Source organism: Dromaius novaehollandiae, chromosome 2 (assembly GCF_036370855.1).
Source record: "Dromaius novaehollandiae isolate bDroNov1 chromosome 2, bDroNov1.hap1, whole genome shotgun sequence".
Taxonomy (NCBI): domain Eukaryota; kingdom Metazoa; phylum Chordata; class Aves; order Casuariiformes; family Dromaiidae; genus Dromaius; species Dromaius novaehollandiae.
In genome coordinates, this window is record NC_088099.1 from 24,086,500 (window position 1) to 24,201,036 (window position 114,537).

Genomic DNA, 114,537 nt, shown 5'->3' on the forward strand with positions numbered 1-114,537 from the left:
CAATAAGCTGTTTAAGCTCTATGGCAACTGGAGAGTTAGTGAAATGATGAAGAAAATTGGGTAATCAAGAGGAGAGAGCAATTTTAGTCAAGCTGCTTAGCAATCTCTGCAGAGCATGATTTAACCTTGCTTAAATTTTAACAAGAGCTTCATTTATGTAAAAATGATGCAATTAAGGTGCCAGAGCTCCTAGCAAAAATCCCTGAGGCTTCTTACAAGTCTTCCAGCAAAATCAAAGAATATTAATTTCAACTTTCTTGATCTTTCTAAGGGAAACACTTTGGACTATTTAAGAAAATTTCTAAACTATTATTTAGAAGAAAATACATCACTTCATTGAAAACAGTTTCTGTGAAGGTTTTATGTTTCCTTTGAAAATATTGAAGTTTCTATTAGAAATGTGTAAAGTAAAAGAGCAATTTATCCAGTTTTCAGCAAGCCCAGCTAGAAAAAAAAATCTGGCATATGCAATAGAACCACTGTATTTCTTTAATCTTTTCATAGATTGAATTCAATATCAAATATGAAACACATGCACAGAAATCGCAAGTATCTAACAGAGGGCCATGAATGATGAAGCGGCAGGAGGGCGCAGAGGCTCCAGGGCAGTGATGGCTCAGACAGAGTGAGCTGCTCCAGTGAGGACCCCAGTTCCCACCGACTCCGTGCACCAAAAATGCTCGGGATCCTGGTGCGTGATCTGCAATCCTGGTTCAAGGACAGACCACCCTTTCAATGGGCCTGCACAGTGGACTCTGATAGAAAAATGAAAAGGTAAAACACGTTTTGGATAGTAAAATAGAAAGTAGAAAAGTTCTAAGTACACAGAGAACCCGTACATGTTGTCCCTTGCCTCAAACTGGAGAAAGGTGTACTAATGAGCACTCATATCCTTTTCTTTTGGTATAACTTTTCATAAGTTCCTTAGGGCATAGAATGTCTTTAATTTCCCCTCTCATAAAACTTCAATGATAGTGTTAAACAACTAATAACCTTAAATAACTACACACGTATTCATAGATAATTAAGTAAAGATCAGCTTTTAAAAATAGAACATCATTTCTGTATGACCTGTGTTGTGGGTAGGATGTTTTTTATTTAACAGTGAGTTTAGTGCAAGGTACAATTATACTAACAAAAACATAAATGCCAAAAGTACATCTAAAAATTACTTATGTTGAAAAAGTCCAACAGCATAATGATCGTGTAGTTCTTCATCTCCAAAAAGCCTGAGAGTACCCTGTTAATACCCCCACTAAATATTTCAGGTAAACAAAGCTATGAAGGCAGGTAAGCTTAGAGAAGGGGGCAAAAGGTAAAGACGCCTAGCTCTCTGAAGCATATTAATCTCAAAAACATAACTTACATGGTTTGTAGAGAGGTGGGGGTTTTTATTTTTAAACTAGATTGCAGTATCCCCCTCGCTCTCTGGCCACAGCTTATTTTGTAAAATATATCAACAAAATAGTTTTGAAGGAGAATGATCCCATTATGCAGATCCATCACTATCGCAGTGAAATGTACTCCAAAATTGAAAGGAGTAAAAAAGGAAATTAGTCTGAGGTGATTTTTTATGAAAAGCTAATGTTCAACAAAAGAGGATGATTTACATTTTCTTCAAAATATCCCCAGCAGGACAGTTTTTCATAAAAAAGGAGCTGTTAATTTCAGGCAAATGCCAAGGTGCATTGAAGGATCAAAATAAATATCCTCTGTCTTGGTGAGAAATGGGTCTTGGTAAAAATCCCTGAGTACAGCTGACTCCTTTCTGTAAAGTTCAGCCAGTGGTAACCATAGGGTGAGCCTTGTGCACTGAGTCAATAGCCATTGGATACATTATCTTGCAGTACAGTTATGGTTATTAGACTTTTTTTGCTGTCTACAAGAAGTAGAGAAAATGAAGTTTTAACTAGAACGGAAATTTCCTTAGTCCCATTAAGTGAGGCTCCCTCTTGTAGCCAAAAGCAGTGACCTCCCAAGTGGGATTTTATGATGTAAAGCATCTCAAAGCTTGTTTGTGGATTTTCTCCAGTTCCTTCCCTCAAAACAAATCAGAATAGACATGCAGGGAGACAGGCAGGGCGGTGGCTGCGCGTCCAGCTGGACAGGAGGCTTGACAGGAAGTCCAGTAAACGCTTCTCCACTGAGTTAAGGTATGCTGCAGAAACACTAATCTCCCCTTTCATTCAGAAATCCTCACAGGCTAAGTTTTGCTGACTTTCGGGGAAAAAAGGAAAACTTTCTCTTCCTGTAAATACTTAAGCAGAAGGGAACTTTCACAGCGGAAAATGATTGTCATAAAGGTCATAAATCTTTAGGTAGCTTAGTAATACAAAGCGGCTGGAGTTAAAGAATCTTTAATATCACCTTAGAGAAATTCGAGGTCCCAATCCTCAGCCTTCCTGTTCTTCAAGCTACCTTCCCTCTGACCACAAGAGAAAAATAGGGGAATTATTACCTCTTTGCATAATTGCAAAGAAAAACTACCCCATGACGTCCATATGTCTGGCCACACAAGCACAAAACAGTACTCTAAGTAGTCCCTGAGCACATATAAATCCTGTGAGCCCATGTTCTATCAACACAAGGTATACATTTCACATCTTTCCAGCCTTCTTACTTCTCACTCTGCCCTTCTGCTCCAGCCAAAACTGCAGTCGTGTCTATGAAACAGTGCTTCTGCTGCTAAGGAGAGGGCTGAGGACACTCAGGCTGCCTTTTCAATCTTTCCTTCCAGAGAAAAAAGCTTGTACTGACTTGTAAGGGCGACACAGTTGTTCTGTGCATCTGGAAGCAGGAAAAGCAACTGAGACCTTTGTGTCATATCGTATCCATGGAAATGGTGCACGTGGAAGAGAGTCTGTTTTGCTCCTGACTTGTTCCAAATAATAGAGCAGATGGTTCTCTGTGGAAATAAAAGATATATCAGATGTAGTTCAAAGTTTTGGTCAAGATCCAGTTCTAGTAGTTTTTTCAATGACCTGCATGCTTGAAAAGAGGGTAGGCTTATTCTCAGATGACACCAGGCTGGGAGGAACTACAAGCGTGATGGAGGATGGGACTAGAAATCAAAATGGTCATGACAAATTGAAGAAATCTTCTGATAAGAAAAATAATGAGTTCAATGAAGACAAGGTGCCTAGCTAGTCAAGGATAAGCAGCCAAACAAACGCAGGATGGAGCATGACTGACCAGATAGCATTCTGCAGAGGAGAGATCAGAGAGAATCCCGAGCCGAATGTAAGTCACGGACCTAGTATGTCTGTCTCCTGAGCTGTATATACAAAAGCTTTGCCTACAAGACATATGGATATACCTTCTGCTCTAATCATGTTGGTAAGTCTTTAGCAGGAGGATTGTGTCTGATATGGGGCAGCATGTGCTAGAGTTGCCAGGAATTTTGAAGCACCTGAGTGCCTTTCTGGTGCTTTAGGGTGTGCATTGACCCTTTGGATCTCCTCGGTTCTTTCACAGATGCTCTGGCTTTCATTTCTTTTGCAGTCACCGTCCAAATGGTGGTTCTGTGCTGCCAAAGGAGGCTCTGAAGAATGGGGCAGGAAAGCAGCTGCAGGGTTTTCTAAGTTGGAGCCTCAAATCCTATGTCTGCTATTAAAACATGCAGGAAATACAAGAGCAAACAATATATCACGTTTTTAATAAGGCATGTGAGATTTGAGGCTAAAATATGGGAAATCCCACATTATAAGAGATGTCTGGCAACCCCACTTACTTTGAGAAAAATGTGGATGAACTGGAAAGAGTCCAGAGGAGGGAAGTAAGAATGATGAGCAGTCTTGAAAGATGGACAGAAGGGAGGTTGCTTAGCTGAAAGAAGAGAAGACTGAGGAGAGGAATGGCAATAATCTTCAAATTCGTAAAAATTCACTGCTGCAGAGACGAAGAAAGTAATGTTTGCCATGTTCATGTTGGATAGGAGAGCAAATGAGGGGCATAAATTTCTCCTAAGGAGATTTAGGTTAGATGTTAGGAAGAGTTTCCCAACAGGCAGGCCAGTGAAGCATTGAAATCTGATTGCCTGGAGCATGAATTGAAACATAAAATCATAATCACTGGGGCGAGCTGGGAATGGATTGCAGAGGAATGAGCGGGGTAGAACTGAGTTTATCATAAGGCCAAAGAATGGAGTAAGTGACCTCTCACAGTCCTTTCCAGCATTATGTTCAATGACTTTACAAGTCTATATACAGAATCAGAGAGAGATAATCAGCTGAGTGACTGTTTTGAAGTATTGTCTTGAAAAATTCAGCAGCTCCTCAGCGAACAGTAAGGTTCCTGTTGTGTGTATGGAAAGTAAGAAATTGGCCTTTGATACTCAATGTTGCTTTCTTTGAAACTTTCTCAGCTGGGGAATAGTCCACACAAAATAAGTTATTGTCTGTTGGCTGTTATTGTCTGCCTCTCTATATGGGCTCATCATCTACGGGAAAAAGGAGTACAATACTGCGCCTTGTAACATGATAAGGAACAGAGGTTAGCATTTTTATTGCAATGTTGACAAAAATGTTTTTATTTAAGAAGTATCTTGTCCAAGAATCCTTTGTGATGCATCTGCCAAAGAAAACTGCTAAGATTTCATGTTAAATGGATAGGTGTGATAATTAATGTTCAGACTACATCAAAAATATATATATTCCTACTGCAATATTACTGACTTTCACACTCCTTAGAAGACTATTCACTGCACCCATTTACCAGACATATTTACATTTAGAAAGGCAAATTTTCTTAAGTATCCATAGGATTAGAAATTTCATTTCCATGAAAAACCCTGTGACTCCATACAGAAGTTCAAGGCCCAATTTACCAAAAGTTCATGACTCTAAGATTAAAACCCACCAGACTATAAGAATAATATACAAGTCATCAAGGAAGAACTGTCATGACTATGTTTAACTTATTATTTTAATTATACTGCATGATGAAACAGTTATATCAAATAACTTAACTAATGACTCAGCCTTACAGTACAAACTGTGTGTAATTTTTCTTTCAGATATTAATTTTATCTAAAGACCTGTTTATTTTCTAACATGCTTCTGTACTGACATCTTCATAGTGCAAAATTAATTACTTCTGGGCAGGGATGAGCTTCTGAATTCCTTTGTATTTTATTGTATTCTCTTTCTAATATTTGAAAATAGCAGAAAAAATATTTACATTTCTCACTCTTTCACTGCTTTGTTTCCTTTTGAAGCTACTCATACTTTTGCAGGACATAATAAAGGAGAAACTCTATTCATAAAAGATTATTTTTATGGTTCTGCTTTGTCTGAAATCAGTCATATAAAGGTGATATCATTGCCCATGTGGATTGTGTTTTGTGTTTGCAGTGACACCCCAGAGGCAATATCAGGATGCATTTACATAGCTGTTGCCCTAAGAAATGTCAGATTATCAAGTTTAACTTTCTAAGCAATAAATGCTTACCAGCTTTCAAATCCAAAAAAGGCAGCATGGGAATTACTCCTTATATTACATCTTTAAACAAACATTTCCTGTATTTTCTAGGTGATAGAAAAATTACAGTGACGTAGGGAGGGAGGAAAGGGGAAAAAAACAATAATCTGAGTCATAGTGGGAAAAATCCAAAAGGTCATTTCTTGCTAGCCTTGGGCACATTTTTTTCTCTATTTCACTGCCAAATTTTTTACTAGTGCCTTTGAGATAAGGAGGAGACTCATCCACCTGGATAACTGAATTCTGTTTCTGAGTGAAGAGAGGACCTACAGGAAAACTTCTGAATAGGAATGAATACTGTGTGGCGATGCTCTCTACCGAGTACTCTGGACCTCCCCATTCATTCTCTTTTCTGACATTAGATTCTTAACATTATAGGCCTGAAGAAAAGGAACCGTTTTGATCAGTTTCCTCAGTCTGTTCTCAGTTACTAGTTCAAATTTGGTTTATGCCTGTTTCTACCTCCATGATAGGTTTTATGCATATCCCAAATGAAATTACTGTTTTAGCTTCAATTGTTCATGCGCGTAATCTGTCACTTCGTTTGACGCTCTCTCCCTCTCTTTATTCAGTGTGACATGGTAACTGGAAGAGTATTGCCTTTGATGGCATATATGACCCCCCAAATTAAAGGTATTAATATGGCCCTGTTACTGTTCAGTTCTGGATTTCTTAACATGTAAAAATTTAAATAGTCAAAAACCTAGAAATATTCAAAAATACTCTCAAATTAAACTATGCTTTCTGCATCCTAATCATCCTTCATAAGTAAATGCTTGTAACTACAAGCTGCAGATTCCCATTGCAACACAGACAAATCTACAGCCTGGCCAGTGGGTGGTAAGCATGCTTGTTAACTGGAAAGCAGATCCGACCTTGCTATTCGGCCCCCAGCCTACAGTATTTTGGATATCACTTTCAGTGTATCACTTCCATCAAAAGATCCTCCTATAAATCTTCAGCATCAATACTGCCCCAAAAGCCTACTCTCATCTGCTCCCTCATTGTCCTGGTCCAAGACCCTGCTCCTTCCATTTTAAGTAGAGGCCTCAAGATCAATACAGTGCATCATCATGACAAATACACTGGCCCCGGATGCACAGTGCCATATATATCCCTAGGAGATAGTTCTAAAATCCCTGCAGCAGCAAAGACAGAGCAAGTCTGTGAGAATCCCACACTTGAACCAGCTGCTATAAAACTGCCAGATGAAGGTCTCCCCAGTGCTCCCTCTCTCCATCCTACCTAGCTGGAAGGAGGAGGGTGGAACCAGCTCCTTCACTCCCTTCTCCAATTCAAAATACCCACTGCTGTGGCCAAGTCAACATGGGGGGAAATAAAGTGGAAAATAATAATTTGTCAGGATTTCTGCAGCTTATCAACTGCATTATATTTCTCCTCACTCTTTAAAATATTTCTCTTTGCTTGAAAATAGCAACTACTAAAGGCCTTTCTTCCCACCAGATAAAAATACAGGATGGTGGAAACGGAAGTTCAGAAGTTTTCTGAAGTTATAGAAAAAAAACAAACAGAAAAGACAATTTTTCCATAATTTAAAAGAAGCAGGTACATAGCTTTTCTCATTTCTTTATGTTCTGATATATTTAAAACCTAGTCCTCTCCATGACTATTACTACACTTCTGTAAAATAAAAATGGTTCAACAGACAGGTAGTGTCCTTAGCCAGTTGCATCAGCTGACAGTACACCACTACCATCTACTGATCAACCGGCTGTACTACCAACAGAGGCCCCAATTCAGCCTGCTTTGACTTTGCAGAGGTTTTAATTCACATATGCTTGAAAAGGATAGTAAAGACAGATAAAAAACAAGAATCTATGATCACTAAAAGAACCGTAAAACTGAAAAAACTTCAGAGAGAAGCTACTTAGTTTTTTTGGATGATGTCGAGCTATAGCTGAAAAACCTACAAATGTTACAGGTTATTCAAACAGCATTTTGCTTTGAGTTACAAGACATTAAAAACTGATGACAATAGCATAGGCAACATTGGTCAATGTTGCACTGAAAGGATTAAAAACTGCTTTCTCATCTTGCACTTTTACTCATGCTAATAAAAGTCATCAAAAGTGTTGTCTAAATGATCTTAGAAAACTCTTTCAAGATATTTAGCTATCTACATCCATTTAAAGTGCCAAGTAAGATAACATGTTACACTGCATAGGACAAAAACGTCTAGTTTGGTTCTTCATGCTAAATTGGGCACATTTGTTAGGAGGAGCTAAGCTATTGCTTACTTCTTAGTATGTCTTTCTGAGTTTGACTACATAAACGAAAAATTATAGCAAGGCATTTTCATAGTTATGAAAGGGCTAAACTGATGCCAAATTTCTTAATTTAAAAGGTGTCATTTTGGTCCATACTCTTTACATTATTGATTGTTCCTCTGTGTGCATAGATCAGCTTTTCCCTTTTTCAAGAGACTAAAAAATTAATTTGTCTGCATCTCTAGCAAATGGAAAACTTTTAGTGGAAATGCTACTTATATTGAAAATGTAATACTGTGATCCGCCAGCTCTTCTTATATTGTTGAATCCATTTGGTCTGATTGTGCTTTAAACCAAGCAGATGCAAATGAGGATTAACTCTAGTGGACTTAAAGCTGTGTAAAAAGTGGTAGAAGATATTAACAAGAATCCTGGGTGTGATTTATCTTCTGCTTGGTAATTTGTGCAGTATCTACACCTCTGCAAGCAGGATCTATAAAAATACCCGGTCAGAGCAAAGAATTTCACATCTGCTCAGTTTTGCTGTCAGTGTCTCTGTGTTGTGTATGGCAACACAGAACGGGGCACAGAGCCATCCTCGCCTCTTCGGGTCCTCTGCCTTTTGTCAAAGTGCTCCATATGGTTACCTCTGCAATCCACTTATCTTCTTTTGTCTGTGTTAATGGAGTTGTGCCAATTTACAGCAATAGATAATATGGCATTATGTTCTGCACAAGTGTTTTTCTTGCCTCTGTGTTTCCCTTTGCTGTGTCTGTGCATTGTCTAATTTCGACTGTAGGTCTTTGAGACCAGACAGCTTTTATTTACTTCTGAGAGTGCCATACACACCTCTGACATTGTAGACATAATAAATAATATGACAATAACAACTTACTCTTTTTGAACAAGGAAGCAGACAGTGGGCTGTCCTGTCTTTCACTGCAAGAGAATTTACAGGTGTTCAGCTGGCCACAGGAGGGCCCTCATACTGTTCCCTAAATGCAGCAAGGAGCACAAAGACCACATAATTCTGATCAGACAAATTCACTCCCTTCCTAGACTACACTCATAGCATATGAAAGATAAAGGTTTTTTATGCTTCTTAAGCAAAACCTTTCCATTAGGGTTAAGGCCAGCTGGGACCATTAAATCATCCTATAGAACATGAATCCGTTGCTCCCAACCATTTTGTAGCCAGCACTCCCCGAAATCACCTTCTCCACCTTCCCAGTCCTGAGATTTCCTCTCCGTCTGTTTGGCCCTTCCCACTCAGCCTCTTCTGTTTCCCTCCTTGCACTCTCCCTCGGTTTAGTATTGCTTAACAGCAACTGTGGGGAACCCAAGCAGAGGTTTATTAGTCCCAGCAGGGTTTATTAGTCTGGACTTCTGTTGCTGCCAGACTTTGCCTTTATTGTCATGACTCTATTCTGAAACACACCTCAGTGACTGGAAAGTAGGAACATGAGCTGTATGATTTTACCAAGGTACTTTTGTTTCATCAAGATATTTTTGTGGAATGCACACTATTTGTGTGCCTTCACACAGTACAGTCACTTTTATAGAATGATAATAACTCATATAATAGACTGGAACAACAGACTTTAGGATGAACAAGGAATAAAAGCATTTTACTCGGTTAACACTTTTCTTTACACACACACACATATATATGTTTGTATGTATGTATATATATATAGGCCTACCAGTGGCATGTACAGATATATTCGGATATATTTGTGTGCTCACATATCATATGTATGTGTCTCTATATATGCACACATATATTCACATTATATACATAAAGGTTGAGAAAGGCTAGTATTCCACAATGTTACTGCAAACACATAAGCCAGTATCTTTCATGGATGGGAAATACAAGAAAAGCCTACTTTGATAATACAGCATCCATACTGGTGCTTCTGAATTCCCATTTTCAATCATTTGTGTCTATCCACATGCAAGTGCATATATACATGGTCAAGCCTAACATTTAAAGACTTCCAATTTCCTACAGTCAGCCTTTCAGTAGTATTTACTTAGGTTATGGCCTCCCTGAGCCCTTCATTCAAATGAGAATTGAATGTCTAAATATTCTTGAGAATATTGCATCTGACAGTGAGAAGTAATGAAGTCCTTCCACCCCAAGCAGGTTGGGGTGCGCTAAGCTAGCCAGCCTAAAACAGAGACAGACAAATTAGTGCACATTCAGACCATAGAGCTTTTGGGAGTAGTTTGAGTCACTCTCATGCTGACATAATGTCCCTGCAGCCAGGCCAACTACAGGTCTACCACAGCCCTTCCTGCTCTGTGAACTTATGTGATCAAGTTTCAGGCCTGTCCATTTTCTTGGGGTCAAAAACACCACCATTTTGATCTCACTTTTATCAAGCGAGATAAAATGAGAGCATCATAAGATACATCTAATGAGTTCATATTTTTTACAGGGTTTCTGGAGAAAAGTTACATTCAGCATGCTCTGCAAAACCCATTGCAACAGATGTGTGTCAGGTGGTGCCTCATGTGGTCTGTTGAAAGCAGAAATGGCCTACATCTCAGTTTTTGTGACATATTCATTCTGTTTGATGGCCACACAATCTCTGTCAATGAGTGAACTTTATATATATTACCAGTTTCTGTCTCTCATACTGTTCTTCCACAGTGTACAGGGTTTGTAAAAGATGCTGAGAAATCCTTGTGTCCTTGACCCCTCCACTACTGGGATAGCCTGGCTTTTATCTATGGAGATTATTGCATTCTCCAGCATTCACCAGATACATAAGTTTCTTCTCTCTTGGGAAGAAGAGAGGTTTTTAGATTCCTCATTAGTCTCTATTTTGTCTTCTTAACATATGGCTACAAACTGCCTTGACTTCACCGGACTTTCTCTGTGTTGGATGCAGAGGCTGTTAATAATGCTTTTGTTTTCCTTTACTGAATGCATACATCCAGTTGGAGGACCGTTCCCGGACTGGCCATGGGTGTAGGACTGCTCAGAGCGAGGGGCTGTGGATACTCCTCAAGAAGCAATACGGGGTTTGGTGGAAGGCAAAAGCCGGTACTCCAGACCCAGTGCAGGCATATCATGTCTCCGTATGGTGGAAAACGCCTTTCGTTCAGGCAGGGCAGAGGCTGTGAGTGCAGCTGAGATAGACGGTCTGGAAAAGCCCAGAGTTTGCTGCCTTTCCTGGCAGACTCTGAGCCCTGCTTCAGCGACAGCAGTTTGTTGCTCCCAGTAGTCTGCTGCCAAAGGCAACTGTCTACTTGTCCTTTCCCAAAACCAGTCCTGTCCGTAGCAGTCTTCAAAGGGTTCAGAATCCCAGACACAAAAGCAATTTAACAACACTGCAGAACCACCTCCTGAGGCTTGTGCCTCTTGAGAAGCCTCAAGGTTTTCCTGAGTAATCATGAAAGAAGTCCCTCATAGCCAGTTATATTTAAGATGAATTACAATGCCTGGTCTTATTCACTCATGAGACAAATCACATAGTCCTGCCCATCATTTCAGTATTTCTCATTTTGCTATGTTTATCTTGCAGGCTACTTAAGCCCTGTCTCTTCCAGATGATGAGTAATTCAGACACAACCACCTGCAGATGCTCCCTCTCTTATTCACACTCCCCCCCCTGGAAATCTGCGGTGGCATCTGTTTCAGACAGACAGTTTTCCAGAAGAAGAATGGGAAGAGCTGATTCTCAGATAGCAACTGAGACAATAACCATTTTCCCATCTTTTTAATGACATCTAATAAAAATTTCAGGAAATGTTCAACCCTGATACATTTGAAATTGACAGCAGAGATGTCAGGTTTAATTAGCAGTCAGTTATAGGTTGTGTATTTATGCTTCAATCGCTACAATCTACTATACATCAAGTATAGTGCAAACTTGTAATGAAAAGTATTGCAGTTCAAATAAACAGACTATCCAGCCATATCCACATGCTCTGGGCAAATATGTGGATAAAATGAAGAAAGAGAGAACAGTGCCAACAGAGCTCTGTGCATTTCTAATGAATAGACAGGGAAACAAGAAAAGATATGCAAAACCTGACCTGAAAAAGTCCTGGCACAAATGTATAAATATTTGCCAGTATGGTAATTAGCTTCTTGGCTGAGTCTAGCTTACAAAAAGCCTTCAGTCTCAGTGTGACCACAAAAAAAGAAGGAAAGAGTATTTAAATACAGTAATGAAATGCCTTGTAATTTTTTAGTCTTCAGGTGAAACCTCTACTTAACTTTCTATCCTGTCATTTGTATTTCAAATGCACAGTGAAAGAGCTGGTGTCTCGTTTTTACTAAGGTGGGGACTAAATTAATTCTCTCCTAAACTCTGGCATAGAGAACACTGACACCTCTTCTTCCCCTAACTGACATGACCATTTATATTGTTCACGGGACCTTTGGCCATATTCCTCCAGCCGGTTTCTGACAGTGCCTTCCTTTCCTGCCAGATGCACCTTTGACACTTTGCCTCATGTGCTGTCATCTCCCTCACCTCCTCCCTCTGTGCTGCGCCGAGAACAGGCACGTTCGGTGTCTTCAGGGGCAACCTGGAAACACCAGGACTGTGACTATCTTTCCTGCCGCGTGTAAAGGTTGCAGGGAACAGCAAAGTCTTAAGGGTGGTTCGGCTTTTGATTATTTTCAAAAAAACAGGAGATGGCAAGACAAAGAAAAGGGCAGACGTACACCAAAATGCTTCATGAGACAATGAGCTCTAGGATACCTGAAATCATGAGACACAGAATAACAGCAAGTAAACCACCAGAAGTGTTTATAAGCATAAATACTTGTGAAAAACAGGCAGTTTCCACATATTAATACTGTAACATTTATTACGTGTGTGTCCCACAGAACAACTTGGTAGCAAACTGTGTGTGAACTTGAAAACATTTGTAACGAGCATCTGAGTTCAGTGACTGAAGGAAAAAAAATAACCTTGCAATGCACATCAAGTTAATTGTGGTGGGAGGGACACTATTTAGCACTAGCTAATTTAAAGCTGGACCCTTGGGAACTAAGAAACTAGTTGCATTTGCTGGTACAGCTGTGGCTGTCTAAGAGATTATGGTGTCATGATGGGATGTGTGTGGCAATCAGATGCAGCAGAGCAGTCATTTGAGAAAAATGGTATCAATAATTGCCTCAGTATTTTGATTTTAACTAGCTAGATAAAAATAAAATATTTCAAAAATTAATTCTAGTAAGGACTAGAATGGACTGGCTGGTGTTATAATACAATGAAAAGAATAGCTGAAATGTTTTAAAAGATGACCTCAAATAGACCCCGTATGCTTTTACTTTCTGGAGGTTCCAGGATTACAGTATGATTCTCTGTTTTTGTAAATTACTATGTAACAGTAAATTATTTTTAAACTGCTGCATAATTGCATTTGAAAAAATGAGCTTTAACTTTAAAATGTTAAGTCTTCAGTTCTTATGAAGAAAAAAGTAACCAAACAGATGCAGAGATGTCTGTTTAAACCAGCAGATGTTTTAATGCAAAATGTTGATAAGGGGTGAATTCTGATCAGCAGAAGTGAACCATTCCTGAATTTTGATTAAAGAAGAGGCTGCAGTAAGAAGATGGGAGTGGATGGGGAAGGAGCTACAATAATCAAGATTAGGTAAAACTCCTTGAACAGGGTGTGGCAGTGGGCATGTTTGGGAATGAGTAAAGTGGAAGATAACAAGGGAAAAATGCATGAGATAAGAGATGGGAGGAAAGAGAAAGAAGAACAATCAAAGTGCTGTGGTTAGAAGTGTAGGTGAGAGGGAACAGTAGGCAGGTTTTTCAGCAGGATAAAAGAAAGGAAAGGACAGGATTTTTGAGGGAAAGGTTACAATTTCCAGTTATGAAAGTGATGTGCTTGAAACTAGAAAGTTGATGTGGGGAAGAAGTTGGAGCAGATAGATAAATGAGATTTTGGCAATGAAAGCAATAGCTGAAACTACATGAATAAAGAAAGCATCCTGGATGAGAGGAAGACTGAGAGCACAGATGACAGGCAGATGGAGGAATGGGAAACAAAGAAAGAACATGATTAATACAATTGACTGGAGAACTTTGATGAAATTCAACTTTAAAAACCTTGCTAAAATTGTAGTTTTTGAGAACAATGTTTGCCAGTTTCTTATTGACTTATGAAGTGGTTTAACTTTCTTTCAGACCAAAATCTGGACAGAACATTTTAATAACATCTCAAAACCACTGAGGAAGACTTTATATCATTTAGTTTTTGCTGAATCAAAGGAAGAAAACCAGAAGGAACTGTCATTAGGAGGAACAAGGAAACCCAGCCAGTCACAGATTCTCAGCTAAGAGCTGTGCCTGGGTGGATGTTCACATCTCCATCAGCTTCTAGAAGAGCCTTATCAACATGGTGACATGGGGGGAAGACAACTGAGAGCGCCAGTATGACTCAGCAGTGAAGAACGTGGATCTCCTCCTTTCAGAGGAGATTAACTAGAGAGTGGAGGGCCTTAAATTTAGCCAAAAGCCATGAAGGTCTTTAGGGAAGAGATTTTCAGTAGAGTAGGGAGAAGCCAGAGAGAGCCAAAAAGGGCTGGGAGCCACAAAGCACACCAGCCGGGGTCAGAGGCAGAACAGAAGATGATGAGCAGTGATGGGTGGAACAGCTCAAAAACATTTTGGTAAAGCAGGACTACAGAAACCTGACTATAGTCCGTGGTTTGCATTTGGTTTTGCAAACAGGGTGCGTCACACTAAAATGACACTTCAGAAAGTTTCTGTTCTACTGGTGTGCTGTTACCATTCTTTATTGTGGCACGAAGATGGTTTGGTTTGCTTAAATCTGAAATATTTTTGGTTGTGTCCCAAGAGCTTTGTAGCAGTTCAGACAATTCCATAAGTAATGTTCAGCAGTGTTTGAATCAAGTCTTCTCCAGAGAATGTTTTCAGTTCTTCTAGTCCATATCAGGATGATAGTCATCCCTTCAGCTAAATGTAACTATAAATAACAGAAAAGGAAAAAGAAGGATTTGTGAACTGAAGAATGCCTTCCTCTATAATTACAGTCCTTATTAACCCCATAACAAACAATATGCTGTCACCTTTTCTTATATTATTGAGAATTTTGTTATATTGGTGTTCTAACTAAATCCTTAGCCCTCAGAGTCAGAGGCTTATATGAGACTCTCAGCTATTTGTTCTTTGTTGTCTTGTTTTAAATTCAGCTTTCAGGAATGCAGAAAAAAACAGAAAAACATAACTTCTTAGAGTTTTAACAACAAGATCTGCCAGAAAAAAAATTGCTAAATAATTCCATTTGAGGCTGGGAGGAGGAGAGGTGTCTGTTTTTTAATTGGACATTTAGGAATAGTGATACTGAAAAACTGAGATTAATGCAGTAAGGAGTAATGATTGTAACCATGTGTATGTGCTTGATGAATTATACACGATGTGAGTTTTCAGGTACACAAAAACTGAATCTTAAGATCAGGGCATGCTTAGCCCCTCAGCACTAAACAGCGCTAGAGCGCAGTATGTTTGTAGGAGTACCAGAATGGGAGCTGGCAGATTCTGAAATGAATCAGAGCTGCAATTCTGTTGCAGAGCATCTGTGGTCAGATATCAAGACCTTGATTTGCTTGTCAGGGATCTAATTGTGGATTATCTTAGTATTTTGTTTTTCAGTTAAGTGAAATCCCTTCAGCCTAACTACCCTAGGTGGGTTTTGGCTTGTTCTGTCTAGGAAGCTATCCACAAGGCAATATAGCTTTTCTGACCTATTCTCCGCATTTATAAAAGTCTTAGTTTATAAAATAATGATTTGATCATACCGATTTATGCAGATACTCATATTTCAGGGAGAGGCTTCCAGCTGCTGCACACTTGAATATGTTCTGCCCTAAATCAGCAGAAGCAAACCAAAATATCCACGCATGGCTTGCTAAGACATGTATTTTCACTGAGAAATATCTAAGCATCAGAAGTGGCATTTCTACACTGGACTGGCAGACCAATGTTTGCAAGCCTTTTTCATCATATGCTTCCACCAAATCTTTTTCTAGTGTAAGGATGGGTCCCTTCAAAAAAGTGATAGGTTATTTGTATAACATTTATGAACTTGCTTTTTCACAGTTCCCCTCTGTGAAACCCTGAATAGCAGGATATGGAACATTTTCTGAAAACCCCTGCTCTAGACTCCTTAGAATCACATATTATGACTAGGGCCAGTCTAGACCCTCCCCTCCCCCTGATAGATTGATTATCATTCAATTAACGGTATGAATCACCATGTCTCTGCTATTCTAAGGAGGTTTTGCACAAACAGTGCTTACAGACAAAACTGGCCTTACATGGAGGCAGCAGTCCTTGGGAACTGCCATTCACCCCAATAAAGGACAGACATTTCCTCATGGCTCACCTGACAGCAGGGGCCGGCTAGTTAAGCGGGACTCGCTACTCTCGGGAGCAGGCTTTTGCTTTTGCAGCTATGCAGAGAGGCAGACTTCCTGCTGTGGGAAGGGCCAAGATGAGAGGGATGGTGGCTGTTTCAAAGGGGAGACCTTCTGAGGTCTTCTGAGCAGATCATCTTGGGTAGAAAGGCACAAGCTGATATTCCCTCAAAGCTACCAGAAGCTCTGCTGTCCCTATACAGCCCTTCATCTTTCTTTCCCCTGCCCAAAAGCCCACTGACTTCTTGGTCATCTTTTCATCTCTGCTTCAGGTCTACCACTGACATCCAGTCAGAGAGAGGAGAGACCCTTCTTAGCTGCTGTGCTCCAGCCTCCTCATATCCTTATTTCAAGTTCAAGACTCCCCGTTAGCCTCTCCTGTGCTACCTTTAGACACTGCTTTTTCCCTCAGCCTAGTTCTATTCTGGGAGTACCCACAACGTAAGTATTATATACATACATACATACATACATACATACATACATATATATATATATATATATATATAAAAATTGGAGAGTAAAACCTAATTTTGACTCTAATGTTTATTGAAACCCTTGAGCTGGTCCACATCCAGCTGTCTACCAAGGGGATTTAGTGTGCAGTCAGGTATGAGGATGTGCATATTTCACACACAAATGTTCCACGCTGACTTCCCTTTGTAAACAAGTACTTACTTCTTGCTTAGGCAAACATTCCTTTACCTTAATTGCACATATGGGCACTAGTTGACTTCGACATGCACATGCTGGGCTATTAGTGTGAATGTTGAAAGGGTCTGAGATCTTTTGGGGAAAAGTTCTTTATACTAACGATAACAGTGCTATGTTTTGTATCCACACGCAGCATGGTTAAAACTAAAGCAAAAGTCACATGCAAAAACTGCTAGATTTCTGGTAAGGATAGTAAGCTATTATTGTCCTAGCCATAACACTTTGGTTTTCTCTCTGTAAGATCTGGGACTAGATATCTTTCATAGTTTTCATGTGAAAATGTTGAATATCCCATAATCAGTAGCTGGTTCAGCTTACCAGGAGCTTTGCAAAGTAACCTTCAGGGCTTTGTACTCAGTCTTCTCTTCCCTTCTCTCTTCCCTTCTCTCTTCCCTTCTCTCTTCCCTTCTCTCTTCCCTTCTCTCTTCCCTTCTCTCTTCCCTTCTCTCTTCCCTTCTCTCTTCCCTTCTCTCTTCCCTTCTCTCTTCCCTTCTCTCTTCCCTTCTCTCTTCCCTTCTCTCTTCCCTTCTCTCTTCCCTTCTCTCTTCCCTTCTCTCTTCCCTTCTCTCTTCCCTTCTCTCTTCCCTTCTCTCTTCCCTTCTCTCTTCCCTTCTCTCTTCCCTTCTCTCTTCCCTTCTCTCTTCCCTTCTCTCTTCCCTTCTCTCTTCCCTTCTAGATTTAGTTTGTGTATGATCTTCAAACTGTTTTTAAATGCACAAGCTGAAACTACTAACCCAAAAGGCTGGAGAACAGCTTGCTAAGAGGTATATTTGTATGACAATAATTTGCCCCTTCTGGTTGACTGAACTCACTTGCTATATAGAAAATATTTAGCTATTAATCCAGTACAGATTTGTCACAGGCTGACTAAGCATGGCTTTAATAAGTTATATTTGTATACACAGAAATAATATCATCTGAAAAACTATTCTAAAAGTTGAGACAGAATAGAAAATAAATAATTAGTCTGAATTTTGATTTAAGTGTAATCAGCATACTGTTCAAAAACTTCTGTGAAACTACTCATCACAGAAAGCAGAAAACTATAAAGTATATATTAACTATAAACCTAAGCTCAAAGTAAGCCAAATCCTCTTCAAAGCAGTCTTTGAACAGCTGTATCTGCTAATTATCTGAAAATTAAAGAAAGATTCATTATTAGCTAAGCATGTTGTTAGCAGCAAGTATGTTGTTAGTATGCAAGACTTAAATGATCAACTATTTGGAATTTTTTTGTTTGTACAAAATAGTCTATTCACTTGAATTTCACTAAGGAGCAACATATTTTTCCAGGCCTCAGCTTGAACTGGAGAAATAGGAAATGCTGTAGAAAGGAACAATTTCCTTTCCCAGCCTGGAACAGGAATAGGTCCACTCACCCAGTCTCCACTGCTGTTCTAGGGTTTGGGCTCAAGTACCCTTTCTGAATAGAAATGATCACAGATCAAAGCTAAGTTCTCACTAAAGCTTGAGTTAGGTCATTTTATTGTATTAATGCTATTTATTGATGCCTCTCCTATGGTGTCTACTCAGGCTCCCATAAAGTGGCTCTTTTTTTTTTTTTTTTCCTTAAAGGTAATTTTCTAGGTAATAGATAGCAGCAAAAAAAGGCATTAAAACATGACTGGAGTATAACTGACGTCTGCCCGGGTTTGAAGAGAATTTGGACGGAGCTCTAAGACATGACCTACCCCACGTGTCACAGTGAGTGCTCATTCAGAAACCAGTGGCATCACCGGTATGTCTGTGTTAGACACTTTGGTGAGCACTGAAGCAGGGGAGAAAGGTTCATTTCATGAGGGGCTGGAGGAATAGCTCAATTTGATGTGAATGGGTGCATTTATGAGATTACTACCATATAATTATATCTATATATAAATTTAGCTTATTTGAGAAGGATACAAGCCCAGTGTGCCCAGCATTGTCTGTAAGTATATCTGGGCTGCAGTAAAGAGAGCTAAAGCATGGAGTGTATCATTATTATTTACATTTGTGTTTTTTAAAATCTGTGTGAACTTAGGTTCACATATCCACATCTCATTTCAGTAGGTCAAATTATTTTATAGGAATACACTGCAAAATATCACTTTTCATCTTCTGACATGTTATGTTTAGATGGGATATTATAACATCTAAATATTAAATTAAACATAATTTGAAAATGAGAAATCTGTGAATAACCTCTTCCAGAAAAGCTTTTCTTCTTTATTAAGTGCAGTACCTCTGTGAAGTACCTTTGTTTTCTTAAGTAAAAGTTTTGGGCAAAACTCAGTGCAGTAGCACTGTGTATAGATGAACACATTCTTTAAGAAAATTCAAAAATACTTAAAGGCTGGTTTGGGGGTTTATCGGTTAATTTAATGCAGCTATTTTCATTCAGCAATAATTAAAATAGTTTGTTTGGAGCAATTATCCACTGATATCCTAAGGGCTATGATATCTGTCTTCTATGAAAATAATTGAACTATACTCAGGAAAACGCATGTTCCCCTTTGTAACACACTAGTCTAGCTTTCCTTATGGACAGAAATAGCTTTTATATAAGTTTCAAGCTATAAGTTCATCTTATTTATGCTAACTTAAATCCATTCTTAAATCAAATCACTTAAGTGAAAGGGAACTGGGATCTCAAAAAGGATGCCTCATAATGTACTGTAATTTGCCATGTGGCCAGCCTTACTTCTTAAGAAGGAATACCTCACAATAACTAACAGCCCCTACATTTCGATCAAATTTCTGTTACAAAACCATGGGGCTCTTCAGACCACGCTTGGTACTTCGTAACTTTTTTTAGACATGACATGAGATTACAGTATTCTAATCTTTGTTTCATGATAAACAGGAATAAGATCAGATGATCTGTATTTGTTCACTTGTTCTCTTCTGTGAAGTGAATAGCCTTTCTGTACCAGTTTTTCTGAAAGGACGCAGTTTTACAAACAAATCCTCTCATTTCTCAGGAGAAAAAAAATACATTGCAGTGTCTACACCATACTTACCAACTCTCAGCAAATGTATTGACCAACTTAATGCTAAAATCAGAGTAAAATATACTGTAATCAATTGGAGTGTCTCTAAAAAGGAAATGGAAAAGATACTAATCAAGAACTGCCCAATGAGTTATAACATTTCTGGGACATGGGAACTTTGTAAAATTCAGAAGAGCAAACCACCTGTAGCTTGTACTATTGCTACTCTTGGTTAAGCACTGAAGGGATGAAGTAAACAACTCCGTTGCTTTCTAAAAGCAATTATATAACATACTGCATTTTTATGGCAGATTTTGTTTAAAAATAGAATTATATTACAAATAAAACCTGAAGCTTTAAGACACTTCTGTGAGGGATTAGCCTTGCAGGCAAACTAGAGCAGTGGCAGTGTTCAGATGCAGACCATGGGAGACCCATGAGCTAATGAGCCAGCAGCTTGCACAGCTGTGCAAAGATGGTCTGTAATAGCCATTTCTGCACTTGGGGGGAAACAGGAGGAGTGCTTGCTCTTGCTCCCCTAGGAAGCATAATGCTAAAGAGAGCGGGGAAAGCAAGAAGTTGGTGTTGTGGCATTGCATCCTGTTCCCACTGGCCTGGAGGAAAAAGTACACCAACAGATGCTCTTGTGGATGGTTCAAAATACCCCAAGAAAAAGCCGCAGGGGTGACTGCGCCTGCCTCAGGTGCCCTTTCCTCGGTGCTCCTGCTGTAGCACGCCTTGCGCAGCGCAGCCACGGGAGGCCGCGGCCAGGTCCCTGCTGATGCGCTGGACTTGCGCGGGCAGAGCTGGTATGGCATCGCCACCGCTGGCCTGCACACCCGCGTCTCAACCGGTAACCTGCCCTGCTCGGGCAGCTTGAGGTAGCAATTCTGAAACAATTTCACACACAAAAACAGTAAGTTGGGGGGTTTTTTTGGCTTTTTTTTTTTTTTTTTATGCTTTAAATACAAAATCTCTAATCTCTAACAGGGGAAAGCTGGCTCCTGCTGTGCTGCAAGACAGCACCTTGAACGCGCCTGACTTTGGTCTCAGGGGACCGGGGAGGCCTGTGCGACGCCGCACGGCTCGACACGCGGGAGCGGTGCCGCCAGGCCCCAGCTCTTGCCCGCCGCGGCCGCGACGCTGGGTGGGCCGGCTCGCCTCCCCGGCTGGGAAGGTGTCGCCGAGGAGGCCATTTTGCAGCTGCTGAGGGAAGTACGGCGGCAGGAACCCGCGTCCCCCAGCACCAGGTAAGCGCGGCCGGCGAGGGCGCAGGGCTGCTGGCGAGGCAGGGACGCCCGGGGGGCGACGGGCGGCGGGGGCCAGCGAGGCAGCGCCGCCGCCCCTCAGGCGCCGCCGGGCGGGGCAGGGCGGGGCGGGGCAGGGCGCGGCGGGCGGGTTGGTCGGGGCGGGGCGCGGCGCGGCCGGCAGGGGCCGCTGTCCCGCCGGGCCCGCCGCACCGCCGAGCGGGGCACCGGGTGCCGCAAAGGGTTAATGAGCGGGTGGCGGAGCCTCGCTGCCCCTTTCGGGAGACCGAAAAAAGGGAGGAGGAGGGGGGAAAAAAAAGGAAAAAAAAAAAAAAAAGAAAAATCCCGAGCTGCCGCTGCCGGGATCGCGGAGCCCTGCCCCTCTCCGCCCCCTGCGCAGCGCGCCCGGCCGGGGGGAGACCCGCGGGACGCGGCGGCCGGCGCAGCGGCGGGACGACAATGCAGCGGGCGGAGAAAGCAGGAGGGGCAGTGAGAGGCAACATGGAGGGAGGCGCGGAGCGGGCCAGCCCCTGATGCGGCTCTTTCTCCTCCTCCTCCTCCTCCGGGCAGCGGCTCCGGCGGCGATTCCCTCCCTGGCGGCGGCTGGCGGCGGCGGGTGGAAATGAGCAGGTCGGCGGCGCTTCTCCTCTGCCTGCTCGGCTGCAACGTGTGGAAGGCGGTGACCAAAACCTTAGGGGCGCCCGAGGCGGCTCAAGGTCGGTGCGGGAAGGGCGGCGGGACCGGCCCGCTTTGTGCGACGGCCCCCGGGGTGGCGGGGCTGCATTGTGCAGGCGGCGGCAAAGTTGGGGGTCGCGACGAGGCCGGGGGTGGAGGGCAGCGATGCGTGACCCCCCCGCTGCCCCCCGCCTAGAGCCGCGCTGGAGCTGGCACCCCGCCGGCGGGGGCATGGAGGGGGCAGCGCCGCGGCTGAACCACCCCCCCCGCCGGCGGTACAGGCTGCCCCGACCCGCGGGGAAGGCGGGTGCAGCCCCGGGGAGCTTTTGTTAACGGAAGGGGCAGGGGCTGCCGCCGGCCTCATTGTGCTGCCCCCTCCCTCCGCGCCGCCGGAGCTGTTGCATTGCGTCCCTGCTCCGCCGGCAGCCCCGCTCCCCCGCCCGCGCCTGCCGCAGGGCCCGAAGCCGCGGTGAGGGGCGGGCCGCGGGGGCACCCGGCGGCGGCGCGGCCCCCCGGGCCGGCGGCGCGGCGCCCCGGGAAGTTCGCGGCCCTCGGCGGGGCCTTTTGTTCGGCGCCGCGGGCTCCCGCGCCGCGCTGGGCGCCCGTCACCGAGGCGGCAGGGCCCGGCGGCCTTCCTGCGGCCGCCGCGGGGCAGCGGGGAGACAGGCGGCCCGCGGGGCGCCGCCGCGCTGCCCTCCTCGGCGGCGCCCCCGCGCCTCGGGCAGCTCCTGGCCGCCGCGGGCGGCTCGGCCCCCCCGGGCCCGCGGTGCGGCGCGGTCTCGGCGCCGGGTGCACCTGCCCGTGCCCCGGGGGGCGGCGCGGCCCTCGGCGCAGCTCCTCCCGCGAGGCGCGGGGGGATGCCGCGACCGGCGGCCGAAAACTCTGTCCGCCGAGTGGCAGGTACCGTGCTGGAGAAAACACGTCTTCGGTGCGGGCAGCATCAGCCGCGCAGCTCACGTCGTGGAGTGGCTAACGGTGCCGTCGGGGGCGGAGAGACCTGGACCCGCTTAGCCTTCGCGGCGGGGCGAGCGATGCTCCCCCGCTCCGCTCCGCTCCGCTCCGCTCCGGGCGGCAGGGAGGTGCGCCGGGCACTGAGCGCGCCTGCCCCCTTTGCTCTGAGCTCGCTCCCTTGGGAACCCGTCAGTAAGTGGTGCGTCTCATACAAAAAGAAGGAAAGCGTTTAGGTTGCAAAAGATCATTCTGCTTCAAGTAACCTGGTCTTGGCTCCTTCTTCCACCGTTGCATTCGTGGTGCGCTATGATCTGTGTGGGCCTGCGTCATCATACCGAGTGTTCAAGAAGTATCGCTGTATTGAGCAAAACCTGCTACACTAGGTAATCTGATGTCAAATTTATGTTCTGTGCTGGTCTTTTCTAAGGACAAAATGAGAGCAGTTATGGAATGAGAAGTACTAAACTGTGACTTGGGGGCCCTGAAACTCAGCGTACGGAATTTGTTGATAGGTATGCCAGAAAAAAACAGAGCTGTGTTCTTCCCTTGAAGCTGGCACTTCAGATATCAAGATATCAAATGCTATTGTAACTTCTGTAATCATACGGAAAATCTCTTTTGTATACATGATGAAAATGGGAGGTATCAGCAGAATTAGTGCCTTTTGACTGCCCTATCTCATCTTTATTGTCAAGCTGAATTCATTGCATCTGGAAAGACTGACTTGTCTCCATAGCTGTTACATCCTCATCAAACCTTGATCGCCAATGATTTAAGTAATAGCAGTCATGTCAGGGAGTAGAGAACACTTATAGAATGGTCTAATTTTATCTTCAGTGTATGAACATCTGAGAGTTTTCATAGATAGCACCATTTTCCAAACTCTGATTGCTAGCCCAGTCTTTACCCTTTGGATATGTACGTTGGTGAATGGATATGTAGAGCTAGTCTAGTATTAAAGTGTATTCTGTTCAGCCCTGATCACTCATTACCAACTATGTAGCCTGAGTCTCTTTTTGCAAGTTTGTGCGATACAAGATTGTAGTCTTGAATACATTCCTAATCATCAGGTATGCACATCTTGGGGGGGGGGGGGGGGGAGGAGGATGTCAGTGCCAGGCACATTCCTTACTTGTATACTGAGCACAGTAAGTGCTAAGTGATTATGAAACCTAAGCTGTCTTTTTTTCCTCCCTCTCTTTTCGCTGTGTGGTGATAGTTCTAGTGACAGGTTAAAGGCACTGCTGCCAAAGTTTAGGGACGTGTGGAGCTGACAGTCTCTCGCCTGGATGGCTATACACCCTATGTCTGGGAAGAGACTAGTGAAGAACCAAAGGATGAGGATAAAGGTGGAGCTGAGAAAGCCAAAGAACGCCTTCAAGGAGTAATTGCTTCAACTGCAATATTTATTATTGGACAGATTATAAGAAACTATGGTAGAAAGCTTTTGTTATGGTGGGACAGATTAATGAGACTCGATGAAGATTTTGTGTATTGCCTGTATTAACAGACCAGTGTTAAATACCATTTGGATTTGGAGCTGTTTGAACATGGGAGCTATAGTTGGTGCTCTGGTGAAGGAAGGGGTGATGAATGAGCCTTTGCACCTAGCATTTTCCTTTTTTGCTGCTCTCAGCCTTATGTTCAAATGGTTCCAACTTCAAATTCTGCTCCGCCAGGGTGATTACGCAATTCGTGAATATGCGAAGTACTGGTAATTAATCCCTATGCTTAGCACCCTATTTAGAAAATTGGATGAGTTTGGCACACTGTTACCCTATTTGATTCATTGTGCAGATGTATTGTGGCCTGTGAAGGTGTCCTGCTGAACTGTAAGTTTCAGTAACCGGGAAAGGTTTTTTTTGTTTTGGTTCTTGTTTTTAATATGGTAAAATCTCCACACAGGTAACTTTGTTATTTTTTGTGAATGTGGATGTTTAGTGCCCCAGTGATGAAGCTGTTACAAGTACATGAAGGTATTTTTAGGAATGGGTAAGATCATGCATCTTTTCTCTAAAGCATACTCTGTGCAACCTGACGATTCTTTCAAATGACACCTAAATTTTGTTTTTCTTTTTTTGAAAGATGTAGTTCTATCCGGTCTGCTGGAACCTGAATTGATTTGAAGGAATGCTGAGATGAATGTTCCTGAAGTGAACATGTAGCGGCTTAAATCAAAAAACCTTAAGCTGCATTGGTGATATATCTGATGAATACAGACAGTATGAGACTGATCATATGAACAGAAGCCTTTTAAACTGTGGCAACTGTGGTGAGGTAGGAATTTAAGAATTATATGAAGAGGTAACACTAACCCAGGGAGAATGTAAGCAAAATCTGTGTAATTTGTGAAGGGGTTACATTTCTTTGTTATCTTTAAACTTTATATTTCATAGTAAACGGTGATGATGATTCATTCTGAGATACTAGGGAGAATCTTTTAAGGGAAACCCTAGGATATTATGTTGTAATGCAGAAATACGGTATGACTTTTGTCTGATGCAGAGTGTTGTTTTTAGTTCATGTTTTCATTAGTCTTCATATCTTATTAGTTTTTAAAAACTTAGGTGACATGCAACTCAAGGACAGTTTTGTCTGTGAAAAAATATGCTCAGGAGAGCCCACTTTCATAATCATAGGATCAGATCAGACCTTATTTTTCTAATACAACAATGAGTAAAAGTTTAACTATCATTCCTTAGTCAGAATCCACAGTATCATCTCATTCTGTGTGCGTGGAAGATAGGGGGATTGGTGCTTGAGTGCTGTTACTTGTTTTGCCTGCCTGACTGCAGACAGCCATTACATTACTTAACATTGTGAAAGCTAATTTCACAACAGTTTCAGCTGGATATTTTATGAAGACTTCTTTACTAGACAGTATCGTAACAACTGTGAAGGTACACTCTCGGTCTTGGCTTTTTTAAAGGTAGTTATCCCAAGCTTGCAATTTTAGCCTTGATGATAGATAAAGTTTGGGTGATGGAAAAAGACTTCAATTTTGCAGTGCAGATGTCATCTTGTACTGCTGCACCATCTCTTTTCAATCAGCTGCAAATTACTTAATGACCTTCAAATGCAAACATTTATTTCACTGAGGCCACAAATGGACTCGTCAGAACAGAAACTAAATTACTCTAAAGTAATACAAAAGTTGTTGTTTTATTTTAGGGGGGAGGAAGTTGTTTGCTTAGTACTAGATAGTATTGTAAAATCTTAATGAAGACAATGTATTTGTTCGTTTTATGTGTTATCATATCAAGATAAACACTAGATTTCTTTTTCATGTTTACCTTAAACTACTAATTCTTGCAGAAATCTAGTAACTGATTTGTCTCAAGAGCATGGCCAAATGAACAAGTGAGATGCCTAGTTTAGCTAAGGGTGTAAAATTAAAACACGTTATCTTTTTTTGATTAATGTTTATATTCACCCTTTTGGCTTGTAATGCCTTGCACTAAGTGAGTTGACCTGGCTTATACGTAGTTAAGAGCACGTGCAAGAGCACGTGCGTACATACTTATCAAGGGATAGCAAATTCAGATTCCCTGTGGTCTTTTGTCTGCTTGTGCCTTGAGAAGGTGTTAATTGCCGTGTGTTAGCTAACACATAGGTTAAAACAACCACTTTTTTTCCCTCTCTCTCACTATTATTATTATTATTGTTGTTGTTGTTGTTATTATTTTACTCACCTCATACTGACACCTCTTACGGCGTGAGACTAGAACCTGGGTTCGCAAAATTTTTAGAACAGCTGCTTTCTGTGCCAACTACTTGCCAAGTGAATGGTTTCAAATAGCAGCCCTCTCTGTATATGGGAAGTTTCTGTTAGCAATGAAATGCAGCTTTACCATATGCTTGTCAATCTAACGGGAGTATGGGTATGTGTAGATGTGTGTTGGAAAGGAGAAAGGATTGTGCTTTTAGGCTTCTTGGAAAACTTACAAAATCTTCAGTGGTTTTAGGGCATTACAGAGTAGAAATGTCACTCTGCCTACTATTATTACAGACTTCAAATTAGTTCTTTGCTCTCGTCTTCCATCAAGAAAACTGAGAGCAAGATGCATGGCAGGGAAGCTTGATGCATAGTTCACAGGTTCAAGCTCTCTGCAAGCTTTTTCTGAGCGTGTTCATTTCCTTGGATATAAGCTTTATGTGGCAGTATTCTCTTGTAGATTATATTGACTGAAAGGTACTAGCAGAAGAGGACATGCAATACATGTAATGAAAATAACCATTAGAGGTTAAGGCAATCCCTATGCTTCGTTGTACACAGCAGTCATTAACAGCTCTTGGATCCCATAGGAGAACTGGAGGAAATTCACTTTCCTAAATACGGCCACTTGTGCAGCACCCTCTGCCCCTGATTCCTGTCACCCTAATAATAGCTTTCCCAGAGGAGCAAAGCACATAGCAACCGCTGTTGCTTCGTGTCAGTATAGGTGTGCACGGTACCAAGCGGCTTAGCGGTATGGTTTTAATGGCATTTCTTAAAGTGTTGGTTGAGATTGGGCTTTTAGGGGCCAGTATGGTTAGAAATGACGCTTCTTTTTTTGCGTATCTCAAATTATTCCAGTACATTCAATTAGTAGTTGTGTTGTGTACCTAGAGCCCATAGTTTAGGGAGATGGTTATTTTTCCCACAGGTCAGCCAAAGGCAAACTAAATAGTCTCTCAAAAATATCTGCAACTTGATTTCAAAGTTTGTATTTTCAGTATTTCTCTTTAGTGGCTCTGACGACGATTACCTTATGCAAGCTGCAATTTTTGTAGGATTAATTTCCGTTTGCTCCAATATATATCAGCTCTGCCTTTAGATGCAAAGAAAAGCAGCTTTTGTCAGAAATATATTGTTGGTATTCTGTCTTCCCTGCAGTGGGTTTACTATACACCTGTCAGGGAGCACAAATAAGGGAGATGGGAAGCCTGTGTAAAATGGGTTGTATTTACTAGAACAAATGAGGTTAGTAATATTAAAAAGTGTTTGAAAACAAATAAATACCATGTACTTCCTGTGACTGAAAATGAGTTTCCCTTTTCTTCTTTTGATTTAATGAAATTCCGAGTCTATTCTGTCAAGTTTAAAAAAACAAACAAACAAACAAAACCCTGTAGCCACACTTTATAAGAACGTGTTGTATACACGAAAACATTTTAGCAAATTTATATTTAGGAAATACCAAAGAAAACTGAGTGCTTTTTTCTTCAAAAATTCCAGAAACGTTTTCTTGTAGGCTGGTTTACATTAGGGTTTTAGTTATGTAATATCTGGCTTTATGTGCATGGGTAATATGCATTATATAAATGCTTTTTAGGAACACTAGTTTTATTGGAAACTGGAAAAATATATACATTTGTTAATACAGAGCCATAAGAATGTGAACATATTGTAATATTTCTTGCTTTTGACAAAAGCATTGAGTCTTTCACTTTAAAATATAAAAACAATTATATTTGACATAATGACATGTCTGAGACATTAAAAATACTATTTAAGTATATTTCAATGTAAAGCTGCGTTTTTCAATCCATGTAAAATGCTAGTGTTCTGGTTCAAATAATGTGAAATGTTCTGGTTCAGATACAGCCATGTCACTTTTTTGCTGCCGTGAAGAACAACTCATTTTGAGGTGATTCAATGAAAAATTTCCTTTTTGTATGGTATTTTCTGTAAATTCGGCTCCATCTTTAACTACATGGGGGATTGGATATATTTAATCAGAACCACTGTTAATATAAAATATATTTTTGATAGACTCAGTCTCAGTGCAGGCTAGACACAAAAAATGTGAAAGCCCAATGTCAAAGCTATCTTTTCATTGTTCCTGCTCTTGGTTCTTGAAATCATGTGAGCTGTTGCTGTCTGTGCCATGCTGTGGAGGTATCCTAGACGGTGAAATCCTGTCTTCATCCACTGTCTGTAAGAAACTCTCGTATGCCAGGATGTGAAGCCTCTCCTCGCTGCATAGGGACCTATGTATGCACCGAGTGGGAAATTCTGCTATGTTGCTTTATTGGTTATTTTCCAGGGAGGGAGGCAAGAGCACCAAACTGTTGAGGGGGGCCCCACACAAGCCTTGCTGGACGTGGGCTGGCTCGGTGCAGGGGCCGCCGTCAGCCCCTGCGCTCTGCACTGTGGGAGCCGGGCTTTGAGGAGGCGCGGCGGCAGCTGGGGTTAGCTGGGAGGAAACGGGGTGGAGGGGAAGCGGAGGGAGAGGAAGTAGCAGCATCCTTATGGCAGGGGGGCAACAGAGCTGAATCCAGTAAGGTGCAAAATGTCTCCAGTTTTCTCAAGGACGTCCTAGCTGTGAAAGTGCTGAGGACTGCTGTACCATGTGGCAGATGTAAATAATATAATAGCAGTGTTTAACAGTACAAGGGAGCTTGCCTTGACAGTAAGTAAATGTCAAGAGAAATGAGAGGTAAAAGGTATTCCTGCTTTGCTAAAAATAGGAGACCTTCCTGCAGACCTTCTTCCTGCAGTGGTTAGTAGAGGCAATAGCAGTGATGGCAGCTCCTTTGTGTTTCATTTCACCTTTGTGTTTATCATTAGTGAAAAAACAGTGCCTTCTTTCATCATTTATAAGCAAGGGCATGTACTAATACAGCAAGTATTTTTCAGGTGATGTTGTGAGACTTTCTTGATGATAAAGCACCAACAACAAATAAAGGTAAATGCTGTATTTGGACTATTTCTGGAAGGAACTAAATGTGTCAGCAGCTCTGTCCAGCCCTTTCACTCACCATCACGCCAGTTGTGCAAAGTGAAAGGCTAAGATCCAAATACCTCATCTCTCAGTCTCTACTTCCTACATAGATTTCCCACGAGGGATGTGCAGTTGTCATCCAGGGTGGGATTCATCTTGCCTAAGCCAGCAGTCTGCAAGTGTAAGTGCCTACATCTTAGCTAGCTATCTTCAGTTGTTTCAGACATTTCGGATGTTCAGACATGAACGTCTAATCTTTTCAGCTAATGGAGTCGAGTGTAATTCCTCTCACCCGAAGAGGCACGTTTGGTCGGAAGACTTGTACCATGGACTCCGCTGGCTGCGTAGGTAGATCTCCCCCGACTGGTGTGGGAGCCCAGACAACGCTGTATGTGCCCCCAGTTAGTCAGACCTCAAATGTCGTAACTGAAAGTTTCATCAGCATAGCGTTACCCTCTGGCTCTGCCATCGTGCCTCCGAATATGTACACCACACAAATATATATACCACATGACTTACACTGCAGGAACACGCGTCTTGGATGACCTGGCTTGGTTATGCGTTTCTCAACACTCAAACAAAAGTTACTGGCTATGGCACTATTTACATTTCTAAACCGTTTGTGTTTGTACTGTTACATTTATGAGTCTGAGTGCTCCCTTCCCAAGAGTAAATAAACAAAAAGAAAAGAAGGAAAGAGAAAGAAGGAAGGAGGTGTGCAGAGTTGTTTGGGCTTGTCTGCGTGGTTCTTCCACATTTTTAATTAACGTCGTATTCCCAAGATTTGATTTATTCTGGATGAAGCTGCATCGTTGCTCTCACCTTTGTGTGTTTCCTCCCTTATGGTATTTGTGTAGCTGTGTGGTCAGTCAGATCAAGGAAGTGATCCAGCTGAAAGCTCTGGTATGCACCAGTTCAATTTTCACCTCCCAGACTGGGTGCATCAGGAATTGTACAAACCCTGTTGCCGGTGTAAAGGAAGGGGCTGAGAGGAGCTGATAAAGGAGAACAGGGACTTCGCTTTATGGCAGTGTTGCCGACTGATGCAGGATTAAATTGATTGCAGAACTACAGTGTGAGATGTAGGGCAGAACATACAGCAAATTAGCTAGCGTCTGAAAAGGTGTTACACCCTGTTGCTCAAAGAAAAAGTATAAAGAATTTCTTAAACACTAATTTGCCTATAATATACAAAAAAACTGTATTAGAGCACAGAGCAGTGAGTGCTAGGAGACTTAGTTGTGATGATTTTAGATGTTTTGAGCCACAGCTCGCTCTGTCCCTGGCCGAACAGGTTGTTGTCTCTGCGTCAGCTGCTCCAGTTCATGCCCTGTACATTAGTTTAAAGGCAGCTTCATCCACACTTTAAGCTAGTATGAACTGTGACGTGCAGCCCTCATCAGCTTTTCTACCAACTGTAGAGTGACTTAAGGGTTAGTACCTTAGTTATGTTTTCTCTGCCCTCCGAATGGCCCCAACTGGTTGGAGAGAAAATGGTGCACTTTCAAGTTGCAGGACCGAAGAAGCGTGGAGGGCGGTCCTGGGCATTTAACACAGCATCCTGATACAGTAAATCATATCAGCTAGCCGTAAACGTACGACTGGGCATAATTAGCACATGTCGCCTGATAGTGTCTGGTCACTCCTCTCTCAATTGTCAACTCAGCCTGACCGATTTCCCGCTTTCCTCCAGATAATTGCCTGCTTTCCTTAATTATTGCACTTCTGCATTGATGTCTGCTAGATAAGCATTTCTGCTGAAAGATAAGTTTTTATTTCTTATCCCCCCCCCTTCTTCCTTCTGTCCCTGCGACGGCCCTTTTATATCTCGGAAGGCTTGGCGTGCTTCTGCCGTGGCCTGGCAGGAAAGCCTGCTGAGGAGAGCCCCGGCAGCGTCTCGTTTCTGTCCGAGCGGGGCAGGCAGTGCTGGGAGGCGGATGGGTTGGGGGCCTCCGGAGACGCAGCTGCGGGGGGAGGCAGATGCGGGCGAGAGCGTGCAGCGGGGCGATGAACTTGTCCGGGCACTGCATGGTGTTTGCAGGACAGGTGGCAGGGGCTCAAGATGGGAGCGCCACTTGCTGTCTTTGCTTCGCTGTAAATCATGCTCCTGGCAAGTTTGGAAACCTGCTGAGTAGTGTGCTGACCTGGACAAATATTACAGTATTTTAAAAAGCTACTTGTGGTAATAATGTTGACAGACACTGTGAAGCACAGCAATATACTTGCTCTTTTTGCTTTGCTGTTAGTACCCAGAGTATTCTTGCAACTCAGCTTATTTCAGCTGCGGGGCTGCAGTCTAGGTCCTGGCAAATAGCTTAAGTTTGAGGCAGGCTCTGGATTCATGATGTATGATTTACAGGAGCCAGGAACACAGATGTTTTACGTGAGAGCTGTATTTTCATTGTTTTGTGGAGTGGGAGGGGGAAGTGTTACTTTTTTTTCTACTATTAAAACTTTAATACGAAGAAGCTGATTTTCTTCAAAAATTAAAATTTCCTTTGTTCTCACCCAGGCCTCTCTAAGACAGGATAGCTGTTTCATTCTATAGGCTACTGTAAGTTAAGACTTTTTAGAGGAAACTATGGCATCACACTTACTTGATGTAAATATTGTTGTTAGCAATCTACATGAAAGGAGAAGTTAAAAATATACTTGCTTCAAGAGGCCCGAAGGCATTAGCAGCAAGAGCTTCTAATGGAATGAATTTCAAGTTTGCTTATTGCTGCAAGCTATTGAGTTGTAACTGCAACAGGCTTTGGAGTATTAAGCTATTAAAAGTACTTTAAAATCAGCTGTTGAAGGAAGAGAATCTTATGTACTAAAATTCATGTTGAAAACTATTAGCTTTTCCAGACATTTGATTAGATAAGGACTTCCTTCTTTAGATCAGATATGAACAGCCATCTGCTCTGTGAAGCTTTACTTCACTGAGAACTACTTGGCGCTTGTTAGCTGTGTTCACAATCTTGCTGGAGATCTTTTAATTTGTATTTTACCTGTGTGTAGCTAGTTAGTCTGTTTTTAATGCTCTGCTTTTTTTTCTTCTTTTTTTCTTTTTCAAGCATGGTTTACTGTTGTTGCAGAGAGAGGGCTGAGCGAGCCCTCCTAGCAGACTGTCGTTGGAAAAGGGATGGAGGCAGCGTCACGTCACTAACTACCTTTCTGCACAGAGTAATTCCTTGGGCTTTGAAGGAGTGGAGTGTTGGATAACAATGAGTAGAGCCATTTTTGTAGCAGTGTCCATAGAAAGATAATAGTTGTTATTATGTGCAAATTAATGCATGAAGTGCATTTAAGTGAATAGTCCAAATTTTCAGAAATTTTCCTGTGACAAAAATTGAAAAGCTGTATACGTAAGTACTCTGGAGCAAACTCTTATGAACCAGTAATGGCCCTATAGGCTGTTCAGGAGCTGTAGAGAATCTTTGTTTACCATGGCAACCTGATTCCCTTTAAAAAGAGAAAAAGAAGAAAAAAAAAGCTTTTTAATTTCTGATGCATTCAGATGTTAGGAATCATGGCTCGGTTACCCGCTCAGAATCATCAAATATCATCTTCCATTCCCCCTAGTCTTACAGCATGGTGGAAAATATTAAAGCTCAAATTCATAGAGCTAGAATCATGCCAGACTCCTCAGGTGTTTCTTCAATCCATGTACTATTTAATCTGTATGCCCATGCCTTGCAAAATTGTGGTGAATGTAGCTTTTACAAAAAGGTATATATTGAATAGGGTGTTGATATTGAAGGGAATGCACAGCAGTGCTTCTTGAACCTGGTGCAATTTCATTGCCTTTATACTCAGTGTTACTTTGTGGCATTCTGTCTATTGCTATACAGATGAGCAGTTAGTAAGGATAGACTCTGAACAGTCCATGGTGAAAACTTTTATAGACCTGGAGGCTAGCTATAAGTAAATATTTTAGGGCAACATCAGTTTGCAGGGCTGATCATTGCTTACCTTCTGGTGTGTCTTTTTGGAGATGTTAAAGTGCAGCCTTTGTTACTCAAAATCTTGTTAAAATTCAGAAGAGCTTTCAGCACTCCTAAGTTAGGAAGGAGATGCATTGCATTTGCTAAAGGGAATCATACTTTCTCTTGCTGAGTTGCCTGAGTTGCATCTATAAGTTGTTGTTATAGCATCTTGAATGTATAATAAAAGTTGGCCTTATCTTCCCAATTAAAAAAAAAAAAAAAAAAAGCACTCCTTGCTTGAAGAGCTCACTTTCTGACCACGGGGAGGAGGGAAAATACTTCCATTTTGTGGATGATAAACTCAGGCATACAGGGAAGGTGCCAGGGCCAAGATGTCTGGTCACTGTCTAGGTCAGAACTGGGAAGTAAACCTGGACCAGGGTCTTAATCCCAGCCATCTTTACTTTAACGATTAGGAACCTTTTAATGAATTTACTGATACTTGAGTCATGGCAGTTACTTCAGGACCCTCTTGAAATTATTCTCAGATTTAGTAATCCCTTTCTTGCTATGCCATGCTTTTCTTTGTCATACTTGCATAAGAGCAAAGGCCAAAGATGGGGCTGAAGCCATGATGTTGTGTGGTGGTGGGCAGAAGGTTATGTTCCAGCAGTGTGGGGTTGTTGTCACTGTATTTGGAGGGCTGACAACTGCCACCTTAATGACTGTTTTCTGCTGCACTGATGTTCAAAGAATTGGAGGTTATTTCTTGTGTAAATAGACACACAGTCACATTGTCCCTGAAAGGGATGATAAGCTTGGTTTTTGAATGTATATATGCAGTGGAAGTAAGAAAAAATAGTCAGCATAAAGATGATAGGCTGGCATGTAAAATTATCTATATAGGAAATGAAATTTGGATAGGTTCCAGCTACTAAGAAGCTTCCTCCTTTTCCTCTCACTCTTTCCCTCACCTTCCCCTTCCTTTTGAGTTGCGTTTAATTTTGAACTTTATCTTAATCTGCCAGAAGAGAGCCTGTATTTTCAAAAGTAGTCATGTAGACAAATCTGTATTTCAAACGTACTTGCAAGCTTGATGTTGCTAGTAACATCAGAATCTCATTTTCTGTTTTTAAGCAGCAGGAAGATTAAGTTACTTCAGATAATTATATGCAAGTTGCTGTTAGAAGTCAATGTCTGTCTGTAGTTACAATGCAGAAAATTCCATACAAAGCTATTGCTTTAAGGCAGAGAGATGTGAGGCAGTGCAGGTAAAGGTTGATTTTTGGAGAAGTACGCTGGTAACTAGTTGAACTTGCAAACAATGCTATCTGTGGTCCTAGTATAATACTGGGTTTAGGTTTCTTTTTTGTTAAGCCAGACTGATGGCTTCAGATACGACTTTATCAGGTAGTCATACATTGCACTACCTGGGCCTCTTTGCCCGAGGGGGAAATAAAATATTGTATGTTTTATACCATGCTAAACAGACTGGGGAAAAGACAAGATTCCTTTCCTTGTCTTGAATTATTCAGACACTAATATGATTATTGTTGCGTTTTAGGTTTTTTAAGCCTTGTAGAGTAGAGAAGAAACATAAATATAACACGACATTATTTTGAAATACATTCATAACTTTAATTAATCTCAATTCATGTTAAATAACAGATTTCTGAGACAAAAATAGTGAGTCATTATGACTAGCTTTCTTGAATGGACCTGAAGAAATAAGAATTTTACGTTCACCAAAGTCTTCCTGTCTTCTCATAACTTCTGCTAGAAAGCTTGCGGATGCAATCGCGGGTTGGAGGATTGGAGACCTGAGTGTTTGTGCACACATATGCAGACGTGCACACATGCTTGTCCTGTAAAGCCATATGGTATGAATCAAACTTTACCTCACAGTAGTAAAAATGTAATGTATTTTCCACCATTTTCAGTGATGTGTCCATAGTATGGTGTACTGTACTTCGAACGACTTAGTGATTGTCTTTTGTAAATGGTCATTGTTCTATGAAATTAATGTGTTATCCAGGATACATGGCTTAGGTTTTGTCCTTGCATTGCTGCAGCTATTTTAATAATACCAGGAGTTGGCTGCTTCTTTCTTTTCTGATAATTTGCCTTGTTCAAGGCAGCTTTGGCTTGGAAACATATACAGATGTGTTTTTTCTTTCTTGTTCATGGCAGTGGATTTGAAGTAAATCCTTGCTAGCAGATACAAGGCATGTGAATTAATTGAGTGTATGAGTATGTGCACTTCCTTGTTGAAGATTTTTAAACAATCTGTTGAGGCCTCTAATTAAGCATCACTGGCTTCTTGTCTTTTATTCGTGTGGTTTTCATGGTATTTGCATACTGTTATGAGGGGGAGTTCTTCCAAATTTCCAACTTTCTCAGGAACAGTGGATTTTAATATTACACTTTTAAATCTTTTCTATAAACATATATCACTTAGAAATTTTCTATCTCACTCATTCAAGTTGCTCAACAAAATTCAGCCTTTAGTGTGCTTAGTGCCTTCAATACTGTAAAAAAAAATTGCCCTCTAGAAAATATAAATGTACTTACCACTAACAAAAAAGCTGACCTACTTCGTATCATTTTATCTGCATCAAGGTAAATAGGATTTGGAAGGTACTTAAAATACTCTAAAAATTAACTAGATTTTGCATCAGATATATTTAGAGGGAGCCAATGAATTCCATGTATTTCTGGTTCACGCTCAGAACTCACTGGTGCTTTGTGCTAGATGTCATATGATTCAGTACTGACGCTTTGTGACAGCGGAAAAAAAAAATCTTATTTCCAAGATTATATTACACTGATGTAAGGTAAAACATTCAGTTAAAGCCACAGTACCTTGTAATGTGAGAATATGAATTTAGCAGATAGAGTTAATATAGGTAAGAGTGACAGAATAATACCTTATTCTGCAAGAAACACTACTGAAAATCCATAGGGTTCTTTGCCAGTAAGTTCTGCTCTTTGATGCTGACAGTCAGTTCTTGGTTTCTAACTCATTTTGCACCTGAAGTATATTTTTTTGAACCTGATCCATTTTCTTTATCAGAAGCATAAACCCTATTATGCATATTTAAGTAAGGTTGTGTGTCTTCTGCATTGATCTTTTTGTAAAAACTCCAACTCATCTCTTGTAAACGTTTCTGTCATGGCTGCATCTTCAGCCACCATTGTCATTTTGACCGTGTATTTCTGTTGCCAGCAACTGTGCCCTGGAAACCGGCCTTAGTGGAGTGGCCAGTAACTGCATCACGCAGGCACGTCCGCTTTGACCTTTGGAGGAGACGAACTCACGTCCTCCTTGGCATGTTTCCATAGCTCTCCTTGAGCAAGCAGCACGCTCAGGCTAAAGTGTGAAGGTGACAGATAGTTTGTCTGGGATATGTGCTAAGACTTACTCTGTTGTTCCCAGGTCTTGTTTCTGGAGGCTCTCTCTCCTGGTGGTGAATTGGGAGGCATTTTATGGTTTGTCAGATTCACCTGAACTTGCCTCCAGCTACCATTTCACGCTCCATATTATAGAAGTTGTTTTACCTAAATGTTAACTTGATCAGTAAGTTGTCCCTGACTAACTTGGTAGGTTTTCAGCCTGTCCTCATTGCTTTAAGTTCAGCTGCATTTCAGCTTCTGAAATACTCACCCATGTTTTTTGTTCTTCCCCCAAATTCTTAATCTCCACCTGAAGTGGTTGAGGAGGATTTGGTTGCTCAGCAATTCCCAAAGATGGTGAACATGTAGGTGGAATAAGGCATTTAGATGGCCTTTACTAGCACATAGAGATGTGGATAGATGAGACTGTGCTGGAGGACCGTGTCTGTGTGTTTCTTATTTAAGGAAAGCTTGGTTAGCTTGACAGCTGTGACAGCATCTTATGGCTACCAACTGTTCTGGTTTTGGCCAGTCCTTTGTGCTTTTTGACATATTGCAGCCAGACCTAGGATTTCTGTTGTGTTGGCTTTCTGCCAAGTTGAGATGCAGCTTCTAAACTGCAACTTCATAGGCATGGGCTGGTGTGGAGAGATGCAGAACATACAGTAATAAGCAGTCTGTGCTTCTGTTTCTTCACATTTGTCACAACCTCATTGTTTTTTCTTTTTTAAGTGACTCTGTGTCCAGATTATATGGATCAGTGCAATAATTAAATGAATAATCCTTATGGGTACTTTTATGAACTCATTCAGGAGCATTTAAAAAACTCATCGTGTTGCTTTCCATTCAGAAGAACGGTGACTGCTGTGCAGTTGTTTTTGCCTTGCTGTGAGTTTGGAACAAATGTCTCATTGTTATGGTTTTGGTACTTGCAGTAGGCAGATGCAGGACTTGCACTGTTTACCAGCTTTTTAACTTCTTGCTTGGTTATTATATATCTGTATGTAACAGCAGCGCATGGAGGCTCCAGTTTGTGACCAGAGTTTTACTGAGCTGTAAACTGTCAAATTGTTCTGTTCTGTGAATTAATAGCAAAATCCCATATCTTTCTTCAGAGAAGAATCTTGCAGTTTTTTCTTTTTCCAGTGCCCAAGGAGCTAAATAGAAGTTCTGCTTTTGTTAGTCCTCTTAATGCTGCAAGCTGTGCACTAAGGAAAAGCAAATAAGGTAGTAACAGAGAAAAAAGGTCATATGGAAATGCAAGTAGTCGGAAGAGGTAAACAAAATAGAAGAGGATACGTGAGAGACACCTGTATGTATCTTACAGGCTTAGAGTGCTTGGTCTAAACCAGAAAGAGAAGAATATGTCCATCCATATTTGCCAAAGGATGACATGCTTAGGACAGCTCTAGAGAAAGAATTGTGCACTAATAGTAGGAGCTGGATGGTAGTTTACTATTCATTAGTTCTTGCAGGCAGCTTGGAGTTGACATCAGTGGATACTTTTGGAGGCAGTAAATTTAATGCAGAGTTATGGAACGATGGGATAGCAGTATATCTGTTGGTGAATGTTAACTTCTCTGTTGGAATTGGGGCTCTCAGGCTTTGAGGGATGTGGCATTGACTAGATTTAGGGGCTTGATGTAGTGATATTCAGCATTTGTATGATGGAATAGCCTTTCTTTCTAGATGCAGTAAAGAGGATCTTAAGGGAAAAGTGGCATTCCTTTGGATAATTATAAACAGTTTCTATTCAGTTTTTATGTATATGTAATAAAAACTTACTTGGTCTTGCAAAAGATTCTGTTCTGCATACTGTCTTCAAATGCAGCCTCTGATTGCTACCAAGCTCCTGTTCTAAACATATTTATAATGGCCTTTCTAGTGTGACATTTGCCCATCAGCTCTTGTAGTGCAGACCTGGCCACTGATCAGCTGTCACCATGCTTTGATTCCATTATGGCTGGGTTTCGGTGCTATCTGTTATTCTTTATTTCCTGAGCACCTTTAACAAGAAACTGGTGTGTCTCATACTTGAATCCCACCTCTCTAGTTGCTCCTCTTTAATAGGCATGCTCGAGGTTTTGTGCTCTGTTTGTCCTTTCCACTGTAGAGTGCCTTTTGGCTCTGTCCTTCTCCCTCCTTCTGCGTATCTTCTCCCTCTAGGAAATCTTACTGCTCTGTTCAGCCTTACTCATGGCTTCTATATAGGTCATGTCCAATTCCACACACTCTTTTAACTCTGATTTCTCTGTTTTGGTCTCAGTCAGCTCCTAGCTATACTGTAATTTATTATTACTGAAAGATTCTGAGAAGGAGGTCCTCCACTGTATCATATCTCTGACTATTGTACTCATCGCTCTGCTTGGGTGCGTTAGCAAGAAGTTCCAGGGTGTAGGACCTGACATGCACTGCAAATTACAAAACCCCAAAGAGTTTAAAGTAACAGCTGCCAAACAGCTTTAACTCTTCACCTTCTTTTTTATTTTGTGTTATGAGTGAACAATAAAGTTAATATTTTTATCAAAAATTTTGTACTGCATCATGAATTGATGACAATCAGATGCTAACTTTTTATTGTGTGATTCTTTAAAGAGTTAAAACATGATAGCAAGGGTGTTAATCTAGCAGATGTCTTCTGTTCATGTTTTAAACCCAGCATGAACATACAGGGATGTTTTTAATAAAAAGACAGATATTTAATTCCAAGAAATATACAGGTCATATGCCAGAACAAATGCAATTTGTGATTTCTGGTTAATTTTTTATTATTTTAGAATTATTTCCTTGGGGGGCATTTGTAGTCTTTGGAGCAATTCATAACTTTCAGTAATAGTCTCAAGATTTTGTGTATTACATAAACTTCAGATTTCCTTGCTAGTAATCTGTGTTTATTTGGCTTTCTGAAAGCTATTATAGGCACCAGCAACAGCCTGCACTTGATTTTTGGATTACTGTGGTTTTTTTCTCTTCTTTGGTTTAATAGCACAGACTACCTTTTCTCTTTTGCCCTGGGCCTGGAACGGGATGATTGTTAACTGCAGAACATGGAAAGCAAATATTTGCTAGCTGAATGTAAAATGAGGCTCTCTTCTTTCTCCCTTTTGGCATGCAAAATGATTGCACGTTATTCTAAGAACGAGTAGCTTGGTCTGTAGGGTTGCAGAGGTTCACTTGTATGTGGAACAGAAGTGGGAACTAGGCGAAACTCTTTTTAGTGTCACATTGTGTGTCATACCGAGTGGCCTCCTGCCATCAGGCCTGTGAATGTATTCTGAATGTATGCAGAAATTAGAGGTGGTGTTAATAATGTCGCTGTCTACAGAGAGTAGTGGTGACAGGTAATGAAATACAGCAGTATGTTATCTTCTTTGCTTAACGTAAATGTGGTTGGGGTACTGTACCTGTAGTTGTAAATATGGGTCGTGAGTCCAGTGAAACTGTAGGAACATGGGACCGCAACAGACTGTGTGTGTTGCCATCCGTATTGCAGGCACCATACAAACTTTTTTTGAATCTGATTGACCTTCTCTTAAAACCGAGTCCTGCTTGATCCCACTACTTGTGTGTCAGAGATTGTTTCAGAGCATTACACTGTGTAGTAACATTGTGCTGTCCAGCGCAAGCACTTCAATACATTTTATCTGCAACAACAACTATGATAATTAAGTCAGAGCTCATGAGTGACCCAACAGCATGGACCAGCTGGTTGAGTCACTGAAACAAGCAGTTGTACAAACGCCCTCATGCAAAAAAAGAGTGAATGCTTTAAGCAGTTTTATAATATACAGCTTATGCAATTTCCTCCTTGCAGTTAAGATATTGTACTATTCTTCCAGACCTAGAAGAACCAGCTTAGAATCTTGCACCATTTTGTGAGAGATTGCTGTTGTACGATTCAGGTAACTTTAACTGATTTTCACCAAAAACCTGTCAGCGGGATTGGATTGAGTCGGTGTCTGGCTGATTTTGCATTGAGCATAGATCAGGTGTGCTCAAATAATGCCTCGCAGTTCTTCAAACGTAGGAGTGATAACATTCAGATGAGCAATGGTAGTAGGTAACTTGGGTATGAATGTCTTAATTGGTTACAGGTGTTTTGTAATTGCACCCTGTTCTGTACACCTACAATTCAGTATCCATGGTAAGTAGCTGTGACAACAGTATTTTGTCCCACTCAGAAGGCACGCTTAATATTTTGCCTAATTAGAAGTGGATGTTATGATGTTATTTACCTATGCAGACAAGGTTGCTGTGGCTAGTCTGAGCTCATAGCTTTTCTAAGCCACATGTAGCTATGTTCACTTCCTTGGTTTCTGTTTGCGATATTGCCACTTGGCACAGTTCCACGGCATTCATTTTTTCCTCCTTTCCCAGAAAGGAGGAAACGGGCGCTTCAGGCCTTGAATAATCATCTAAACATCAGTGTGTGATGACTGGAGATAATAACTGAATTATTCAACTTTACTTCTTGTTTCCATAATCTTTCTTGTTACCTAGCTTTTGAACTACAGATGAACTTGCTCAATCATGCTTTTTTTTCATGGCACAATTAAACTTAGTTTTCCTGTAATGCAGACTGCTCACATTAATCATTTTTATATAATAGGTTGTATCAGCATTTCAGAACATATCGTTGCATTCTTTTTTGACTTTCAGCTTTCTGTGACTTAATGCTACATCTCAGTATTATCCAAACTTTTAGTTCTCTATCCCTCAAAAAAAAGGGGGGGGGGGGGGAATAGATTTCTTACTTTGCTGTGGTTGCGCTGGTTGCCTGTAGGCCAGAGCTTGTCATCTACAGGTTACTTCCATTTGGCCTGCTGCCTTTCCTCAAAGGGTTTGGGAAAGGTTTTGGGTAGTATCAGATGCCTGTACACATGAGCACAGTACAAACTCGTGTAGGAGCTGTTGTTCCCGCTGCCTCCACGCAGCTGGAAATTCCCTGTCCCAGCTGCACGGCATGCTCAGCACTGAGCCAGCGGCTTCTGCAATAGGGCCACTGGAAGGCCTGGAGCAGAGGGCTTCTCTCAGAATTAGACCCAGTTGTTGAGGCTGGACCACCTTTTAAATATATATATATATTTTTCCTTTTGTTACTGGTTGTAAAACCCAAAGGCATGTATTCAGGGCAACATCACAGTTCAACTTATTTACAGCTTTTATTGCTGTTACGCTGTAGTTTCTGTTTTCACAATAGGAAGGTAGTTCTCATAAAACCTTCTTAAACTTCCTTATCCTGAGATCTTTGTATTCTTCTGCTTACCTTACTGTTCTTGCTATTTTATGGTTTTGACTGTTTTTTATAAACTATTCAGCTTTTGTGGTAGAGTTGAAATGATCTTATCAAAGTTGATGGCTAGAAGAGTATGTGCTTGCTTTATGCTGTCATTTTGCTAGTGGCAGATGTAAAATGATCCTAACAATCTTATTATTAACAGCATAAATGAATCCAGTTATATCCATATCATTCACTTATTAAGTCTGTTAATGGCCTTGAAATAATTGGTTTCATGTTGCAATAACCCACTAATATGAAAAAGCACCATGTTTATCAGGATCACTAGCAGAATTTGAATCTTGAGATTTTTACTTGTGATCTTTTAGCTCTTTCCTTTTGGCTTTATGAAGGCTTCAACATGTCTTCAAGTGGCACTTGTCTTTAGACTTCCTGAACTGATGATGTTTTCTATAGTTCCTTTGCCATTTTATTTGTAAGAGTCAGAAAATGGCTGCCCTGAGGAACATTTTTGACCATTTTCCAATTTTTTTCTGGAAAGTTGAAATCTTGAGTTTGAATCTTGTAAAAGCTGTTGTGGATCTTTCTCTGTAACATGTTAACATAACACATAAGCTTCTCCTAATATTGAACAGGATAACTGTGCTGTTCATCTAAAGCTTATAAAGTCCAAACCTTACTGTACCTTAGTCGTGAAGCTGCTAGTAATGTTTCATACGGATTTTGCTTTACATTTGGCCTTGCAGAAACATTCCTGTATGCTCTAGCATGCTGTAGCCTGTGAGTAGATATTGAATATTTTTACTAGCAGATTTCTATTCACACTTCCATAAATAACATTTCTAAAGCTTTAATTTTATAACATTCTCTACAACATGTGTTAAAGAGTATGAACTTACATATTTAGGGGCCAATAACAAGCATTTTTAAGTTGGAGGCTCACCAGTTGTTAGTGAGAGGGGAAGAAAAAGAAATGGGCATATTGGTCAATCACACTTATTTATGAGCCACCAAAGTGATTCAGCTATGAAAAAAAGCAGGTGTGATTGCAGAATGTATTGGGTGTGATGCTTTCAGCAAAAAGTGCGATACTAATGCTGTTGTAAAGGCATTGGCAGCACCATCTTTGCAATTCTGGCCTCAGTTCTCATTCCTGTTTGGGAAAGATTAGTTCAAACATTTGAAAATAATTGCAAGTTGATAAGGCAAAGGAGAGTTTGTCATAACTGGCAAAGAACAAAAGCAGCATGGGGCTTATTTATCTTAGCAAAATGAAGATTGAAATGTGATTGCTTTTGCAGATATGGGGAAAGAAAAGACCTGTTTGAGGAAAGCGTAATGCTTAGCGTACTGGCCATGAATAAAAGTGTGCACGTAGACGAAGCAGCCATTGAGGAATGGCCTTCTGGCACAGCATCCTAATGAGTAGGGGCAGACGATATGTAATTACCTTAAAGACAGGATTTGAAAACTTTGAGCGTTTTTAGTTTCTTGTGGTGACAGAAGCCTGGATTTGACAACCCCGAAGATTCCTTTATATCCTATTGTACCGACTTAAAATATTCCTACTAAAAACAAATGGAAAAAATAGAAACACAAAAATACATCAGGGTAATGAAGGTCCAACTAAAATGTTTTTTTTCTTTGCTTTAAGTAGCATACTTTAAAAAAAAAAAAAGCTTGTCCTAAAAATGGCCTGTGGTTTTCCTCTGTTTAAATAAAAGATAGTATCAACGGACAAAGTTGAAAAAGTAACTCTGATGTCTTGAGGTTTACCCTTCCTTTTGTATTTTTAGTCCAGTATATTAAGGATTATATGCTAGCATTCCTTGCCAATTTCTGTACAGATTGCTCCTTTTTTAATCATAAGTCATTTTTGTCCCTTTTTACTGAAAAGGAGTTCTTACTGTGTTGAATACAATTATGGATTTATTCCCAGTGCACATGGAAAATCATTAATGTGGATGAGGAAGTAAAAAGAACAATATTGTAACTGTATCTCAGTGCTGATCTGAGTGAGGGTTGTTTTTTTTTTTAAAAAAGGTTAATCATTAGTACAAAAACACCACTGAATACCGAAAGGACTATGAAAAACAAACCAAACTTGTAAATGCAGCTGTTTATTTGGGGGAAACTTAAATGGCTGTTAAATCCCTGATCTGTGATCGTTACCTCCACAGAGGTGAGACTACTGCAGATGTCTTAGTGAGTTGGTGGAAGGAACTTTACATAAATGGTGGCTGTGTTCTTCAGGAAACCTGCTTTCCGAACATCAGTCTGTTGGCTTCTTTCTGTGCTCATTTGTAGTGTCAAAGACTTGGATGATCAAGTGACAAAAGCTGAAGCTTAAAATAGACTGTCCAAATATTCTCAACTCTTGCACAAGAGCGAAGAGCTACAATAAGTATAGAGAGGTAATTGATGCAGTATTTAGCAGTAGATTGATGTTGTGACAAGCATCTGGGATAATTAAGTATTTTAGAAATGTTAAGACTTTTTTGATGCAAGATGCATAATGCTTTAAACAGCTCCCTTAGTATACAGGTTCCAACCGTTTCTGAGAGGAGGTGGTCTGACTTGTTCCAAGAAGCTTTCTGTAGGCCTTTGCCGTTTGCCATGCTTAATCGCACCGATGGGACCCTTGGACAGGTACTGCACGTGGGAAGATGGTGCTGGCAAGTTTCACAGTGGAGCCACTTGGGTCTCCATCTACAGAAAACCGTGAGTGCAGAAATAGCTAATGTAACCTTCTTCCAAGCTGCTGACTTTTGTTCTGGGAAATTCCAGCTACTTGGCATGCTCCTTTGCCTTTATTTTACAGCCACATTTAAAATTTAATGATATTTCGGTTTAAGTCAGCTTTTCTGCGCGGTTTTTGGTGGAGATTGTACTGGTGCTTTTGGAGAGTTAAGCATGGTCACATTTGCTTGCATGTCTGTAAGAATCAGGTGATTTTTAAGCTTATCTACTACTTCTGTGGGTTTTTTTGTTTTGGGGGTTTTTGTTTGTTTGTTTTGTAAGAATGCATTGATTTATAGAATACCCCTCTTCAGGTACTGCCCAACGTAGTTAAGGACTCTGTCCAAGTCTTACTGCAAATAAGTATTTTCAATAATATTCAATATTTTAATTGTTTCTCAGCTGAAGAATGTTCTATTTCTAGGTTAGGTTTGACAAAACTGGTTGTTCAGTTTAAAACTGAGCCCAAGTGAAATTGTAATGAAGATAGGCCCCAGAAACAAGTGTATTCTCTGTCTGCTTTGTCTCCTTGTCTTGTGTCTTGCTTAGTGCTCCCGCATGGTACATACAGTCCATTACAATTTGCCTTCAAGTTGATCTTTTCCTGGATAGAAAAGGATAGTTTCTCTCAAACAGTTTCAGAACTTTGCTGGATCCCAGCAGACCATGGCATCCCAGCAGACCATGGCATCCCATGGCCACTGCCCTTATCTGCGAGAAAGGTAAATGTTTACCTGGACTGAGCCGTCCTTTGCCTGGGAAAGTTTTAATCCTGGTGAAATGGATGGAGGATTATTTCCTGATTATTTTAATAACTCCCCCATTTAGGTCAGACCAATCAATATGGGCTGTCTCACAACTATGAAGTAGTACAGTAGATGTGTAAAAACCAAAACAACAGATAGAGTATGAAAAAAAGAAAAATCTGTGCTTTATCACCTTATCTAGCTCTAGATTAGTGTTATTTATTTTTCAGATCATATATATTCATATATACATATATAATAGCTAGATCTTGTTAAGCACAAAACTTCTTAAAGTATGTGCGCTTGGAGCAGCTCTTTTCATCTCCCAAGATGTAACACTAGGTAAAAAAAGAACATGCAGGTATTCCTGCGTAAGTGAAAATCAGGGTACAGATCCATTGTCTGTGGCCCCAATCACTCATGTCTGTCTTCTCTGCCACTTTTCAGCTGTACTGACACCACCACCACCACCACCACCACCACCACCCATTACACCAGGTCAGTGAATTGATCTGGATTAAAAACAACTCTTCTTCTTAGTTACCTTTTTAGCTTGGATCAGTTAACCACTCCATCCGTATGTGGCTGTGGAGGGAAAAGCACGTCTCTAGAGTTCTCCCCAAGGAAACAGTAAGTGGAACTGTATCCTAGGAAGTCACCTCTGAGGAAGGTCTCTTCTACCCACGGGAAACTTCTTTTCCATCAGTTCTTCGGAATTCCTTTATCTAATACACGTGCTTGGCAGATGGAGCCCCATCTGTCATGATACTGTTATCTGTTGTATTTCTAAGTTTGTTCTCATTTGTGGTCCTTATGAGAATATTCTGGCATTGTTCTTATTTGTTCTTTGGATGGCTTGCAGAATTGTAACCTTGAACAATGAATTGTCTTGGTAAATGGCATAATTTATTGTATGAGATTATGTAAGAAATTACTACTTCCCTTGCATTTTCTCTTTCCACTTTCATATATGTATGTTGTATAACTACTTTCTTTTTTTTTTTAATTAGACCTTCTTTGTCACTTTGTTGCAAATCTGCAGAATCAAGCCAATGCCAAAGGCAAATACCATGTTAGATACAGTAGTGGTCTGATCCGGTGTGGCAAATCCTATTTCCATTCTTGTCTGAATGTTTGGTAGAAACACATCTGTTCAGAGAAAGTCTGATTTATCCAAATACAAGCCTGAGATACTGCTAATTACTTTGTAAAAATTGTGTATTTTGGGACTGAGCATAGATTAAGCTCTGTCTAAAAGCATAAAGGAGCACAGCCTTAGGGAGTGTCAATATAATGGTTTAATCAGGTGAGCAGGTTTAATTATTTCAGGAGTCATACTAGAAAATTATAATATGTGAGAACCCAACAAAAAATAATGCAATTTATGGGATCACTGATTGAAGTTTAGCCAGTATACATCATTCAGTAGTCCATGAACTGCGAAGTAATATTTGATGCTACCATTTAAAAAAAAAAAAAAGAAAAAAAAAAAAAAAACAAATGCCAGAAGGCACATTCTTCAACATCATTTCCTGGCTTTGCTTGTCTTTAGTCAAAGCAGTGACTCAGTTCTGTCATGGAGCATCTATCGGGTGGACTGTACCTACCCTCTGGCTCTCGATAACCCTAGATTTGTATAGCTAAAGCCTATCTCAAACATACAGACAGAAATCAATGGATTAGTCAGTTCTCTGCCTGGCTTGTTGTCAGCGAAAGGACACTGTACCCAGTATTGTAGTAGGACGGTAATTGGCTAATGTTTGTTTTGTTGAGGACAGTGCAGTCCTATTTTTCAAAAAGTTCATTAAGTTTATTTTTAATATTTTTTACTATGTTTTGTTAATGTATTTACAGTTATAAATTAATTGGTCAGTTAAGAGGATATCTGTTGTAAAGTGGTTAATAGAGTAGATTGATGCTAAATCATGCTCCATTCTAGATGGTGTTTTTGCTGTCAAATTTTACCACACTTGATGATGACTTACGCTGAACTTCACTTCAGATGCTCCTGCAACTGCATAGGGGATGGTTTTCTTATCTTGAGAAAAGGCCCTTTCCGAATGTTTTATGGCTCAAGTAGCTGTGACCCTCCACTGATTCGGTGAGTGGAACTGGGATCTCTGATTCTCTCCTACCCCACCCAAGTTCATCTTGGTCTCTTTCTCACCTGATGAACATATGTTCACTGGCATGTTAATTAGGGCATGTGTGGGATATGGAAGAGTTGATGTTTAAAGTCATTGAAATGATTGTCATGACTCATAACAGGGGCATGAACTCACAGAGTAGACGTGAGAACTATTGATACATTTTTATCTGTATAATTAAATAAAAGTTCATTTCATCAAATGCTTTCTCAGACACTTTTTTTATCTGATAACCAGAAAAAGATGTGAGCTGAGAGTTACTGAAGTCTTAGTTAATTGTAATGACTGTTCATCTAACTGTTCTTATAACTGTACAGCTCTCTTGCACCTGTGTTGGGTAAACTGTAGATACTAAACCCCATTTTTATCTCTTTGGTAATATACATGTGCTTAGAGTATAAAAACTGGAGTTTCTTTTTAGCATCCAAGCTGGATAGTCGGCAGTTTGACTTAAATCCAGGAAGAGCTTGACTCTTTGCTGCTTTTTTATCTAAATGACATTGCTAAGACTTATATTTGGACCAAAGAAGAGAGAAGAAATAACCTTTTTTTTTAATCTGAAAAGAGAAGAAACTTTAAACTTAGTCACAATTTCAGCTGGACCTTAAGAAGCTCATCAAGAACCTGTATTCATAATAAATTTCCCTCCTCCTTCCCTTTATGTCCCCCCCCACACACACCCCACCCCTTTTAGTAGCAAACCAGGGCTTGGAAAAAGTAATAATCAGCATTCCTGAATCTGAGATGTAAAGGTCTCCTCATAACATTATATCCTGTAAGGTTGGAGAATCGCTTAATAGGATCACGAGGCTGCTGCAAGGAGCAATGTCTGTGCTCGAAGTACCCATGAATATTAACATTCCTAGCAGAGGTTTTTCTCCTCCGAACCAGGCAGTATAGCAATATGGAGGTAGCAGTGATACCTCACTTGACGGCGTTGCATAGCAAGACCGATGCTGAACTGATGGCCCTAGATCTTTTTAGCAAAACTTTCTTTAGAGAAAAATACTGCCTTAATGGTTTGTTTCTTTGATGCTAATCCTTTTTATGTTGTATGGTGCCTGATCTGGGGTCCCAGATTGGGTTGCGTCTGTGTACTGCTGCAGTAGGAACAGGAGGTAATTCTGAAACGGCTGAACATGGGAGTCCTGTATTCCCGTTGCAGGTTACAAGCTAACTTGCTCAAAATGCTAATTGGATTTTTATTTACCTGTCACAAATACGGGGGAAAATATGGCCAGTTTAAAAATGGGAAAGCAAAGGAATTATACCTCAAACTTTTGTATGCCTTAATTCCATGTGATTAACTGCATCTGTGCTGTTTTCCAGTGGTGCACGCCAACAGGAGATTTCTGCTCTCAGAAGGAAACTGTGCATGTCCTTCCCTCTTTGCTTTCCCCTTCCCAGTGCACAAAGACAGTTGTGGAAAAAGGGATTGGGAGTTACAGTACTTTAGTGTAGGTTTTTTTTCCCAGAAAAAGTCCCTTCAGTCCAATGTTGAGGAAGACCACGATGGCATTTTTTGAAGAATTAATTTAGCCGTTCCTTTACTCACGCAGCTTTTTTTCCACTTCTGAAAACAGGTTGTCTGAAATCACATGAACTGTATAACTTATAAACACAGGCTAATGTGATTAGTAAGCCTTTTCTAAGTTGATCAAGAAAGCCTAAGTGAAGGCATCCATGCAGTAATTTTTTAATTTATTTACCAAAATTGTGAAAGTTTTGGTCATTTACCCAGATGCTTAAATCAGCTAACAGCCTTTAAAAAAAAAAAAAAAATGGTGATCTAAGCCAGTTTAAGTTGGCTAAATGTGAAAGACTATATGCAGTATTTGGAAAAATACGATTAAGTAATGTGGGTTTGATTTATGTTATTCTTGGCAGGTTACTGGTGTTCCTTTTGCATCCCTATATTGCCTTTTTGCTTGGCTGTGTCATGTCGACTTGTGAGCAATCATATTAACTTTACTTGAAAGTGAACATTTCATTGCTCTTTAAGCTGTGTTTGTGCAAAACATGATTTTAATGGGCACGCGCATTTAACTGTAACAGATTGAAAGCAGGAGGACTCTCACAGTAGAAGAATTTGTGTTTTGAAAGCTTGCCCACTACTATCCTTTGTTTCCAAAGCTATGGTAAACTAATGCAGTGTTACAGCTCTGGCTTCTGCTCATGGTTGGCTTTTTTGTTGTTGTTTGGTTGTTTTTTTTTTGGGGGGGGGGAAGGGGCAGGCTAGCTGTGATGAAGGGGATACATCCTTTATATTCATATATAGGGACTGTTAAGTAAGGCACTTATACCTTGAACTAACATTTAATGCATGTGTTAACTCAAATATCAACTGAAATTGAGGTGCAAATGCAGTCATTATTGAAAAAATCCTAAAGAGGCACCAGGAATGAAAGCACTCTAAGGAGAAATGGGATCCAATTGATTTTAAAAAGTGGCTTGATGATGATGATAATCTCTGTTAAGCATGGAAGAAAAACAGATTGTTTCTTAAACCAGTTTCCAGGCTGCTTTAATGTTATGTCTTTTCCATACTACTCTTTCATTGTGTTTTCTCAAAGGACATCTTTCAGCAAGATCACTCTTTCAAGATGGTATAGAAAGGGATAATTTATTGCAGCAAAATTTGAGGAGTGTTTCTTGCTATATAAAATCATTCATCATCCACTTTGCTTTCTCTCTTAAATGAAACGGACGGCAGGCAAAAAAACATATGACTGCAAGATATGGAGCTGTTTAAATCTTGATAAGTAAAATTTTAATGCTGTGTATGCTTTTTTAGATGTAAATAAAAGGAGAGGGGAATGCATAAGATGCAGGAGTCTTCATTTTATAGGCAAACTTGTCTGTATCTGTACACTTGTAGATTGACTTAAAGATTATAGGCAAGTGGAATTGCAGCATCTGAAAACTAGAGTATCACTTAATTCCACTGCCTCAGCGTATTCTGTTAAGTATGAGGTAGTTTTCTAGGAAAACTGTGGTTTTTATGCATTGCTTTCACCCGCATAGTGGTATCAGTATTGATAACAGGCTGATTCCCTGCATTTTTAGCCTCTTTGTAGTGGTCAGAAAGCAAAGGGAGATAACACCACTAGGGGTTAAAGATGGCTATGTGAAATTGCTCTAAACTGACAAATAATGGTTTGCTGTCTGTGACATCTGTTAAATAAATGAACACAGCTGAATTCAAATCAGCTAAAGGGAATTTTGCTCTGTTAATCAGCCTCCCTTTTCCCTTTGCTTACCGAGTAATTTTTGGAGAGACTATTCTAGTGCAAACACTGGGGTTTTTTTTCTTTTTCAATTGCGGTATTATTTTGCTGCAAATATCTTCATGTAGACACATGGAATGTTGTTCCTTATATGTTTTAGGCTATTATGGGCATTAACTTGGTTGCAAATCAGAGGACCAAAACAAGGATGCTGTATTCTTTCTATTTTCAGTGGAGAAAAAAAAATGGTGACCTTCCCTGGAGGTACTGGATTTAAATGTTCCTGGCAGCCTAAAATAGGTGATGTAAAAGCACCTCGTTATGTCTCCAGCAATCTGCAGTGCAGCATTTTTACACTTTTAGAGCTTTATTTGATATTTGCAAGAACACTAATTTGCAAAGAAAAGAAGTGAGAGTAAGAGAGAAGATCTGAAGGGCAAGTCAAATGCCAGGCAGCAGCAGTCCTAAAACGAACGGTGCTATTGCTTTTTTTCTGGATACAAGACCCCAGGGCTCCTGAGGAACCGTGGCCACGTGGAAGAGCCTCGGCAGGCGTGGAGAGTAAGCGGAGACCCTTGCAGTGCAGTAGTCCTGCTCATGGCACTGCTGCCGGCCACCGATGGCTGGTGTCTGTCTGGCAAGGGGAGAGGTGGAGCCTGGTAGAGTTCTGCTCCTGCCTGGTCACTGGAGGATCGTTTTACGCCCAGGTCCTCCTTTGCTGTTGGGCTTGCTGTGCATGGTGGTGTGATTCAAAGTAGCAACACCACAATACTGGGTCTGGTAGCTGAGGTGTAGTTCGTGACACATTTTAATTCTGAAATGTACCATGTTCATATGATACTAAATAATATTCTTGGTGTTGAGCTATAATATTGAGAACCTTCTAGGTTCCAAAAATGTCAGTTATAAGGAGATGTTGCTTGCCTTTTATAATTACCAGACTGACTGGTGCTGAACTAAAATTTGTCTAAAATCATCTGATTAAGGCATTTCTGGTTGGGTTTCTTAGCTCTGTATTAATGCCATATGATCAAGTGTCTTAGCCCTGAAACAAAGTGCATATGAAATGGAAACTCTGGTTTCTTGATTTGACTGCAGGGAAGATCGTCCTCACTGTCCTTTACGTCTCTGAGCCAATACTTCTATTAAGGATGCCTTTGCCCTGGAAATTATGAACTTCCCATTTAATTCTGTTGTCTTTTTTAATACATGGCTCCTCAAACACTGCCTGTCTTAAAAATTACGTTTTCTGTGCAGGAGAAGGAAACAATGTGGAATGCTAATAGTTTCACTAGTAGCAGTAAGCTGTGTGAGGGTGTACATTAACAGAATATGGTGAACTCCTGTGATGACTGACTTTTACTCTGCGTCTGGCCTCGAGCATGACAAAAGCACTTGGTGAGAAATGGGGGACTATTGGTACACGTCCTGCTGGGGCAGGCTGTTCCATTCTTCTCCCTTACAGCCAAGAGATGCACTAGTAACCTACTCAAGGGGGAAACTGCCACTTTTAAGAGGCCACCTGCAGATTGAATTTGGTGCATTGTAAAATCTTAGCAACCTATTAGCTGTTTCGCTAGCTGTCACAATACTGACTGTGAAAGTTTATAATGCAGAAGTAAAAACTGTTTGTATCCTTGTAGACTTGTCAAAAAGCTGCAAACCTATTACGTGTAAAAAAGCAAAGCATAATTAGATGTCTCAGTAACCTGCTTAGCCTTCCTTTACCTTTGCCCTTTCCTTTTATTTTTGAAGTAAAAAGAGGCAGCATTTCCTTTGTGCAAAGCTAGACAAAACCACACAACAACTGTTTTGCACTGAGGTGCTTTGTAAGCTTAGGGGACCTCTGCTCTGTCTAGAGCCCTCGTAAGAAGGAGCAGCAGTTTCCTCACAGGAGAAGCAAAGTCAGGGCTATCTTCATTTTATCTAGCATGACCTTGGCTTTAGCATGGCTAAATGTATGCTGTTATGCTGTAACCTAGTGCGCCATGTGCTGTTGAGGCTGGTTCATTGGGCAGGTGTGCACAAGGAAATGTTTATTTCAGTTTATGATAAACCCAGAATAACCACTGTATTACTCTCTCCATATCTTTGCCCAGTTGAAAACTGGAAAATCAAGATAGTCAGCAACTCATCCTTGCCCACAAATGAGAAAATAACTGTAGACCAAAATGAACCCAATGTAAATATCTTTCCACGAAGGAATCAACTTGCTGAGGTTTTCCAAGCTTGTTGTTGTTGTGTTGCTGGGTCAGTGAAGCAGAGTGAGAGGTGGTTTCTGAAGCAGGTGCGAAGGGCTCTGCAGTGAAAACTGCCAGAGACCAGAGTCTCTCCAAACTCCTCTTCATTCTCCCAAGGCAGTTCTGCTCCTCAGACCCTCACCAGGTTGTGAGCCCCCTTGACCTAGCTTTGAATAGAGCCATGGAGAACATGTTTCCTGTGGGGGCTGAGCCTGCTGCACCAGGTGTCCCTTCAGATAAGGGAACAAAGACTTTTATGTGGTCACCACACAGTTCACAAAATATCAGGTGCTTACCAATATCTCTCCCTCTCTCCCTCCCTCCCTCTCTCCCTCCACACATATAACAAGTGGAGGCAGGTGCTTGATGGAAACTGCCATTTCTGTGCAGTCCCTTGGTTCTCGGTTGGTCCTGTGTGTAATGCCATAGCATCTCTGACACTTCCATGGAAAAGCAGTGTGGGGAAGAGGGTGCTGGATAGACATGTAATACAGCTGAGCTTCTAGACATAAGGAGTGTTTAGGACTAAGGAGCTTGTTCTACGGATGCCAGTGGTCTGTTCCCTCAAATGCTGGGTATATGTGTCATCCTTTCTTCCTTGTGAAGCTTAGCCAGTTTCCTTCCAACGAGACTGTCTCCAAGCCTGGGCAGAAGCCAGTCTGCAAGCTGAAGGATTCTGGTGACTTGGTGAACTTCACAGCTGTTTTTCCCACACTAAAACTACCATTAAAGCTGTACTCCTGGAATTAAGGCACTTACACATCAGGTTGTTTGGGGGGTTATTTATTTATTTATTAAGCCTAACTTCTGCGAAGAAAGGACTATTGTTTTTACTACACCTGAATTGTAAGTATGAATGTAAGATCTTTCAGATTAGATATAAGTAAGAATAATTTTAAATCCCCTATCTTGTGTTTTTTCTTGAAGTTCTTTGGTAAACTGTGAGTTTATCAGATGTGCTCTATTTAAAAGCATGGGTCGAGTAAATCTTCAAGTAAGCATAAGGTTTGAATTATATCTCTGTTTATTATAAGCCATCCTTACTTAGGGTGCTTTCGAGTCTCACAGAAATCCTAGCAAAGCAAAAACCAAAATACTGAAAATCAAGACTGAGTCTGTAAGACTTAGGCATAACAGGCAATTTTACTCACACTGTTAGTGTAGTTGACCTTGATGTTGTTCATTTGCTTATATTTTAAAAGAATACTCTTTGAGTTCTTGTTTACAGCAGTTTGGCAGCTGGACACAAGTAGGAATTAGAACTGAAGAACTTTCTAGTAAACATTTTTCAAATTACGTATAATCTTTGACACTTCAAAGTGAAATTGAATCGGTGTTAGTAATTAGTTATATTTTCATGTACTAGATATTTAAACAGTTCAGAACTAGCTTATTAGATGTACACAGGCCAAAGAATTCAAAAATAGGAGCCTAATCTTAGACTCCAAATGTTGCTTGCCTTTTTCCCAAAAGTACACTGGTGACATAGGAGCATGAACCCCTTCAGCCTTGAGACTCATGGAGGAGTATGTAGATTACTCAGGAAATTTCCATTTTCCTGACTTGCTAAAGCTTGCTATTCCAGGAGGCAGCTGAACTGGAAAGTGATACAGTCTTAGAGTTGTCCCTTGCAGAAACAGTAAGCATTTCAAACACAACTTCTTAGCAGAAAATTCCTGTATAAAAGCTCGTGAATGTTTTAGTGGCCATGAGGAACATAATTAAACTAATAAAAATCATCATATTCAGTCATTAACATTGTAAAAACACACCTATATCAAAATGAAGGTTTTTAGACTTAAGTAGTGAACAGAAAGAACAGCTGAGATGTACATTTTACATTTAAGCATGATACCTTTATTAGTTTTCATATCCTTCAAAGATTTATAGATGTCCCCCACCACATTCTTCATTACAAGTGGCAAATCTGTTTGTTTTTTTTCCATAAAGTGATGCACAGATCACCATCTAGCACTTGCTTAGCTACTTAACCTATGGTTTACCTAGACATTTGCAAGAGCCATATTAGAGCATTGGATGCCTTTCACATTGGAATTTGCTCTGGTTTTATCTTAAAAACTGCAGCGAATTTCCAAGATGCTGAGCACTGTCACACAAGTTATGCCAGAGCTTCAGAGGACGAGTAGCCCGTCACGTGCCTTGCGGTTCTGGCTGGGGCAGGACCCAGATGGGTTGTAGCTATTCCAAAATTTTCTCTTGCAGAAAGCAAGCTGCTGGAGTCAGAGGGGTGGCATATTCCTAGGTCTCCTCCCAGCACAGGACTGGGATCTTCTGGAGTGCATGCAGACCTGACAGCCAAGAAATTTCCCTAGGTCACATAGCAGAAAAGTGGAGTTAGTGTTTTGCATGTCTCAGGTGGTCTCAGGGCATGTTGTTTGACTTTCCTGACACACACATCCCCCACACCCCAGTACCCCACTGCTTTTTTGATGCTTGCATGATGTGATGTCAGTCCTTCTGTGAGTCACTCTGTGCCTCTGGGGGGAGGGAGGGAAGGGTGTAATGTTCCCTCACTCTCTGAGCAGCATCAAATCACAACATGTGGGTAGAAAAGCGTTTGTGTGTCTGTTCGAGCCTGTCTTGACTGGTGAGAACAGAAAGTCAGAGCCTTGATTTTCCCCCCCTTTTTTCTTTTTCCCCCCACTTCTCTGCTACCTAGCTGCCATCCCCAAGAGAGGTAAGAGGCCAGAACTAGCGAGCAGCGCTACAGGTGAGCGTGCTGGGCACTGAGCTGAGATGCCCCTTCCTCACTTGTGCCTGTGACAGCACAGCTACATGCTGCCTTTGGACTTAAGTGTTTTGGGGCACAACAATTTAGTCTTGTACAAATCAAAAATAACAGCCTGAAATACTTAGCTGTTTTTTGTACTGACACTCCCATACCCAGAAGTAGATGATCTTTTGCATATACAAACCACATATGTACACAAAGATTACTTAAACCACCAGGTGCTGTGATAGATAAAATGAAGCAAATGATCTCAAAGAGAAAGGGGAAATGGGAGTCAAAAGGCCAAGGTGTTACAGCCCAGGGCAGGTGTTGACAGTATGTGTGGAGATGTGCTATGGAAGAGGAGGAAGTCTTCGATGAAGTCAATGAAGTGTGTAGGTCTAATAGTGGGGGTGAAACCCCACAGCAGAGTATTAAGGAACCCAAGCTGCTCTTTGCTGTCTAGAGAAACCAGAGTTGTGCACTGCTTATGCTCTATCTTAAACCTAGGTCCGAAAGGACTTGGCAGGTAGGGAATGCAGGGCTATTGGTATAGTAGCTAGCAGTGCCTGTGGCAAAGCATAGGTCTTATTCCCTCACTGTCACACCAAGGAGAAAACCTTTCATTACATTATTTTTCTGTTGATACACTTGGATCAGTTTTAAGGCAAGTCCAAGTAAGAGCAAATTACAGCAGACAAACCTAGAACCACTGAAATATGATAAAGACTTATGAAGGGAGGAGACTCCAGTATTTAGAGAGAAGAACCCTTAGTATTCTTTAATATTCCAGCAAGATGGAGGAACAGCATCTGCAGACCTAGGAATTTATGGTAAGCCTCTCTCCTCATTCTCCTTTTTTGTGGTAGTGGATGGAGAATGCCCACCTTTTCATGTCTTCTTGTCTCATCACATCTTACTCAAGTTGACAGACATGGCAGGTAACAGGCTGGCTCCTAGCTGTCTTAGTTGTCTCTGCCTTTGTTGTTAAAGTCCATTTTCCTCACCAATTCTGCCCAAAGGCCTTTCTCTTCACAAGAATGTGTTCACTCTTGTTGGCTTTTTTTAATTTAATAAGAGTTGGAAGTCCCAGTGAATGCTGAACATGGTGCACTTCCTATACAAGTTAACAAATTGTTAGAATAAATTTCTTAATAGGTTTTAATTTAACTCTTAAATCATATGAAAGCTTGATCCTGCCCTATCTTTGTTATGTTTTCACCTTCTGTTACTGCATGATTTTTCTTTCTCCTAGTTTAGACCTCATTCTCCCAAACAGCGTTTGTGAGTATCTGATTCTTGAGAATCCCCAAACCAAGAAGCAAACCCACTGGTGTTATCTTAATAAACTTCCTTTATTGTTCAGCAGTAGTTTTAAACTCTTTTCAGGAGCTCATGTAGCAGCGAATGCAATGTATCTGTTGAAAGATGAGCAGTCTTAATCTAAAAAACAGTTTCAAATTTCTGTGCAGTTTGTAAGATGAACTTCTGAAGAAAACCTATTTTTCTGTGCAGACTAATGCAGCCTCATGTGAAACTTGCGATGGGTTGTCTTAGCCTTTTGCAAAGAGAGACAAAAGTAAAATATGTGACTTTTTTAACTAACTGCAGCAGTGCTGCTATTTAAGCATATTTGCTATAATTTGCTGTAATTGCTATTTACACAAATAAATTGTAGTTTAAACAAGATGTATTGCTCTGCTTTCAAGGCTTATTGTAAGTGCAGTTACTTTAGTTTTTTAAATTTAATCTCTTGATTGAATTTATATCCAGCTGAGCATTCTCTTTTTTTCCTCCTTAAATAAGATGTATTAGTAAAGGATAGAGCCGCGGTGTGGGAGGACAGCAGGGCAAAGGTAACTAAGTATGAAGCAAGGTGTTTGACAAGCAGCTCTGAACATTTATAGCTGAGGTACTAAATATATCTTGTCTAAGTTATTTCAGCAGTAGCTTGTCAAGCCAAAGAGGCAGTTGTTTTAAGCCAAATGAAAGCTTAACACAAGGATGAAAAATAACCCAAACCAAAATTCCTGGGTGGCACCATCAGCCTCTTGCACCTCCTTGCGCTGTGCCAGGGACCCAGGTCAGCGAAGAGGCTCTGCAGGGCTTCTGCCTGCCCGCGGGAGGCTGCTCCCGCTGGAAGCGCGTCTGCTTCCCGCAGACCTGTTTCCCGTGCAGCCGCTGCAGCCTGGGCAGCTGAAATGAGAGCGCTATCTGGGCCAAGGCCACATGTCTTCAGTGTCTAGGCTTTGTTATGGCTGGTGTAACAGATAGTCCCCCAGGTTGTTTACATTTTGTCAGGAAACCCCTCTAATTTGAAGAAGAGGATAGGCAGGGCACAGAAGTAGCTTGCAGCCTGCAGAGCCACCTGTTCCTACCACTTCTGATTGCAAGTTCTGCGTGGCATCCATTAGAAGTGAATCAAGAAATCTCACTCACTGTGCTTTACAAAATCAAATAGGTACCTGTAAAAGCCCTTTCTTCTAAGAGAATTGGAGCAGTAACACCAGCAAGTGTGTTCACTGAGATGCCTAGTTGAAAAGAGATTAAAAAATTCCACCCACCTAAATGCAGTCCTAACATGGCAGTAACAAAAATGAATCTCAAAAGCAGCCTCCAAAGTAGACAGCAATGTTTCGTATGTAAGCGTACCCATATAAAAGAATATGAAATGTATTTTGCTTGGCTTCAGTGTTGCAGGTCACATAAGAAATTGCCACATGTTTTAAATGAGTATAGCAAGAATGTCTGCACTTAGCTGAAGGGATCATCATGCATAGTAGGTGTTACTTGTGATCCCAAGGATTTTGTGGTCGATGTGAATATAACTACAAAATAATTTCAGCCCAATTTAATTTAACAGCCAGAAGAGGAATTTGAAGTTCAAATATTAAAGTGTTTCATTCGTATTAGCTGTTAATGACTGTTACCTGCCACCTTTTTTCTTTATTTAACTACTCACTCAGGTGGGAAAATCTGTGACTTAATGGTCCAGTGCTCACATTAAAATTCTTCTTGCTTGCACTGAGCATCTTGGCATTAGCATAACTTGGCCATTTCTGGGAGAAATTTGGGTCTGCAGATATGCTGTTTTACATTGTCACAAAAGGCAGTTTGAAATTGTTTTTTAATTATTTTAACCGTATTTCCTATACTGCATCCCCATGTATATGGGTAGAGGGTTTTAATGTGGCTGCATGATTTCGTTGTAGCTACACAGAACCAGTGCTTCCACTGCTTTGTCATGCTGCGTTGGCTGATACCTTCAATGATGTGGCTGGAGCAGAGGACCCGAAGTCCTTTTCTAAGTCTAAGGCAACTCTGTTGCTAGTCAGCATCCTTGGAGAAGGCACGTAATTCCCACTGAAAGACTGCAGCTAGATTCCCTCACATCTCCACTTTTTAAGCCCTTTAAAATGATGTGTCTTGTGCTCTATCAACCAGCCGATGGCTCGAAAGCGCCGTACTGCTAGTGCGGTAGCGTGGGGCTGCCGGGGAATTCTGGCTGGCTTTGAACACCAGCAGCAATCTCCTGTCGTTCTGCTGTTCTCTTAAGTAATTTTGTAACCTCAAGAGAACAAGTGACCATTTGGGTTATTAAATCAGTGGTTGAAATAAATATGTCAGCCTTCCTGTACAACTAGTTGATCTAGGTTGTACGTGTGTGTAGATATACACATTTTGGGTTATATAGTTAGGGGGTTTTTGTTTTTTCTAGGGCTTAATGTAAAGAAGAAAAAAAGTGAGGAGTAATTTTGATTTAGAACATATGTTCATCGAAGCAGAAAGAATACCTTATGTTTGTATTGTGCAGTGTTAATTTCACAAATCAAGAACACCTAGAAATCAACTTTAAAATGAAACTTACAGTAGTTCAGATAAGCAGATGTCATTCGGTATCATTTTATGTTAAATGTTATTTTATTTGACAAGTAGTATTGCTAAAAAAAAAAAACCCAAGATATTTATAGATTTCTCAAAGCTGTTAATTTCACAATGGAAGATGAGGGTTTTTTGCATATTTACAAACTGGTTAGCACTCTTGTAGTAATCAGTGGAACTGTTTATATGACCAAATGTGGTAGGTTCCATTTTTAATTTATTGGGCTAACTCCTTTAAAATATAAGTTAAAGGTTGTATACTGTTATTTTTCTTAGCAGTTCCTTTGTAAGTATGAGAACAGAATTAATGACAAGAAAGATACATATTATATCTCTCTATGAAGTACATATTTTCTTAGCTTTAAGAAAACATTTAGAGATGCTTAAACTTCATTTAGAACGGGTTTCAGGGCAGTGATGTGGACTGATAGTGTCAAGGAAACTTCTAAGTAGTAAATGCTGTTCTTTTTATTGTGATTAGTGGTACCTTGTATTTTCAATTTAATTTGTCATACATATATATGTATATATATGCATAACATGTGAACCATTCATCTACTAATCTTAGAGTATGTTTTGCGCTTTCAGGATTTATTATTGATCTTCTGTTCATACTCTTTCATTTGCTTATTCCTCCAGTGCATCCTGTTAATACAACTTCCGTATGTAAGTTCAGCATCCATATGATTTGGTCATTTAGAAATTACTTCCTCCTGTTTACCCTTTAAATATTGTTTGTACGCAGTAGAATACTTTCCAAACATACAGCTATTTGTTTAACCCCATGTAATACTTTAAAATGCTAGCTTAATGCATAGACTAAATGGCCTACAAAATGTTCATGTCGATGTCTGCACCAAGGAGGCAGAGAGAGAGACTGGGGTGTTTTCAGTTGTATGTATCTGCTTGTTAATGGGAAAGTGGATGTGTTTGTCAAACTACAAATGCCAGCAGTCCTTAGTGACAGTGTAACTTTTAAACAGATGTATGTTTTGCAGCACGAGTGTAAGAAATAGAGGACGTGAAATTAAAGTATCTGGGAGATTCTGTACTGTGGGAGAGAGCTTAGCCAGAGTGGTGTTTACAGCTATAAATATCTAAAATGGGTTTATGTCGCAGTATAAGCAATAAGTCCTTTCTGTTGTCAAATGAATAACAAACCAGTAAATAGTATGAGCAGTTTATGTTGAGATTTATCTGTAAGGGGAACATATGATTCACAGCTTTGTGTGGCTAGTCATTTATGCTGTGCTTTGTTGGTTTTCAACATTTTGCTTTGCGAACCTGGGGAATCCTTCAGTGGCGTGCCGACCCCATCGAGCCGCACTGGTGCAGACCGCTGCGCAGTGTACAGGCACTTGCTTTTCCTAGTCCTTTTGCAGACCCCTGGAGCCTGGTGCGTGGACCTCCAGGTCGAAAAGCTTTGTCTGCTAGCTACAGCTATAGTTGCAGGAATATTGGGAGCACCACGGGGAATCAGAAGTGCAAGGCTGCCGAGCATTACTAAGGTACGCTCCAGTGCTCTTCCCAGTCATGGAAAACATTATAATCTGGATGAGCAGCATATCAAAACCCTGGCTGTTGTTGCTTTATGTTTTTAATAGAAAACTGGCTAGCAAGGAAGATGAATGTTGCAAATGTAACTGTAACTGTACTTTTCAATTAAGACTGAATTTATTGAAGAACCAATGCATTCTGATTTACATAATGGGCTTCAGGTGTAGGGGAATAGAAATATTTTTTAAAAATTTACAATTTTTGCCTGACTAGAAAATTTTTCTCCTGAAATATTAACAGCCCCCAAATTAATCCCCTTCTAAGAATTAAGATCACCATGGCTGTTATGATAATTCAAACTGAACCAAGTTTTGCTTGCTAAGTCAGTTGTTGTGCTGTGTGTATTTATGCACTCATCACAGCCGAAATACACACAGTACAGCAGCCCGGTTTGAAAACATTAATTGAAAAATTAATTGACTTGGATGAGGAGGCTTCTGTGTGACTGAGATTGGGTGAAGGAGTAAACAAAGGGTAATGACAAATGGCTATGTGTCAAGCTGGGGATGCATTACAGTATGAGGAGGAAGGGAACTGTAGTGGGTCCCATTTTATTTAAAGTCTGTGCTAATTATCTAGAAGACCCAAACCATAGGTTTTTTTAAAATTATTCTATTGTTTAGGACTGATAATTTTCAAAAACTTGGACGGTAAGAAAATTTCAGTATAGACAAGTTGGCATGGAGGGGATTAATCCCTGTGCTATAGTGAGGAGAAAACAGAAAGAAGTCATGGCAACTGGCATGTAGACAGGTTAATGAAAGCATGCCTGTTAGGGTCAGGGAGAATCGACAACAAAAACTCCACAACGAAACACACCGACTGGCTGGGGAGGCTTTGTGGTGTTCAAGTGACGTTTAAGTCCTGCACTGTGCCCTTGCAAAAGTCTTTACTGCTCTGTTTCAACCCTTTCCCTGTCACTGCTGCAAGCAGCACAGCATCTTGTTCTCTTTATGGAGCCAGGAGACTTTGTCACTGTGGTGCGGCTATGCAGTGGGAGAGGTACCATAGCGTGGAAGTGACAAACCTTCAGTTATTCGGGATTAACCAAGAATAAAGGTCTACTGCAACTGTTCATGTTAAATATTGACCCAAAGCTTGTCTAAGTGAGGACAGTGACAGGCATCATTCTGAAGGGACTGTAGAGGTGTAGTTGTTTGGGGCGGACTCTCAGGGCAGGGTTCAGTGATACAGGTGAGCTCTTCTAATTGCTTGGGAGCCAGCAGGTGTGGTCCTGATATCCATTTTTTCTTTTCTCCCCTTAATCCTACACTTGGCCACAAGACTTCACCCTTTCTGTTGATTTTGGCACTTGCGACTGCTTTGCCTCACCAATTCAACTTGATAACCTGGCTGCAAACAGCTCATTTCGTTAGGCTGCTGTTTTGCTGGATTAATAAGTTAAATTGACACAGTAACTGCTCCAATGCAAATCAGAGCAATGCAAAAGAAGGAACAGAGTACACAGCCAGGCCAAGGAGGTGGGAGGGGAAGGCTCGCCGCTGGCTTTGCCCCAGAGTCGGTTGGGCTGGCCCAGCAGCGATGCCAGACTGCGCTTTCCCTGCAAAACTCTTTTAGCTCCATGTAAGAAGAGTGGAGGAGTAAGGTTGTTAGGATGTGTGGCTTCACCTATGCTTATTGTGCTTTGTTTTCTTGGCTGCCAGCTGGGGATAACCTCTTGGAGGAATGAAGTGAATATAAATTAGTTATTCAGTTTGAAATAAAAGAACATGCAAGTTCCTGGATAAAATTTTAACACAAGAGTTTGCTTCTGTAGCCTTTACTTGCTGAAGTCAGTGGAGGTATTCACATGAAAGTGGAGCTCAGCTTACTGAATTTGTATGTAGAGAGTCACTTTAGTTGGGTTTGTTTGAATTGTTACAGTGTTTTGTTAAAAAATTCAACTAAAAATATACTCTTCCCTAAGTGACATCTAGGTTTGCTTTCACAACTGGTGTTGGAAGTAAGTAGAGATTAAACCTAAGATTAGAGATGCTTGGAAAAAAAGCAAAAAACTGCCTGTATCCTCTCAGTCCCATTACGTGTACACAGCTTCAATTAAACACGGAATACTTCTGCTTTAACTTGTTTTCATCAGGTGCATAATGTTAATTACAGAGTTGGGAAAAAGCTGTTCCAGGAAAATACAACACATGCATTCATGGATAACCAAATGCAAGCTTTCCCCTTCTGCCGTCCCCGAAACTAGACTAGTGATGTAATAGGTATAAAGCTGGCTTAAAAACCCTGTGAGCTGTGCAGCAGTTGAGCTCAATGTGGTGGTGTCCTAGAAACATCTCAGAGTTGACGTTGCAAAATCAGCTATGATCTTGTTTGACTCAGCGGACAATTCTAATGCTCAGCAACTGAAAAATATCAGAGCATTAACTTTTCATTCATATTGATCTCCAAACAGTGTTTCAAAGGACTCTATTAGGAAGGAGGTTTTTGAGCTGAGATTACTTTTTCATGTCTTGCAAAGAATGCGTTACGCATGCAGCAAGCTGAAGCTTTCAAACTCAACTTCCATCTGTGCTCCATGACAGTATCTTTATATAATGCTGGGTCTAAAATACAAGATTTGGAAATGAAATTACTTTGTGTGATGCACAGTTCCTGTAGAGATCAAAGGCAGACCTGTTAATGTGACTATTGCTATTCATGAGTTTCATAGGCATGTAAGTTTCAAGTTAATTATAAATGCTTGTTTAATCATTTAACAATAGGGTATCAGAGCCTCATCTGGGCATTATGCTTATAGCTCTCACTTTTTTAATTAAAGCAAATTCCTACCATTTTTTCAAAGAAATTAATTTTGGCGGTAATACTCTAGGCTCTAGCAGGTCAGGATATGCAAATCCTCTTTTACGTGTTGGACAGCTGTGTGATAAATGTCTTTTTTTTATTATCCTTCAACTGCCCCTCCCTCCCTCTTGAGTACATGGTTGTGCAGTAGCCTGGTTGTCACTGGAGATAGTATAAAGAGATCTAGTTCTTATACTACATTTTCTTTTGTGGCATTTTATTAAAATTCATGTGCATTATCCCTAGTACATAATGTATTTTGGGATAAACTGGCATATTTATCATTTTAATTTCTGAATGCTTCGTTTAATAGATTTTAAACCTGAAGAGACCAGTAGAACACCTGTCTGACCTTCATATGACAGACTTGTATTTTTTTTGGATGTCGAATATTGAGTCCTTTTAGTTACACTACGCCATTTCAGTCCTTTGGAATTTAAATTCTTGTGTACTAGAGGAACAGCTACAGTGCCAGCAATGCCTGAGGCCATCATAGTGGCAAGGAGTGTTAGATGAGAAATGCAGATGAATCAAACTGTGCTGCCAAGAGAGTAAAAAAGCCTCACGTGTGACCTGAGAACTGACTCCTCCACAACTCTAGCTCCTGCTTGTCCACTGAGGATGAGGTGAGCAAGGCGTATTGATGAGGCACCTGACAGTTCTACACTACCCTATCTTCTCGACCACCGTAACTGCCATTGCGTCAGGCCCCTACCTCTTCTGACAAAGGGCAAGGGAGGGGAATAAAAGAAAAACCCAGAAATCACAGTCTGTTCTGCATTTGGGGGAAGAAATTCCTTCCTGAGTTTTGAGATGTGAAATTTAATTACAGTCATCATCCCGCAAGTGATCAGAGCGTGGAGAGGACCATATTGGCAATCTCGTTCCCGCTGGCACGTCGAGGAGAACAGTGTGTAGCAGATTCACAGAGTCCAGTGCTGAAAGGTAGCGCCACAGAGTTTGAGATGCCTTCATAAATGCTCTAGAATTAAACATCAGTTCTATTAATTCTAGAATTAAACATTAATTCTAAACGTTAATTAAACATCTCAAATTAATTCAAAGGTATTCTTCAAAAAAAGAGGAAATCTCGCAGTCTCTCAGCATTATTGAATCTTTTCTAATAAGCTGTTCCCTTGATAGATTACCTTACTGCTAAGAAATTGCACCTGAATTTCCTTAAGTTCAGTGTACAGCTGTTGGGTTATACTGAATCTCTGTCAGCAAGACTGCAAAGTCCACAGCTGTCATTTTCTGTAGTTTCCCTGTTACACACCGTGATCCAGCCTTCTCATAATAACTGAAAAGGTCGAGTTCTTCAGATTCCCAAGACTGCTTTTCTGTCCCCTGGATCTTTTATGTGGCTCTTCTTTGAACTCTTCCATTTTCTGTCTCCTTTCTGAAGTGTGGCCCTTGCTGGGGATCTGGCCAGTGCTGTGGAAGCAGAAGTGAGGATTGTTCAGCTTGGTGCTGCCCCTCTGTAGGGCCAGGGGCTGCAGCAGCCCTAGGAAGTTCTTTTAGGACCGCTTCCCAGAGCACCGATGATACCAAGGTGAACCCCAGAGCATTTTTTTTCTAACTTGTCTTGCTTCTCTCTCATACTGACCAAAGGGTCCTTTCAGCTGAAAACGTACCCCTTGGGTGTTGGTGGGGTGGTGTTTTTTGTTGTTTTTTTTTACTCTCAGACAGAGAATCTGTCCCTGCGTGCACTGCCCACTTAGTAAATATATTTTGAGATCTATCAGAGCTTTGCATGAAATCCATGCTAATTCCATGTAATACATAATACAGGCTTTTAAATCAAGAACTCAATAAGGCAACATCCTTGTTGAAATCCGAATGTGTTGTATTAACACAGCTGACTTTATCAGCAAGAGCATTGAAGGAAAAATGTTCACAAAGTCAACCTTTTCCTAAAACATGCTGACTGACTGTTTATATTTTTAGTTCCTAATTCTTGTTTGTAATTTTGCATTTTGCTGTCTTGTTATTTTAGCTGGGATCAATGCCAAACTAGCTGTGATCTATCATTGCTTGGACCTTCCTTTTAACCATTTTTAGCTATAGGAACCATTCTGGCTCTGATCTGATCCTTTGGAATTTATGGAGTTTTTCAGGACCTGTTAAAAGTGTAGCTTTGGTGATTCACTGAACTCCCAAGATAGCTCTTCAGAGTCTCTTGAGTGGAAGAGGTCTGAGCGCATGGATTTGGAAGTATTAATCTCAGCAGTTGCAAGGTTATGGGCACGCTGCTCGTAGGCAGCATACACATAGTTTTAAAAAAGGGCACCTTTAAAACCATGTTTTTTCCACACCAAGTCAAAACTGTATTTCCATATGTATACGGGATAATTAGCGAGAGGGTTTTCAGCATATTTGAAGTACAGGCCATCAGGTGATCAAGCCCTGCTTGTTTTATTTTTGGGTAGGAACTCAATGGAGCAAGCCATTTCTAGGTAGTAAGCTTCTGGCTCATCCTTGTTAGGTGAACTCTAGAAAATTCAGTGTTACCTCAGAAGCTGGGTTCATCTAGTCCCAGTAAAAGGAGAAAAGTTCAGATACAATGTCTGAGGGGAATCTTTTTCTAGGTCTAAAAGCCTAACTGGCAGGTTGAACCTGTGGGTGCTCAACAGTGGGTGTGTACATTTTCATGGCTACTGTTTCATAGGAGAAGGGTGCTGCTGATGTCTGCTTCACTTAGTTTTTTATTTGACAATTTTGGTACCTAATGTTCTTTTTTTTGGAAGCTCTGTGGATTTGTGTCTCACTTGACCACTCAGTTATGTTTTAACAACTGAGTATGGGGAAGGTTTCTAATGTGACACGTTTTTATACATAGCTCTTCATCCTGTGAAATTTTAGCTGTTGAGAATCGCTGAATAGGGAGTGTGAAATATGCCTGGGACCAAAGAGTAGAAGCAGACCTTTCATGTCCTATCTGCTTTTTGGTCTGGTTCCACAGAAATCAATTATGGACCCTTACCCATGTTGAAAGTTTGGTCACTTGCGGTAAAGTAGAAAGCTCTGTAGCACCTGTGTGTTTTTGGTAACTTCATTGCAGGATCAGTCCGCTTTGAATGCATGCTGTTACTGTCATTGTTAGGATCTTCTCCAAGTGTGCTTGCTTTGCCATTCAAGGTGGTACATGTAAACTTACTTTTTAGGTGACCACAGGAACTCAGTCCAGAGTCTGTGCATTTCTGGAAGGGTTTTATACGCCCATTTCTTTTTTTCATATGAACTTACTTTATTATTATTTTCAAGCTTTGGTTGTCAGTATAGCCTTTTTGATACAATACATTAGAAAGAGATGGTGATATTTAAATGCTTGAGTTGGCATCTGTGGCTGGGGGATGTGGAACACTCCTTTTTCTAGGAAAATGTTCTCCCTTAGATAAATAAGAATCCTATTGTTTGGCTGAGGGGATGACCGTGCACATAAGCAAAAGGTTAAGGGGAGGAAGGGCTTATCCATTTGGCATGTAGGATTCAAAAACAAGCATGTTGCCAGTAAGCTCAAACTGAGTGGAGGACACAATTTTAAATAAGGCTCATAGCATTTTTTTAAATGAGCAGGAAGTATTCTTTCCCTAATCTAGACCTAGGAATTTAAATCTCTCTTTCTTTGGTAATATCCTGACATTGTCCATGCATATGGGACCCCCAGAGGAAAAGGCTTACGAAACGAAAGATATGTGATTATCGCTGCCTATGTCAGCCTATACCCAAGGGAGATCCTCTGCCCGACAGACGTCAGAGGGAGTCTGCCTAGACAGAGGCGTGTGTGCGCAGATTCAAATCAAATTGCAGGATTGGGACCTAAATAGGACTGTCCTCTTTGACCTCGAATCTGTGTCATAATTTATCTCTGTTTAGTTCAGTATTGGAGATCTGGCACTGTGCCATCACTCAGATTGCTCAGGATTTTTCTTTCTACATACCATTATTGGGTTATTTAAGAAAAAAAGCAGTGCTTTTCACTGTTCAGGATTTTGGCTATAGGAGACAGCACTGATGACGTCAGTTCTTAAGGAAGCTCTTTCCAATCTGGGAGCTCACGGCGGTGTAAAGAGGGGTTATGAGTCCAAGAAGTAGGGTTGCAACTGCAGTAAGCAGTTGTCTTAAGGTTACTTGTATTTCAGAGGAGTCAGTGTCGTTCATAAAGCAGATGGCACAGGAAGGATTGCTCTGAGAAAGTTTAGACTTAGTAAAATCTCAAAAATCAGATTAAAAAGACAGATGGGATTCTGGGTTGGAATGCTAACATGTAGGGGTTTTTTGTCTTTTTTTATTTCACTTTCCCAAATGATAGCTTTGGAGATGCTGGTTTTCTTTATATAGCTGACAATAAATGTGGTATTAAAAACTGGGAGTTACACTTAAGCAGCTGTTTTCACTGCAACTAGTAGTTTTGGTTTGCTCTCATTTGAAAAACAAATAGGATGTGATTGCTGAAGGAAGATAAAGGAATAAAATTACAAGATTTAGGCTAGAGTTACTTGCTTGAGCACTGATTTACAGCAACCTTGATCTCTTCCTGGGAGTTAACCTTATATTTGCTGTATTCCCACTTACCTGCTTTTTCCTATAGGAGAGTTGAAGCTACAGTTGCAAGGTTTTCCAGGGGACTTGAATTCTTTAATATTTATAAATGAACCTGCACTATCTGCACTTTTAGGCAAGGACATGCATTCTTCTGGCTTGGACACGAAACATCAGAAGAACATAAGGGCAAGATAGGCATGCCGTGGTGGTACAAACAGTTACTGTGGCCCTGCGTGTGCCAGCCTGAGAGCACTGAGCTGAGTTCTTCTTCCATGGTGCTCTCGGTTCTCTGCCACCATCATGTTTCCAGCTATGTAAAGTCATCTTTGAGTCCATGTGGGTTTAATTTTGACAGGGCTCCTTGCTGTGCTATCCTGGAAAAACTGAAGAGTAATGCATCTGCTGTATCCACACTGTTTTGCTGAGAATACCAAGTAAACAGTTTTCCAGATATATTAAAGACTTTATTCCTTAACTCATAACGAGTCTTCTAAGCAGCCTTTTCTAATTAATACTTCTTCTAGGATATCTAATATTTCAGTCTAAAACCTGCTTATTAATTTGAGGTCAGACTGACTGATCTTGTTCTTCTTCTACTCCCTTTTTCCCCCTCTTTATTCCTCCTGTTCTTTAAGTAAAAGTGCCTGGATGTCTCATCACATTTTTGAAACTTACTGTAGAGTTTTAATTTTCATAGTAGTTTCTCTTTTTATAGTGTTCTTATCACTCTCACTGTTTGAGAGAGGGTTTTCTTCAACAGTTTCTTTCCAGTTTAAACCTTATAATCATTCTGTTGCTGTGGAAATTACTGTGATAGTGCGGGTTCAGTGTTCACGGCTTCACTGCTGCATTAGATAACAAAAAGGGACTGTTGTGTGGGAGAAAATCCTGGTTTAAGCAACTTGTGTACAGTTCACACGTATGTCAGTGAAGATAACACGTGAAAAGGAATTAGGGTTGTTCAAGCTGCTAGGATTTTCTCTATCTTCTCAGGAAAGAAAAAGTCTACGTTGTAAAAAAAGGAGGAGAAAATATCCTGGAATTGTGATTTGGAACACCACGCTTGGAACAGCAGTTGCCAATCTTCCATCTTGGGTGGTGGCCTTCATTGTACCTGTTTGGAAACACGATTTTGGAGACCCTCATCCTTCCTTACCAGAAATAGAGAAGGATGCAAAGAGAAACTTTTATATAAGGAGTTGTAGGGAGAAGGAAATATGAATTGAGGGTCCTATTGGAGATACCCATGACTACCTCTCTTTTCTGAAAGAGAGGGGGCTTTATATGTACAGATAAATTTGTGTACTTTTTTAATCAGTCTTCATCACTTGATCAGTCTTAGTAGTAGTTTCCATTCTAGAATTTCAAATATTCATAAATTAAATAGGTTGGCTATTTCTGCTTAGTTCCTAATCCTCTTCCTTTATTAGCATGTAACGTTGTAGAATTCTTTGGGGCCTTGTTATATGTGGTCGTTTTACAACAGGCTGCATTTTCATGTTGCTGAAATTGTAACCACAGTATTCACCTTGTCCTATTTCCTTGCTTTTCTTTTAATGCATGACCCAATATTGTTAGCTGCACCCATTCTTCAACATTGTTTGCTAGGCAGTTCAAAAAGTGGAAGCACTAACGGCTTAGCTACCTAACTTTGAATCTAAAAGTACTTGTTCCTGCACATTTTGAAAAATACAAATACAAAGCTCGTATCGCTTTTTGCTGTAATGTTTATAAATACCTATGCGGTTTGTAAACACAAAAATACATATGCGTTCCTCCCTTGATTAATGTGGCTGCCTTCCATGCACACAAGATTTCAGAAGCTGCTTGGTGAACAAGGCAAAGTTTCTAAGAAGGCATTCTATACATATGCACCAGAATGTATGTATGTACACTGTTTTTCAATATATGTTGTTTTCTTTGACTACTAAATGTAAAACTGGGAAAAAGTCCAGAATCTTTAATGGCTAAAATGTATTTCATGCTGATCCTCTCTAAATTGGCATTCTTCATTGCCAAGCTCTAAAGTGAGGGTTATGGTGATGATGAATTTCTCTAATGGGATTTTTGTTCAGGACTGTCTGATATTTATATTTTCTGTACTCTAGAATTCAGACAGAAGGTCTGTGCTTATAAAAGAGCCCAATATTTTTCTGGCCGAAATGCCCTTAGGAAAGAGGCGTTGATATTTTGAAGGGTTGCATTAGATCGTGACAACCTTTTAAAATTTTATATTGTTATGCTGTGTTTCTCGGAATACTCAGTTGTATCGTTTCACTATTAAAATTCACAACAGAGATTTTATTAAGTTCTTGTTCTGCTTGATGTTATGTCTTGCTGGTTGAATGCCTGCATATACCAAAATAACTCCTTAAAATTCTCATACACGGTAGTAATATAACAGAACCTAATCCCCAATACTGTTCTGCAGAAACGAATGTATTGTTTTTTTAAATATGTATGAAAATGAGGTCATGCTCTCTTTTCTGGGCAGCCCATGAAGAGATGAGTTGCACGTGGTATGTGAGCATCTTGCTTGTTAGTGGCTGAATTCCCCTTATACAAAGAGGAGGATTTGCAAAATACCATCTTACTACCTTGGGGAAGGAAGTAAGCAGAGATAGGGGACTTCATGCAAGAGCAGCAGCGTGGCCTAAGGTGAGGGCAAGAGCAGGAGAAAAGGGTGAGTGTGAGAGAAAAGGAAGGCATTAGGTACCCATTTAGGAGAATGAGGAGACTTTTAAAGGAAAATACCCAGAGTGGTTTGGTCGAGTCATTGGACCATTGCTGGTTCTTTCAACACAGCATTGCATACAAGTCATAGTTATTGAAGAAAGGCAACAACTGCTACTTTAGAGCATGAGGCAGAAGAACTATTGTAGGGGCAGAAAAATTATTGTAGATATAGAGGAATGTCTTTCAGAGGGACTGCCTTGCACAAGCCACTACACTGCATGTAACAAAAGTTTTGTGACACATGCATGGTTTAGTCGTAGGAGTGCCTTGAAGTGAACAAATATTGCACATCTGGAAACATTTAAACAAGTAATTAGTTTCTGGGAAAAGGGCAAATGACTTGAGTAAAACGTAGTCCATTGTGTTAGCTTCTCGCTGCATGTTTACAATATGTACACTTCCCCTGACTGCCTTGACAATGACTTTTTTGCTTCTGCGGCTCACCAGTTGTGTATGGGGATGGGTGATATATTTGACTCTGTTTCAGTATGGATAACCAGATATTACTAGGTGCCATGATGCTTTTGCTCCTTTTGGAAAAGGGATCAGTGAACAGGGGGAAGATGTTTTTCTCTCTCAGCTTTTCCCCACTGCTAGCACTCTGTTTCTCCTGGTCCTCCTATACATGGAGGACAACGTCCTGTTCCTGTAGGATTTCACTGGGATTTCCTAGGGAAGAGACCTCACAGGAGCAGTTCTGGGCCAGCTGGGGCAAGCTCTCCTCCTGGGGTTCAAAATCTCTTACTGTAATTCAGCCCTCTCCTCCACCCACTTTCTTCCTGAGACCCACTCACCCCTCATCACAGCAGATCTCCCCTGGTCCTTTGCTGCACAGAAGTAGAAATGTTTCTGGGAAGGGATGAGAGAGCACAGCCCATTTCCAGCCTTTCCCTCTCCTCGCTGCTGCTGTGCTGTTCAGGTGTGCTGGGGAGAAGACTGGCTGGAGCAGAGGCACAGCAGGGCTACAGCCTTAGAGAGGAATTGCCAAACTATCTGTGCCTAATAAATATGTCATGTTTGGTAGCACGTGCTTTTAGAGTTGTGATGCTGCCATGGGATTGACATCATAGGCAACGCTGCCTGCCACTCGTGATGTGCTGCCCAGCTGTGTATGAGTAATAGGTGGAGTATATATGCCTCTGTAGCTAGAGTTAGCAGAAGGGCAGTAATTCAGGACCAGAGCAAGTGACCTGCCTTGTGACAGAACCTGCAGTGTTTCTAAAGAGCAGCCGCCTGAAATAGAGAACTACAAGCCAGGAAAAGAGGCAATTCTTGGCACCGAAGTGTCAGAAGATAGCACTGAGCCGCGTGTCTTTCGGTCATTGGTGTGCTAGCGTGTTCTCAGTGCTGCCTTGGGCAAAAGTTCTGACAATAATTGCTGTGGTTGTTTGTCATTACAGAAGTAACGCTGAAGGTCCACATAAGTGATGCCAGCACACATCAGCCAGTAACCGAAGCCTTCATTGAGATTTTTACCAACCAGATTTCCATTGCATCTGGAACCTCAGGAGCAGATGGCACTGCCTTCCTCAAGTTTCAGTATAAGTTGGGCAATCAGCTGATAGTGACTGCTAGTAAACATGCATATGTGCCAAATTCTGCACCATGGAAACCTGTAAGATTGCCTGGTAAGAGATCTTTATTTTTGTTCTGAGGTAAGATTTTGCGTCTAAAGGAAGTTACACAATTTTGTATGATGTATTTTAATGCTTGGTTGCAATCCTGGGTGGGAGGAAGAACATCTGTGCGATTCAAAAATGCAAGGTTTCTTCCTCAGTTAAACTGTGACATTGGAGCTGTGCGGAGTTTCGCGTTGCTCCTGGCTGTCCTTGACACAGTGCTGTGTCGGTTTTCAAACAACTGTCGGTGCTCTTACAGCTCCACAGAAAATACAAATCTGCTCCAGATCTTTTCCTTTATGGGGACTCTGTTTTCCGATGCGCTGTCTCAGCAGCTCTGATGTACTAACTCATTTCTCTCCCAAGCGTAGCAACAACAGTTGTACTGTATGCTATAGTTTACCAAAAAGTCAAGGGTTTTCAGTTCTTGGCCATGTCCCATAGGTCAATTTTAATCTGCAGTTACGATATCCAGCTGAAAAGATTCTCTGTAACATCATTAGTATGGTTTGTTTCTTGAACAGCAAAACAAATATAATAACAATAATACTTCCATGCAGTTTCTTACCTGAATGCCTCAAAATTCTCTGAAAAGTAGGAGTTATTACATTATTCCTGTTATGCAGGAGAGGAAGCTTAGTCATGAAGACTGTGTGTGTAGTACTAAATGGAACAGGTTGAGAGTGGCTCTCTGACCCTGAGACCTTATAACAAAATGAAGCTCATATCCAACCAGCTTTCATCTGCCTCTCCTCTAATCCTCAGCCACAATTAGAGCCGTTCTGTCCAAGCAGTTCAGAAGTGGTCCTACGCATGTATTATCCCCAAACCATGCACAGGCATCCCCCCAGATTTCCTAATTAGCACAGGCCAAGCCATACCAGGTTTTAAATATGCTAATAAATCCAAGCCCAGAATTATGCTTTAGGTATTTCAACATGCTGTTTACTTACCTGCATTCACTTGCTTCAGATAAGACAGACTTCTTCCACATTTTCACTACTGTATTCTGCCATATTCTTCAGCTACCTAATAGGACTATAGAGAAGATGGAGGCAGGGTTTAGGAGCACAGAGACAAAGAATGATTAGCAATTGAAACACATCACAGCAAGGAGAATTCCAGATAAATAAAGGGAAAACAAGGCTGTCAAAACTCAACAAGCCCCTTCTTTGAGCTGAGGTTGAACCAGGTGACCTACAGAGGTCCTTTCCAACCCTAACTTTTTTGCAATTCTATTTAGAAACTTCCTTGATGATTTTTCTCTTTAAATAAGCTGGGGTGCCAGCTTCCTTAGCATACCTAATGTCCTTCCTTAAGGCAAAATCATATATGATTAAAGCATGCAAATAGCCTTTTCTTGCCTTGTATCTCATATCTTTCCTACTTATGCCTGAGATCTTTTGAATGCAGCATACTCTTCCATGGATCTGGGGTTTGTTTGGTTTGCTTTCTGTTTGTTGCTTTTTCTTAAATATTGATCCTGAGGGAAGGGAATTAAACATGGCGTTATTGTTTTGGATAGTCACTAAAGTTTAAAGAACAGTAATTGTATACATAGTTTCCACAAAATCTTTCTTTTTTTCACAGCTGAAACATGAGTTTAATTCAGAAAATAAAGATTCCTTTCACCGTCAGACTTCCTTCATTGATATTGCAAGACAGTTTGCCATTGATGTCATTGAGGGTAGAATCCTTTCTTTTGCTTTCTGTACCTTGAACTTAGTCTTTTCTTTGATTAAAGAAACAACAAGTTACAACTTGATACATGGCATGCAGATTTAGTAGGTCTGTTCTTTGAATTACTCCCTAAAAAGGGAGTAGTAGTACGGCATGGCATAGTAGTTCGGGCCCAAAATAGTTAGACTGTTACTTTTCTATATTGTAAAGCTTCAATGTTTATAGTGCCTGAAAAACTTTCCAAGAACTATTGGTATTTAAATGTCCTCCTGTGATGCTTTTAACCCACACAATATAGAGGTTTTGAAAACCATGACATTTTTTGTTGGTGGTGTTTTGTTTTATTTTGTTTTTAATCTGGATTGAATGTTGGGGAGCAAGCAGCACATTTAAATCTTGATTCTGCCATGAACAGTCTGGGCACATGCTTACAGCACAATCTTCATTTCCCAAAAATGCCATTTAATAGTAGTAGTAGTCGTCGTCTCACAGATAGGCCATTCCACCCACATCAGTGGTTTAAGTTAATGTGCCAGCCTGTATGCTATGGGTAAATGAAGCATGGACGTGTTTCCTTCCACCACCTCAATGTGGAAATGATAGCCACAAGCAGGGAGTAGGTCTGACAGCTGTAGAGCTATAAGGTTTAAAGTGCTGTAACAAGACTTTGCCAAAGAATGGGGATTCTTCCACTGAAGAAAATATGCATTAGTATAATCTTAGGCTGAAAAGCAGTGCAGCCACTTGTGATGTTATTGTAATGACTTTAAGGAGCAAGCATTAAGGGTTTTCTGTTTTCATAATTGGACAGAAATTAACTTTTTTAATATCAACTGAAATAATGACTAGGTCTTTTCCACTTAAGCAGGAGGATTATTATATACTTAATGATAAATGATAGGAGGAAAAGATTAAGATCTTTTTCCCCCATTAAACTTTTATCAGGAGAACCCTGATTCCACTTATTAACAGTTCGTTAATTTAACATCACTTGAGTTGTTGAAGTGTACATGCTGGAAGAAGTGCTCGTTATCATTTTTGGCTACATGCAGAAGTTTTTTTTTTGTCAATAATTTGGAAGCAAACAAAATTACAATGGTTAGTCCATAGCTAAGAGGAAGCTTGGGGGACTGCTGAGCAACGGAGAGAGAAGGTCGCAAGGCAGCACAGTTCAGACTGGTTGGTAAGGTAGCAAACAGGGAAACAGTGGCTTTCACTATGGTGAAATACAGTTCTAGGAGCAGAGAATGCTCATTGTATTTCTGGGAGAGGAGAGCTCATTTGGGAAGCAGTAACTCTGCAGAAGACATATGACTCATGGTAGATGAACAGTTGAAAATAAGCTCCCAAAGCAGCACTGCAGCAAGGAGGAATAATCTGATCCTTAGCTATAAAATAAGAAAAAAATAAAGGAAATTCTGAGAAAGACAGAGTATAGTATCTCAGCACTTGTCATTGGCACAGCCCCTTCTGGAAATCTGTGTCCAATTCTGGATCCACAATTCAAGAAGAATGTTTAAAACTGCAGGCGTTTCAGAGGGTATCTCAAAAGCAATTAAAAGATTGGAAAGTATGGCTTATAGAGAAACACTTGAAGTGCTTCAGTTATTTTGTTCATCAGAGAGGAAGTCATGGGGTGACTTGATCATAGTCCATCAGTTTTAAATCATGACCTGCAAAGCAAACAGGAAATGGGTAAGAGAGAGTGGTTCTGTGTAGTGGACTTACATGAAAAAAAAGATCAAATGGCTGGAAGTCAAACCTCAGTAGATTTTGATGGGTAAAAAGACACACAGTTTCACTGCCATCATACTTAGTTACTGGAACACTCAAATGTTATGTTGTATTCTTTACCGCTGCACACATTTAAAATCAGATTTGGTAGGTTGGCTTTTTTTTTTTTTTTAAGCATGGTTTCTAGTTTAAGCACAATTATTTGATCTGAAGCAGTTATTAATTCAGGGAAGGCTGTTTTTGTGTGGGAGTAAGACTAGATCATCACAGTGATCCCTCTGGCCTAAAACACTGACTTTCTGTCTTTGTCATGCTGAGAAATGATTGTGCAAAAAAGCCCAAGGGAAGTTTAGAGGTTATCTGTACCTTATGGCCTGGCACATTCAGAAGAAGACATTGGCATGGTTTATTGTATTGAGCCCCCAGAGTATCTAAATTGTATTAGCTTTCTTTATACAAATTAAATTATTGGAGTAAAAACAAACAGATTTTGCTGCCTTAATGCTGCTTACATTAGGCATCCTTACTTAGGTTGATGGATGTGTACATTTTTTTCAGATGTAGAATGTTTGAAAGAAAATTCTTAGCTGTAATTGCAATAACAATTTTTTGATTTTTTTTAATGTTCTGCCATGGTTTTAAGACAATATTTTAAATCATGACTCTTATTGATATATTGCCCCATCTTCTGCTTTCTCCTCTGTTTCTCATAAACACTAAAATTTCTGATCTTTAAAAAGTAAATAGATGTGTCAGTGAACAGTCTCCCAATTTGTTTCTATCATCTATATGGTCTGTTGGATCAAATAATATATATTAATTCAGAGGAAATTTATAAAGCACGAGAAAATCAGAAGAGCTTGTGCTGTTCTTTCATTAGTCAGGTCTGGAAAAGTGTTCCTCTGTTTGTGGTCACTTCAGAAGGGAATGAATACTTTCCACATGCAGATGTGGGGTCCTGCCCATTCATCAAAAGCGATTAGTCTACATTGATTTCTTCCTCTCCTTCTATCTCTGAAAGCCACACAGAGGGTGGAAGCAGATCTACTTCTCAGTATTTCCATGAGTGCACGAGTCAATTGTGCTCTGTGGCTAGTTCTGTACGTATTTCTGGTCTTCTGGGTCTAAAATACTTGGCATGAAATTGTGTCATGTTTTTGCCTCTCCAAACATGTGTGTGCATACATACACAAACACCCTCCCACACCCACCCTCTAAGGAGTGTCTATGTCCAAGGGCAGAGGAGGCCCTTGGACACAGATTTCTTGCATCTTGCATCTGCAAACAGATTTCTTCTGTTTGTCTGTCCCCTTTCATACCAGTGGTAGAATGACACTAGTTCAGCTATATAGTGAACTTCTGCAGTGTAGGTGGTTACTCAGTAAAGATATGCTGTATTTTAAAGCAAATTATTCAGACTTATTCATCCTACTTTGTGTTTTTTTATGACTTTTTATGTAAGCACCTCTGAGTTTTTAAAAATTAAGATTCTTTAAAATTTCCCTGAGGTAAGAAGTATTTTTTCATGCAAAAAAAATTCAGTCAGACTGGGTTAGCGTTTCGCTCATCTTTATGTAATGATAGGGCATTTGTGGAGTACGGAGTCAAAACGCAGAACTCTGCTTTCCAGTGCACTCTTCTGTATTTCAAATTCAAATGCATGACTTTGTCAGGACTCAAAGCATGGAGTATACTGTTTAGGTCAATAGAAATTACTCTGGCAATTAAATTATTTGGTTTAGAAAATGCACTTTGTTTCTCTCATGTATACAATACAATTTTAATAGTTTGGGTTGCCTGTTTTTGAAAGAATAATGGAAGAAAATAAGTCTTGTTGTTGGGTTATTTTTGTAAGAATTCAGATATATCACACTTAAACCACTTCTCTTCTACAGTGTTCTCTTCACTGAGTCTTGGCCTTCTTCCTGAACGCTCAGCTACTCTAATGGTCTATGATGATGTAGTCCAGATAGTCTCAGGATTTCAAGGTATGCTGATTTGTGAAAGTTGGAATTGAAATTTAAATGACACTTAAAAAACCTGACAGCCTGGTCCTTTCTGAACTCTATACAGTGGATGAGACTAGATTTTCCTGTGAAATTCCTGTGAGTTTGCTGAGGATGTAGGGCCAGGTCTCTCCTCTGTGGGATGGTTTTTCTGAATTGATAATAGCAAAATTCTTCCATAATGACTGTGACGGGAATTTTAGTTATTTAGTAATAAAAAAGTTTGAACTTCAGTGGCAGTTGAGAACAAGAGATTGAATTTCTTTCATTATCTGTTAGATATTTCTTCATCCAGCCTCATCTAATCATCCCTCCAGTAAGCATTTTCTGATGTCGTTATTCTCTAAGAATTTTCTCTAGTTTTAATTTGTTTCTTGCTTCCTGCTGTGAATGCCTTAGAAATTGAAAAGCATAGGTGCACTGAAAATTTCTCATATATGCATTGTTGGATAGCATATATAAATGTGCTTTTCTTAATTACTTCCTGTGGACCCCTTAGCAGATCACCTGCAAACCCACATATTATGAAACCCACTGTATTAGAAGAATAAAGTTTGGAGCCCCTTTTCATAAGGCCAAACACAGAAGTAAAAGCAACATCAATATCAGAGAGATGAACAGTGTGCGTTTCCTGAATTGCACAGTAGAAGATTAAAAGGTTCATCTAGCAGGGATCTGAGTGATACTTAGTCCAGTTGATCTGATACAGAGGTAAGTCTCTTAACAAAAGAACAGAAGTTCTTAAAGATACCTTGATAACCCAAAACAAGGGGCCTTCCTTCCTGTTGGCATTCTTATTATGCATAAACTGTGTATTAGTTTTTCACATGCAGTACGAATACTATCATTTTGAACTCTAGCGGATAGTTAATAAACAGGAGACTACTACTTTCAATAATACTTTAAGATAACCTTGTTTTATCTGAAGGAATATAATAACATCTTTTATTATGGTTAGAAACCATCTAGACACAATAGGCTTTTCATTAATGAGAGCACTAGATATGACTGAAGCGGAAAAAGCACTAAACAAATTATGTAGCTGCTGGAACACTCGGAAGGAGCTACATAACAACACAGCTGTGGTACGTATATTCTGCATTTTGAGAGCTGACATTATCTAATAGGGTAAATTAGATGGACTATGGAGTATGTTAAACCACAGGGGATTCCAGTAGACAAAACATGAAACATTGTTTACCAACGATTTTCTGCTATCATGCTGTATTAAATAGTCTTACTCAAATGTGCTTATATTATACAATTCACTGAAAAAGAAAAATCTTTTCTTTTTTTTATAGCTTCCTTTCTTCAAAAACTGGGGGACATTAAAGGGCTAGAGGGACATTTAACAGCTAAGTGGCACTCATAGATATTTTCCCCATGGTCTTGCTCCCTTCAGTGAGTTTCTTCAGAGTGTTCCTAGTATTTTTAAATTAGAATAATATAGCAGATTCTGCCTCCATGCTGGCATAGCAGAGAAGGAAAAAAAAAGGAAGAAAATGCTACCTAAAGTATTCTAAGAGTTGGAATTTATTTGAACTCTCATTCTTGCATAGTAAAATCTGTTTTATGGGACCAACCCATGCTTCTTTTCCTGGGAATTCTCTTATGATGAAACCCAAATGAAAGACAGCCTAGACATTGTACACGTTTGAATGGGACCTCTCTAATCCTGATCCAAAACCCTTGTGACCTAGTTTTTCTCTCTGTTGCTCTTCCACTTTATTTCCCAGTAACTTTGAGGTGCTTCAGAAGAGATGATCAGGAGTTACCGTAGTGCAAAAATGAGAACAGAACAGGACTCATTATACTAGGAACAGACTGGGAACACTGGTGTCTAAAGCACCAATCAAAGGAAAAGAAAGGCCTGTCTAGTACAGTAAGTTACCAGTTGCCTTTGAATAACTAATCAAGCAAGCAACTTATTATGCAGTTGAGCAGTTTGTCCGAGTTGATGCAGCCAGCTTCATTTTTGTGATGGGATTACAATCCGCTGCTGTATTCTGACAGTAATTGCAAGGGATGGAGCTTGCCAGCTGCTGAGCCGTTCTGGTTATGTAATACCAGCACAGTGACAAGCTTAACTTCAGCATTCAGAGGGTGGGAGCTGTATGGGTATCCTCTACCTGTCTCTTGTACACGAGCAATTAGAGCATGGGTTGATTATACTTCATGTGTTACTTAGCATAGATTGAGGCTCAGACGGCAACGTGGCTCCACATGGCACGCCTCCAGTGTCTGCTTGGAGGCACTTCTTGAGATGGTTACATCTCCAAGTGTGCATCAGCAAACTGGAAATGGCAGCAGTTGAATTACGGTTGGTTTGTTGGCAGGAGGTTGCTTAAAGAAGATACAATCAGTGCCCAGAAGTCCTTCCCCCCACACCACCTGCCAAGTGGAGAGAGGACTCGCATGCCAATTTTACACTTGAATGTATTTGAGTTTTGTTTTGGTCTTATAAGTCAAAGCTAGGTATTTTGAGTAATAAAAGCAATAATAATAATTTCCTCATGGTAAGTGTTGACTTGTTGAAAAATACTCTCTTGTAAGACTCTGGTCAGCAGAAATGTTTCTCTCCGTTTTACCACTTCCAGTTCCCGCAGCAAGGCTACTCCCAAGCATCAGCCACCAGCAATGCAATGAGGAGAGGAGGAGAGGGGCATTTCTTTGCAGAACTGAGGTTAATTTGTGTGGATATCCCTAGTGGGAAGAAGGGGACATAGCTGAAGGGAGAGAGAGGGTAGTGTGTGGCACAAAGCAGTGTGCCTGGGGGGAAAACAGCTTCCCTGGTGTAAAGACAGGTTCCCTCGTATGGTCTTCACTGCGGGCGCATTCACTTTAATGCCTGGATTTCCAAACCCATACTAATGAATTAAGCATCTGCCAGGCAATGATAGGCAAATATTTCTATTCCTGGTATACGGAGAGGTTAAGTGGCTTCCCCGAGGTCCAGGACTTGACCACTGACAAAGAACCTGAATTCCCCAGGACATTTCTGTATGAAGGAGTTTGTGCTTGGTAATCGAGCATGTGATCTAACTAGTTATTCTGCAGACAAACATATTGTATGGGCATACTTCGTACATGCGCAGAGTTGTTATTTTGTTGTAACAAAACAAAGCCTTTTTGTACCGTTTTGTTGTAACAAGCGATTGTAAACTTCCTTTTTACACAGGGAGTTGTTTCTGAATAGCTAATGCCTTAAAATGTGCATCTTAGCTTATTGCTGTGCAAGTTCCCTGTCAGCTCTGGGGCTTAGCCATAAGAGCATTACTGTGTTGTCCACAGCATCCAAGAAACTGAGGTTCGCTTTCAGAGTTTCCCTAAGAATTTATAATTTGGCAGCTCATGGCTCTCCCAGGTGCTACAAAATAACCATCTTTTCTAAAAGGAAACTTCAGAGCCTCCCAATAAATCACTGTGTTAAAAGGCTCAACAACAGTTATTTTGTTTTTAATTCTTAATTACTTGGATCTTCAGAAATATAATACCAGTTCTTGGCAACTTGAATAATTCATCTTAATCAGATCTTTAGAGAGCTGAAAATCCTGCAATTTTACATTGAACTGTTAGTGATAATCCTAATACTGGTTTCTTTGTTGTGTTTTTCTTGTTACTGTGGATGCTTATCCATATGGAACATAGCAACCCACACAGCAGTGCAGGCAGAGACTCCTGAATGTTTGAACAGATCTGTCCCGGAGGTGCAGCAAACTATTACGACATTGCAAAACACCAGGGAGATAAGTCCTCCCCTGAGTTCACTGCAGTCAATTTATTTAGTCTTTTATGTTGTTTTCCATTTAAGCCTGGAAATTGGCTAAGAGAGATTTCTTCCTGTTTCGGACGTGTATTGTTTAATGATGATCTTCAGCATTTAGGGATACTGCTAGTATTGAGATCCTGATGTAAATATTTCAGTGTTTCAGAAATTAAAGAAGAAGAATGGTGTTACAACTTTTTATTGCAAAGTTACTAAAGAAATGACAACTAAACAGTTAGCGATCATCTCTTTGGAGATACTTATTTGCCTACATAGCAATTCTTTTTGGCTGATATAAAATTTATTGTGTGGAATTTCATGTTTTCTCATAACTCTTGCTAGAAGATAGGAGATTCCACTCTCTTAGTTAATGACATTGGCAGTTGTAAAATTTAGCAGCTGTGAATCAAGCCCTTTAATTTTTTTGTCAGTGAAGTTGCATGTAACATAAAGCTACTGCATCAGACTAATAGGGGAAAAGAAGCAAAATTGTTTCGAGTTGACATCTTTGAACCAGGTAGTCAAGTATGAATTAAGAAAAAAAACTGCTTGCCTCTTGATTTTGTGCTCTGTGGGGAGCGTTCTATGAGTGTTCAAAATGAGCTCTGGAACATACAATAGCTTTTGGTTTAAAATTTACTTTGCATGTTGTGTACACAGGTTGCAGAGGGCGTCTTGCTGTGTGTTGCTAAACTGTTACAATGGTGAGGATCTGTTGAAAAAGACTACTGACCTTATAAACCAGAGATTTAAATGGGACATGAAATAGTACATGAAACGGTCTTAAATCATGTTGCAGTAAAGACCCTTCAATTAACACCTAGTGATCTTGAAAAAATGCTAAAACTATACAAGACAGAGGAAAACAGAGAAATCTTGTATGCCAAGTAATCTGGTTCTATTTAGAAGATGTGTTTATTGCATGGGAAAATATGGAAACTATTTTCACCCAACCTTTGACAAGTGAATCTTTTAATACAGTGTTTTTAGTGATGCTATCTCAGTGCTAGAGACAGTAATGTGGCCAGAGCTTTGTAAAAAATGAAGCGGGAAATTACGCAAGTTAATTTAGACTACAGATAGAGTTCTAGTCTCTTAAAAGATCACTTTAAAGAGTTTAAACTGTATTTATATTGTTATTCCAAAGGAAACAAAATTTAAGCAATAACTTAAGTGTGCAGTGTTGAACTGCACACTTTTTAAAGCTTTTACATAAATTATCTCTGAATTCATTTCTATTTTCAGTGATATTCATTAAAAGAAAGTTGTAATGAATTTTGGAGTGATCCTGGGAATAACATAATCAGAAAAGCTTGCAACATTAGATGCTTTAAAAATTTTCCTCTGTGTTACTTGTGGAAAAATAATAACAGTGGCAAAATAAATATAAAACAATTGTATTTCCTCCACTTCTGTAGTAGCTTTCTGATGTCTCTGTCCATCTCAAGCTATTTTAATTTGTAATGGAAAACTGCAAATGCACTCCTAAATGTTCTATCCTTCCTGGATATAAAGTCACTTTTAATTTTTTTTTAGGGGCACGGACTCAGCCACAAGTTCACTTTCAGAGAAGATCTGTGAAACTACCAGAGAACACTAGCTACAGTGATTTGACAGCATATCTAACAGCAGCCAGTTCACCCTGGGAAGTGGACAGTTTTCCTTATTTGCAGGGATTAGATGGGAATGGAACAGGTAATGCATTATTTTTGGTTTTGTTCTGATTTCATATTGGTCCAGGGATCCACTTCTTAACTTGACTAAACAAAATTCCTGTGGTATTAGCATCATCTGGTTCTCCTGCTGATAATCTTAATTATTGGAATCAGTGTTTAAATCAGCACAGAGAGCAATGTCCTCCATCCCTTAAATGTGGCCATTGAATAGCAAAGTTGAAGACTGCTTGGCCTTGGGAGATTAGAAAAGTTTGTTACACCTGCAGTTTAGAGCTAAGTCTTCAAATGTGTCATTTTGTACTTGCTCTATGTTCCAATCAAAACAGAGATTCATGTGAAGGAACAAAAGAGAGTTTTCACTTCAGAATGCCATAAAATTGTTGTTTATTTTTTTTCTAAAAATAAAAAAATGCCCATATAGTAAGGATTTAGTACTCTGTTGTTCTGCTATTTCAACGGAGTTGTTTCAATACCTTTGTTACATGCATTGTACTTTTGGATCTAGCTTCAGCCAAATAAGCACAAATTTGTTCAGCACCAAAGAGGGCAAAACAAAAATTTGTAATAGAAACACAACAAGCATTGAACTCAAAGCCTTAATATGTTTTTATGACTGCCACTGCCTGTTACTCTTCTTCTGCTTCTCATTTTGTCTTGATCGAAATAATTGGTGTTGTGTAGCCTAGAGAAGAATAGAAGAATTTGGCCGAACAGTCTTCAAATGCTTAAAATGCTGCTGCAGAAAAGAGAAGAATAATGTGTTTTCTGTGTTCATACTGGGACAGGAAGAAGGCAGTGGGCTTGCAGTGCAGCCAGAGAAATTCAGATTAGCGATCAGCAAAACCTTGCTAATGATGAGGATCATTTAAAGCTCTAGAACTGATTGCTTGGGGTTGCTGGGCTGAGTTAGACAATCACCTGTCAGGCTGGCATAGGCATAGCTGAGCCTGTTTTGAAGCCGGAGGGCAGGCTAAAAAACCCTTCGAGGCCCTCCCTGCTGTTTCTCAGGATGCGTTTACTTCTGATGTGTTGATCTGGTGATGCTGAATATTAGAGCATGTGTGTAAAGAGTATGTGAGTGAGCTTGCCAGTTTTTCCCCAGATAAAACCAGCAAAATAAACTTCCCCTTCTCTTTCTGCAAATCTGAGCATCTTCTTTACTGTCACAATCAGAAATGTGTCTGCTACCTTACTTTCAGCCCTTCTGTCTGCTTCAGCGAGCACATCTCATCCTATCTCTTCATCTGTCATTTCCCCATTCTCATCTTCAACCTTCACTTTTCTCTGGCTGCTTGTACTCAACCACGATGTAAGATCTCTTATCTTTTTTAAAACAAAGGAACGTACTTGATCTCCCTCCTCTCTCCCCCTGCTTCCTCATCTCCTTTGCTTTTATCTCTAAACCCACTGAACAAACTGTTGACAGTGTGAGGGGGGGATTCCTCTCTCCCAAGCCCTTCCTTAGTGCTCTGCAACCCAACTTCCCTCTCTTGCATTTAATTAGTCAAAACAGATCTTGCCAAAATTTTAAATGATCCCCTCTCCTGTGAGTTACACAATCAGCACTTCATCTCCCTCCTATTTCACCTCCCAGCCTCCTACAAAGCAGAGGACTGCACCTCCTGATTTCCTAGTCGTCTGTATGCTGGTATGTGCAGACTCTGATGGGAGCTTTTCTACTTGAGCAGAGGGGTGCTGGGTTTGACCTTTATTGTCACAAAAGACCAAAACAACCGGAAAAGAAATGGGGTTTAAGAGACTGAGAAAGAACCTTGTTTTCTGAATAGTGTAGTATTCAGTACAGTATAATGTAGCATATGAATATAATATATCCATATATGCACTATGATACAGATATAATGTCATCTGTTTTTAGTAGAAGTTTGTCCTGGTGCGGAAACATTAAATTCCTAAACTTGGGTAGACTTCCCCATTTTCTACATCTCAAAGTGACTTGGCAAAGATTTCACCTGAAAAACTTCCTGAAGGGGGGGAAAAAAATGAGATCACCACCTGCTGGGGATTTTTAAATATTTCCATTCTCAAGAAAAGAAGACAAATACCATGTACAAATTTTAGAATTCTTAAGTAACTTAGCATTAATTTGCATGGGAAAATGTAGATTGGTCATGAATGCGGCCGCTTTTTTTTCAAGTACTCTTCTATTCATTTACAATTGTGTAGACTTTTGGAGCAAGTCCTCCCATTTGTTTAAATATGCTCAATTTTGTGGCTAGTATTTATCTAGGCTGACTTTACAGTTGCTTTAACTAAAATCTATTCTCTTGGAGTTGAAGAAATGAGTTTTCCCATAATCCCAGCTGGGTGTTGAAGTAGTAATACGGAGCAGTGAAAATTCAGTGCGTGTATCAGCCTGTTCCAAACATAAAAATTCAACACATTTAGCAGCAAATAGTGAGAAGCCTGTATAATTTTAGCTTATTGTTTGTATTAACGACCAGCTAGTGAGCACTAGGGTGGTTTCACAGAATCTTATCCTTTTAACCAAACTAAAGAAAACTTCCATAGTCTGCAGTAATGGACTATGTTCACTAATAATCATTACTCCTGATGGTTTTGTAGGCGGTTTGATTCTTTATGAAGAGTCAAATCTAAGTTACAGTAGATTTTCTCTTGACTTTTCTAGAGCTTTTCACAGGTCACCAGATGTCAAAAATGGCAAGCGATAAATGAAAGCTGACATTTATTGAAGTTAACTCCCATTTAATCTGTGCATGTGCTTACCATTTTATAGCATCTGAGAGTTTCCTAAGCATTGATTTTAGTTTAGCTTCACAACAGAAAGGAGAAAAGTTATCTTTAATTAGCATTTATCTACCATACAAGGTGGCAGCCCAGAGGATTTTTTTCTTGCCACAGGTCAGTAGATTTCAGAGACTTCTTTATCTTCTAATATAACTTGTTCAGCCCAGCACTGAGTGAAATGTCAGTGCTCCTTAAGTAAAAAAGATGAAAATAGTGTTTCACCATCAGGATACTTTTTGGGGGGCTGAAAATGCATATCTACAGATATGAGGTAGATATCATATCTTATCAAGACACTAATGAAAGCAAAATTTAAAACTCTAAATCTCTAAAAATAATCAACTAAAGTATAAAAAATAATTTAATTTTAGATATTAATTTTAGATTCTAGAAATATTTATGTTATACCCTTTGAATTTGTGTATGCCAAAACCTGACCAAGTTATGATATAATTTAGCAACAGGATTTTATTTCTCTGACATCAGCCTGAGGGAAGGTTGTTTGGTATTTCATTCTGTGCTAACATTGGTAGTATACGTTGTCATCTTAAATTAAATGCTGTTTACCTGAGTTATCATAAACATAATTACCACTCAGTGTAACCCCACTCTAAATAAAGCACCTTCCCCAAAATTTTCATAATCATCTCTCACACTTCAATGTTGAATGCACTTGACAGAATTCTTGCAGTGCTGTGATACCTGTCATCACTGAATTTAGAGTTTAAGGTGCAGAATAGATGGTTTAGGAGATTAATAATGGCATGTGTGGCCTTACTGTGATAGGTCAGAAGTTTTAATATAGTTCAGATCAGTGGAGATTGAAAGCCAGTTCTGTTGTGCACTTGCATGGTGGTTGGTGTGAAATTAATTGGTGGTCTAAGTCTAGCGATTTAGGGAAAAGTGTCAATCTGACAGAAATTACAGGTGTATAGCAGAGGCTGTGGACAATCACGAATAAAGGAACAGCTTCTTCCCCACCAACTCGCTCCTCTTTCTGCTTTATATTCTAAGGATGATATCTTGCACCATTGGAGCTGATGATATAAATGCCTGGGTGGACTGGCAACCTTCCTCTACTCCCTAATTGAATTCCCAAACCTTATTTTTCTGTGGGTTTTTTTTTTCCTGTCACGTCTGCGGCTTTTTTATATGGCCGTCTTCAGAGCACCTATTTTCTCAGCACTTTCATCCCTCTGGAAGATATGCTTCTGCCCCACAGCTTATAGTGGATCAAAGCAAATGGTATGTGCCTGTGTCTGTACTTTCATCCCTCCTCGGACTGTCAGCTTCACGACAGTGACTCTCTCCTTGACATCTGAGAAAAACGTGGGTCAGAAGTGATGCTGTAGTAAGCATTATGCAGAATTACTTGTGGTTATTTCCAGTGTCTTCAGTTTGGCACCTCTCATAAATGCTGAATTAGTTTAAAATTTTTAGGAGCTTTGTCTCCCCCCTGTTCCTGGTTATGGAACTCCAGCTTTGGTGAGCTGACTGTCACTTAGAGATGTGGAATTTAATAAAGGCCATTCCTTGAGACTTAGTCACTGTTAGGAGACATCATGAAGTTCTTCATGCTTTCCCACTGTTGCCTTGAATGTATTCATCCTAACGAACGAACTGGTACTGAAATATTGCCTGTTTTCAGTGCCTTAGTTTTAGCAGGTGGACATACCACTGTTGGGTGGGAAGGTGCTTTACAGGCAGTTTATGCTAATATGAGGCAACAGGATTACAGAAGGGATAGTATGCCTCTGTTCACCCAGCTCTGCACCCCTCTACCTGTCCCTATGTGCAGATAAAGATGAGCTCCACGGCAGGATTAGCAGCTGCACAGCCACCTCTGCCAGCACAGAGGAGGCCCCAGGACTGCTCCTTTTGGCATGGGCTCAAACCCCCTTGTGAAACTGGAAGCTCAGTCTCTTCAATTTAGAGCTTGTTACCTCTTCCTTTGCGCTCTAGATCTTCTTGATTTTTAAACAGTACCTAAAGGTCTTTTTCCCCCTCCATGAATACTTATGTACACCTTCCTTTTTTCTCTGTCATTGATTCATTTGGTTAAATGATTGAAAGCTTATAATATTTTTATAAATCATGTTGTTGTTGAGAAGTAACATCCGTTAGCACACAGTTTATACGTAAAGAATGATGATTACCTTACACAGATTGAAAAAAAAGTTGGATATCATAGTCATCCATTTAGCTTGGTTCATTTCAGTGAGAAGCCAAAGGAAATACACCCAGCAATCTTACCAGTCTTATGGAGCTACCATCCTTTGCAGTGCCACTGCATGGCTGGGTGTGAGGTGGTTATAATATAATAGACTTATACAAATAAAAGCTTGTAAGATTTTTGCCATGATTATGGTTGCAATACTTGTGTGTATTAAGTAAAAGATGAATGAAGATGAGAAAATATATGCAGGACTTCTAGAATTTTCCAAAATTATTAAGTGAAAAATACAGAAGTATATACAGCTTGGTTGTGGTGAATTTTGTGAGATAGGGAAGATTCATATCACCTTTCCTTGAGAAGTATATCAGTCCAATACTGTGATATTGAACCAGATGGGTGTGTCTTAAACGCTGGGAAAATATGTAGTCAGAATATTCCTTCATTCTCTTGGTAGGTAACAGCACTAGGTATGACCTCACCCCTGTCACTGCCGTCAGCGTTCATCTTCTCAACAGTGATGGGACTCCAATCCCAGTGAATGGCCCCATCTATGTAACAGTGCCTCTGCCAACAAACAGCAACTTGAAGCACAATGCACATGTTCCAGCATGGAGGTTTGACCAAAAATTTGGTAGGTAACACATAACTGTGATCCCCTAGATGGCTTTGTTTGTCTGAAATTAATGTCTCACTGCATTTATTTTGTCATGTTAAGGTCCTCGCTAGAGCGTAGAGAAATTTGTTTTCTTTTTCTGTCTAAAAGCAGAGAAGACAATGAATTGTATAAAGCAATACGGCTAGGTATATATATTTGAATAGCATTGTGTTCCACTTGTATATCAAAAAAATATTGTAAATGTGACATTTTGCAAATATTAAGTATTTTATGTTAAATCTAGTTTGAGAGAATTTGATTTTACCCAGAGACTGAGAAACAGTGAGACCTATCAGCAATGGCATTGAATTGAAGTCTAGAGAAACGGGAGCTAGTCTTGTCTTTGCCACTAGTCAGCTGTCTGACCTTTGGTCCATCTCATGTCTTTGTGGCTCAGTTTCTTGGCTCTCATTAGGAAACATAACGGTAACTTTTTGTGAATGACTTTGAGATTGACTAATGCTATCAGGAAGGAAAATACATACAGATTATTTAAAAAAAAAAAAAAGGCAAGCAAAATTCATGAAACATTTGAAAGGATGGAAGACCTTATCAACATAATCTGTTAAATGCACTCAGTTTTTTAAAATTGCAGGATGAACCTTGTTGTGAGCAGGAACACAGAAATCTCTCCAGAAATCTCTGCTTTTGGCTCTCCACTGTTTTTTCATTGCTTGCTGGTATACCATGCTGACCTTCCTTATACCTTCAAAGTGTAAAGGATTAAGAAGTACATAAGCCTTGTCCTAGTCTTCTGAAGAGGGGTGATTCCACTTCACCTATTCCACTGTGCCCTCTGAAGTATATACCAGGTGACTGTTAAGAAAAAGAAGACAGGAAAGAAGAATGGAAGGTGAGAAGGGCACAGAGACTGTGTGGAAGAGAGAAAAATAAAAAGTGTTGGTCTGTCTAGTGGGTTTTTGTCCCTGCAACGCAAAAGTTTTGAGGCATTTTATGATCACATCCAGAAGTAGAACGACTAGCATGAAACCACTGTATATGACAGAGGGGAGGAGGGAGCAGGGAAGAGAGAGGTGAAGAGGGAAATAACCTTTTTGCTTCCTTCCTGCCTCTGCTGCAAAAGGTGATTTTTTTTCAAGTAGCATTCCTGATAAAAGATGCTGTTGAATGTATTAGAGGGTAAAGCTGTAGGATTTAATAAAAAATAATTTTGAATATAGTCCAGGATTGAATTGTAGAGGAAGAGTATGTTGAAAGGATTTAGAGTTTCCCTTAACTGGGGAAATGGCAATCTTTTAGTGCTGCCCTAACAGTAAGTTTCACTTATATTCTTCCTGAAACTGATTTTGACTCGTGATTCTAAAAACTGTTTTGTTTTCACTAGTTCAAAGAAAGACTGGGAAGACCATCTCACATTTACTTTCTCCACAAGAAGCAGTCCATCCCTAATCCTTCCTGTCAGTTGCCTATAGCCTGCCTCATTGCTGGCTACTCAATGCCTCACTGCTAGTAAAATGTTTCTGATTTTGATTATAGCACTTTCTCATTTATGGCCAAATTTCTGTGCCTCTGCAGTGAAGCCACAAAAGCTCTCTCTCACTATAGAATATGATTTTCACTGTTGCATATAAAGAGCTAGTTACCCTGTTGTGTGTGTAGTATGTATTAGTATAGCTCAATATGGGTTAATTAATCAGTGCTGCAGGCATGATGCTGCCAATCTTCAGGCAAGTTCAACCTTTTTGCTTCATGAGAAACTGCTGGGGCACTTGCGATGTTGGAAGGGGAAGGCATAAGAACCACTACACAAATAAGGTTTTTATCAGGCCACTTAACTTCACAAAGCTGTGGAGAGGAAGGTACTGACGATGTTATGCTCAGGCTTCCAGCTCACACTTGAGCTGAAGTAAGCATCTTCCCGTGCAACTGAAGCTGTTCAACAAAGATGCATTTAAGCCCTGGCTGCAGCATGCCAGTTCTAGGAGAATTTTGGCCACATCCCAACCAGTTCAAGTTAGAGCAGCCTAATCTAATAAACAGAGCAGCTACTCTATCTTGTGCAGGCTACACTAGCACCTTAAAGGCTGTCAAGCTAGCCATATCTTGCTGCAACATGGTGGTACCCTGCCACCTCCCTCATTCCTGTTGTGCTTGGACTATGAAGGGAGGAGGAGGCATGCTGGCTGGGGTGGCTTTGGCCTTTAAGGTTTTGTTCCATGCTGACTTCCTTAAGTGGCAAATAAGATGCTGTAATCCATTTGCACTGTCAGATCTGTGCCTTGTCAGGATTGGCCCTCTGACCTCATTATTTTGATTTTGTCTTTCATTTCAGGAGCTGTTTTTTTCAGTGCTAGTTATGCTGTGGTCTTCCCTTAATAGATTTTCGGTGGCTTAAGTTTTCACACTTGTATCTGAAAATTGAGTAAATGCCAGAGATGGAGAACTAGGAATGCATTACCAGGCAATAATGGCGTGCTTCTCTCTAATGTATTAGCAGTACAGTGGGCGCTTGTTCATGCAAACCATTGTTTTTGTTCAGAATACATGTGGTTTTCATCATTACTCTGTGAAGTATAATGTGCTCTAAAAGGCAGAAATACATTTCACTTTTAGGAGAGGGAGTGGAGAAAGGACAGAAATATTAAAAATATGTTTTAATCCTTAGAATCTCATACATTGTTCTAAGCACATGATGCACTAATGTAAACCCAGGGGCATCTGACTGGAAGCACAGAGATTTTCATAGTTTCTACAGAAATTATGCATATTTGCATATTACAGCAGCCAAAAATAATTAATGGCTTTTTAGGATGTTTACCATAAACAATCTGTATTTTCATTAACACAGTTTCTGTGCTGGAGAGAGGACTGGGGAGAAACAGCATAGTTTACTTAAGGCTGAGGGTGGCTTCATTGACACTGATGAAGTAGACAGCCAGAAAAAGCAGGCTGACATCAAAATAAGACAATCTGCTGCATCTATTTTATACTGATCCAAATAAGATGTTTCATTACAAAACAAACTTACTGCTTTGCGTGCACAGCAAGCAAATTAAAGCAGTAATACCTTTTTGAATAATTAATAAAATGAACAGCAACTAACTATGCCCTGGAGAAGTTTTAGGAGAAATGAATGCACCCAACCTTGTTCTCATGTTGGAGATACATTCCACCACTCTTCTCTGCTGCAGTTCTTAGTGTCGGTAATGATAAGCACAGATGCATCAACATTATGGAGTCATATACACTAAAATGCAACTTCATCATTCTGCACTGTTAATGTGCCTGTATCTGACGCTCAGATTTCACATAACCCTGGAAGAGCCTTTTTGTATGTATTATGATACATACGTATAGGTTTGAACATAAGAGATGTTTTGGATTATCATGTTATAATCAGGATTGCTAACTATTTTGGTTTTTCTTTTTTTTTTTTTCTTCTGCAAGCTTTATCTCATTTCCCTCAGAATCTGAAGAGATTGAAAACCTTTCTTTTTCTTTATCCATAAACAGATGGTTGGGATCATGACTTCCTGTATGTTTGCCTTGATGTCAGTAGGATTTACAGCAATATAATTAATTTCTCTATTCTTGAACACCAAATTTCTGGCCAAGACTTATTTCTAGCTTTGTCTTTTTCTGTCAAAAGTGCTGGAAATGAATACTACAGATCCCAGCAGAAATGAAACTTTGTACCTTCTGTATCATTTCCAGCTCCTACCAGCTGGACTGAGTAACACAGCACTTGCTCTGCTATATTCTCCTCAACCCCCATTTGGATTCTTTATACTTTATGTTAAGGTGCCTATTTTTCATATGATTTGTGAGCTAAACTGTAAGATCAGCATTCTCCATTTTAAGTTCTCAGTTTCATACCGCATGGTATAGAAGCATAATGTGGCATATGAACTTCTAGAGCTGTATCTAGAGCTGTATGTAGGTTTTTTACGAAACCTATAGATATAACCAAATATGCCAGAGTGCAGAATACAGAATTTTGGAGTTATTCTTCAGTGACAGTCTCAATACATCTGTTAATTCGTTAATCCCAGCAAGAAATAGGCAAATATTTTCAACTCCGTTTTCAACATTCTTTGTCAAAGGACCCTGGAATGAAGGGGTTAAGCCTCCACCCTTTCTCTCCTCACTCCTTAAAATGTGTTCCCTTTTGTGCACTAATGTGTAAATGAAGCAAAATGTGGCTCAGAGTACTATTTCTCTGTTCTTCATCTTCCCTGAATACTTGGTGTACATCTTAGACATGACCTTGTTGTCTTGAAATTACTAGCATCTTTGCAGAGGAGGAGGTTTTCCCCAGTGACTACAATCTCAACCATGTATTAATGTAAAGCAGTGGCAGAAGAGAGAGAGAAAAAGAGTATCTTGGGGAACTCTTTATAGCTTATAAAGAACAATACTTTATGTACTCGTGCAGAGCTTGGTCAGTGCTTTCTGTCTGCATTTAATGCCATAATAGATGTCTAAATACACTTGAAAATATGGTACTTTTTTTTCTGGGTGACAGCCTGCCCTCAATGGCAAAATTTCCATTGATTTTTTCTTTTTTTTTTGATATGGTCAGGGTTTCCTACTTGTTTCTTCTTCAGCAAAATGAAAATAATATTTTCTGTCCTCAAAAGAAGCCACGAGGATATTCTTATGTATAAGTGGTATTGGTACTAACTGGAATATGGTTTTGCTGTATTTCACATAGGTGACGTGATGCTTGCTTTCTGTTCATAGTGCTTGTAAGGAGAGAAGGACAACTATTGTCAGACAGAAAACATAAACAGATTACATCTAACTTCCTAATTTACTGCAAATTATTTGTAAATAAGATAACTTGTAAAAGTCTGTGCTCAAACCTCTCATGTGGTAGCAATGGTAATTCAGCCAAAGACAAGGATGACTTATGTTTTCACAGTTTAAAAAATAAATCCATTTTGTTGTGAATTTAGTTAACTTCCAGTTGGCACCACATTCATACAGGGCAGCATGACAGATAAAATAATTACTTATCAGGAAAAAGATTTGTGTTCCATTGCTTGGATGGAGTATCTGATACCGTGTATGAGTACGTATCTCTGAACTTGGGATAGATGGACTGCATTTGGACTACATACAGCTGCTTATATGATCTGGCTTTTCAAGAGCTTCTCAGTGGGTTTCACTAAGTTTATGTGTGAGAAGTGTACAGAACTGTGTTACTTTAACTGGCTTTCATATTGTCCTAAGCCCCGGCAAAGGATCCATTACTGAATGAAGGGCAGAGCATATGTGCAAGAAAACACATTCCCTGTCCCTAAAAGTTTGAATTTCATAAAAGCGGTGTAACCAGATCCAGAACATTTGGTTCTAGGTCAGATTTGCTGGTAATATGAAGATTTATTTTCAGGTTACCAGGAGAAAACCAAGCTTCCTTTGACAACTTGATTTTAACTTTCTTTTTAACTCAACTGTCAAGGTTAAATTATTCATAAAAGACTGAATAACACTGAGGGATACAGATTCTTAACTAACTCTTTCAAAGAATTCTGTATTTTGTGTGTTGCCATAGAAATGGCAGCTACCAAACCCAGCTTTTTATCATGTATGATTCCTACATAATAGGTGCAGATATAATTGCAGCATAGTAGACAGATCTCAGCTTTGAAAGGAAAAGCAGCTCTTCCTCTGATGCTTGACAGTGTAGCTCACTGAGGTACGTTCTCACTAACATGATTCTTGGGAGAGGTGCAGTGGATCACAGGAGGCGTTTGTTGTTTGTTTATCAATATGTACATTGTTTTTAAAACAGATGTGGTTTTCAAATTTGTAAGTAATGTCAATGGATTCTTTGACTTTGATTCTGCCCACCTTCTCCCCCGTGTACCATCTTAGTTGCGTGAATGGTGGCCATAGGAATTGGTGGCACAGCAGATGAGTTAAAAGAATACATGGTATGGCATTATGTGGAGATTAAGAGGACATAGAAGGGACTGAGTTGGTGCCAAAATGTGGTGATGATGCACAAATAATCTACTGGTTTGTGTCAAGGAAATAAAACTTGAAACAAATAAAATCAGTGTCCCCAGGCATGATGTTAATAACGGACTACGCATTGTATCCTGGCACTGTAGCTCCACCTACAAAAACCATACAGTAGAAGAGGGGAAGAGATGGACACTAGAATTCAGGAAGTGGAGAAAGGATTATTGTATTTTTTAGGACTGCTGGAGTTGGAGAGCAATTGGTGATGGTGGAAGTAGAGGCAGGAGTGCAGAGAGCAGGAGGATGCATCACATTAGCTCAGTGTAGAAGAAAAGAGGGGCAAGTGTGAAGTGTCTGGGTGGGGCTGGAAGAAGCTGAGGTAGACATGAGGCAGCCTTCCTCTGCAGCCTTGGGGAGACAGATCAAGTCACAATGTGCTTCTGGCTTCCACTTCCAGCTTGAAAAATAGTAACTGAACATGAGTGTGATGGAAGGCTGAATGAAGTAAAAGGCATAAAGTGTTTTGAATTTTTTCAAGGCTTTTATTTATTTATTACTTGTTGTAGTAATTTTGTCAGTAACTGACAATGTGATTAATAATGTGATAAAGTCAGTATTAAAGGCAGTATCTTTCATGTACACCAGTGACCAGAAATAGTGGAGCAGCAAGCATAACTAAGCTTTCCCATTTGAAATATAATTACTGGTTTATGTATGGAAGTCATTTTTTTTTAATAAGTCTCTTCTGTTCTGGCATTCAGGAAGGAAATGCTGAGGGGACCAAAACAATGCAAGCAGTTCTCTCCACAGTGTGCCCTGCCTTCTGCCCAGACATTATTAAAATTATTAAATAATGAAAATCGTCATGCTTTTCTGTTAAATATTTGGCAGGTGATTTAAGGGAAAAAATGAGTAGAGGTGACAAAGAAAATCTGCCAAGCTTTTCAGACACTAGTAATAAATTGAACTGTTAGATTTCTTCCTTGCAAAAATCTTTTAGATACCATGTTATCAGTGTGTGTTTTCCTTACAGCACAACAAATAACGATGGTACTGCTAAACCCGTAGTAGGATTTAAGCATGGAAGGCTTGTGTAACAAATACTGTGAAAGTGGAAGAATAATGAAAGCATGAGCTCAGAGCAGGGACATTTATTTTTTTTGATGTTGCTTAGCAACTCCAAAAACAAAATTGTAATATTAACTTAAATGCTAAGAATTTTTAGACCTCTGTGTATTAGGGGGTGGAGGGGAGAGGAAAATAATGTCTACTGATAGTCAAGAAGGAGTTTTTCAACTTCCTATTTCCGTGGCTTTTAGCTTTTTAGAAAATAAACACAAGTAAAACCAAAAACCCCATCCTTCTGGAGTAAAACTTGGATGCTGACGCAGATTTGAGGTGGTTTTCTGTTGGAAAAGAAAATCTAATAAGCAGTTTGAGTAGGTAGAATGAAAAGGTACAATTTATGTATGCTGGAACATACTTGAAGGTATTTTCACAAACTTGTCCTTCATTAACTCTCTATAAGGACATTGCCATTTGAATTGTCTAAATCAATTACTGCTAGAAACACTGTTAGTGTATTCTGAATATCCTTTGCTGTCCCACACTCTATCTGATACTGACCTGTCTCATTCCTTTTGACACACACATCTCCATTTAACTCTGAATTGTTGCTTAAGCAGTGAAATCCAAGACATCATAGGCATCATAGAAGAGCTCTGTGCTGAAGGAAAGCCACTTCTCTTTAAGAAATGTTTATCTAAACATCTGTGCTATTAAATAGTAGTGTTAAAAGTGTCTTTCTTTCCAAAACTCTTCTGTTCAGGGAAGATAATCTTGTGAATAAAAATAAATTCATATAATGGGATTATGCTTAATTTGCTCTCAGGCTAATTGAATCCTCTTATTTGTCAAATCTACTGGAACCAAATCATTTGTGCTGTAAGTAGCACAATTTTGTTTCCCTGCTTGGTGGCATTCAGTGTGGTTGGATGATCCTATCACCAGTTGTTAAAAAGAAAATAAAAAGCAAATGATATTTTATCAATAGAGGAGTTTCCTACCAAAAGCTCATATGTAAAAGTGATTTGTGGGGAAAAAACATAGCTATCATAAATTTAAATGCTTGTGTTATTTAGACTTTAGGACTTAGAGGAAGCTGCTAGCTAGAGTACGTGCTTCTGACAGTCATTTACCAGAGCTGTTTTGATCAGTGGTGGGAAGAGTACACAGTCCAAGTAAGCAGAAGGCACTGCTGCAGTAAAGATCTGGGAGGCTCTGAAATGGTCGGCTGATAAAGTTTGACACGAGGTAAGCACTAGTATATGTTTTCCCAGAGGGCGAGTTCTGTGCTCGGATGCTGATGTGCAGACTCCCACTGAAGTCCGTACACACGGCTAAGAGTGGCATTTGTCTCCTTTATTCTTGACTTTAATAGGAGTCACATGTGTCTATCTAGAGCAGATGGCCTTGTGTGGCAGTTCTGCCTGAATTGAGCGCAGTCCGGCCTCACGTAAGCCAGTAGGAAGTTTGCCATTGGCTTCAGCGGGAGCAGTGTGGGGTTGTCAGCAGGCATGGTCACACACAGGGAGGCTTACGTTTCCCTGCATTGCACTGCAGATTAATCTAAAGTGATAGGGTCTAGCCTTATATGAAAGTAATGTCTTATTCAGAGGCATCGTGCATCGAGACTACAAAAGCAGAGCCATTCTTGCCGTCTGGATCCAGCAAGCTGTCACACTGAATGGTGTCTTTTGAAGTCAACACAACAGCTCTTTTATGCGCAGACTGGCCATACATGCAAAGTCTTGTTTGTGCAGGGAAATAGTCTAGAACAGCTTTTCTATAATGGCTTTTCTGCAATAGTCACCCATCTGGACACTTGTCTTGCTGAAGGTGCCATTTTTCAATCTGATTTGGAAGTAAGCTAAATTAAATCACAAAAATAGCACTTCTAGTGCAGAATGTGTGTTGAAATGGAGAGTTTTGCTGTTTAAACTCACTTATCAAAATCCCTTCTTGCTCCCATTGGCAAGTCCTAAAAGCTGCCTGAGATAAATAAGCATTCTCATCAGAAACAAAGTTATGGCAAAGTAATAAGATGCTTCTCTGTAACCGTACTTATTTCTCCTGCTCTGCAGCAGTCTTCAAATAGTTTCTGGTATTTGGGTATTTTTCAGTCAGTTGAAGCTCAGCTTTCTTTATCTGATTACTTTTTGATTAGTATTTCTGTTAAAGTACTCTGATTTTTATATACTTTGCAGTGTTAATAATGGTTGTTTTCTTATCTTGCTTTTAAGTTGAGTGTATAAAGGAGGACTCGGCAGTTGTGTTAAAAACTTTTCAAGAAAATACTTGTTAAATGACACCATCTATTCAAAAAAAAAATCAGTATCACTAAATATATTTTGGCGAGGAAAGAGTTAAACTCCTAGGTTCTCCCCCTGCCATAAGTTTGAGCCAAGAGACAGCTCCCCTGACTTGAATCCTGGATCAGCATGTTGGCTCCACTGAGCAGTAATAGAGGAAAAAGAGGAAGAGAAATGTAAAAATGATCTACAAGCAAGAATGTCTCTATATATAGAATTTTTCCATGAAGCACCAGACACTCTTTATGAATTGATGGCAAATTGGTGCAAATCATACAGTGCTGACAAACTGTACTGAACTTGCTGTTTCTTCTCCAAAGATGCATTGGTGTGTTTTCTCTGGAACTACAGAACCCACCTTGAACAAAGATTATCGGTTCCACTTCATCCAATCATTTGTACTGCTTTATTTTTTATTACTTAATAATGTGGCACACTGTGTAAAACTTAGTAAGCAGTGAAGCTAGTTGGTTGTGCTGACTTGTGGGAGAAAGAAAGTAGATGGGTAGAGGAGGTTTGAATAATAATGAATTAAATTATCCTAACACTCAGCCATGCAGGGAGGTAAGACCTCCCTTCCCTCCTGAGTGCTTCAGCTTGGTTCTCCTGCAATTGTAATCCCGCCTGCGCAGAAGAAACCAGGACTGCTTGCCCTTACGCCATTTGCAAGCTAGTGGATGGGAAAGGGCAGGAAATGGAAGGAGATTTTTATTCACTGCCCCTTAGCCTCCGTCCTCATTCACAAGAGCAAATATGTGGGGACACAGAGGGTAGTGAGCTGCACCTTCAGAAAAGGAAAACATCTTATTTCCCATTGCAAGGAAGAATCCTGGATGGGATAGGAAGTCCATTCTCAAGGCTGCACAGCTATGCACTTCTGCTTACTCAAGGTAGTTTGAAAGGTTAAGAGTATAGCTAGAAAGTACAATGTGATTGATTTTTGCTTGGTATAAGGTCTGGCATTAGTTATTTACTGCAAGGAATTGCCCATAGGAAGCTATAGGAACACTACTTGGTGTTCAATGGTAGTCAAAAAGTGATATTAGAACCAGAGTATTAGAATCCATAACGGATGAAACAGGAGAGAGAACTGGAAATGTTCTGATGGACTTGCAGATAGTGATGGCACATCAATTCCCCATAATGCCTTGGTGGCTTTTGGCTATTCGATCTCAGGAGAAACAATACAGGACTTTGTGCTTTGAGTCTTTCCACTCAAACCCGGTTTGCTGCTGTTGTGGAGGATGGAGTTCTCCATTTTTCCCACCATCTGGGGGGATACTCCATTTTGTCAGTGAACTTTAAGAGATGGCAGAAATAAAAGAGGGGAGATTTTCAGCAAACTCTTAGGCCAACAAGAGGTCAAAAAAGGTACTCAGTGAGATCATTTACCCTTGGTTCTCAGGAACCCACGCTTGACATTGTCCTGGTGAAGCAACTTGCGTTCTTTGTGAACACAGAGCCATTTAAAAAGCATTCCTTTTGTAGCTGTCGTCACATACTAATGCGTGGGGTATGGACTTTCTCATACTTAACAGAGAAGCATTGTAAGTCTTGTCTGATGATGTCCAGTACCAGATAATGTATCTGGTATGTTTTTAAAACTCTTAACTGTCCATTACAGAGAGGGGCAATACCATTTTTCCCTATTGTTACACCGACCAATAAATTTTCTGGAATATATCCAGCAGTTAGCAAAAACGGGTGACCTAAATGAACAGAAGACAAGCATGAAGCCTGACCAACCTTGTGCGGTAGACTCTATTGTTGCTTCCATTGCAAATACAGGCATTTCTTTTGTTGGTAATATATGAGCAATCTGAGCTGCTGCTTGTTTGGCAGGATGGCAGCTGAGCTCTGCTCACAGCGATAAGAGTGCAGCCTCTGTTAGCTTCTTGATCGCTGCATTATGCAAGCACAGTATTATTGAGCAAAAGGCTTTTAAAGAGGCATTACAAGGATTTTGTTCATTAGAATGCAATGTAAAGTGAATAAAGCAAGCTAGACACAAGTTCCCCCTAGTGAAGAAATCAATAATAACTTCTGCTCAAAGAGGTAACTACAAAAATAGACTACAAAGATAATGAACTTTGCTACATTACATACTTATGTGTTCTGTGTGTCTGTGTGTGTGTGAGAGAGAGAGAGAGAGAGAGAGAGACAGAGAGAGAATTTAAGGGCTTAAGAGACTGTAAAGAAAGTATGGGAGGCATGGTGAATTCATTATCCAGGCCCTTCCATTCTTCTTTTTTTTTTTTTTTTCTTAACATGTTTTTACATCCTTGTCAGTCTTAAAGTTCTGTTTCACACAGCTGCATATTTAAGTAGTTGGTGTATAATCTTGCTTGTCTGAAGCAGCTGTTTTCTCAGGCCTAGCATCTGGGTCTAGATTACTTGCTTCACAGATCTTGCAGAAGAAAATTGTGATGTTTAGGCTTAAAGGAGTTTTCTCATCAAATGGCATTTTAGGCGCAACGTAGAACAGAAGCAGTCTTTGACACTATGAACATTTTTTCAACTTATGATTCAGGGCTGTTGGAATGACACATTCCTCAAAAGTGCATTGGTAGAAAATCTGAAGGGAAAGTGACCGTTGTTGGAGAAGAAAATGAATCTACTTTTTCTGTTTTTTTCCAAAAGCTTGACACACAACTGTGGGCAATTCAGTTCAATCTCTTATTCTCCTTGATAATGCTTCTTTAAATTAGGTAAACTAATGGCTATATTGAGGTGTCCTGATACAACATTTATGGATGTCATATAAGCAAATCTGTGTACATGTATTTTGATTTCTCTTGTACTGTGAATCAAAATTACTTGTCTGGTCTGACTTTCTGTGTGGAATAACATGAAATAAGATGTTATGAAATAATATAGTATGCTATTGTATACTGACTGTACTTGGAAACAGAAAATGATGCCAGTAATTCCTTTCCCCTGTTGCCCACAAGTTCAGTGTAGCCTCAAATACATTGCATGCCATGGATATTTACCTGTATGTAGAAATTCTCTCTAGTGTATGTTTTTGTAACAACCTTTCACTATATTCAGATGGGTTTATTATTAGCCAAAATGGTGGACTTCAAAGGTATACTTTCATAGGGAAAAATCAATCATAAAGAAGAAATAAATATTCAGAAAAGCCATTCTCATATGTACTGGATTCGCACAGGTGGATAATTTAAGAAACACTGAAGAAATCATGAGGATATCAGTGGTATTAAAAAAAAAAAAAAATCTTAAGTGTGTGCTGTGCTCACAGCCAAGTGTACACCTTACTCATCCATGAAGTCTTTAGCAACATTTGAAGAAAAAAAGGTACCTTTTCAGAAATTATGCACAGGAAGCTATTTAAAGGAAGAAGAATTACAGGTACAAGGCACAACTTTTCTTTCAAGTGAGCATTTGAAGCTGCCTAAGGTAAATGCAACATTCTTTCTTCCCTTTGGACAGAAATACAGTTACTCTACAGAAATGCAAAGGGGTTTATCCCAGCTCTATACTGAGATTAGCTGTGCTGGCAGTCGCACTGAGGTGTGTGAGGAACCTCCTTCTTTAGGCTTCATTAATTCTTTGCCTGCTACGACACCCACTGGTGATGCCACGCGAGAACTGCTGCTCTGGGAGATGCCCCTTGGTGTCCAGGCGCAGTCTCCTAACCACTGCTCTCCGCAGCCATGTCCACCAAGTGGCTCTCGCTGCCTCCTGTTTCCTCGTAGCTGGGCTGGCATAGCTGTTCACCCAGCCCTGTGAGCCCCATCGGGGAACTGAGCTGGGCTACAAACAGCCCACGACACAAAAAAGAGGTATTTTTAACCTGCATCATTGCACACACTGGTGTGTCGCATGGCCCCATAAGCAGTTGTCCTGGCACAACTGAAGAGTCTCTGCAAAGGCAGCAGGGTGGAAGCAGGGGAAGGGAAGGGATTTAGGGCATTAGTGTTTCAGGTGTTTGTTGCAGCTCTAAAGAATTTCAACAAAGTGTTCAAGGCTGAAAGGCACTGGCTGGAATTATTTTTTTCCAAAGGCATTTGGTTTTCTACATGTGCCCATATATAGCTACCATTACACATATTCATGTGCTTTCTTGTTTAGAAAAAATAGCCTGTTACCTGTACTCTGATCATTTAATTTTCAGCTGTCTGTGGTATAGCAATCCTGTGTTTCTTTCAAAGAGAATAAAGATAAGAGCAGTATACAAACCATATGGGCTAGTCAATGTATCAGAAACTATAGTGATTTTTTTTCCTACAGCCCCAGAATCAGGGGTCTCAATGTATTAAAAAAAATGCAAACAATTAATTCAGATTTAAAGGGTTTTTTATAGCCCAATTTTTGCAACATAACTTACCTCGTGAAAATTGAAAAGCTTTCAAGTAGTACAGATTGTGCATCTGGACTATTTAAGAGTTTTGACTACTTAAACACATGGCTTTAAGGTTGTCAGTCTTATTTATTTTGAAATTACCATTTGATAATTCTAAAAAATCTATATTTCCTCTGAAAAACATGTTTTAAAAAAACTCATTATCCATTACCAGATGAACCATATTCCCAAACCCGTACGCACTCTGAATGACTTAACATTGCTGAATGACAGAGATGGTGCAACTTGACTTTACATCTATTGGAAATGGCATTCATGAGTCTGTTTTCTGTATAGGAAAACTAACTTTTAGGGGAAGCATTTTCTTTACTGTTCTGGAAGTTGACAGCCAGTGCAGGAGATGAATGTGTGGTGCAGGGAACTCGCGCGTGCATGTGTGCATGCGTGTGTGTTTTGACAGGTTTGATGTCTACATATAATCAGGTTTGGAAATATCCATCTTCAAATAAGGGAAATCTAATATGACAGTGATTATTTTCTTTTATCCTTTTTCAAAGCTTTAATACCTTTATTTCATTTTAAACAATTTTTTTTATGTGCAAAGCTTTTGAAATGGCCACAGAAATGTTTGCTTGTGGGAGCCCTCAAATGCCACTGACAGAGGTGTAATCTTGCACTTTACAGCAATGTATACAATGTTTAGTGCAGGCAGATAGATGGACTTCGTTACAGTTTGCTTTTCCAGTTGTTTGCAGTTGTTGCAGAGAGAGGTGTTGGGTATATCTGTAATGCTTTTCTACAACCTTATATTTACAGGGACATGGCTGAAGAGTAGTTTAGGCCTTGTACAGCAAGAAGGAGATCAGTTTACTTGGACATACATTGCACCTCAGCTGGGCTACTGGGTTGCAGCTATGTCGCCTGCTATCCCAGGTAAGATGGAATTGAATTTTATTGATATGTCCAGCATTGAGTAATTATTTATTCATATATAATATTTATATTTTTCAGAATGACCTCATCTGAGATGCCACAGCTTGATCAATAATGGATTGTTAGAAAACAGAAATCTGAAAGTAAAGGGCTAAAATCTTTTGGGGATTGTGGGGGGGAACCCTTGTACTCCAAAATTATTTTGAGCGTGTTAATCTCCAAATCATTTCATTAGGAACATTTTTAATGAAAGTGGTTTTTGCTTTGGTGCATTTATGTCACCACTGCTTAGTAGAGCCATTGCTAGAAAATGAAGGGAGTTGTAATATCAATATATTGGCGTTTCAGCAGATAGAAAAATATCCACTGTGGAGTTTCTGTACAGAAACTTACAGAGAATTTACCTAAGGTCAACATTGACCTGGTTGTTGGTTTTTTGTTTTGGGTTTTTTTTTTAACACTTAAATTGCACATTTTGCCTTGACTTAGGCTTTGTATCGTATTTGTGATTAATTTACACTGTGAATAACTTAGAGTTGAGGTTCCAGGAGGTGTGGTAGCAGATTTGCATTAGTAGATGAGCTTCTTGGTTGCCATTTGCAAGCATCTTATGCAGCTTTAGAAAAATCACTTTGAACTAGGTATTGTGTGTACTTCTATGCCTGTTCAGATTATTAATGTTGCAGACAAGTCTTCCTTTTTTTCTATCTGTGGCTGGCTTGGGTTTCTTAGTATTAGTTCTCCAGTCACCAGTAATCAGAGATACCTCTAAGTAAACCAGGCAACCAACCAAAAATTCCTCCTCTTAGAGATTTTCTTCATTAGTTTTTTTTGGATGAGAACCAAATACAGTAGAAATGGAAACATTCTTTCCTTGGCTGTGCAAACTAAATAAACTAACGAACAAAACACACTCTAATGTGAGGATTATTTTCAAACTCAGCTTGTATATTCCACCAAGTTTCTTCATGATACAGAAAACATTTGGAGTTTTTGTTGTGTTACCTTATGCAGGCTTTTTATTTAAGATTATATTAAGTGAAACTGCTGGAATATTCATCTGATTCATTGCTGAACAGAGATTAGATGCAGGTGAAGATCAGCATAAACTATTATTGAATGTAATGGAATCTTACAAAGTAATTGTAGCTTAGAAAAAACAACTGTTGTGAGCCAAATGTTTCCAAGTGCAGCTCTGTTCCAGACTGTAAGGAAGTTATACTCATGTAACTCTAAAGTTATCCCGAGTGGGCTTACATTTGTCCTTACAGTTTTACTTGTAGGGCAGAATTTCTGCTTGTGTCCTACTCTTCCTTCTTTATGAGGGTTAGATCAGCATTCCTAAAGCTCTGTCACAATGGGAACCATATTTTACTGAAAAACTCAAATGGTTTATCTCTTCCCCTGTTTGCTTAATGTCCTATAGCAACAGTATCAATTATATAAAAGTAGTAGCAGAATAGAATGTATAAATTTTTAGATTTCCCAAATGTCATACATTTGATGTTATTTTTAAGCAAGTTATTGTCTGCTTATTTCCTGTCCTCATTGACTCTACTCCATTTCTTATCTCAAAAAAAAATGGGCAAAATGAGCATTGTCTTCCTAGCAGTGGCTCTACAGACCACTAAAAATACACAGATAAGGTTTTAGAAACCTCATGATCTAGAACCTTAATGTTGCCCAAGTATACAGGTCAATGTTTGCTGTCCTTCACAATACATGCATGTTACTCTGTCGGCCGATGCTGTATCTCCTTACCTGCAGATGAAAATCTGAGACTGTATTTTAAAATCATGTTAAGGATATTATGAACTAACAGGGTTACACATGCATAATTGTGAACAGATGCCATCCACATACATGTGTTGGTATGTTGAAACATTTATGAAGCATTATTGAAACCTGGAGTTACAACACTTTCACTAGTGGCCTGGTTTTTAAAGCTACTGAAGATCCACTTGGCTTGGCTTCGTCTAGAATTATGAGCACCAACACTTCGTCCACTGCATCCTTTACTGCACTGTATGTACTACTTAATGCAAAGCAACACAAATGTAGTTTATAGAGAGAAATCTTTAGCCACAGTGCTGCTACATGCATTACAGTGCTGGAAGATGCTGTGATGGCTTTTCTCCAGTGATGAGAGATGACACATGGTGTCAGCATCAGGATCTGGAAGGCAGCATTCACTTTTGCATGCTCCCTTTGAAACTAACTGCTTTTCCACAGAGTGATCTATTTATTTGGACTTGGAGTCATGAAAATCGGCACATGCTTTCTCCACAACTCGCTCTCCTCTCCGGAGATGGTCAGCTCAATAGGCACCAGGGCTATGAGTGGCAGTGTTCTTCACTTAGCATCCTGATACAAGGGAAGCTGTCCCTCTCTTTGTTTAAAGTGTTGTTCCTCTTTTTGTTTGCAGATTGTCACAGGTCTAAATTTTCTTTTCTGGCCTTCCAGGTCCTGTTGTCACACACGACATTACCAGCTATCATACAATGTTTCTTTTGGCAATTTTAGGAGGGATGGCTGTCATACTTCTTGTCTTGCTGTGTCTCCTTTTGTATTACTGCAGGTAAGATTCACCATCCTAGTTACTTAGTTCATGCTGAAAATGTAAGCTTTTCTGTGCTCATGAAATTAAAGGCTCGGTACAGAAACATTTTTACAAAAAAAGGAAGAAAGCAAGCACTTGAAAAAGAAGCAAACAAGGAGATAAATGTCATGTGTTGCTAGTTACGTACAGCATACCTAATCCCTACCTTTGGTAGGATGGTAGTTGAAGAAATCACAGCACCTTATGATTTACAGCTGTGTTTTCCTTATAAGATGTTTTAAAACCTCCTATCAAACGTAAGCTTGAAAGTCGAGGTTGAAGATCTCTGTAATGCTACCTGTTCTGCACTTGCAAGTCATCTGTTCTCATCAGACCTGTCTCAAAGTGAATGTTAAGTCCTTATCAGCAAGTGTATACTAATAAGTCATTTTATATTTGTCTCCTCCAGACATTTGCTCCAATTTATAATTGGTGCTTGAGATATTTCCTGACTGGCAATAGTTTGTCTTTGATTTCATCTTTGTTCTTTTAATCAGTGCTTAAAAATCATTTAGGACACACTTGCTGATCTTGTTTCTGTACAACAGTCATAAATATGTTATTTCTTTTGTTACCGGCTCTTATAGAAGAAAATGTTTAAAACCACGTCAGCATCATAAGAAGCTGCAACTTCCCACAGCACTGGACACTTCTAAGAAGGATCAAGCAACTTCTATGTCACATATAAATTTAATATTTTCCCGTCGTGAGTCAGAATTTCCAGGTGGGTTGTCTGTTGCTAGCAATGGACACACTGAAACTTCAGGTGCAAAGGAATTAATCAGTGCTGTCCACATGGAGATGGTATCAGCTAGTGGAGAAGCAGATATGCATACACCTATGCTCAAACACTCATTCAGTACTTCCCAGGATTTTAGCTCCCGAGAGGAACTGCTTTCTGACAAGGAGAAAGACAAGAGCATAATTTCCTTGGATGACCTGACTCCCAGTGGGTCTCTAAGAAAAGACTACCACAAATCAGCAGATAGTTTTCCTTTAAAGACAAGAAAATCTATGGAAACAGCTGAAGGCTATGAGTCCCCTATCAAAGATGAGTACAGGAGAAGTTACAATGCTATGCTGTCTCAGCCTTTATTTGAAAAGCAAGAGAGAGAAATTCAAGTATCTCTGAATCATATTGCTTCTGGAAGTAAATACAATATTCAGGAACAAATATACCCCATACCTTCAGCCCCCGAAAAAGAACTGTTGGACTGCAGACCTACTGAATGTATGATGTCCCGTTCAGTTGATCACCTTGAACGACCTACATCTTTCCCTCGACCAGGTCAGTTAATTTGCTGCAATTCGGTTGACCAAGTTAATGATAGTGTTTACAGAAAAGTTTTGCCTGCATTGGTCATTCCAGGTCACTACATGAAATTACCAGGAGAACACCCTTATGTTAGCCAACCACTGGTTGTTCCAGCTGACCAGCAAATTGATTTAGAAAGACTTCAGGCTGAGCTTCCTAACCCTCATGCACGGCTCTTTCCACACCCCCCACAACAGCTGCAACCCCAACAGTTAGCATCGCAAGCAGTATCTCAGCAACATTTGCAAGATGCAGGTGCAACTGAGTGGAGCCAACAGAATGCTTCCATGTCTGAATCTATTTCCATTCCTGCCTCACTTAATGATGCATCCCTGGCTCAAATGAATAGTGAAGTGCAGCTTCTTACAGAAAAGGCTTTGATGGAATTAGGAGGTGGAAAGCCATTGCCTCATCCTCGGGCATGGTTTGTTTCTCTAGATGGACGTTCAAATGCTCATGTTAGACATTCATACATTGATCTCCAAAGAGCTGGTAGGAATGGGAGTAACGATGCCAGTTTGGACTCTGGTGTTGACATGAATGAACCAAAATCTGCCCGAAAGGGAAGAGGAGATCATCTGTCTGCGCCACAGAGTCACCCACCAGTGCAGGAGCACCAGCAGAGAGAGCAGAAGGTTTCAGATAGCACAGCTTATACACAACTTGTGTATTTGGATGACATGGACCAAAGTGGGAGCGAATGTGGAACAGCAGTTTGTAGCCCAGAGGACAATGCTCTACGATGCCTACTAGAAGGCACTAGTAAGAGAAGTGGTGTGCAGCTGCCCAGCCTGCAGGAGGAAACAAGAACTGTGGAAACCAAACCAGAGCCATTAACTAGTCCTGAACATGGAACACCTGTTCAAGATGATGAGGAGGATGAGGAAGATGACCAAGGTGAAGATAAGAAGAGTCCTTGGCAGAAACGAGAGGAAAGACCACTAATGACGTTCAATCTAAAGTGAGCTATTGTGAAAATCCACCATTCAGTGGAATATAAAATTGCCAAATATTCTTTCTGTGGAAGTGCTTGATTTTTTTTCTTTTTTTGTTGTGGAGAAAAAAAGAGAAAAACAAACTGTGGTGAGCAACTTTTGAAAGAACTTAAATGCATTACTGTGTAAATGTTAGAAAAGAATTAAAATCATTCCTCTGATTTAACGGCTGCCTCCAGTGAGATAGCTGAACAAAGAGCGTGATTGTTATTCCATATACTTGATATTGGTCATCCAGGATGTTAAAAATACTGACAAATTGTTTTGGTCGGTTTATGACCTCAATCTCCTTATGAATGGGAGCTGGTAAAGATGTTATGTAGGCCAATTTTATGTTGATAATGCTACTGAAAGAGTATCTTAAAAACAAGTTTGACACGTGGTGTCCAAAATTGTGCATTATCTCAATGAAAGGCTATGCATTGCTGCTTTTAGTAATATTTTGCTTATACTATGCTTTTCTTAATTTTACAAGTTGGTTGTAAACATTTTATGTCCTTTATTATAAACTACTCAGCAATTTATTTTAATGTAAAACTGCAGGAAACTTGAGTAGCTTCCCTTAGCATTGAAGCCTTTTTATGAAACCAAACTGAACTTTGTGTCAACTAGGACTCCTCCAATTCTGGTCCCATTTACTCAAAGTGCCTTTTTTACAGTAAAAATGAATAGTCCCTTCTTTTGCTAACTCCTTTTAATTGACCCCATTTGGGATTTTATAAACTTCTGAACTTTTACCTTTTATTTTAAGCTGCATGCCAAGAGTCCCATTTTGTGCTGAGCATTTCTCATTTCAATACAGTGTATTCTGTAACTATCATGTATATTGTGGATTCTGTTTAGCCAGGGTAGACTTAGAGGACATTTTAAAGGCCCCAGGGTAGCCAAGAAGATAGTTTCATTGACTGTATATATCGTTGGTTTTCTCTGGAATCATATGAGCTAATCTTGCTCATATAAAATGGACTATGGATCGAGCAAGTGGACTGAATGTGTCTAAAAAAGTTTTTGGGAAAAAAAAAAGTACTATCCAAAAGTGCCAGAATTGCTCTTCTGTGCTTTCTTCATACAGAGCTGCTTGGTTATCCAAAAACTATAATTGAAAATAAACTGCAAAAAATAATCCTTGTGGATTTTTTCCTCTCTTGGTGATCATCACAGTATTTTATCTTATTAAATAAGCGAAACTACTTTGGTTTCTCTTTTATTGTCCATATATATGCTTGTGTAGCTTACTAACAATGAAACTTTCATAGGAGGTTCTCATAAACTTCAGTCAATACTGAAATGTAGACCCCTTCTCAGGAAAGCATCCTTGCTATCTTGAAAAATACTTAACAATTTACTTAAGTATCATTGAAGATTTTGGAAATGAAATTCTGGTATCACTGAACTTCTCTATGGAGTTTTGCTTCCAGTGGAACCAGTTTTCATTCTGATTTCTTGGGTACCTACATTTACTGGACACTTCTGACCACTTCATGAATTAGGTTCAAAGGAGAGAAAGTATGTGACTTGCCCTCTTGTGGAATCCTTCATATACATTCATTTCATCATATTTCATTCAATTATTTTTACACAGCATTAGCAGCAGTAACACTTTATAAAATTATTTTTATGTAATCTCTAAGGTGATTAGAGAACGTTTATATAGTTCATATTTAATTTTAAATAATAAACCCTGACTCAGAAGCATTGCTCTTTTTTTCAGTAGATTTCAGAGTTGTAATTTCCACTTAACTGAATGTCTTAGCTGAAAGTCTGGGCTCAAGCCAGGAACTGAATGCAGATTTCCCAGATCCCAGTCCAGTGCTCTCCATCTGCAAAGCCACTTCACCTCTGTCTTGCTTTGATTTGTATTTGGCAGTGGTATGTGTCATAGAACAAATCTAAAATAATATTTGTAGAGTTCACTGAATATTGAAATCACCATATAGGCAGTCAGTTATGTTTTAGTAGTCATATGCATTCTGGGTCCTTCCTGTTCCATTTAGGAATTTTGCTACTGACCACATGTGAAGTGGGTCTGGGGTCTGAGTTACTTATTGTCGATCTGTGCTAGGTCGCTGAACAGAACAATTGTGCTTTAAAGGAATGGTATTTATCCAATTTCAGTAAGTGCTGGTAATATAGTGTCACTTATTAATCAGAATGCTATATCAAACAAACATTCTGGTTAAAATTTGAACCTACTAGAACTATTGTGCTATTTAATTTTCAATTTTTGTCATCTTAAATCTGTCATTTTTAATTACATTCTCTTTTCCAGATTCCTTTGCAAAGTTTTCATCATTATTATCTTGTAAAGTGAGATTGTTACTATTAAATTGCAGCAGATTGTTTCTTTTAGTTGTGTTGTTTTTATTTTTAAAAAACATAATTTGATGGTTTGATAATTTGTGGTCCCAATACAGCAAATATAGTTGAACAAACACAATGCTGGTATTTTGCAAACCTTCTTAAAAATAACTTTTTTAATTACTGCGATATATCTTATTCCCATATAGTGTTTGGTATTGCAGAATACATAGCTTTTGAAATGTCCTCAATATATCCAACACATCTGAGCCCAATGTTACATGAAACTGGAACAGAATAACACAAATCAGATTATTGGTTGAGATTAGGGTGTGCCCATGGCAAAAGCTTATTTCTTTGTCTAATCTTAATGCCCAATGACACAGGTCCTGTGTTTTAATTCTCAAAAACATACTGAAAAAGATCTTTTGTAACATATGAATAAATTGTTTGCTTATATTTTGCAGTTGCACAATGAAGCAAATACCAATAAAGGTTCTAAAACATGTAGAACAAAGTATAATTTGACTATGTCTTGCCATCAACAGTTCCAAGTGATCATAGTCCAAGCAGAAGACTAGAAAACCAGCTAGGTGGTTCTCTTATATTTTTATGGCAAGTATTAATGGGGGAAAAGTCAAAAGATTGTATTGACAAAGCTTAACAAAAGAAATGACATTGTATTAGACTGTGAAAAATACTAGGAACAGGTCTTCAGTTAATGTAAGATTTGTCTGGATTTTCAAACACAGACAGTGAGTGAAATGGTAAAGATGCTAATTCCTAAATCTTACATTATACTATCCAAAGTACACTTGCATCTTGGGACCTGTGAACTCCCAACAGTCATAAAATTTCATACACTCATTAAGAATCCATGGACTTGATGTTCCCACTTTGTTACTGATGAAATACTTGTTTCTCAGAGCTTATTAAACTATCTAAAAAGCACCTTGACTTATTGTGATAATCACCTTTTATTATTTTGAATAATTACTTCATCAGGGTTCCAACATGCTAAACCCTGTACAAATAGAGAAAAAAATTGGTTCTTGCCTCAAAGCATTTGCAGCCTGACACATTATACCAATATAAACACTGTGATACTGAGCTTAGATGAATAGCTTACAAAAAGAAAAAAACCCACCATTTAGAAATCACTTATGATGCTTTCCTCTGAAAAAAAAAGGGTTGAGTAGCTTTTGTAAAGTGAATTAAGCACTTTTGAAATACTACCTAGGTAGTACTGTCCTTTTCTGCCCTGCATTCCATCTGTGAGTGTTGTGAAGGACCAACTTTATGTCACTATCCTTAACACACGAGGCTGAAGTTCACTAAGAAACCACATCTCCCATGAAGATGCCAACCTCTAGATAGCACAGATGTAAACGAGCAAGTGTTGGATTAGCTATTTACTCTTTCTCTAGGAAGGACGCTAGTAAACCAAAAAAGGTGTTGTTTTTTCTTAACCAACCATAACTCATATGAGGATTAAATCCTGTTATAACACAGTACCTCTTAAACTATAAATAAACTGTAACCTGGAGCCTCGCGCCATTCAGCTACTTTTAGAATCATCCTTGGGCATCATCAAACAAGAAAAAAAATGTTGGTTTGCTTTTCTAAAATGTATAGGCAACAGGTAATTATTTTCTTGAATCTGCTGCTGTGTGGATCGCTTTAACATTTGAAATGCTTAAAGTTGGAATATCTGCCACCTGCTGGTGAACTGTTTCATCGACGATAGCCGTAGTAGTCACATAGCATTTTTGGAATTCAGAAGATAAATCTACGCAGTACTTTTATCAATAATGACCAGCTGCCATGCTGCCAGGAGGTGCCTGGCACAAGATCAGCAATTGTTTCATGGGAATGCTGTCAGTCCAAGTGCAGAGCTCCCTGTCAGCTAGAGGGACCTTCCTGAGCACAGTAGTGATGGCATTAGTCAGCTTATAACCTCTCCGCTCAAACGATGCACTGATGGCAATGTAGTGCATTTGAGTGCAAATGTTCCTGTTTTTCTCTCAGCTCATTAATGTCACCTTGCTTTTAGATTAAAATAAAGCTGAAAACAATTATAGCCGCTCCTGGTTTCAAACGTGGATGAGAAAAATAAGACAATTATTGTTCTTTTCCTGTTCCTTTACTTACTGCTAACTTCAGGTTAAGTTCTGTGCTAACCTACAACTAGGCAGCAGCCAAGTGCCATTTTGAGACTAAAGGAACATTTATTTTACTCATGTAATTCTGCCTGATAAACTGGCACCAGGTATATCTTGTATTTGACAGTAATAAAAGAAAGGGTGTCTAGTTCTTTTTGGCAGTGACCCTCTGTTATTCAGAGATTATTAGCTTACAAAATGTGGCACCTGTTTTATTATCATTTAACCAAAGTACTTCTTGTTTTCTTGATGATGCTTTTTTTTCTAGGAATAAATAGTGCCAGTATATTTGATTACTAAATATGTTTTCTGCATTGGAAACTTACAGACTTAGGGGAGGAAAATGTGGTAACAATAGAGGTACAAATGAAATACCTGTGTCAGTTTATCTTTGTAATTGTGGAGAGAAGGACTTTGCATTCACGACTGGAGATACAGACTCCTGAATAAACCTAACTGCAGAATGGTTATGCCAGTATTACAATATAAAGGTAGGAAATGGTGCTTGAAATTCTGCTGTGGGATGAGAAATCGTACTTTCAGAGGAATGCCTGGTCCTGTTGCAAGAGCTGTTGAGCATCGCAGCTGGAAGAAGTTACTTTCAAAGAGCTCCTTTGGTAATCATTGTTTTGAAAGGTTTTTGGCAATTCAGATGTTTGTAGGGAGTTTAAGAAAGGCCTAATGTCATTGCATCAGGGCTGTCTTCTCCCCAACCCTCACACAAGATTTTCCTCAAGCACAGTCCCAGAAATACCAGCCCCTGTGCCTCTCCCCTTCCTGGATAGAATACCATCACCCTCCTGCTCTTAAGTTACTCATATTTGCCTACTAACCTAGACCTGATGTCTAAATTTTCTTTGTTATTAAAACTTTTCTAAAGTCTATTTTAAATAATTTACTCTGCAATTGTTAGAACTCCTGACAGAGGCTTTCTTTTGCAGAAGACTATGAAGTTACGAAAGGTAAAAATCTTACTGTAAAATCTCCAAGAATTTTGCATAGAAATGAAGAGTTAAGACTAGAAAGTCCGATTTCCTCTCTTCTTCATAGAAAAGACATTGTGTCCATGAGACATTCATTCTGCAATAATAAAATTAAAATGTAAATCTCCAAGCAGTAGATGTACTTCCTGAACACTGTTAATCTGCTTCTAACCATCCAGAAGGTATGAAGAACCTTAATTAGCATGATCAATTATCTGATTTGTAAGTTACTGGGATATTTCTAGTTTGAACAATC

The 114,537-nt window shown here is 39.9% G+C and overlaps 1 protein-coding gene and 1 long non-coding RNA gene across 4 annotated transcripts; both read left to right on the plus strand.

The window, feature by feature from the left end:
- Positions 1-21,253: 21,253 nt before the first annotated feature.
- Positions 21,254-111,187, plus strand: FAM171A1 (family with sequence similarity 171 member A1). Of its 3 annotated transcripts, XM_064505995.1 has the most exons (9): positions 21,254-21,771; positions 72,690-72,917; positions 78,218-78,310; positions 83,631-83,789; positions 89,167-89,343; positions 103,813-103,929; positions 106,393-106,507; positions 107,116-107,816; positions 107,898-111,187. In XM_064505995.1, exons 1-9 carry the CDS (start codon positions 21,678-21,680, stop codon positions 108,806-108,808), a joined length of 2,595 nt encoding a protein of 864 aa, XP_064362065.1. In that variant the 5' UTR covers positions 21,254-21,677; the 3' UTR covers positions 108,809-111,187. The 3 variants fall into 3 exon arrangements, with proteins under 3 accessions (XP_064362065.1, XP_064362064.1, XP_025954434.2); XM_064505994.1 differs by having other exon boundaries at positions 107,116-111,187; XM_026098649.2 differs by lacking the exon at positions 21,254-21,771 and having other exon boundaries at positions 72,838-72,944; positions 107,116-111,187.
- On the plus strand, positions 44,749-48,220 carry LOC135327280 (uncharacterized). The gene is made up of 3 exons (XR_010387383.1): positions 44,749-45,395; positions 45,867-45,917; positions 47,359-48,220. It is a non-coding gene; the product is annotated as an uncharacterized LOC135327280 (long non-coding RNA).
- Positions 111,188-114,537: the final 3,350 nt, after the last annotated feature.

Excerpts from the sequence above, each read along its gene's own strand:
- FAM171A1 (XM_064505994.1), top strand. The coding sequence starts at position 21,678 with ATGAGCAGGTCGGCGGCGCTTCTCCTCTGCCTGCTCGGCTGCAACGTG. Across the intron at positions 72,918-78,217 it reads GAAACCTGTAAGATTGCCTG|TGTTCTCTTCACTGAGTCTT; the intron begins GTAAGAGATCTT and ends TCTCTTCTACAG. Across the intron at positions 83,790-89,166 it reads ATTAGATGGGAATGGAACAG|GTAACAGCACTAGGTATGAC; the intron begins GTAATGCATTAT and ends TTCTCTTGGTAG.